The sequence below is a fragment of the Pelecanus crispus genome, chromosome 6, assembly GCF_030463565.1.
Source record: "Pelecanus crispus isolate bPelCri1 chromosome 6, bPelCri1.pri, whole genome shotgun sequence".
Lineage (NCBI taxonomy): Eukaryota > Metazoa > Chordata > Aves > Pelecaniformes > Pelecanidae > Pelecanus > Pelecanus crispus.
In genome coordinates this window covers 35474532-35607973 of record NC_134648.1, presented here as the reverse complement: position 1 = coordinate 35607973, position 133442 = coordinate 35474532, and the positions used below count along the sequence as shown (strand labels likewise).

Below are 133442 nucleotides of genomic sequence, written 5' to 3'. Positions count from 1 at the left end.
TCCTTGCTTCTCAAAATTCTTGCCTGGATTTCTGGGAGATACCTTAATTTTTCACTCCTAACCCCATACCAATTCTTAGCTTTTCACGGAATCCTTAACAAAAGCAAGAGAATGTTCTTGGCCAGAGTTTCGTGAACTTACAGGCAATAGCAGTGGGGAGTCGGGGGGGAAGATTGTTTCTAAACTTGGGATAGTTCCCGGATCCACTTGACCCTTGCCCTTGTGAAGAATTGTACCAGCACCGCGAAGGGGAAGAGACGAGCTCGCAATGGGAGAGGGAGGCACAGCAGCAACAGGAGCTACAGAAGCCGGTGCTGCTGATGAGGGAGATGCCTGTAACCACACCAGATTTTCCTTATTTAGTCTCCTAGAGTTCTCCTCTGTACATGATTGCTGCTGATTTCCTTGTGTGTTATTCAAACCTTGCTGGACCAAGTGTGTTACCAGCAAGGTCTTTCCGATCCAGTGAAGGGAGAATGGGTTTTTTATAGGGCAGTGAGCAGAGCCACCATGGGAACAGTTGGACATACGTCCTATTTCTTCATCCTGCAGCAGATGAAAAGAGGAAGGAGCCCAAGGGCATTGGGGTATTTCTAGTTACTGTTCGCTGCTCTTTCTCTTTGTGGTTAGCATATTAGCTACAGGTCACGAGCTTCCCTGGGGAGATATTTGTTTTCTTGCCAAGAACATCCATAAGCTTCTGTAATGAGGCCCGGCAGGTGAGCTCGGTCACTGTACGACAATGAACAAGGCCGTGTTACAGTGGCCCTTGACTTTTGTTTTGGGAAGTGTGACAGCCAAGTTTCAGCGCTTATATTCTGCAGATACACAAAAACTTTGTAGCTCTGGGATTTAGCACTTAAATTTGAACTGCATGTTGGGCTTTTATGGTAAAGAAAAGTTACGCTCTTTTTTCATCATTTCCGCTTCCCCAGTCCAGGACACATTACCAGTAAAAACTCAGCACCTCTGAAATGCAGGCATTAATTTGGTGTGTTCAGTGGGGTATACCATGCTTCATGGGAGATTAGGGAGGGGGGTGTCTTGTGCCCAGAGATTGGGTAAAACTTGTGCTTTTAAGAAGTGCCATGGAATAAGTGCCATGGTCATCCAGGCTGGAAGCAAGGCATAAAAAGGACAACCAAGGCAGGGATGCTGTGTTTGGAGGAGAGGAAAAAGGGGCCTGAGTAAAGCTCCCAAGTACAAAACATCTTCTGTCTCATTCAGGGCCTTTTCACCCGAGCTGTATTCCTCTTCTACCCTGCCCTCACCATCCTAAGTCCTCTTTCCCTTTACTACCCTTCCCATTTACCTGAACTTCCAAAATTGGCTCCCCAGCCCTGCACCCTGGAACTAAGGTGACTTCTGAAACAGCACAAGTACCTGGAGAAGGTGTTATCTCCTCCTTCTGCTGGCGGGGGGTCAGCTGTGCTTGTTCAGAGCATGAGCTTTAAGGCCAAAGTGACTTACAGCGTTGTCTTTACACAGTAAGCATTTGCTAATGTTGTCTGAAGTGTGTCATTTTGTGAAAGTGATGATGCTTTTTTCCCTCCTGTAAAAACATTGATTTTACTTTTCTAGCAGAAGGTACCCTAGATTTCTCCCTTTGCTTTCACAGTGTCACTTGAACAATAGGATCAAGAATTACACATCCAGTCCTATATCTCTGTTAACACGTACCCACTGTATCTACTTTCATCCTGCAACTTGGCTAACATTGTCCATATACTTCCCTTTGTTTCCTCCCTTACCCCTGAAGAAGAAGGTGCTTGCTGCTTGGAATTGCACAGGAGCATCATGCACGCATGAAGCAGGCTCAACTCAGGCAGCTGCTGAGCTGGTTCTGCAGAGGGACGTAGAAGGTAAAATCATCCAATGGTACCTGACCTACAGAGTCACGTTAGATGCCCGTGAAACACACTATACAGTGAAATGGCCACCTCCGCGGGGCTGGCATCCTTAGTCTGTGGTATGGGCACAGAGACCTTCAGTCACCCGTGGTTAGGGCTTCTTGTTTTCATGTTTTACCTGATGGTTCCCCTGTACTGAGGGGCAGGTCTTTGTGGGCTTGATGCTCAGCCCTTTTGGTTTTCTGTGTCAGTCTTTAAAGGACGTCACATTTCACAGCCCTGGCAGAGTACCGCTGTCTGGCCCAAACAACGAGGCTTGGGGACCAGAGATGCTAAAGACAACTGCATTTTCCATGTTCCTACAAGAGACAGACTGGATTAAAACGAAGAGAGCACGCTTCAAATTGGAGACCATAAGCACACAAATCCCTGAAGACGGGTATATCCATGTACTAACCAAAGGCTTGATCCAGGCCATGCTCAGTGCAGTCTCTTCTGGTGGAGGCAGCTGAAGGGGGAGAGGCTGGCCTGAGGCTCAGGGGAAGCCATGGTGCAGCAGGGGCTGTGGCAGGTACGCACCTCCACGAGCCAAGCCCTGAAAGGCAGATCCAACCTGTGCCTTCCACATGGCCAAGGTAGCGAGAAAGCAGGAGAGCCTGCTTACTTCTGGAGACTGTGGATGAAATCCAGGCTGGCTCATTCCTGGTGCTGCCAAGGGGGAGACTCAGGTCTGAGTCTCTTGTTCTCGCTGTCTGGCTGAGCGGAGCTTGCCAGATGATGTGCCCATGGCGCGCAGATGCAAGAGGCAGAATGTGTTGCTCCTCTGGCTTCCCAGGAACCAAAACCGGCCATGGAGCAAGTGTGACAGGCTTTGGAGGCAAGCGTTGTGAAGTCTTTCTGGAAAGGAAACAGCAGCAAGATGGTAGCAGGAAGGCAAGCACAGGGATTAGTCTCTTTCCAGCTCCACCCTTGCCCTCATGGAAAATCTTTTCTTATGAGAGAGTTACTGAACTCTCAGCCCTGTCATTATTTAGCCCCAGCTTAAAAACTTCACTTAAAATCCCTTCCCTTCACTTTGATGTTCTCCATAATTGCAAGTCTGCGATTTTCTAGCACAACGCTTGAAAAAAAACCAGCCCTCCCCCATCTCCAAGTATCACTGGTACAGTGGTATCCTCAGGCTGTTTTCAAGTAGAATCCCTTTCTGGCCACAGCTTGGAATGACTTTCCCAAGAGGGAGCCAACAAACATTTCATTTCTTCTGAGTGGGGCAGCTTCCTCATCATACTTCAGCAACAGCACACTGTACCAGCTTCCTTCCCACACGGCTCTGTCGCTAACCTGCAAGCCTAACGTTGGCCAGAGCAGCAATAGTCATTGCTATGCCATCTATCACTGCTCTGGGACGCACTGGGTCCATTAACAGTCACAGCTAGTACAGTTAGGGTATGCAACAGTAGGTTGCAGCTGCTGCAATAGTGCGTCAGCAATCCATGCCTGACCAAAACCACCACTACGCTCAGGTATGTTTAGAACAAGGCGCTTTCAGGATGCTTGCTCGAGCTTTCACGTGCTGTCTCAGTGGTCTGTACCCAGCTGGAGACCCTAGGCTCCATCCATGGTGCAGTTTTGCAACAGAGAAGCATCCTTGTGGGGGGATCGGCAGGGTACGTGAAGCAGCCATGGGTCCGCTCCAGCGTGCACTGGGCCTGCCAAGGATAATGCCTCAGAAACGGATTACCAGAGAGCTCAGTGTTCTGGTCACACGGCCCCTCCATCCCAGACAGGCTGCTTATGCAGCGGCTGCAGAGAGCTGGTGTAAGACCTGATCACGCATGAAGTTCATTTGCTGACAATTTTTGCTCCCTGCATGCTGCAGGCCTGGGATAATCCCGCAGGGGGAACCATGGAGGATGATGGATAGTAGAAATCTGATACAATGCAAAATCTGATACAAGCAGGCCAGGTGGCTACTGCAGTCTTTGATTCTAGCCGGAGTGCATGGTGTGAGATGGCGTAACTTTGCATTGCATTGCTTTTGAGGCAATGTTAGTTATATATGCAGAGCCAACACAGAAGAAAAAATATCAACAGATCTGGAGCAAGCTGTACTGTGAGTGGCCAGGGAATGCTGTGCAATTGCAGCAGCATGGCAAGGTGTGTGTGCTATGCAGGCCAATGCAGCTCTCTCAGGCCTTCCCCGGGAAATCCATGCCCAGAAGTTCACATACACAGCAGTCTTATTTGTAGGACATAAGAATGAAACCTGTTCCCCTCGGCATTTGTAAGGCTGTGGATGGAGTGCTCTGCCTGGTTCTGGGTGCCAGTTTTTAAGAAAGATACACATCAGTTGGAGAGAGTCCAAAGGAGAAGTAGCAAGAAGGCTCAGAGGTCTAGAAAAGCTGACCTTTGAGGGGAGACTGAAAGAACCAGGCTTGTTTATGGATGAGAAAACTGAAGTGAGACACAGTAGCAGACCTCAAATATGTAAAAGTTTACTGCAAAGCAGAAGGCAGTAAACCATTTGCTGTAGCTGCTGGAGAATCTGCAAACGGTCAGGAGAGCAAAGCACTTGTGTAGGCCACCAAAAGAAGCTGCTGAATTTCCACTGCTGGAGGCTTTAAAGAACAGGTAGGACAGCTATAACAAAGGCCAAACTTCAAGGACAACTGATCCCACCTCGAGCCTGGAGGATGAATCCTGTTTCATCTTTTAGGATCCCCTCCAGCTCTGTTTCGTAGCCCTGCAACACAGTCAGGTTCAGAGGATAAGACAGTATGAGACCATGAAGCAATATGACATGGTTGTAAAGAGACTAACGATGGAAGAAAAGCATTTACAGCTGCAGGGAAAATGTATGGATGTAAAATGTAAAACACATCAGACATATGGAACCTGACCTAGACAGTCCCATCAGATGCCCAAGTGTAAAGCACATTGCAGCAGGAACATGACTCAGCTGAGAGGTGACTAAGGTGAAAGGGGCTGTGGGAAAAAATACAACCACGCATTTATGTACACTTACATGGACAAAACCTGCTTTAACTCCACTTGCAGCTCTCTCATGAAGGAAGTGGCAGTTCTCTTTTGTGTTATAGCCACCAGCAAAATTCACCATCGCTACTCCAAATGCTGAGAGGAGATGCTTCGCTCCTAGTTTTGACTTTCAAATGCACCTCTCATGGCTTCTCCATCTCCTCATGCTTTTAGCATCAATTGTTTATTTCAGTAGCGAGACGGGTCACATTGGACTGCAAGCTATACTCACAATCAGTGCTTGGGTATGAGGCCAAGACAACAGATAGTTCATAATGGGCTGAGAAAATGTAGATCCATATGACTGAAGGGAGGCCCACCCTCATCGTCAATGCGCAACAGGACATGAGTGCTCTTAAAATTGGAGGAGGTGGGTGGTGGGTGTGGGTTAATTCTTACCTGTTAGCTATGGTCTTCAGGACACTAATCGAGGCTCCTGCAGTATCATCTAGTGATCCAAAGGCTGCCCTGGGAGACCAGGGAGAAGCAGCTGAGCTCCAGGTTTTTGGTGTTTTCTGTACCATGCCAAGCCACCCACCTTCACCAGTAGCAGAGGTGGCAGAGCTTAGCACAGCGCAGTGCGGTGTGGAGGAAGCACTCACTCCTTTCAGAAAAATAGTTGGTACAGCTGGAAAACACACCAACAGCCTTCCAGGCATGCCAGCTTTTTCTCAGCATATCGTGGCTCAGCAGTGAGTGGGGAACACGATGCTGAGTCAGTGAGGCTGGGATCCAAATTCAGGCTTGTCTCAGAAGTGGAGCAAGACACATACACTGAGCCTAAAGCCACCACTCCATTAACTTGCCTTCCCAAAGTACACATGCTGGAGCCTAAAGTTGTCCATTGTACAAGGAGGGACAACTAAGGGTTTTCCTTGAAGAAGATCCTTCATCCCACTTCTCTGGCTGGTGCAGGGAGCACCTGGGTGGTTGGCAGCCTGCCTGCCTCCACAGAGCAGGTTAAGCTTTTGTGCTCCACAAGCAAAAACTGCTGCATAGCAGCAGCTATGGGTTATGCATGCTTTCACACAGAAAATCATTTTGTGTTTATTATGGTTTTCTCCTAACTGGCTCATTTTCCTTGCTCTTTCTTCTCTGTACAGCAGGAACAACTGTGCACAGCTACCTCAAATCAAACCGCACAGTGCAGTTACCCCATACCTCAGAAAGCTTCTTATTTGGGAAGCAGCAGCAAACCTTATACCCTTATATTTGCAGTAGCTCCACTGTCAGGAAGGTGATACTTGTGGAGCAATATGTCCAGTGCTGTAAAATGGAGTTTGGAGAAGACACACAGCAAGCAAGGAAGTGCTGGTGGGCAGCAACAACAGCACACAGCAGGGACAGTCACTCAGCAAGCAAACTAGATAAGCTGCTCTCCCCATCTTCCTTTAATCTCTTATCTAGTAGGATTTCCCCCTCCTTGCCATCTTCTCACATAACATACACCTGTGATTTTGCTCATAAGGGGAGGCTCCAAACCAGCAGTGCAAGCCCTGGGCTCCCCTGTAGTGCTTTGCTTCTGTTGTTTTTTTTTTTTTTTATCTGAGCAATGACTATGTGCTAATGCCTTCCCTCCAGGCCTACCATAAAACTAGCTTTGAAATACGGCAAGTGAAGAGGGATATGAGAAATGCAGACAGTGGCATTTTCAGACCGAGTGAAGGAGGCTCCTGGGGCAGCCCAGCCACCACCGCGTTCAGGCTGGGCTGTTGACTGTATGCCCGCCCCACCTGCGCTCTCTGGGGCTGCAGCCCAGCAGTCAGGGCCAGGGCTCAGACATCATCTTCTCTGTTTAGAGAGAGTTTGTCCCATAAGCAGGTCCTCCCTCATCCCCAAGAGTTCCTCCCAGGGCATCCTGCTTTCCATTTATATATTCTGCTTTTTAATTTTTTTTTTTTTCTGAGAAAGCCTCAGCTATTTCCCTAATAGCAGAGAGAGAGATGAAGGGGTGGAGCAGACCTCACATTAAGCCTGAAGTCCACCCGTCAAGGCATCACACTTTCACATCTTTTGTTAGACCAACCAATTAATCCCTGTGGGTACATGTTCCTTTCCTGACCTTTAGAAGATCAGCAAGAAATCTAGAAAATGCTACTTCTGCTATTTTTTAGCAGGGCAGGCATCAAGCAGAGGCCTTCCCCGTAGTGTTGCTTCTGTCATGGGAAGAACAGATGCGCTTCCTTGAGGGATGCCTGGGAATCAAACTGTAGGCTTTTGCATGACATCATTTGAAGATTTAAACAGGTTTAGTGCAATTGCTGTCCAGCCCAGCAGGTGCACCTGGGTGACCTGACCAGGTCCCTGTGCATAAGCGATGCACACAAGCTGGATTACCGGAGCGCTTGTGGACCAGGCTCACTGTTACCTGCTTGCTCTCTCCCCAACTCCAGTGGCTGGCATCTGGTACAAGGACAAGAGCTGAGCACCCCCAGGCCATCCCGGTGGGCCCTGCTTCCCCCCTGCCCCAGCTTTTCCTCACCCCTGCCCAGGGCTGTGCCTGACCCCAGGGTGCCTGGCCAGCAGCCTGAAGGCTTTTGCAGCCATCTATGGTAAGGCTGGCTCCTGCAGGCCAGCTCTCCCCGCCGCAGCACGGTGGCAGGGAAGGAAAGGTGGAAACCTTCCAGCCTTGTATGGAGCACGGCAGCGGTCAAGCGGCAGTGGGGGTGATGCCATCCCACTGGTGGGGGGTCCCAGGCCGGCACCACCTGCTTGGTGCTGGCTCCCCGGGGCTGCTCCTCTCACCCTCCCTCCTGCAGCACCCGGCTTGTCCGCAGCCCCTGGCAGGCTCTCTCCTGAGCCGAAGCAGGAGGCTGTTAGGACTGAAGCTGAGAAATTGAGGGCCAAACTGAAGCTGGGGCAAGAGGAAGAAATACTGAGTGCAGAGTCTGAGGGTGGTCTGACTGCTCCAGACATCTGTGCTGTTTAAATGACTGTCTGTGTACAGATGCACTGCTTTATATTGCCTTCCAGCACACAGGTGGAAAGCAGTGGTGTTTTCCTCTCTGGAAAGCGAAAGCTGCCCTCACAGCTCCCCTGGGTCTTCCCCTGCTGAAAAAGCAGAGCCACTTGTTAATATAAAGGACGATGTGGTTTTCTCTCGTGTTATGACCAACAGCAAACTCACCATCACTATTCCTGGCCAAAAAAGCCCCAAACATCCCTACCCCATCCTCTTCACAGGGCAGAAGTGGACGGGGTTTCAACACTTGCACTTTCAACTGGCTGGGAGGCAGCCCGAGGGGGCAACAGACTCTGGGAAGCACAGAGCACGTGGGCATTCGAGAGGGAGAACAACCCTGCCAGGGCCATCAGCTAGCTATGAAATGGAGGGGTGTAAGCATGAGAACTGCTGCACCTCGGGTTTCTATTGCCTGTGTGCCAGGGCAGCAGGTCTCTGATCCTATATATTTAGAGAGAGCAGTGCTGTAGGAGAGCTTGGCAGCTTTGGGGTGCAGTGGGAGGCCCATCACAGGCAGAAGGGTTCTGGCCTTGGGGCTGATGCAGTGGGACCCACTCCCCCCTCACCCTGGGCGACGGAGGGCCTTGGGAAGAGGTTGTTGCAACCTTGGCACCTGCCTAGTACAGCTCCTCTGTCGCTGAATCACTAGCCTCATCTCATCTGTCCTCCACAAGCCTTGGCCCAAAACACACTGGATGGCAAACATCTGCTTTTCCTCCATTTGCAGGGATGAATTGGAATCCATCTCCATGAAAAGTGTCTGGGAGAGACTACAGGTATGAAGCCCAGGCTCTCCAAAGCGTATCCCCAGTGTCTTCTCCCCATCCCCAAAGAGCAATGTGCTACCTCATGGGAGTCATATCTTCCAGATGAACAAACCTTAGAAAGACAGAGAGGCAGAGCAAAAGGCCTTGTTTTCCCTCAGTCTCATGGTGGCAGCTGCTGCCTGTCCTTCGGAAGAGAGCCAGCCTCACCTGCAGAGGTGGCCCTGTGGCTGTTGTGTATCCTGATGCCTGACCACAGCATTTTTCCACTCAGTCGAGGTCAGTTCTCCAGCCAAGATGCTTGTTACCGTGGTCTCTTCCTCCATCTCAGCATTTTGGTAATGTGCAGCCTGACCCCAAGCAGGCACCACTGCCTTAAAGTCGTTGGACAAGAAGTGAGGACAACCCCATCCGAGGAAAAGAGATGACGAGAATGAGCCACAAGGTCAGCATGCTGGCCTCTTTCTCCTAATCACTCATCTCTAGCTTAAAAAAAAAAAAAAAATTACCTTATCTCACAAGGTATTTTTACTGCAGTAATTCCTGTGATAACTGAGCTTGTGGGTACTTGGAAACAGAGTTATAGTCGGGGCCAGCAGAAAGTCTCCCATGGTTGACAGCAGTGCACAGACCGTGGGAGCATCAAGGATTTTTCTCTTGCAGTAATCATTGCGCAGGTTAAATACATTGTGCCCGAATGGTTACAGCTGGAGAAGCTGAGCTAATGAAGCACGAGCCTCGGAAAGGTTCCTTGTACTGTTGTGGTAAAGAGCCACAGGCATTCTCCACCCTCCCTCGTAAGGTTGAGCTAAAGAGCATCTTTCAGATACTGCATCAGCCAGGATTTTGAAAAGTAGGGATGAAAATATAAGCCTAGGATGAAAAAGAAAGTGACCTGGTCTTACCGTAAGAGTCAGCAGCTCTGGGGCTGAGTCTGTGGCACTATCCTGTCCTTCTGAACACCCCTCTGACACCCAGTGTCTCTGGGGGACACTGTTCACAGCGCTGCAGTCTGTTAGAGAGGAATTGGAAATGCCAAGATACTGAGATTTTGTGAAATATCCTGATTATTTCTTATGAGGTCCTGTTCCAGGTCCTCCACTGTCATAGGTGAACTTAGATGGTTCTCAAGATATGCCATGGGTGACAGCCCTAGATTATAATCTGTCTTTCTCTATAGCAACACCCACATAAAAGAAAAACCCTTGTGGTATAGTCTGCCTGTCTGTTTATAAAGGCAGTTTGTTCCTTTTTGAACAGTAAGTAGTTTCTGAAGGGGAAAATGTGAAAAAATTAAGAGGGCTGCCAATTGTGTGAAATGAATCGACAGTATTTGTTTGCAAAATGCAGTGAAATATATTCTTTTCTACTACAAATCATTACAACTACTAATATGCACAGTTCTGTGTTTCCTAATGCTCATGGTCATCTCAGGTCCAGCGCCAGAAATAGGCTCTCAGAGAAACAATTCTAGTTCTCCGCTGAAAGACTTCCACCCACAGCTGATGAAGAATATTTTAACCCCTCTCTCTGTTTCTTTCAGATCCAAGTGTACCTAAGTGCGCCTAAAGTACTTCAAATACCTGGTACTCTGAAGAATAATGGAAATTGAAAACAAAAAAAGTGTGAATTTGACTAAGAACCTAAAGGAACTTACATGCAAATTATCCATTTGCAAACAGCTGCCAAGGCAGTGTCAAACTCAGCACTACACAAATAGGAACTTGGTTGATGAAGGGTTTTTACTGGGAAGTTCTGGTTAAGTTCTGTCCTGACAGCACCTCTTTGGGGTACCCTGTGATTCTTAGCAGACAAAATTGAGAAACAATTTCCATCATAGGTCTGTGCATAGAGTCTGTTCCATATACTCATAATTTCTGAAACATACATCTTTGGGATTAATCATTTTTCCAGGCTCTTTATTCAAGGATGGTTTTCTGTTAAGGCAAAAAAGTAACCAAACATCCCCCTCCACCCCCCCAGATTCCTAAGTCACCATTCTTTGAATGACAGGCAATGCAAAAAGTACACAATTGAGATGGTAGAAAATAATTATAAATACTTCTCTATCACTTGCCTCAAGCAAGGCCCTATTTTGGATTTTGAAAGGTACCCAGGTCTCCCTTTAGTTTTAGTTTAGCACCATTGCTTAACCTGAGAGAGAGGATAGTGGAGAATATATCAGCTTAAGGTTATTGGAATGCTATGCTCAAATAGTGTCTGCTAATAGTAGAGCTGAGCGCAGCTCCCAGCATGGTGACATCTACATGCACATCCCCTCCACCCAGGGGCTTAGGCTGCGGTTGTAGAGCTGCTGGAACAGGCTGTGTGGGTCTCGCTGAAACACATAAATAACCTCACTCCTCTGATTCTGTTTTCTTAAACCAGCAAATTAGCCCCAAGTTACATCGCTTTAGCTAAAAATAAAATGTAAATATCACGGGGTTGTCTGCAGACATCTGGTCTCTGCGTATGATACCTGAGATCCCTAGAAGTGAAAAACAAAGCAGAGGGCACAAGGCTGCCCATTTTCTCACTGCTTTTGCAGTTTGTTGTCTATGGACATTTGTCAGCACCGTGCAATTGCTGAGTTTCCTCTCCAGGGCCAGTTTCCTTGTTTGCCCAGACCTTTCAAATAGCTCTGGGGAGAGAAAGCCCAACCCCTCCTGTACGACCACCACAGCGGAGACGTGAGTCCCAGCCCAACTATGCAGGTTCTTCTGGGGCATAACCAAGGCTGACGGTGCTTGCACTTACTTTTGCAGCACAGCAATGGCACAACATCTTCGCTGATGGCCAGCTGGTCTGAAATGAGTCCCCTGACCCTTCTTATTTTGCAGTACGACCCACCTCAGCACAGTTGCACCTCAGCCCTTGGGCACTCTCTGGGAGTGACTCCCGTTTGCATCATAGCTTTTGCACTCAAGTAATGAAAACTTTCACAAGGGAAAAAAAAATACACACAACAATAGTGGTAATTATGGAAAAAGCAATTAAAAAAAGAGAGAGGGAAAAAGAGGGTCTGGGCCTAGTCCAAATTGTGTGTGCCCAATAGCAAAACAACCATTAGCTTGAACAGGACTGAGTGCTGGCACCTTCCTGATTCCCAAATAAAGCTACAGAAGAGGCACACCTTGGATTTACAGTAGCATTTTCTCTTGTACCTGCTTATCTGCTTTGTGCATTTATCTGTGACTTAGCATTTATATTTACAAAATGCAGCCCATCCAACAGGTTTCTGGGAGAATAGTCACAGCATATTGCATACATCTAGAACACCCTGAGAGAAGAAACCAGCTCCAAGAGCTTCTTAAACATCAGTAGACTTCAGCTCTGCCAGAGCGTTGGTGGGAGAAAATTAGAGATGGGTGCGAACAGCTGAAAAATTCCTGCCGCCACTGTTCTCCAGCCTGGTTCAGCAGAAGTACCAACCTCCTTGCAGCAAACTCGTCCCTCCTGACAGTAGGTCTGTTTCCCTTCGTGCTCCGCCCACACAATCAGCCCAGAGATCCCCAGCTCTCTGTGGCCACCGTTGATGTGGATGTTTCAAAGCAAGGACCGCCATATCCCCTGAGCACAGCCCCACGCTGCACGTGCTAGCACCCTCTCACATTTGCACCATTCCCTTTTATTAGGCACAAGATGACATTCAGACCAGCTTGGAACCAGCGTGGGTCTCTATTTTCAGATAAGCCTGGGGTGGATGCCCTGAAGAAGGAACAGGGCCAGTATCTGGCTTCCACCTCCCCTGGAAGAGCAGAAGCAGCATTCACTCAACACTTGGCTCTGCTGAGAAAAATTCAGGTCTCGCATTTTACTCACTAGCTATAGACCTGTCTCTTGCTCCTTCCAGCTCCAGTGGGGAAGCTTGGAAAGAGCTGCCGCTGCAGGGTGTTGCCCTCAGGGAGGACGTGCACACGCATGGGCCGCCGGGAGCGGAGCCGCGGGGCCAGGAGGGTTGGCTGGTGGGGAGCTCTGCAGCAGGGGAGGTCCTGGGTTTGCTTGTTCCACATGGTTTGCTTAAAAACAAAACCAGAAAACCACATCAAGTCCCAGGTTTATAATGTAAAAAGGCATTAGGAGCTTGAACCTCATTCTGGTCTAATGTCTGTGAAAGTTCAGGACAAATTTTTCTGCAGACCAGTAGGAGTCTGTCATTCCTGAGTACCATCGGATAATTCAGGTTGCAAAGGACCCCCGAAAGACACCTGGTTTAACTGCCAGCTCAGAGCAGGGCCAGTCTTGATCAGGTTACTCAGGCCAAAAAAGCATGATTCCACTAACACTTTCTTATTCATCCTAGCTGCTGGCTTGAGAGACTGGATTGTGTTTTTACCACATTTTAGTCACACTAGGAATGCAGAGACCAATGCAGCTCTGCCCAGCTAAGGAGGCAGGTTCTGTTTCATTTTTGCCCCTGGTTTATATAAAAATGGCCATTGGTAAGACCCCAAACTGTTCTCAGCTCCACCAGAACAATGGCCATTGTTCTGGAAAAAGGCAAGTCACACTGAGTCCCATTATGGTACTTCTAGTGGCCACATTGTCTTTAATAAAAATAATCCAAGGCTATTCTTTAAAAAACATGCTCTGAGCTCCTCATGAAGGACAAGGTCTTTTGATAAAAAAACATGTCTGAAAGACACTATCTGCCACAGCATGGCCTCATAGCACCACAACTAAAATACTGCTGGTGACCTCTTCTTGTGGTACCTGGGTTTGGCCTTGGAGATCTCCTGGCCAAACAGAGAGTGTGCTGGATCTGCGCTGCCTGGAGACCAGGTGAGCTTGTGGTCCTCCCCTCGCAGCCCTCTGGTTTCAGCAGGAGTCCTGTGCCTTGTAACCACTCTTGCTGCAGCCTATGGACTGGGCAAGGGAAGATGTCATGTCTGGCTCTCCATCGTGCAGTGCTGGGTAGGCTAAAGAGTGTTTCAGCCAAGCACCAAGTGGAAGGAAACGTGGAGACGGAGAGGCTGTAAAGAACCAGAGAAAGGGAAAGAGGAAGGACATATTGGGGCCATCAGGTCACATGCTCCCAAGGGGAAACTTAGCTGTGTTTGGGTCTGTCTGATATTAGGAATCAAGTCCTGCCTCCTCCATGGAAATTTAGAACTACATGGAAAACCTCTGCTCTCTTTGAAAGGAAGTTTCTTGCCGTTAGTGTCTTAAGTAGGACCTGGGTCTCTCCTCTGAATGCCCAAAAGGTGGACAACATAGAATCATAGAATCTTAGAATGCTTTGGGTTGGAAGGGACCTTTAGAGGTCATCTAGCCCAACCCCCCTGCAGTGAGCAGGGACAGCTTTAACTCGATCAGGTTGCTCAGAGCCCCATCCAACCTGACATGCTTGTGCGAGACTGGTGGCAGATCGGGCAGGGAAAGGGGCTGGTGGCAGATGGGGCTGCCCTCTGCCCTTGCCCCACACCAAAGTAAAGAGGTTAAACATGAAATAATGCAGAAGCGGTGGCATGAGGGATGGAAGCAGGAGGGTTTGGATGGGAAGATTAACCAGGGAGCACACAGAGAGGCACTGTCTAACGTGACGTGTTGAGAGAAGCTGAGGACCATGCAAGGAAACAAGCCACCTTAAACCAAAGGTTTAAATGATTGAAAAAATCTCTTCTGGGCAAACTTTGTGGGTGTCTGGTAAGAGGCAAATTAATTGTTTTGATACCACAGCATCTTCCCCCACTGTATTTTAAGAGGTATAGAGGCTGCTACTTTCAGGAAAAATTGCCTGAAGGAAATGACAAATAACTGATAGATTGAAAGGCTTATGTCAAAATCCTCCCTCGCTTTCTCCCAATTAAATATCAAAGAGAGGTCAAAACTAGGGCTGGCACAATAGGAGGGTCCCTAAAGACTTTGGATTTTGTCGCTTTGTCCTACAGTCAGCAGATTCAAGCTTCCAGTCAAGTGTTTCTAAAATTGATGCCATATTGATGTCAATACAATCCTCCAAAGCACAAAATAGGACACACTCGAGCAAGCATAATTTCCTTCTCATAACTCATCCTGCATGTTGTACCTCTGACTTGCACATCTCCAGCTTCCTTTAGATAAGGGAGAAATTCTTCTTGTGTCATGTGAACTTCTTCAATTTTATCACCAGTCTCTCAGATAAGGGGTTCACGTGAAGCAATCCTTGCCATGCTCGCATTCCAGTCTTCTAACAGAAGAACACGGAGCTTTTCCACCTTATAAGGATGAGTTTCACTGCTCATTCAAAAGGTGCTGCAACCGCTTTAAAAGATTTCTCAGCCTGAGTATTGCAGAAGGAAATGTACCTGGTACCCGCCCTTCTGGATTAGCAACGTGGCATTCCTGGGATGCTGTTCTGTGCACCTGCGCAAAAAGCATTTGGGAGGTTATATTATATAATTTTATTTTTTGTAGATAGATTTTTGTCCTTCTTCTAGCTTGAGCCAGTGCTTAGGCTGCAGTTCATGCAGCGAGTCAGAAAATTTCTGCAGCGAATCAGAAATTTGTTTCATAGATGGGAATTCACTTTCCCCGAAGTCCGCTCTCCTCGCTGATGGTTGAACTCCAGGCTCTCAGTGCATGTCTGCTACTTCTGCCTGAAAAACAACCAAGCTAATGTTCTTGTATCTAGAAGAACCCCAAAGTGTTCCTTTTTTACTACGTGTGAGGAAAATTGGAATGTAAATGTATTAACAAAATAAGCATTGGCATTTAAAATGGAGCAGAGAAACCAGATGCTCTGTCTCCCTCTTTATGCAAAGCAAGAAGCAAGTGTCCCAAGAAACACCGCTTGGTCCCTGTTGTATGGAGACCACGCTGCCTGTTCAGACTTTTATGCAAAAAATGGACACTTTAAAATATACCAAATATGCAGTTCAGCCTTTTAATTTCTTTCTTCTTTGTTTTGTTTCCAGTTTTCAGGTTAGAAGTCCTTGCTCCGCTCATAGAAAAAAAAAAAATATTTTGGAAACCAAGGACTGGGGAGGATGGGAAAGGCTCCCTTTTGGCAGCTTATTTCAACATCCAGGCTGCAACGATGAGTGATGCACTATAGACCGTTTCATCACGGGCCACGCTGTTCTCGCAAGGCTTCCTATTTCTCACAACCCTCCCTGCTCACAGCAAGGAAAGCCCAAGGGGCAGAGCTGCAGAGGGAATCAGGCTCCTCTTCCAGTGCTGGATGGACATCTATGTCCTGTGAGAGCTCAGCTGGTTCCTCCTTTCCTCCTGTGCTTTCCTTCCAGACCCACTTGCGTGAGGTTTCTCTGTAGGACAGGTCGGAAGGGCCAAGGACAGACCTCAGGGGTTACACCGAGCGGCGGAGAGGCAGGAGGGTTGTCTCTGGGTGGGAGCGAGGGCGGATCAGAGAGGTTGGAGGCTAGTGTCCAACTCCAAGTGCTTCAGCCAAGACCGACGCCAGGAGAAGAGTAGGTTATTTTTAATTAAACCAGCAACAGAGAAGGACCCATGATATTGTTCTTGAATGAGAACTATTTGAAGGAATAAATCATCACCATGGAAACGGGGACCTCTGCCAGAGCAAAGCAGGAAATGAAGTTCGATGAGAGATACCCAAGGAATTTTCAGTCATGATAACAGCAGTAACTGCTCATATTGGGGTTGCACCTTCGGGCCAGGGGACCCCAGGTGCCTTCCTGAGCCTACGGAGCACAGGGGAGTTGATGGACCCAGGCACTTGTGGTGGGATGCAGCACCTCTGCAAGGTTACCCACCAGCACCATGTATGCCTGAGGTGGGACACAAGTAAGAACAGAGCCTGTGACAGAGCCTGCAAAAGGGCTTTGGGAAGCAAAATTAACCATACAGGGATTAGACCAAAATGAATCCAGAGGGCTTGAAAGCCTTGGAACGTGTTATCAGCCTGGCTGCTTCTCTAAGTCCTGATTAGATCCAAAGGCCTGTTCTTTATCTTGAAGTCCTAAGAGGCAAAGACAAGAGTTTAGCTGAAAGCAAACAATCCCTTCACCCCATTTAGCAGTTCCTTACACCCCCCACACTCATTCTACAGTTATAGGGAAGTTATAGACTGTCCATTCTTGGCTGTTGCAATTGTTCATCAAAAATAAGTCTCCTAATTGCATAGAGTGGCTTATACAGCCGTCACAAACCTACTGGCACCTAGTTTTCCGCCCTGCACTGTCAGAGAGGCTGACTCCTGAGCAGATATCTTTTCACTCAATATGTTTTTGGCCTTTTGTGGGCCATTTCCGTGCTCAGGAGTCCAACCTGGGTAGGTGTCATCTCCTCCACTGCACTTGAAGCCAAGCAGGGTATATGGGCAGCTGCTCCATGTTGTTTTTTGTTGGGTGCCTCTTCACTGCAATTCCAACCGTGGTTGAGTGTGCAGGCAGAGCCAAAGTTGAAGGCATAGAAAACCCAGAAAAGAAAATCCAGTTGCATAAAACAAGCTGGAAAAGTGAGAGCAGCAGTACTCCAGGCAACGATACGGTGGCAAGAAGGCTTAGGGAAGCCTGAAGGAGCAGCACCAGCAACATGAGAGGAACCAACAGCATCCATCCTCACTTGAGAGCAAGTGCGTTACTTACCTGGCCTCCCTGACTCTTACTCTAATATTTCATTTTGTGACAAGAAACTCCATCACTCCTGCATGAAAGCCAGTCTGCAGTGAGGGAACTGGTGACCTCAGAAGTGATCTCTGATTAAGTAGCAGTCACCTGCCGGCGAGTCAGCCTGGAGGCTTGCTGTCATGAATGTGTCTGTAGGCGCTTTGAAATCCATCCTTGGCAGCAGCTCTTGGGTGTGATGGAAAATGTTCTCTGTGGTCAACACTTTCATGGGATCTCATACCAGTCGCAGATCCCAGGATTAGTCCTCGGTAGATGAGTCCTCCAGGTGGATTGAAGCGGAGCTGGGGAACCTGCTGCATCTGAGAAGCAGATGGTTTGTTCGGTGCCTAAATGCAGGGGCGGGGGGGCGGGGAGGGGTGTCCATGACTTCAGTGAGCTCATTGTGCATCTCCTCTCCTTTTATGGGAGCAGCAGCCCCACAAGCACCGTGGGACACCCCGCACCACAGCACCCGTGCTTGTCCTCGGGGCAGCTGGGCTGCAGTCGCCAGGCCCAAGCCAAGAAGGCAGAAGACCAGACGGAGGCTAATATTACTCTTCCCAGAGGTTCAGTAGGTCACTGCTTCATCCTGTGAGCAGCTCCAAATTTCAGGGCAGTGAGAGAATTGTTTATATTGGCTACTTGTACGAATGCTGAAAAAAAAAGAGTATTGTGGGACTTCTGTTCTTTAATTCCAAAAAGAAATCAAACATGTCTAGACTGTTGCATGCATGTGGCTTTCTTCCAGGCTTCTCCCACCTGGAGCAATAAGCAGGCTGGAAATTCTCCACAGAAGAGTTTTCAACACCCATTTAAAAATGCTCTCGCCCCATGCATACTAGCCACTATCGACCAGCCAAATCCTATTAGGAGGCAACGTCAGATAGGGAAAGAGCTTTCAGGCGCAGGTCACAGAAAGCCTCTGTGGTTTCCTCGCTCCTTTTCCACAGAGGGAGACTGAGAAACTGGCTGGCAGCTCGCCCACGGCCAGGGCACAGGCAGCACAGGGGGATGTGGCTGCCTGCCCTCCTGCGGGGAGGCTGCGGGAGCAGCCACGCACCCACCCCATGGGGGCACACGCTGCCCTCCTCCCGCCGCAGGTCCATCCCCAGGGACTCCCCCCTGCATCAGACCGTATGCAAGAGGGCTGTGGTTCAGGCGTGGTTTTGTTTTTTGTTGTTATCTGGTGAACTTGAAATTGCTGCTGACAAGAGATGTCAGAGCTGGCTGCAGAGAAAGACATTTTCCCTTTAGCTAGGAAGCGGCCCGAGTTCGGACTTCATTCACATCGACTCACCAGGGAGCTGCGATGGCAGAGGTAGGGGGGGACCAGCAGCCGGGGAACGGGTGCCCTGCCATGGCAGCCTACCCAGCCTGTCCTCTTCGATAAGGCTGGAAGCTGGGGAGGTAGGAGGGTTGTGGGAAACAATTAGCGGAAGGGACAAGGGAATCGCCATGCTGACTGAAGCCTGAGGTCTACCTCGTCTGGCAGCAGCCCCAGTGAGGCTGTTCAGAGGGAAGTGGAGAACTGCGTGGTCAGGCAGACATAAGACTGTGACATACCTTAAGTCAGTCTTGGCCTTCTGTGAGGTTTCCTGAATCTCATAAACACTGAAGCTCAAGCTACCATGACCTATGTTGTGTTCAATCTTCTTCCAAGGTTACCAGTCCCAGACTTTTCACTCTTTCCCCCATATAGAAAGGAAGATCCTTCTTAACCCAGCACTGTAGACGTCTGTCCAGCAGAGGCTGAGGTGAGACACCAAAGTACCTGCAAAACCAGTCAGAGATGGGAACAACTGTAGGAGCTGGCTCCTGAAAGCCCCAGAGCCCCATTCCCTCCCTTTTCTTAGCAGATCTACAGAGCTACCTTTAACTGGTTTCCCTGCTGCATGTCCTCACTCACAAACCCTCAACACTTTGCCGTCACCACCATCACCAAGGCTTTCCAGAGCTGCCAGGGACATGGGTAGAGGATTTACCCCCATGTGGAGAAGAGGGCCAGGGAAACAGGCAGTGGCTTTCACAATTCTCTAATCCAAAAAAGTCCAGATCATGTAATTTTCTGGACACGATGCAAAAGACAAGTATTCGAGAGAGGTTTTGAGAGATCGGCTCCCACAACAGTGAAGAGCTGCTAAACTCAGACAGCAAGTTTGGTCCCTGTTTGAAATATTGCTTAGTGCTGGTGGAATTTTACTACACAGCAGTGGGGTGTAAGTAGATCTAGATCATCAGATAGGAATCTTTCTAAAGCTATAAAACTTGAAATAAACAGAGAGCTGGGGTCAGACTAGGTCAGTTCCCCAGGGCTGGGGACTATGAAAGAGGAGCTCGGGAAGGGGGTGCTGAGCCCATCTGCCGGCGGCGTGCCCTACCTGACCCTGCACGGAGCTGGGCTCGGTCTGCACGGCGGAGGGCACTGGCCCCACAGGTAGGTCGGGCAGCCCTAGTCCTGCATGTACACTTTATGGACCTGCTAGCAGCTTTTCATAAGGAATGAAGGTAGAGGAGATCTCTGCCGGTTTTTGGATCTCTATTCTTGACTGTATCCACCACAGACAGGTGAGGAGAGGGGCTTGGATCGTGCCCATTTTTGTGCCTGGGGTCCACCTCCATGAGACGAGGGCCGCCCCTGCCTTGCTTCACCACACACCCGCTTTTAAAATCCCCAGGCTCAACCTTTGGCCAGCGATGTTTTATTTCTCAAGAGAGTCTTTGCGCTCCAACCTGAGTGCAGAGCCCTCCACCCCTCATTTGGCTGCAGCAGATGGTGCCGTGGGATGCAGGCTGCAATGTGCCTGGGGAGAAAGCGGTGCCTACACATGGGTCAGCACCTGCCTGAACGCCGATGCAGCTGTCGGGGGGCAAGAGCCCCCCTCCACTGCCCGCCTGCCCAAGGGAAGGGAAGGACCAACAGCATTCGCCCAGCATTGCACATGGGCTGGCACGGCACACGCTGGCTCGACCCACCCTGCCGCGCTGGCGGTCCGCATCTCTCCCCACTTCAACTACAGGAGCTGTGTAAAAGCGCGAGCAGCCGCCTCTCAGCAGGCCCCAGCCAGACCCCTGCAATGGAGAGAGCCAGGAGCCATCCTCCCCAGCTACCTGTAACCGCAGTGGTCCAAGACCCACCGTGCCACAGCTCCCTGCGGCTCTGGGGGTGCCGCCTGCCCCCGGGGCCAGGATGTTACTAAACACCGGGGGAGGCTGGCCAGGGAAGCAGGGAGGGACAGGAGCAGGAGCCCTTTCTCCCCCGTGGGATGCTCGTACCTGAGCTCTTCCTCCTCCTACAGCAGGGCCAGCTCCTCTGCTGGGACGGAAGCCACACCAGTCTGGCGGTAACTGGGATCTCTGACACAGACCGCAGACGGGCTGTATGGGAGCAGACGTTTCCCATCTGGCAGAGCCGACAGCTCTTAGGCGGGCGGATAATGCTGTGGTTACACAGATATGCTATGTCCAATCAGCTATTCATATATAATTCAAGATGTATGTGGTGACATGCTTTAAGCCCTACAGAAGAATCTAAGTACTTCCTTTGACGGGTTATCCCAGCCCACTGCCTCGGTGGCATCCTCGTGTCCAGCACCAGCCATATCCCCCTGTCCAGCATCGCTCCTCTGCCACTGTGATTTTCCATGGCTAGGAACAACCTGGACAGAACAAGGCAAGGATCAGGTAATTATCATCATAATCTAAAAATGATTTCTTTGGGAAGCTGTGTAATTTGATCAGATACTTCCATCTTCTTCTGCGGACTGTCCAGGGCCCAGCACACTGCTTTCTTCACCAGCAGGACGTTGTCTTGTTAATATTACATGAGTTATAAAAGGATGAATGAGTGATACCTATAATTTGATTCCATTTCCTGCATGGAAAAAAAATAATTAGATTTATTTAAGAAAAGAAAAACAACTGAGTTGTTATTCATCACGGAGCACTCCACTGGGAAATGTTACAGAGCTAAGGAGAAAAAGCCAGGCCCCACAGTCAGCTCTTTGAGTTTTAAGTAATAGAATTTCTCCAGGAACATTCATAGATCTCTCACTAACACTAATTCAGCCTCTTCCTCTGTTTATGCAACGATGAATTCTCTGACCAATTAAATCAGCTCCCCCATCATACTTTTCATGAGAAGGGAACTTAAATCAGTTCAGTTTGTTGAAGGTAGTCAAGTACCACCTTAAACAAAATCCAAGTTTTTGGAGAAAGATCCTCAAGCTGCTACTTTTCAGAGATGAACTGATAACAAAGTGCATAATAAACTTAGCTAACATCACCATGACTGTTTAGTGAATTAGTTTACTACATCTCAAAGAGTTTGAATACTACTGTACAAGTATGACACAGAAGAGATTCTGTAGTCAAAATATCTGTATATCCTGTCTTTCCTCAGTCTGTCACCACATAGAACCGGACGCCCCGTGGGTTATTCTCCAGAGAGCTGTCTGCGTTCACAGATTTTAAAACATCAGTTAGAAATTGGAGTAACAAGAAACGGCATGGCTTCAGTACAGTGCTCGGAGGGGGCCCCTCAGAGACAGATTTCAATGATGTTACGATCAAATTTGCACTACTATCTGTCTCTTTCCCATCTCCTCATCTGGTCATCATTTAGCACCGGTGAAACTCCTGTTGCCATCTGGCAGGGTGCTGCCAGCATGGCTGGCTCCAGCTGCCCACTCAGCAGAGCACGGGCTGAGCAGCGCAAGGGGTGGGGGGACAGTGGAAAGAAACTGCAAAAGAGAAGAATCACAAGCTGCCTTAGTAAGAAAATGGGCTGGAAGGGGCTTTTGTCTTTGTACACAAGGCAAGCGTGGCTTCTACATTCACCTAAAAAGCAGGTGACTGGACCAGCCAGCTGCAGTACCTTAGGAATGGCTCACGTGGGCTTAATGTAGCTTCAGATGGATGCACACAACCTTGTTACCTGAAATGACATTTGAAATGCTTTTTCAGGAGTTCCTCTCTCTGCTCGCCTCTCCAGTACATCAGGCAGGTGAAGGCTCACCTCTGCAGAGCATTATGTGTCGCACCATTAACTTCCAGCAGGAAATGGGGCTGTTTAATACAAGATTTACAGGGACAAACACCTGTATTGCTAGCATCTTCATGGTACAGCCACAGAAGATGCAGAAGAGTCAGCACCACGCAGCCATCCAGCCACAGCGCTGCATGCAAACTTTGCTCTTTGTGAGAAACCCCCAGGTTTGACTTGTGCTGCAGCAGCCAAGGTGACCAACAGCATGGCAATTAAATGCACGGGTCGTTGAAACTGCTTGGAGTCTAGTTTCATTTAATTTTCCTAAAAGATGTTAGGAAAAGGTAACATCGAGTTACCTGGTTTATATCCCTCAACCATACAAATTCCTGCTTTTCTGGCTGCACCCCTCCCATACCCAAGTCCCCCAGGTCTGTTTCCCTTTCCCATGCTTATTCCAGCCTTGACACGAGGTCCATGTTTTATGTCTCCTCTTACTTGCCAGCTTCCCACACCAGCTCATCCCCAGCCCTGCACCACTCCTCTAAGAGGAGGAGATACCTGTGGCCTGTCCGCATGGTGAGGCGGGCGCACCTTTCCCCCCGGGGTTGGAAGATGGGGTGAAGCAAGGCGTAGCATTCCCATAACCAGCTCCCAGCAGCCAGGGCCGTCTCGGGACTTACACCTTTCCTCTTGCAGAAGCCTGTTAAGAAGCCAGCACAAGTAGTAGATGAGCGCAAAGAGAAAAAGCCTTGTGATTTATCTTTTGTCTAACAGCTATTCTTTTTCTCGAGAAACAGGCCCAGGTTTGGCCTAAATGAGCTAAATTTGATCCCTAGTAACAAGCAACGTCCAGGTTCTTCAGCATCAAAGATGCTTTCCTTTGCCAGCATCAGCCCTATTTTCCCTTTGTTGGTCCTGCCCGACCCACCAAGAGGCTGCTCCCCATCGAGCTGCCTCGAGTCTCACCGCTGTGTTGTGCAAATCAGCTATTTAATCTTCGACAGGCCAAACCTTCCAAATACCGGATCCTTTTATCACATCTAGGATGTAAAAAAACAGGGGTTCCTGCCCCCTGCCAGATAGTCTGCAAGCGCAGTAGTAGAGCTTTTCCATCTGCTTCAGTTCAGTGCGTGAGGACGGCTCTGCTCTCGTCACTGTAAGCAGGCAGCGGCTTCGGCGTTTGACTGATGCTGCCACAGCAAGCGTCTTTAAACAGAGTGGCATGTGCGTGTATAAACGTATAGCTATACATTTTCATAGAATATAAACATATACAGGCAAATGAAAACAACCCGAGTCAGCTGAATATGTAAACCATTTTTTCCACTTTTGCCTTCTCTCTGGAGGGCTGAAGGCTGTGCTGCGGTCGGTTCCCTCACATTAGGCACAGCCCCAGGGGGGGCCTCAGCAAGGACACAACCCACGGTGCAATGCCTCAAGCACGGTCAGTCCCTCCACCCTGCTCTCAGCACCCAGCCCCACGTCCCAGCAGTGACCTGAAACCCAGCCTGGCCGGGAGGGTGACAGCCGGAGGAGCCCCCCGGGCGGCCTTGTGAGATATCATGGGATCTACGTGCAGCGGAGGCCACCGCTTGAGGGACGGGACTAACAAGACCAAACCTTTGCAAGGCTGATCCTGGCTGATAATGGCACCTCTGGGTGTTCAGCACCGGTGCACCACCCCAGTGCCGTCTTCTCGGGCGATGCTCTTGCGTTGGTAAACATCTATGCCTAAGTGCTACATAGACATGCCCAAGTCTTTTGCTTAGTTCTCGTATGGACACACGGGTGCCAATATTGTTTGGGGTGCCCCAGGCAACAGAGCCTGAACCAGGGCGGGCTGCTGGACATGACAGGCTGCAGAGCCCGGTCCTTCTCACCGCGTACCTGTCCTGCTTGTAATACAGACTGCAAAGGACATTGTTATGCTTCTCTGTGTTGCCCAATTATTAATAATTATATTAATAAAAGTATCGGTAATAAAGATATCAGAAACCATTTCAGGCCCTGCTGTCAACCAGAAGTATCTCTAATGGTTCCCTGCTTGGGGTTAACATTGGAAACCTATTGCTGAGCCAATGCTGAACGCACTGAATGTACGCTCTTCCGGTTTAATAGACAATGCTTGGACCTTTCAACACTGAAAACACCTCTCCAGGAGCCCAAGCATTATTGCAACTTCTGCATTTATCAGCCGAACCTGAAGGCTCATAAAATACGCTTAGCTCACCACAGTCTGTTTTCTATGTCATTCCCTATCAGTTTGCACTGTTAATTAGCCATGATGATATTTTCTTTTTTAGCTCTTGTCCCGTATCAAGCCTTCCATCGTTCTGCTGGTGCTGAAAGCGAGCCGACGGGAATGGAATTAGGTCATCCTGTTTCCACGGCTGCTTCCCAGTCCCCCAGAGCTCCCCTGAGCTCCGAGGCTTATTAATAAACCCCCCTGCTATATTAGCAGTTCAGAGACCTCTCCGTGTGGTTAGTTGAAAATTCCTGAGTGCAAATTATCTGCCCCTGGTGATTCGAAGGTACGCAGCAGGAGCAGCAGCTGCTTACCTGCTCTCCTGCGGTGGGGGCACCTCACCTAAGTGTCCTGCACGCCCGCTGCGCACTGCTGCCCACCCTGTGTTACTGCTGACAAACTGCACTTTCAGCTAATCTTGGGCAAACAACAGGTTCCTTCTGCTCTGGATTTAATTGAACACTCCTTCTTGCCCTTTATTCCATTTTTTTTTTTTCCTTAGGACCTGTGTTTTCCTCGTTACTTGCCCACATTTCCTCGTTTCTAATCCATATTTATTGCAGTGAATTTCCTCTTTTCACTGTTTGCTAATTATACATACGTATTTTATTACTGCATTCACTGCCCCTGAACCCAAGCTCATTTGCAAGCCACCAGTACCCAGCTCTCTTGGTGTGGCTTTTGGACTTTCTAGGAAAAGTCCTAAAATGGTTTGAAGTCAGGGCTGGAGAGAAAGAAGCCACAGCTACATTACATCCTGCTACCTGCAGCAGTGAAATGGGGTTTTTGCATCCTGAAACTAAAACCAAGAGCGTCGTATCGAGTGGTATCAGTGAGGGAGGGAAATGGAGTCCTAGTGACTGCCCTCCTTTCCCTCCCCAATAAATCACTCCTCAACAGGGCAACACCCCGCTTCCCACTGATGACGGGAGGCAGAGCACGCCCCTTCCAGCCTGGCTCCCACCAAACGCTCCTGCTGCTCCTTCTGGGTTTTTCCTTTCGAGTGAACGAACACGCTAACCCAGGAGAAACCTGTCAGCTTTCCACCAGCTTCGGAAGTTGAACCGGTTCCCACGGGAAGCCCAAAAGTGCAGGACTGGCATGCCTCCGCCCCGGAGAAGAGGATTCCCTTCTGCAGCAGCTTCCTGCTAACAGATCTCAGGGGCTCATGAAACCACCAGTCTCCTCCTCCTCACTCAGAGTTTGCAGTTTAAATGTTTGTTTGTTTGTTTGTTTTCCCAGCTGTACACAGATGAAATCCTTTCTTTTAGGCAGTATAACTGTTGTGTAGTATGATCAGCTGAGAATTTCGTTTGGGTTAACCTTCACACGTGTAATCAGCTAAGCAATACACTCACTTTAAGTTCTGTAATAATTTTCATCTGGCAAGAGTAAGACTAAAGTAGACTTGCCCTTGGGCTGGAAACAAACACTGATTTCGGAAACTACAGGATAAAATTGTAGAAACAGCAAAGGTATTTCAGGCCCAGCAGCAGGAGACCTCAAGTTGTGTCACTCAGGCTGAAACCTTGAGATGTTTGTGCAGATTTTCAACTTAAGAACAGAGCAAAGTGATTAATGAGCCACTACTCCTGCTGTCTGCTGCAATTTGTGCGTCTCTAGCAAGGTGATCTACTGTCCCAACATGTTCATTAACTGCTGGGAAGCTGGGCCACAAACGATCTGTATCTTTTGCATCTGTATCATTAGTGGAGGGAATGAGAAAATACGCCCTTCCTGGATGCCCAAATACACAGGAGATGAAAGGTGAAGAGCCCTCGTGTTGGGTGACAAACTGCAAAAGTTTTGACGTTAAGAGTATGTGTAAGTAAATAAAAATCTCCATCTAAGGCTGTAAATTGCTTCCACTGTTGCTGAGACAGATTATCCTAGTCGGTCAGCCGTTTAGGAATTCAAAACATTGCTACAGACTTTCCCAGCTTAAAAATAAGTCTTCCACATCATCAGAAACATGTACGAGCTAAAAAAAGCTTCTTTTTTTTTATGGAAAGACTAGAGGTCTGCCCCATAGGACATACTGAACCAATTCTCAGTTCTCATGCTGCATGACAAGGAAATACAGGACTGCTGCTGTTGTCCCGGCGTGCAGGTAAGCGCATGGCACGGCAGAGTCGGCATGTGTGAAAGGCAAACCTTGGGAATACTGAGAGCTTAGAGAGGGCTTATGAACAGCCCAAACCACATACTTCCTCTCATTCCAAGCCTGTTAAAGCCTAGATCATCTTTCCTTTCTCTCCCTCCAAAGTTTAGATAGGTGGGAAGCAGACTTTTTGCATGCTTTGGAGAAAACTGTATTCGAGGATATAATCCAAGCCAGGAAATGCCAGATCTGGCTGTAATATACTGGAAATATCACTGAAGCAAAGAGCATTGCGACATCCTGAACTGGGGACAGTTTCAGTTTTACTTTCTGGGCACCCAACGCTGCAAGTCTCTCTAGATCCTAGAGAGAAGAAAAATGTACAGGGCTTCTCGAGGAGACATAGAAACCTCAGGAAGGGGTAGAGCGAGTTAGAGGAGGTTCCTGCCTTGGACTTCTCTGTTCCTCCTGCAAGGATGCATTAATTTTCTTTCCTCATTTTGTGCGGTCATTTCCTCATTGTTATGCAGTCCTCGTGGACTGCATAAAGACCACCCTGAAACGTAGCCCCAAAACCTCCCTCCAAGGTCCAAAGGCAAACATGAACTAAAACCAAAGTGCCTTCCTCTAGGGACCTTTCTTCGGCACATCCCAGGCAATGCAAAGCTAATTCAGACAGCTGTACAAAAGAAGAGACAGAATCAGCTGGTCAGAGTCAGGGGCAACCTTGCTGCTAACAACCATTTGTTTCGTTCCCTGCAGGCTGCAGACCGAAGAAGTGATCCCTACTGGGTCGCACCTCCATGGTCGGCACGCTTGTAGTGTGCCGTGCGGCACGGCTGTGGCTTCTCGGCTTCTACAGATCAGTGATCTTCAGCTGTCCCAGCTCAAGTGTGATAAGTCACCTCTCCTAACATAACTGCTTAGGCTTTTAGGAGCCAGATTTAGAAGCAGGTGGTAAACTTTTATTCAGGACCTAATTGGTATTTAGGGTATGGAGGGTTTTTTTGTTTGCTTATTTTTAAATACATGTCAACCCTTTTCCCCTTCCCTGACAGAATTCAGTTCTGAAGCTCATGCCGTTTCTCTTTCTGCCGTACATCCGCATTTTAAAGAGTTCAAAATGTATCTCGAGTATTTAACCTTAAATGCTGAGCTAAGGCCAAAGCGCTTTAAAAAGATGCATCAGGATTTCCTTGAAGCAAGTTTTGTTTCAGAAAAGCCAAGCTTGACCCTTTTAGTCTTTGTTCTGGAAGCAGGACACTTAGACACAAGACTTTCCCAAAGGCCATATGGTTTGACCATTCTGAAGTGACGAGAACGCAAACCCTGTAAGTACGTAGGAGCTGGTGGGTTCAGCTGTTAATGCTGCTATAGGCAGCCGTGATTTGTGAAGTAAAACGCTGCAGACCACTGGCTCATAGTAATGTGTTCCCAGGGGTAGATTCTACCTAGAAATGAGCAACTCCCATAGCATCCACAAAAAGTGCTAGGCGTATCGCCAGAGGCATTGTCTGACTGTGGAGGAGCTGGTCCCCCATCAAAAGTCCAAATCCAGGCAGTTTTTGCCTATTTGTAGGAACATACAGAATGTTTTTACTCATTCACACCACCTACTTCCAAACAGCCAGTGTGCAAACGGCAGCTTCAGCAAAGGGGCAACTCCGATCGGCTCTAAAAGCAGCAACAATGCCAACCTACATCTGTGCAGCAGCTCCAGCGCTGCGTAGGTGTTGGCTGTACTCGAGACCAGAACTGAACAGAAAAATATTCATGAGACAGAAAAGCTGAGCCTGCCAGCCACATCCCAGAACAAACAGCTCACTGGCTTGGGCACTCATTTAGGACACTGGTATTACGTGTCTACAGGAAAAGAATTTTAAAAAAAAAAAAATCATGCACACTCTGCCCAATTTGGAAAGGACAATTCTCCTATATTCAAGACAAATGGGATGCATACAAGGCTGGGTCAGCTCTCCCTCTTGTTCTCTGGACCAAAGATCACATGAGGTGGCAAAGGGAGAAAGAATCCTCTAGCATTTTCTAGCAAACTATAAACCAGCAGAGCTGGGCTCAAGGCCCTGCTCCAGTATTTGTGGAACTGTTTCTATTTCCTTTCCCCTTTGCATTTCAGATGAAGGAAGAACAAAGCCCACTCCCAAATAATGCAATAAGCTGATGCTTAGGATGCTTAGTGAAAGGCAGGAGACACAAATTCAAGTCCTTGGCTGGATTCAGAGTACAAACATCAAATTCAGATTGCTTATTTCCTATAACAACACAACACACCGACATCTGAGATTTCACTTCTTTTGACCTGCACAACCACTGAAGAAAACTTTGGCAAACCTAGCACCTGCCATAACCAGTGGAGTTGTTTGCTAGGGTATTTGGTGGTGGGTTTGGTTTTCTTATTTCCCCCTCAAGAATTGCCATTTTCTCAGTAGGTGTCTGAAACAGAGTTCTTGTTCATAAGGGTATGGCATTAGCTGGGCTAATTAGTGCACCCCGGCACAGCTGCAGGAGCATGCTGATGTGTTTTATAAAATTATGTGCTAGCATTAGCTTATTAAAGAATTTCTGAAGAACTATGTGCATATGCATATAGTAATTCAGTTGTTGCAGCTATCTGCATTACTCTGCAGACCATGCAGCAGAGCACTGACCTTCCCAGGTCTGGTAAAGACCTTCGGAGAACGCAAGTGAGTGAAAATGAGAGAAAGCATCAGGTGTAAAGGGTACCTCTCTCAACAGTAAAAGAGATGAAAACTCACCAACATGGAGCATTTTAACTCAAGGGAGCAATAACAAAAATCCCATCTTGCTCTCGTCCACAAACAGCAAAATAAATTAGAACTGCAAATGAAAGCATCCTGAGACCTGAGTAATCTCAAGCCACATCAGCTTCTGATGGGCAGTGAGCAAGAGGCCTCCATCTGTTCACTAGGATGTGACAATGCAGGACAGTGCAAGACCTCAGAAGCAGACCTAACCGTATTTATCTTCAAATGTTTGAGGAAAAGTGATTTTCTACCTACCAAGTGACGTGGCTTATAAACAGAGATTAGGACCAGGTTTCAATCACTTGTTCTATTATGAAGCGGGGTGGGGGGGGGGAATCCACTGCAATTTTTGGAGAAGAAAAGGTTCTGAAATAAGTTCTCCTTCCCAATTATTACTCCAGCTGAGACGGGCTGGATTTCAGAACATACTGCAATCAGCTGGCATGTCCATGGTCAAAACCCTGTGCTCTTCCCTTCTCAGCACAGCGGTTTCTTTCTGCGTGTGCTTTGTGAGAGTGAGCTGCTCCTCAACGGCAAAACACGATCTCCACTGAGCCACTCACCTTGGACAAGACTTGCCAGCTTTGGTAAGAAGATCACCTGAGAGCTGGAAAAACCCCAGGAGAACTTTGGCTGATAGATCTCACATCCTCCTGCATCTTTGAAAGCGGTTAATACCCCAGCCCAGAAAAGCCTCGTGCTTGCCTGCTTCAGAGGAAGAGTCAGCTTTGACTCTCTCACAAACAGGTTGGTTTGACATTAATGCTTTAAACAGAGGAAGCTGAAATAAGCAAATACATAACTTGTGAGCTTGTAGGAGTATCATAAAGAATTTCTTTAAAAGATCAATCTTTCTCTGTTCAAAGTGTTGTGAAGAGACATAAGGTAGAGTTTTTTCTTTCCCACCAATAAGGTTTTCTGGAGATGAACTGTACAACCCGGCCTCGCAAACTTCCTGCCATAACAAGTTGCATGATAAGTAAAGAGTGCCTAGCAAACAAGGTAGTTCAATATTTACACACCCTTTTCGTTTCCAAGTACATGGCACAGATTGCTAGAAAAGGTGAAATCTATTCAGATAAACTTGTAAGATTTTCCACTGAACAGCTTACTCGCTTTCCCCAGAAACGGGGAGTGACAATCCCAAGCGCACAGCAAGGCTCCCATGCAGCAGCCCAGGAAGCTGCCGGCGCACAGCACGGTTAGCAGCCCAGTGTAGGGGGGAGAGAGCGGACGCACGGGATCAATGGCAAAGCAGAGCAACCTACAAAGAGCAGCTCTTTTTGTTGTTGGCTACCTGCAGCAGACGTGCTGCTGCTTGCTTGCTTGCCTTTTTTTTTTTGGTATTTTCCCTGCTGCCTATCAGCTGCCTAGCGCTGATAACATTTATTTATGTGAGAAGGTGAACCCACTGATTTGGAAGCTATGGTTCTTGTGTGCGCTGAAATTTCCTGTGAACAAAAGGTTAAGATCGCAGCCTACCTTCCTCCTCCTGCTTGACAGAAACTAGAAATAACAAGCATGCAGACAGCATGGGACGCTGTCTTTGGGGAAACCACAGCGAACCTTTATGCCCAGAGCCTGTAGAGGAGCTTTAACACCAAACCCAGGAGCTTTTATTCTGCTTTTGAAAACACACAAAAGAACCAGAAAGTGAGACCACAAGGCATTTGAGAAAACACTGAGAAAAGATGACCATGTCAAAGGAGAGTGGAGATGCTCATTCACCAGCAATCTGGGCATTCTCCAGAGGAAGGCTGAAGAAGTGACAGCTAAGAAAATTTTCCAATGTAAAGAACTTTTAAAAAATAATAAAAAAGTTTTGACTCAGCAACCTTGAGATTTTGGCTGAAACCCAGCATTTACAATAAGGTGTTCATACAACCAAGGAAAACACTTCTATAGTGATCTTGATTGCAGTGATCTCAAATATAATCAGTACAGAACAATTTTTTCAGTAAGGTAACAATGTATCGGCTTGTTCTTATTGCTACTTTCCCTTGTGTTTGAAAACATCCCCTTCAGCCCTTTCCCTTTCAGCTGTCTTACATGCTTCTTATAAATACTACATCGTATGCTTATTCCAAGTTCTCACTTAGCAAAGCTGACCAAGCATGAGCAAACAGCCTATGGCACACAGTAGTTGTAAGAAAATTTTTCAGCTCGTGTTCTTCACTCCCTCCCATACCTTTCCCTCCCAGCATCCCTTCTGAAGCGCTCCTTTAGTTTCATCATGTTTTAACAGGGCATCTTCCTTCTTTTCCCAGGTACCAGGTAGCTGTGCATATGAAATAATTATTCTGAGACCAGTGCTCTACAGCAGGGTACTGCTAGGGTCGTACCGAAAGCAAAAATCTCCTATTCCTTAAAATAATCTAGCCCTTCCTCAGTACTGAGCTTGAAAGCCTGTGACAATTCCTGGGGTCAAAAGCAGCCTCTTTTTCTGTTGTCAGCACTGCAAGGCACAAACATACAGTTGTTGTGTCCTTAACAGGTGGTTTCTTTCCCCTTCACATACTGACTCCTCTGACCTTGTTGCTAGGGAAGCAAGTGCAATTCCGCCAATTCCAGCATACCAGAACTGGGAGGACTCAGTAGATAATCCATTAAAAACAGAGCCCAGGCAAGAAAGGACTCCGTCCACCTGAACAGCACACCAGTTCATGGCAGCTGGCAGCCAGAGCTGTGCTCTTGCTCAAGTTCCGATTGCCAGACTTGGAGTCCCAGCATCCTCACACACGGGAATGTTTCTCTGAAGCTCTCCCATACACACACAACTCTGCTGAATCCATCTACCCATCTGCAGTTTTAAATATTTGCAGCACAGTGGTAGAAAACCAACCCTGATCTCCAGTGCCAACCAATTTTGAGCTCTGGGCTAAGAAAACTGCTAAAAAAGCACTTTTCAGATTTTACCAAGTGTGGCTGTTAACATGCATCAGTTACACTATCCATCCTTCAGCTATTTTCTCTTTGGCCTACTGCCTCCCAAAAGTAGGCACATGGGGGATGGGGAGGGCACAGTCAAGATACATCCCAACACTCACAGCCATATTCTTAATAAATAATAATAAGAACAAAAAAGAATCTCTATGTGTTAAGCTCACAGAAAGGCATGTTTCAATGCCTGATTTTTAATAGCCCTTGGTTAGAGTGAGACCTACAGCATAATACCTTCCTCTTGCCAAACAATCACATTTTAGTATAGTGATGACACTGTGTTACTCAGTTCTTTTCTTTAAAAAAAACCCCACAAAATTCAATGTCACCATGGGAACAGTCTAAAGTTGATTTTGGAAAGAGACTCATTTCCTATAGCTTTTGTGTTGGCATAAAAATAATGTCACTGAACTGTATCAGAAGCAAGTGCTTTATGAAGTATCATCTCTAAAGATACCATTCAGTTCTGAAAATATCCTCCCTAATGGTTGCATCTTTAGTTTCTGAAGCAGAATAAAGGGCCCAGAAAAGTTTCTTCCCTGTTTTTCTCAACAAAAAACACATCCCAAGCTACCACCGGTGTGATCTAATTCAATCATTCTTCAGCTGGTAATGTGTAATAGGTGTCAGTATGGAGAAACTCCTTCTTAGAGGAACAATTAAAACTTAAAGCAGTCATCCTGGTTGGCTGGCTGAACAAACGACACATGTTCACACAGGAATAATTCAGTCAACCATCTTAATAAGGATTTACTTTAAACAGAACCTTGTATGGGTACACTAGACTCAGTCTCATTAAGGAGTAAGTTGGATTTTTATACAGCATGAACCATTGGCAATCTAAAACAGACCCACTGAAGAATGGAATGGAGAATCAAACGCAATGTTTCAGACCCAAGCTCTATGTGCCTTTAATACTTTCTTTTTCCTTTTCTTTTTTTTTTTTTTTTTTTTGAGAGAGAGTGCACGCTACGACAGACATTTGCATTTATCATGTTTTTAACTTCTTTTCTAAGGATGAACTCTCTGAATCTGCATCTTCCAAATCCGCTCTGTGTCTTTTCAGTCCTCCAAGAGATTGAGTACTCTCACTGCCTGTAGGATGCAAGTCAGCAGATTCCTCTCTTGTGCTCACATTGTAGGAGTCCATTTCAGACAGGCAGCAGTCTTTGTGCAAGGTCACACCCATCTGTACAAGGTTGCCATTATCTGCATTTGAGCGCACCTGTAGTCCTTGTGTCACAGTCTCCTGCTCTCCAAAACTCTGTCCATTGTTGAAGCATGAAGGGCGAAGATGCAAGTGGCCGTTGTTGTGGTTAACACAGGAGGTGTCGAGGCTCCTCTCCTCACTGTCATCAGTCTGGTTTCTGGAGCAGTGACCTGACATGCTACAGATGGCGACAGTGGAGAACGGAGGGACCAGTGAGTGATGGCTTGCTGCTGGTTGACAGTTCTGACTATTTTTCTGTTCCACAAGTCCTGCAGTCTGAATGCATGGTTCTTCAGTACAACTATTTAGCCCTTTGCAGTTAGCTTTTCCATTGAGCTTTTTAGTCTCAAAAGAATGCTCTATACCTCCACTGCTAGTGTCTTCAGATGTGTTTTCTTGACCCTCCGTCCGCCGCTGATTGTCACATTCGTGAGCTTGACCATTACTAGAATTTTCTATCAAGCCACATTCTTTGAAAGTTTCTTTGTTGTGGCTTTCAGTAGAATGAGCTGGGGAACCTTGAGGAACTGCTGAACTCAAGTTCCTAGCATCTTCCTTATTTAGCAAGTGTGTTGTACTGTGCCTTCCACTAGTTCCTGGTTTCCCTTCGTCATTCTCCCCATCTCCTCTGGAGGACTCACCATCTTTATTAGCTGAATATGATATGTAAGAATAATGAAGCCATTTGTAAGCTTTGTAAATCTTTCTCTCCACTGATTCACTGTCTGAACAAGGAGAGGTCCTTTCTTTGAGAACTTCTTTGTTGGCTGAACTCCTTTCTGGTGAAGAAGCTGGAGAAGAAGATAGATCATCTACTTTGATCTGGGGATAATCATAGATATCCTCACCTATGTAGGGTGTCACATTCTCCGTGTTAGTACTAGTCCTTTCCTCCTTTTGCACCTTCTGTCGGCGCCTCAGTGCATTGCGTTGCCTCATAGATGTGCGTCGTTCATTCAGTTCCTCTTCATCTTCTGTACTGCTGCTGCTGCTGGAACTGCTGGATTCATTCTCCTCAGGACTTGGGGACCGTGGCCGTGGGAAAAGGTCTGTATCTAGTTCTGCCTCACAGGTATTGTCATCAGAATCAGACTCATTCGACAGGGCCAGGAGACGTTTATCCTGATACTTTCTCAGCGCAGAGAGTCTCTGCTGACGGGAAGCCACGTCTTCTCTGGCTGAGGGGGATTCAGTTGATCTTAAGGCCCTTAAGTTATAGGCAGTTTCATCAGACTCTTCAGCCACATGTGGTGGGGAGTGATGCAAAGAGGCGGAGGACTCTGACTCACTGTAAGCAGAGCGTTCACTTACTCCTGCATGGAGCTGCAGGATCGTGCTCTCACTGAGGTCGCTGTCTGAGTCAGAACTCCAGCCCTCAATCTCCCGGCGCACCAGGGAGTCAAAAAAGGCCATCATCCGTGGATCTTCCTGGACTGACTGGTTGGCATAATCATGGGACAAACCACTACCACTGTTCAACACAAGACTGATGTACTCTTCGTGAGTGTAGAGGCAACGGGAATCATCCTCAATTCTACCATCCAGATCCCCTGTGCAGTCAGGCTGTTTGTAAGGACTCCAGATCTGTAACAGAAAATAAAAAAAAATGCATTTGTCTTTGAATTCATAAACTGCTACAAGCATTTGAAATAGAACTGTAGCGCAAATACCCAGAACAATCACAAGTGGCAGATTATTTTTATTAATTTTTGCCCCTCAGACCCATACTTACAAGTATTCCAGAGATGTGGGGGTTTTTTTCTCCCCCTTTACAAATGTTTTTTTCCTGCATCTGCTTCACCCAACCAGAACTTAAAAGCTCTCACACTGCAGATTATCCATCATTTCAATATTTCAGTGTGTAGTAATTTCTCCCAAATTGCAGGGCTCTATTTTTATGTAATAGGAGATGCTTACTCACTAATGGCAAGAATAGTTCGTTGCCTACAATACAGTCTTGGCACTAACGAAGGCACTTGTTTCCCAGGAAACTAGAGTTGCTTGTGCCAGTGATGTAGAGTAACATTTCATCCAGCTGCAGTGTCAGTCACACCTGATCAGCAGGCAGGGAGCTGAATACATGGAGGTGAAAAGCAGGCCTGCATTACTCCCTTTAGGGAACAGTCATGAAAGAAAGCAAGCATCCAACATCCTCTCAAGACACAGCAGCAGTTTTAGTTAGTGGGGAAAGGTGAAGGAGAAGCGTTTTACTGAAAGCTACTTTTGAAGCGGAGAGAGGTAGTAACGTTGCAAAGTGTAACGATTTAACCAATAGCAACAGCCTTGACTGTGCTGTCCACCTAGCCTTCCCTCAGTTTTCCTGGTGGGGAACGGAAAAGAAAAAAAATAAAAAATAAAAAAAAATTAAAAAAAAAAAAGAAAAAGCCCCAAAGAAGATCCACAGATATCCCTAAGAAACTGGTAATCCATAGCAAACATAATAGTTGGATCTCCTCACCTTTCTCAGTTTTACTTACAGGTTTGGGGGCAATATGATTAAGGCACTCACTGGACAACCACGATCACTTTATTCTAGATCGATGGTTAACGTACTGCACAACACTTACTGTAAGCAGAGCTAGTATGTAGCCTATCCACAATACTGCCTTAATGTTCTGCTTATAAAATATCTGATTTCAGTCATGCTTTGGTTTTTCCATGCTAACAAGCTCAGGAAAAAAAAAAATCTGTGCCAGCTGTCTATACCAGGTTGGCCTTTTGGGATAGACTTTGGCAAAAACATCTAACTCTGTTCCCAATAGAAATTAGTCAGGTTTTGTTCCAAGTAGACAACACCGCTAACAAAATGTGTTTTGCCTGTGTAAATGGGATAATCAGCACTCATCTCACAGATGCACAGTTAACACATGCAACATAATCTGATACTACCATGACAAGCACTATAAAAAAAACCCCACGAGAATGCCAGTGACTCTGCATTCACAGAGATTTTCAACAGTGTACATACAGTAAGACCTTACACCTTTAATACTGGAAGTAAACCAAACCAAATTATTATTGGAAATAAACCAAAATAAATTAATAACTATTAGTTGTTCAGCACAGCCAAATTTAAGATGTACAGGTAACCTTTATTCTGGAATTCTCCCAAACTTGAATGCCTTTACTTTGCAACCTCTGCAATTTACGGTTAAGAGACCTTCCACATATGATCTGGCTATGTACATAAAAGAGACACTATTCCAAAATTAAGGTGGGCTGCAGATATACCTTTTTCTCTATGGCAATCATCAAGCTGCCTTTCAGAGCAAAGACAGAGGAATCTTACATTGCATTACATTAGCCTGTTCTTAGGAACGTGTCTCAATATCAAGGTGTATTCACTATTTGCACTTAATTGCTATTTTTATTATTTGCAGTACTTAAGCAAATTCTCTTCCAGTACAGTTCATTAATATAATACTTAAAATGAGAAGGAAGACAGTCTCTGTTGTTTGGCTCAAGCACTGCATTTACTAGACATATAGCTCAAGGGAAAAGCATCAGGTTTGGATAAAGATAACAAAGCCCAACCTAAGCCCACTATGTATGGACTTCCATCAACCATTCTTAACCTTTTTGAATTATTCAATAGAACAGAAAGAATCTCTCTTCATCCTCTAATTACTTCCCATGCTCCACTTCCTAAAGACAAGGTAGGAAAGAGTCTTCTGTCAGTTGGATGCGTGAGAGAGATTGTTCATTTGGGGATACACCAAGTGTTTGAATAGAAAAATAGAACTCTACTTCCTCAAAGGACTATTCTGCGTTGCTGCCTTCTTGATGATTTAACTAGCACATGTTCAGTACCTTCTCTCACAATTTATCAGATCTTTTCCCTTCTGTCCCACTACTGGGCATTTCAGCAAGTAGATCAGATCTTTTTGTATTTAAGAAGCATATACCTTCTTGTAAATGCTTCACACTGTATGCCTGGACAAGCAGGCTGGCATGCCCCTTCCTCAAATAGTCTTACTAGTGTTAGATTGATCACAAGGTTTAGAAAACTGGTTTTTTAAGCAAGAGAATTAGAAAACTCTTAGATTCTGTATGAACCAATATAAAGGGAGGAGAGGTAGTCTGCTCTGAAGTCCCTCTGGGAAAGGTCTGTTTTGTAACGAAAAGTCATCTAAAAAGGCACATAAAGCATGCACAGAGAGATTCCACATCCTTGTTAGTGCTACCAGATCTTTCTGCTCACTCTGCAAGCATCAGAGAAAAATACAGCAGTGTTAAATATTGAAAAGATAGCTACAAAGAGTCTATAATGAGGCTTTTCCCTTCCGAGACAGATTTGTTCAGAGAGAAGGAGTAAATAATAAAGAGAAGTCAAGGGAATTCAGGATGAATACCTGTTTGTACAGGATCAGATGTCTCTGGAGATCGATATTCCTACCTTTTAGACATTTTGCCATGAGGAAGTGCAAGGGCCTGCCAGAGTCCCAGAAAGAAGTCAGATTAAGCATGCCCCATTGGCAGAATGGGGAAGTCTTTAAACTGGCATCAACTGGTCCAGTGCTCTCTGTGGCATCTGAAATGGGCTTCTTTGTAAATGGAATGCCTTTGCTTTTTTCTCATCCTCTGACTGATGCCATGTTGAGGAAGAATGTGAGCAAATTGGAGAAAATAAGTTGGCAACTCATCCCACTGAGGCAACAATCTATCAAGAAGTTCTTTCTCTGTTGGAGGATTAAGGAGCTGAATATTACTCACTGATGCCCCGAGTATGGATGTAAAAATAGGAACAATAACAGAAAAGGGCAGTACAAAATTGGTTCTCTACTTCAGCAGAGATGCTTCAGAGAGCATCTTTGGATCGCTTGTATTCCACAGTGGCAAACCCCCAAATTTAAAACAAAAAAGTTGTTATGCCCATAGCGTGAGAATAATTAAAACCAGCTATATTAGATTATCTGATTAGGCAGAGGCAGCTAGCCACAATGACATTAATCTGTCACCATAGCAACATGGGCAAATAGACTTTGCTATCTTTGATATAGTGATCATTTTTAAACAAATGGGCCCTACAACAGTTGTGCTCCAAACCACAGTTACAGAGCATTCCATTTCCAATACAAAACAGTATTTCTTTCTGAAAATCCTTATGCACTTTATCTATTTTATCTTTCCTGGAACTGTCTTCTAGCTGCATAATTCTCCATGGCCCTCCTCTAAGCCCCACACATCACAGGGAAAGTCTCATTTATTTCTCCTGCAATGCAATTAATTTTCCTGCCAGCATATCCCAATGTCTCACACACTTAACTGAGGAGAAAGTGGTATTTTTCTATTTTATATTGCTTTAGCCCTCGTGGCGAATGCTCGCTGCAAATTATAATTTTAGTTCACAGCTGTGCTTTTCCATACCATTTTACTGAGGTTCAGGTTTCTGAAATGGAGGGCAATGAGCAATTCATCTGGGTTGACGTGTCCAGCACACAGTCTGGAGTCAAGGCTTCTAGTATCCTTTATTAATGAGCTTGTTGAGTCTTATTTTAGGTTTCTGAAACCTCCCTACTTGAATATTCACACACACCCCCCTCATCTTACCTGCTGTACTCTCAGTCCTAGCAGAAGTCAAACCCTAAACCACTGAGTTACTGAATTATATTCTTGCAGGTGTTTTACAACAAAATAAAACTAAAGCAAAAAAACCCATAACCACGAAGGTCAAAATCATTCTTGCGAATACTATTCATTTCAGCTGGGCTAGGCCTAAGATGAATTTGTATCTCATTTGCAACCAGCATTAAAATAACAAGTGTGCTGGCAGAAGCATGTGGAATTACTGAATGGCTTGTCTGTATCATGCCTTGATGCTGGTGCTATCAGTTCCTCACTTCTAGAAGTACTAAATTTAAGCCAGCTAGCCTAAAAATTAAGGGCTCAGACAAACAACTACTTGCATCACGGAGTTTCTACAATTGAGGGAATGGAATACCAGCCAACCACAGTGAAGTTATCTTCTGTGATTTAATTCCAGAAAGATTTTAGAAGGCACTTGAAGGATGGTAAAGGAAGAACACTTCTTAAGAAAGTGATTAAAACAAACAAACAAAACAAGAAAACATAAAAAACGTAACTACAATTTTACTTATGGCTCTTCCTCTTGTCATCTCAACTTCTCTGAGCAAGCACATCAAGCATTCATATGGGGGAAAGATAGCCATGCAAGGGAAGGACTTGTGTTCCCAGCTGGTTTTAATGCAGTAAATAGCCCCTCAGAACTGCTGGTGGTGTTTTTCCTGTTTTGCCCTTCTGCTAGTGGCAGTTACTAGCCTCCAGCCTATCTGCAGAAGTAGCTGGAATGAAGAAGAAACCATCATTGTATGGTCACCTGCAAACTGCTGTTCACTAAGACAGTACCTTTAAAGAGTGAAGTCATGCAGATCAGACAAGATATGAGCCTCAAAACAACCTGATCCCCAAACAAGGCACATTACAAGCTGAGACAAAATGACACACAACAAAAGGGTAAGACATTCTGGCTCGCTGATAAACTTAATACATTAAACACCTTTCCCTTAATTTGTTTCTAGCTTGCAATGTTTGCAGAATTCAGTTCCCTCAAAGCAGCTACATGAGTTCCATTGCACATACTGTGACACAACAGGCGTTCTCTTCTAAGGAAGCATTCAAGCAGAGGTGTCTTTGAAAGAGTTACACAACCTGTGGCTGGGGCCTTAATCGAACTAACCTTTTAATCACTAGGCAAAAAAACCCCGCCAAAACCCTAGCAGGAGTACACAAAAGCAACACAGGGGATGTTTATACCAATGCTAATCCAACAGTCTAAGCACACTCATGCAGGAAGGATTCATAGGGTGAAGGGTCAGCAGATCTAAAATCCAAAAGGGAGAATTCAGGCTGCAAGAATCAAGTTCCCAAAGCAAAAAAAAAAATGCCTCTGCAAAAATGGTTGTTAAACAGTGGCAATTTGACTGCTTGAAAATTGAAAAATCAGTGAGCTGCTAAGACTGTTCAATGAACTTTTGTTCAAAGCCTGTACTTGACAGATTTGTCACCAAACCTATCAGAGGGGCACAGATGAAGAAAAAGGTAGAAAGGGAAACTAAAGTACCAGAAGATAAAGAAAGCTGAACCCAAATGCTGATAGTAGCTGTAATGCAAGCGATGCAGCTGGGCATTGGGCCACGGTCCTAAGGGTTTGGGCCAGTTCTGGTCCATAAGTTGCAGACCACTAAAACACTCCTTTGCAGTACAAGTTCATTCAGTCAACTAGTGGCTGACTAAAATATTTACTAATACTCAAACGACCTCATTTATAGCCACATGCAGGTAAGACTGCTATGAAGTCATTCAACAAATAGTTAGAAGCAGCATCAGTTCTCATTTTCCTACTTAAAAATTAAATTGTTCTGGTTTCTTTCATCTTGTTGATAGACCTAAATTATAGCAATATTTCTATGGCAGCAGAATGCCACAGAAGTCCACTAGTGTAGCATAATCCTCCGCCTCCCCACCCTCAACTTCTGCTACTAGAAATGACAAAAGTTTCTGCCTTGCCTCCAGAACTTTGGCTGTCTTTCCTTAAGAAAATAGTTTCAGAACCCAACAAAGTTTGTTATCTCTTTACATTCCACATAAAAAGGCACAAACTTTCTAAAAATACTGTACATTGTTAGAAGATTCAGAAAAGACATATTGTGGAAGGTATTAAGAGTCCTGTTTCCTCTGTAAGCCAAAGAAAGGTATGTTGAATTGATTCAATGCAGAAGTGCGTACAAAAATTATAGAAGGGCTCCTGAGGCACTATCTGGGCCAAATCCAGCTAGGTCAGGCTAGGCCAAGGCTCAACGATACACTTTGGAGAGATTTTTATTAAATTTTAGCTGAAAGTATCAGAAGTCTTAGGAGATCACATTACAGTGACCAAACTCTCCCGAGAAAGACTGTTTGCATGATACTTCAGTTAGGTACGGAATGATACTGGAAAAAAATTCCTTTTTCAAAGTACAAATCCAGGAAATTCTGATCTTATCCCTCACCTCTAAAACCTTTAAAATTGAAACAGAGTTTAGAGTTGAAATACCCAATGAAAAATTTGCATCAGTTTAGCCAGCAAACAAGACATACCACTTTAAAAAAAGAACAAGATTAGAAGACAGGATGGGTGTGGAAAAGAACAAAACAAAGCATTTCTTCCTGAAATATTGGAAGAACACATTTTCTGATGATTAATCTTACCTTTATAATCTTTTCAACACCAGAAGAACAGATCATGTAAGTGTGAGGATTAAACCGGACTTGGTTTACAATTGACCGATGACCTTTCAATACCATAAAAGCACCATTGACGACCCTGCCAATGCCACCTAGGGGAAAAACAAGCACACACTGAAATGAATAATTACATCTTCATATTGCTTTCATTCATAATCATTTAAAGTCGTGTTATATTTGACAATGCTTTTCAGCTTTATTTTGCAATATTTTAAGGCCTGCGTTGGCTGCAGAATTCCAATTTTATGAGCAATGTCCCTATAAAAAGCTACAAGTTTGATGAAAAGCATCCTTCCTGCAAACTAGGACTTGGAAGCTAGCTTTAGTTCAACTATCTAAACAAACAATTAAGGTTTTTGACCTAATATGACAACTATATGAATAAGAACAACATACATACTTAATGAAATCACCAGTGAAACCATAGTGCATAAGGCATGACACTACTCACAGTTTGTAAATTTGAAGTAGAGACAAATAAAGAGGTTGACTTTTTTTAACAGCTATACTCTATTTTTTTAATTTGTTTTTTAAAATCAGCAATTCATTAGTGCCACAGTTAACTCTAGTCTGATGGGTAGGAATCTAAAGGAGGCAATCTTCAAGGCTACTAACCTGAGTTACTACATTACAGCTGGACTTAGTATAGCCTTCCCTAGACTGGGATCTATAACAACTCATATTTCTGTGAATCAAGCTTAGAGGGACCTGAAGTAACACACCTGACCAGTGGGTTATATCATTCTTTGTCACAAGGCAGGGAATTAGCTGAAGTGGAATGCTTTTGTGCTAATGGTAAAACTCAAAACAGAAGCCAGACAACTTTTCTGCTTGGTCATTTGCTCTTACTAGGTCTATACACCAAAGCAAGAAACTGTCACACAGAAATTTTTTTATGTTCATAGATTCACACAATTAAAACCATAAATTTGTTAGAAAGCACACCTGTGTATCTGAATAAACAAGTGTCAATCAACATGCTATGATTAACATCTTCAGTGAAAGAAACCAAAAATTTTAAAAGAGGGGAAGTAAAGACTGAAAACCGCTTCAGAGGAAAACAATCTTGCTATTTACAACTTCAAAGGTCATAAGCACATCTTACAGAAAGTTAAAATCATTTCATTAGCTTCTGTGCTACTTATAGTCATCTTAACACTAAACAAGTAAACTTTATGTTCTTCTTGCTGAAGATGTTTGCTATCCTTTGTCCTCAGCAGAAGCTCTTTCAGCTGAAATAGCTGCTGGTTTAGATCCTAAGCCCAATGTTGAAGAGCTTGTCTTCCAAAATAGAGTCAGAGTTCTCCTGCAACACACATTTCTTAAAGAAAAACTTGCATTAACACTGAAAAGTAGCAAGGCAGAAGGGTCAAAAAAAAAAAAAAAAAGACAAAAAAAAAGAAAAGGCATTCCTGTATCACCTTCCATTTGTTAGGTTACGTAAATGATAAAGAACTGCCGCTAGCAAGCTTGTGTTCAGCCCCTCTCCTCTTCGAAAAAGTGCTCATTGTAACTATGCTCTGAAGACCAGACTGATGTGTACACAGTGTACAAACAGCGGTAAGGATTCAGAGGTGAGGAGTCATCCAACCCTAAAAATCTGCCGACAGACCTTTTTACCACTTCTGGAAAGTGTTCCTTCTGTTTGCACAAATCAATTTTTGCAGACCAAACTGCAGTCTCATGGCACTTTGGGATAGAAAGGTAACATGCCTGAAGAAGGGAAGAGAGATGGCGAGTAACTCCAAGGACCAAAAGGCATGGCCATTTCAAAGACTTTGTATATAAAATGAAGGCTCATTGAAAATTAAAAAAACCTGAAAGAACTATCACTCCAGTTAGCTTCCACATATATTCATTGAAACAGCACTGAGACTGAGCTACCTGGAACTGTTCCTCTATATGGGTACACTGATTTTCTGTAAAGGTTCAGAGATAAATTCTGCCTTCAGCTACTGCAGCAAAATTTCACCAGTGTAAGCAAAGCTGACTGTGAAGTAACTGATCGGAGACCAAGTTCATTAAATGCCAAATTGGGCAAAATCAAAAGAGATTTTCTTTTCCATTTTATGAGATTCCTCACATCCTTTCATTGTGCTCACCCTGCTAGACATTCATGACCACATTTATGGCTGATGGCAAGTTGCCCTACTCCCACAGCATTCCTTCCAGCCAAATCACAGTTGTCAATCCAAGTGCATCTATCAAGCCAACGGTAGATGGTTACATCAAGTCCAGTTCTCAACGCATTTATCTTGACCTAGCAGACGACTGTTCCAGGAAAGGGGGCCTCGGGAATGAAGAGACAATTTGCTTAGGAAATGTTTCCAAGTTTGTAAGTAATGCCTATTACAAGTTTTAACTATCCATGGACTCTAAGCTGCCTGAATTCAGTACAAAACAAGAAATATGCCCTATGAAACACTCACAAAAGAGTCAGAAGTTAGAGAGACAATGAGCAAAGAAAGAATTATTATGGAGATGAAATACAAATTTAGGGCACCAATATCTTGGGCTGCATTTCCAAGCCAGCCATTGACCTCTTGTGGCACTGTCAGCAGTGTGACTATTTTCTTAGTAAAGCAGTGATAACAGTTATTTAATGCCAGAACTGTCTTCTGGCATTAAACTTGGTGTGTATCAATACACCAAGCACTGGATGACAAGTGCACAGCATGCCATGTCTAGAACACAACTCTCCCTAGGCTGTAGTCAAATTCAGACAGCGTCTGAAGCCCAGAAAGCCAACCATATCCTGGGCTGCATAAAAAGCAGCATGGCCAGCAGGTTGAGGGAGGCAATTCTCCCCTTCTACTCCACTCTGGTGAGACCCCACCTGGAATACTGTGTCCAGCTCTGGGGTCCCCAGCACAAGAAAGACATGGACATGCTAGAGCGAGTCCAGAGGAGGGCCACAAAAACGATCAGAGGGCTGGAACACCTCTCCTATGAGGAAAGGCTGAGAGAGTTGGGGTTGTTCAACCTGGGAAAGAGAAGGCTCCAGGGACACCTTAGAGCAGCCTTCTAGTGCCTGAAGGGGGCCTACAAGAAAGCTGGAGAGGGATTTTTTACAAGGGCATGTAGTGATAGGACAAGGGGTAATGGCTTTAAACTGAAAGAGGGTAGATTTAAGTTAGATATAAGGAAGAAATTCTTTACTATGAGGGTGGTGAGGCGCTCGAACAGGTTGCCCAGAGAAGCTGTGGATGCCCCCTCCCTAGAAGTGTTCAAGGCCAGGTTGGATGGGGCTTTGAGAGCAACCTGGTCTAGTGGAAGGTGTCCCTGCCCTTGGCAGGGGGGTTGGACTAGATGATCTTTAAAGGTCCCTTCCAACCCAAACCATTTCTATGATTCTATGAAGTAACTCCAAAGCTTTCTGCTCCAGTACTGAAGTTCCTTAAATTCCTTTTAAGCTGTTAATAGTATAATCAGAAGCAGCATAGTACTAGAACATACTTCAGTCCTCTCAGAGTGAAGGTGAACTTTGCTACAAAGGCCCTTAAAACAACTAACTGCCCAATTACAGGAAAAGTCCCCTGGTAGCAGATTACTGCAATCACAAAGCTTAGCAGTCAGCTTTTTCCAGTAGTACGAGCGGTTTTAATTATTTAAACCAAAAAGTATTGACTCCGGCAATACTCTGATGATCTTTGTGTCAAATATGATAGACTGCCCCAAAATGCCATTTTTGGACAACCCCTTGCCTGATGCAATTTTAGTCTATCACCTCCTATGCACTTAAGTGACGTCTCTAAGAGTTTAATGCAGAGCCTTCTTCTATATCCTTGTCCTGACAGTGGTCCCTTCACTTTATAGTAGCCCAGCAAAGTTGGTATCATATTACATGAGTATCTGCGTGGCAGACATTTGCTTGTGTCCAGACTTGTCTGGAATCCCCCTGGTCTCCCAGCAGAGGCTTAGCTGCAGCCATACAGCTTCTAGCCATCTCACAGTATGATTTAAATTTGCTCATGTCTGCTGGCAAAAAAAAAAAGTACATCTGTACATTAAGTGGAGGTCAGCCATAAACTGCTCAAATTCCTGAGGCCATCTTCCTTTTTTGCGTGTAATAATTTCTATTTCTTTTTGCTGTCTTCACTTGAACTGGTGTTTTTATTTGTATTCTTTCACCAGAATTGACCTCTGCTATCCCAGCAAAACTCAAATTTTGCTTTTGAGGTTTGGGGTTTTTTTTTTAAGGGGATGGGGGTGTTGTTTATTTGCTTTTGAATTTAGTGGCATGCACAGGTCCTGCAACTGGTTTAGCATGGCAGCTTTTATATTCTTAGATAGCTGCCATGTGTATAAGCAGTGTTTACACAGAAGCCATTAGCTTACATGTATGTTATTAATAATACAAAAAAAAAAAGTATTAAAGTCTTCAGAGGCTGATTAAGCTGATTTTAGAAGGTTTCTAACTTTCTAACCTCTAATGACTGGAGAGAGGGGATGGAGATATATTAGCTGGTTTTGTAATACCTTCCAAAAATTGCTATGCTTAAAGACAGTTCTGAGTAGTGGTTTAGTGTTCTAGCTCTGCTGGTCAATATTTTTTTGGTCTGCTTTCATTTGATGCACAAAGTGAAATGTCAAGAAAATCCCTCTTCCTCTATACCCTGCAAGTAAGTGCTCCAAAGAGGAGCAATACAAAGTCTTAAAAAATTCTTTAAATAATGTCCTACTATGATATCTGACCAGCTGGTAGAAATAACTTATAAAAGGCTAAATCTGAAGAGTACATTTTAAAACAGATTTCGTCTACACATTTGACAAGAATACCATGGCAACACAAGGCATATCTACAGGCTCTGATTCAGACAGAAAGAATAATACAGTGCTTTGAAGTAGTAGATGTCTACTAAGTTGCCAAAGTGATTACTTCTTGGTTTGCTTTATTATTTTGTATTTTAAATATTATGTTAATGAAAACCTTATTAATTATGCAGCTTTGCAAATATTTATGCAAATGAGCTGACACTTAACATATTGAGAACATAGTGGATGGTACATACCAACACATTTTAAAAAACTCTAGTAAATAATACTGAAGGAGAGTGAGAACCAAAAAACCCAAACAGAAGAATGAATTATTTGAAGGATAAGGAAAAAAGGGAAGCAATAGATTATTAGGAAAAGTGCCCTAGTGCAGAAATCCTGTAAGAATGTAGAACAGTCTCTAAACTAATGGAAGCTGCATTGTTCCAAACATTTAAAAAACTGTCAAAGCACTGGAGAACTTGGTGGGATAAGGAACAATCTTCCACTGGCTCTGTAACAAAGGAATTAAATGACCTCATTAAGCAGTAGTCCTTTCTAACTAGGACACTGAAAAAGAAGTCCCACTGGTTCTTCATATAAGGTAGAAAGAGGTTCCACAGACCAAAGCATAACTTCATACAAGCCTTGTGAATTACTCAAAGTGCTGAAAACTCCTGAGAAGAACCAGATATTTGCAGCTGCTGCCAGTGTGCCATAGCATACCATTCCACTGTAGTACTTGGCATTACAGTAGAAAGCTCATTTAAAATTAATTTAGTTTTCCTTAATAATAATCCGGGACACATTTAGACCGTAGGCCACTGCCCTACATTTGAATCCTATGAGATCATGATGAGCTAACAGAAAAGAGATACCATAGTTCGGAAAGTAAATGCACACCACAATGCAAGCAAATATGCGTAGCGTATAGGGCCTCTGCCTTCAGTGCAGCAGATGATGTTTCCAGTCCTTAAGAAGTCTCTCTCTGGTCACTCACACACGTGTATTTGTTTCGTACAATGCATGCCAGCAGATGACTGCTCCTCAGAGACCTGTCTGTAGGGAAGCTAGATTTAAACACAAGCACTCTTGCCCTGAGAGCACAGGGCCCTGCAGCATCCCTTCTAGTGGGATCAGGAATCTGATTCCAGCTCTGGCAGCAGCCAGAGCAACTTCAAGGTTTCTCAGCAGCACAGGTGAAACTGACTTTGGTCACATCAAAGATGGGGTGAGAACAGCAAGGGCTGGCCAAGATCCTTTCTCCTCCTGGCACGGTAAGAGGAGACAGTTTGGAGGAGGCACCAGGGGACTCTGGCTTAGTACTTCTGCTACTACAAGAGAAAGCAAAAGGGAGCGTCTCCCCATAAGAAAGCAGCTCCAACTCCATCTGCAGACTGCTTCCTTTGCCACCTTTGAACCCACGCTCGATCTCCCATGCCAGGTGAAAGGATCAGCGTGGCCTTGCAGAGCTTTAGGGTAAGCACAGGGAGCAGTGGGCTGGCATCAGCACTTGCCTCAGGCAACCTGCTCTTCCAGGCAATCACCCACTCTGCCTAGCTACACCCAGAACCAGCCCTGTGGTGGTCTTGTACCTCTGCAGAGGTTCCAAGAGCCAAAGAAAAAAATCCATATTTAAATATCTAACGAACATGCAGAAAGCTGTAGTCGTAGTGGCTATTTTTGGGTGTATATTTTCTCCCTTCTTTTGTTGCTGCTACATATCTGCCGTATCTGTCTAGACCTTATCTATACCAACCCTCCCACCATTGTTATCACCAGTAGAACTGAACAACAATATGAAAGCTAAGACAAAATTACTATAGAAATAAACTTTGGCACACTCTTTCCACTCTGTCCCCTCTCCTGGTCTGAGAGAGATTGCTCTTTCAGTGTGTTAACTGCATAGATTGCAATGTTTTTTACAATGTTATTGGAACCATACAAACTACCAACAACTATGCTTTCTGAACATAAAGGGAATAAAATAAGTTAAATTAACACACAAGTGATAGCTGGGGGGGAGGTTTTTTTGGTTGGTTTGGGTTTTTTTTTTTTAAATGGAGGTGTGAAAACTGCTTGCCTGTGCATTTATTTTGTACTAGTAACTGCAAACATGTGCAATACAATAAAGAGAAAGGAGCTTTGGTACAATCAGATGGCTAGTTGCTGGGGACTAAGGCTTCTCCAGCTTCTCTCAGTGCTCAGTGGTATCTTCAGCTTTCTAGTGCTAAATTAGATATTAAACATGCTAAGGCCAATGAGAGAAACACCGATAGATGCTGAATCTTCCTCCACTTGGCTACAGCACTACAAAGCACCCAACACTGCCTTGTTTTCTGATAGATGCCATCTAGCCAGGACACTTCCACAAGTTTCTGGTATTACAATCCACATGACACAGAAATCAGTCTAAATTCCACTGAATACAAGAACCTCTTCTACATTGCCCCACCACTTACTTGCTGTGATAATCAAACAACTGTTCCACAGCACACTATGGTCAACACCGACCTGAAGGAAGAGACAAACTACAGTCCTAAAAGTAAAACTTAGATCCCAAGACCACGCCTCAGAAAAATCAATTTTTTTAAAAATACAAACCTTCCAGAGCATGCTCCCCATTGGGCCAGATGGCTTCCCCCCGTCCCAACCCAACTGGTATGTATATATGCATGTGTGCACATATATAAAAATGTCAGAAATAGCTAAAGACATTAAGAAACACTTAATCATCTTCTATTATAATCTATTATTCATCTTCACTTATCAGCCTGGAACTTTGAGAACTTAAACCACAAGCTGTCTCCAATGAGATAACCCTGTTCAAATGTTGTGAAAAGATCTGTTGCTGAATTCAAGCCTAAAGAGGTGTCTGCATTTACAATGACCAACGAGGAGAAAAAAAGGGAAGAAAAATTGCATCAGTTCTGCTGAAGATTGGTGCAATTTATTTAGTAACTGGACCACAATGACAGGCCCTTTCTTGCTAGCAGTTACAGTCAAAGAGAAAATTAAAAAGAGGTTTTGAAATGCAGTTTGCTGTTCTGATTTAGTGAAGTTTTTCTGAAGTTTTTCAGAAGTCTGGTGACAGCCTGCTCACGTAAACTGAAGGATCTCCAACTGTCTTCTCAATCGCAACTAACTATCGAATCCCTCACATAGCATCTTTGAGCAATATTTCAAAAGCAAGAGACAAGCTCTGAGTTGCAAAGATGATTCAGAGTAGTGGGTGAGGAATGTAAATTCCATTTTGCAAAACATTTGGTCTACTAAGCCCTCTATTACCCCACAAGACATGTCAGGTTCTGTCTTGAACAGGGATTCTTTACCAGCTAAGAGACCATGTTTATAGGAGTTAGGTTTAAATACTGCAATACTACAAATTCACCAAACAATTGGCAATTACTTCTGAAGCACGGTGGAAAGCTGGGCAGTACTTGGATGGAGAAGAAAGTGGAAAAATTAGCAAACTATTCCATCTTCAAGAAAGGACAAAAGGTGGTAAAAAAGCAACCAACCTTCTGGCATAGGAAATCCTGGCCTATTCAGAATAATCTAAGACTGTGGAGGAGACAGCCAATAAAACTCTTCAACAGAATAGCATCCTAGGCAATTTAGGAAATACCTTTTTTCACAGACCTCCTGCCCCGAAGTAAATCCTGTCTAATAACTAGACTGAACAAAACTGCTGGCAGAGTTTCCAGCTGAGGGGGAACAACTCAATGCAACCTACTGGGAGGACACCTCTAAATTACGATTATTTGAAAAAAAACCAGCAGAATTTGTTCCATTTTCCTGGCAAAATACCAACACAGGTAACTGGATTCCTCCAACTTGAAATATGTTTGCAATTGTTTGACTGGTGTGTTCCTTCCCACTTTTCTTCATCTTTTGTGTAGTAATGTTGCTAACCATTAGATAGTTAGTACTTGGTGTACCTGTACTTAAGCAAAATAATCTATTTCAGAGTTGTTGTTAAGGATGCAGCTCTGTAAAAAGATTCAGGCTTGCAAAAATGTTGCTATTTACAAATAGCTGATACAATTTAAGGGAGGTGTATCATAAATATTTATAGCAACGCAATGTCTGAATTCAACCGGAAGGCCAAAATCAGTTAGAGAGATATTTTTATTTAAAATACTAACCAACAGTACAGGATATTACATCATCCTGTCTAGTCTGTCCAATATTTTAAATGAAAGACCACATTCCACACCCTCAGATCACAGACCCAAAGACACTCCAATTTTAATCTAGAACATGAGAAGAAGGAGTTTTCCATTGAAGCAGCAGCTTTCCAAGGTCTCCACATCTCTACAGCAACTGTTTCTCCAAAGAAGGAAGCACAGCAACCTCTCTAGCTGAACAATTATTCTGAACCACAGGATGACACGTAAGAAAGGATGTTTCATCACATCCAAAACAGGCACAACCCTTCAAGAAAAGCTGAATGAAGAAAATAGCTTCAAATAGGCCTATCACAGGTGATATGGATGGCCAGTGAGTTATTTGCCACAAGAAGCCAAATCTTTAGGTCTAACAAAACAAAGCTCATAAGTTTTGCTGAAGTGTTTCAATAAGAGAACTGCTCAAGTTGCAAGAGACTAAAACATACACCTCCTACTACAGGATCTTCTGATCCTGTTAAGCAACCACTGAGGGCAATTGACATTAAGTAATTAATTTTGTAACTGAAATGTTGCAAGTTTACTGATACCCTTCCTCAAGTTACAAGAACCAGAAACAAGAAAGCTGACCAAAACACATATGACATTGTTTGTGGTAATTCTAGCTATCACTCTTTGTGCAAAGGTCCCAGATAAAAAGTTTGTCATCTGCAGCTGCCTGTTTTCAGAGCATCAAGAAAAAGTTTTCAAGAGCATCACAGCCAGATAAACACAAAACCCCAAATCCAGAATTTACAACTGGCGTCAGGACAAGTATAGTAACACACATAAAATGTAATTCTACAGTCCATACATAAAAACTTACAGATAAATAACTAATTTAAATGTACATAACCTTTGTTTTAACTAAGACGAAATTCTGTAAGTAGTAGTAAAACAGTGTCAAACCTATAAGGAAATCATACAAATTAAAAGGAAAGCAGGGAGAAGTCTCTATAAACCCTACACAAAGATAGAAGGCCAAGGTATTGATCTCTTTAGCAGGACCATCTTCAGGACTTCTGGACTGCAACATCAACTGTTGGTTAAATAAGCAATCCAACATTAGAATGGCATTTTCTTCAAAACCCTGCCATTAACCAAACCTTTTAGAGGCTAGCCATCCTCTCAGCTGTGCATTACACAGCTGCGATTAACAGCCTTTGAAAATGAAATAAAATATTTTCATTTTACCTCTAACGCAGCTTGTAATTTGCTCTCACTATTGCTAAAGCACCTGAGACCACAGGATAGCACTCAGTTGTGCTTAATACCACTAAAATGTAAAGTTTAAACTGTCAGAGCCATTAAAAATAGAAACGGTAGTACATTTCCTAAAGTCTTGAGTCTTTCAATCAAGATTGAACACCCTTCTAAAAGAGCACAGTGATTTGTTTCAACAGAAAAGATATGCTGACGCTGTATGGCTTAAAGTGTCGTATTGCCAAACCCTACACAATACTAGATGATATCAAACTAGGCACTGACCAACTGTGGCATCTACAACACTACTGTTACATCCCACACACATTGCTGCTTTTCTTTGCTCTAACACCCCTCACACAGAGCTGAGCTAGTGCTATTTGCATTAGTATGTCTGTCCCAGCGTTGGAAAGGGTCAGAAATTAGTCAAAAGTGGTCATTTCCACCAGCTGATAGTGCTCCTCCACCCAGAAACTAAAAGAGTATAACTGCTCTGGATTAGAAATCAGTGAGAGGGTTTTGGTGTAAGAGGAAAGAAAGAGGGAAAGAGAGGCCAATGCACTGGAGCTGTAAGGAGCAGCCTGTGAACCCAGCACCATTTTATGCTGCAAGCTTCATTATGAGATGAAATTTCTTAGTAACGGATCCTAAGTTCTTCTGTGAACTCAGATCAGCTTAGAAGCAGCAGAGTTGGTAGAAAGACACACCCTGCTCCAGCCACAGCTCCTTCTCTTCATCAGCTCATCTAGAAGATTTAAATTATTATTTTATGAGAAGAGAAATAAAAAGAAAAACAGTATGATAAAAGATTCAAATGGCACAGTCCATTGTTATCCAGAGGCTGGATTAGGCATTTGTAAACTCTCCCCATCCAGCTTTCATCAGAATCACTCTAGATTCAGAAACTGAGTGAGAACAGCAATTTTTCAAAAAAACCAAACTAGTATTTGTCAGACACCTGCCCCGCCATCCCCAAATTCCAAAACAACACCACTTACCTGCTTCTGGATCTGGAGGAATCCTCCACATATATAAATTGAAGTCATCAGAGCCCGAAAGGATGTACTGTTAGGAATAAAAATAAAAGCAGTTTACCCCAAAGTGTCACCTGAATTACATTATTTTATTATTGATCTAGTTTCTTCAAACCAAAAATAGGGGGGGAGAAGAAGATAATTTGTATCATTCTTTGCACCTCACTGATCAACTTACCCTTAAATAGGGGTGAGGTACCAGCACAAAAAATGTTGCATGCATACTAACATACCAAAATTCAAAAGCATGCTTCATGTGTCTAATCCCTACTGCCCAAAGTTTTCTTTGCTAAATAAGGCTATGGATTTTGGTTGGCTTTAATACAAGTGTGTCTAGATCAAACTCTCATATCTCGCAGCCTGCAACTCTGGTCTTTTTTTAATGTCAGGGTCTTTCATCCTTTTTGCTCTCATCTCCTGAACTACCAAGGAGAACTCCATCAAACACACACCTAAGAGAGCTAGCATGGCCATTACACACGAGCACAACATGTCTGGCTCATCACGGTCTACTGAAGACCATCAAAAGTCAGTCACTGAGGATAATCTTGAACACGGAACATAACCAAAGCTAAACATTCACTGTCAGCAAGTCTCAAGCAGTTTTAAAAAAACCCACATTTATCATACTGTTCATTTTTTTCCTGGTTATAGTTACTCTGAAGACATGAAAGGCTGCCCTTTTTCAACACTGCACGAACAACAAGCAATCTCTTTATTGTACAGAAGTTTAGGCAATATGCAATTTGAAGTAGCTTAATACACTACAAAAACACACTGGAATTACAGGTGACATTTGACATGGTAAAAAGCTTACACCTCTCAGTTATGAGAGGCCACAAACTGTGCCTTGTCTCCAAATATCTCTTCTCCAATAAACTGCACTCCCTGTCATTTACTTCTCTCCCAAATTAGAGATGAGATGACACACAGTGGAACCAAGGGCAGATTCCAGTTCCAGTTAGACTGGTGTAGACAGTGTAAATCTCTAGCTTGCAACTGATATAAGGCTTCTGCTTAATCAATACAGTCAAGAAGTTGGGTTTTTTGTTTTATTACTATTATTAGGGTAGAGGGAAGGGAGAAAAAGAAAGAAATTAAGCAAGTTTGTCCCTTTTCTAACCTGTGATAGGAGACAAATTCTGTTTTGTTTGGCTCAAATAAAACTGGTTTCTGTCTTTTGTTCTCCAGGGATACATAAACTCATCAGGCAAAGTAACATCAAGCAGTGGGGAGACAAGTCCTGGAATAACACAGGACTGAGAAGCAAATAAACAAAATATACACACTGGCACAGAGAAAATTGCTATAAATTTGCATATATCTCTTTGCAATGCTAATTATGTTCGTGCAGTGTTTGGATATTTCCAGCCGCAAAAATGCAATAACCAACCTCTAAAATCCCTTCTCTGGTTTCCTACTATCACAATCCAACCATTCTTTTTTCTCTTATTTTTAAGGATGTAGGATGTGAGTAAGCACTTATGAATGCAATCCTGCTCAGTTTCTGACAGATAAAAAGCGCTGCTCAAACAAAAGTTCCTTCAAAAACTTGTGCGCACTAGTTCTGCATCACTCATAGAGCCATCCTTTCCAAGACAGAAAGTTATTTCTACAAGCCAACGTGTTCAAGCACTTAGGCAGCTTACCTCTGCCAAACTGACCTGACAGTGCCAGGAATATGTGCTTCCCTTTCATTTGACTGCTCATAAATGTTAGCCCACAGCAGGCTGAGCCACTGTGCCAAAACTACACAGATTAGGGCTCATGTAGGCAGCCTCCCAGCAATCAGAAAGAATGCACCTCTAATACGTTTTGTTACACAAGAACTGCTACATGGAAAAAAAAAGAGTCTTGTTTGAAGTTATAAAGATGTTGACAATTGTTAGTATTTATTACCAAATTGTGTGGTTGAAGCAGCAACTTGTTTGCCTAGGACATGTAGGGAAAAATGGAGACTTCTAAAACAGCTAGAAAGCTCAGTATCTTGAATTTATGACCATTACACCCTTTTTTTTTTTAAAAAAAAAAAACCAAACAAGTTCTAACAACTCCTCTGTATGCGAGTCATTTAGCATTTTACGTCATAAATCAAGCAAACCTACCAACAATGACAGGCCCCAAAATGACAGATTTCAGGTATCCTGCACCAGGCACACAACACAGAAAAATCACGTTACGTATGTGTAAAGAACGAAGTGGCTGTGAGACTCTTCAAATCAGCTTCCAAACTGATTTGCAGAGGAACATACTGTGTATCCTGTAAGACTCAATGGCCAATTGTCTAGGAAAACTGGTGTATCGTTGCCCACCAAACAAGAACATACTACCTGCAAAGACCACTGATCTGAGTATACTCTGTCTTGCTCTGGAGATAGCAAAATTTCGAGTGCCCTTGCAGTGATGTGGGCTAATGGCAATTTGACTGCACTATCAAGAGTGCAACCGGGAGGTCAAGACAAGTGATTATTCCCCTTACCTGGCACTTCTGAGGCCACACCTGGAGTACTGTGTCTGGTTTGGGTCCCCTGATACAAGAGTGGCACTAATGAATCTGACAGAGAGTGGAGGGGGGCAGCTGGGGCTGAAGGCATGTGACCTGCGAAGAAAAGCTAAGGGAACTGGCCTTATTTAGCCAGAAGAAGAGAACATGAAGGGACAGAGTGGACCTCAACAGTCTCCCACTGTCTGAAGGAATACAGAGCAGCCGGGGACAGCCTCTTCTCAGAGGCATGCAGTGGATGCAACAGTCACAAGTCACAGCAAGGGAAATTCCAGCTGAGCACAAAGGAACAGCATGTTCAGGAGGAACATAAACACTGCAACTTGGCCCCAGAAAGGCAATGGAATGTCCACCCTTGGAAATCTGAAATTTACCTGGACAATTCCCTGAGCAACCTGATCTGACTTTGAAGATGCTCTGCTCTGAGAAGCAGCTTAAGTCAAATGACCTCCAGAGCTCTCTTCTGATTCAATTTTTTCAAAGATTACCAAAGCAAAAAGGGAAATAATTGTCTTGGTGGATTGGGGTTGATTTTGGGTTGAGGGGCGGGAAGGGGCGGGGCAGGGGGAGGGGAGGTGGGCAGTTCAGGAAAATGCCCACCTGAAACCTTTACACTCCACCAGACATCACAGCTTCATGAAAACTCCAATGGGAAGATAAACTTAAGACACATCGACAGAGGCATAAGCTGCAGTTCAGCACATGGACTCACACATAAATTCAGATGGTCACAATTTGGGGAATTTAAAGAAAGAAACTGGCAAAGTATCTTAAAGTAGTTCACAGAATCATAGAATGGCTGAGGCTGGAAGGGACCTCCAGAGGTCATCTGGTCCAACCACCCTACTCAAGCAGGGTCACCTAGAGCCAACTGCCCAGGACCATGTCCAGATGGCTTTTGAGTATCTCTTATGGCAGAGAGATTCAATCCAACTATCTCCAATTGAGATAGTTCCTACCTGCTTAAAAGCACCATGAAGTCCTTCACTTCATTACCATTTTCTAGCCTGATGACATTTGCACCAATCAAATACACTTGGCCAAAGTATTCTGGAGTGAATTAAGACAAAGTATGTAGGAACGAATAAAGCATCTGCATTGCAATTTATGTCTAGTCACAGAACAAAGCTCAGCTCAGGATCTGAGCTGTTCTGAAGAGGTGCTTACAGGTTTATTCTTGCAACTGAGACAGCCATCAGTAAGCACCAAAAGCATTAATTGATAAAGTCATCTACACAAGTTTGATGTTGTAAGCAATGGGCTGTGAGTTGTGAACTTAAATTTAAATTTAGTTTTGATAGTTAGCTCTGCCAATAATTATCAGAAATAGATCATATTCCACAAAATAGCCAACTATTTGGTGTCTCTGCTACTCCACTGCCACCATGGTAGCAGCCAGCATTGTCTTCCACTCTCTTTCCGTGTTAGGGTACCTCTGGGGTACAAGTTTTCCTGTTGTTCTCACAATATAGAATTGAATCCCCAAATGCACTCCTTTTATCCTTTTCCGTAAGACCAGGTGATAGGGGTCTGAGAATTAGAACATGGCTTTTCAGACAGAGACCAAGAGACTGCCAGAAGCACAACTTCATAACTGCAGCTATTGCAAGAAAGATGTGCCAGCTGAAGCTTGAAGAGCAGACACCCAAGCTGCTGAAGCCAAAAACATGCCTCTTCCATGACATTTGAAAAAGCTACTCAATTTCCAATTAGTAGTCTGCACAAGACAATGGGAACCCAAGGCCTCTGGAGAGCACAGCTGGACTGACGTTACAGGACATTTACATGATCATCTGTGAAAATTTTTCATTGATGTATTCATTATTAGTGTAACAATAAGCCAACAGTTTTCCACACTAGTCGAAATTCGGAGAACAAGGATTGAGAAAATGCAGAAGTCAGTCCATACTACTAGACAATCAAATAAATAATTGCTACGAAGTGTACCAAGCCCTAGTTAATAAGGCTGAAATCCTGAGGGAATGGAGTAGACTTTTTAAAAAGGAAGGAACAGAAAGGAAAGAAAATGAAGGGGTTGGGGTGGGGTAGATGAAAGAATGTCATGCTGCATATGCTTAGACTCCACTTTAATTGTGGCCAAGGATTTTTGGTCCTGAGGGGATGTGCAAAACGTAATTCCTAGCAGAGTACCTTCTACTCACTCACTTTAAGAACAAAAGCCCAGATAATCAAATCACAAAGGCTAGCCAGTGAGAGGCAAAAACATGCACATTCACAGAGACAAGTAAATGGCTAAGACAGTGTGCACTCTCCTCCCCGCAAAAGACAAACTCCAAGCAGAACATAATCCCAAGAACGAGCGCAGTGCTGAATCCTGAATCAGACCAGACACTGCATGAGGACCTCAGATGCTCAGATGTCTGGGGGGAGCGACCAATATTAAAACCACCTGTTTCATTGTCTGCATTTTTGCTGCTGTATCTGACCAGGACTTCGGAAATCAACATTCACAATATTCACATGAACATGAGATTAGACAGAAAACCAGTTGCTAATAATACTGGAGTTTTTTCAGAAGGGAAGAATCAGCTTCTATGTCTAGCTGTTAGCAACAATGACAGGAAAAGGCTTCCAGATGACTACAAGCTGCTGATTCAGAAGTTTGCCTTAGAAGGAAGAAAACTCTCAGGCGTGGTTAGAGTCTGCTGCTGGAGAAAACACAAATTCAGTCTGAGCTTCAAGTACGTATAAAATGCTTAAAATGAACTATCATCAGGAATCTGGCAGAATGACTTTGGACTAGGGCTCCCCACTCATTCCACTCTAACTCTTCTCACTTTCTCTCTCCCCAAGGAAATTACAGCAGTTGATATAAATAAATGGAGATCTAATCTGCTGCTGCTATAGTCTCATAACAGTAGCATTAGCATTGCATTTTGCAGAGTACTACCACTCTGGGGAATTTATTTTTGTTCTTACCACTGCCAGTTTGAAAGCTTTCAAAATCCCACAAGCTACATTTCCTCAGGTGCTACTGGAGTATTTCAAATAAAATTGTATCTAAATCAAACCTTATTTTACAGTTTCCAACATCCACATTTCCTGTTTCCATAAAATTTCCTCTTACTTATGACCTATATCAGAGACATTTTTAAGCTTTTGGCCCTAGACAAGGGACCAGCAGACATGGATCGTTTTTCCAAAAGTAACCATCAGCAAGTCTTTTGAATGGCCCTACTAAAGTAGGGGAGAAAAAGAAGACTGTAGGAGAATTTGTCTTAAAAGCACCAACCAAAAAGCACCATCACCATGTAATATAAATGGATGAATGAGACCATGGGTAACGGTACAGAGATGACCCTTTGGAAAGTGATTGCTGCTAAGTTACTAACAGGAAAATGCTTGTTCAAGACACTCAAATTCCATGCTGCTGCTTACAGCTTTACTAACAAGTCAGCTCTGAAAGAGACTAAACTTAAATCTCAATTCCCACTCACATGAGTGTGTCTGTCCTTTTCTCAGAGGGGCCAATGAAACTTGTGGCAGAAAAGATCAGAGTAGATAGAATGTGTCTCAGGCTCTTAGTGAGCTGTCCCTTAGCTTCTTGAAGTAATGCAAAATCCACATGCTGGGGAAGAAGCACAGAGGCATCCAAATTTGAAACAGTTCTGCTGGTGCTTTGCACAGATCCTTTAAGAGGCAGGATGTACAGTCCCTCCATATATAAGGAATTGGTTGGATGGTTGCATCCAGAGGGTCATGGTCAATGGCTCGATGTCCACATGGAGACCGGTGACAAGTGGAGTCCCGCAGGGGTCCGTACTGGGACCGGTGCTATTTAACATCTTCATCAATGACATAGACAGTGGGATCGAGTGCACCCTCAGCAAGTTTGCAGATGACACCAAGCTGAGTGGTGCAGTTGACACACCAGGAGGACGAGATGTCATCCAAAGGGACCTGCACAAGCTGGAGAGGTGGGCCTGTGTGAACCTCATGAGGTTCAACAAGGACAAGTGCAAGGTCCTGCACCTGGGACAGGGCAACCCCCAATATCAGTACAGGTTGGGGGATGAGGAGATTGAGAGCAGCCCTGCGGAGAAGGACTTGGGGGTACTGGTAGATGAAAAGCTGGACATGAGCCGGCAATGTGCGCTTGCAGCCCAGAAAGCCAATCGTATCCTGGGCTGCATCAAAAGAAGCGTGGCCAGCAGGTTGAGGGAGGGGATTCTGCCCCTCTACTCTGCTCTGGTGAGACCTCGCCTGGAGCACTGCGTCCAGCTCTGGGGCCCTCAGCACAAGAAGGACATGGACCTGTTGGAGCGGGTCCAGAGGAGGGCCACAAAAATGATCCGAGGGCTGGAGCACCTCTCCTACGAGGGCAGGATGAGAGAGTTGGGGTTGTTCAGCCTGGAGGAGAGAAGGCTGCAGGGAGACCCTATTGCGGCCTTCCAGTACTTAAAGGGGGCCTATAGGAAGGATGGGGAGAATCTTTTTAGCAAGGCCTAGTTGTGACAGGACAAGGAATAATGGTTTTAAACTAAAGAAGAATAGATTTAGACTGGATATAAGGAAGAAATTTTTTACAATGAGGGTGGTGAAGCACTGGAACAGGTTGCCCAGAGAGGTAGTGGAGGCCCCATCCCTGGCAACATTCAAGGTCAGGTTGGGTGGGGCTCTGAGCAACCTGATCTGGTTAAAGCCGTCCCTGCTCACTGCAGGGGGGTTGGGCTAGATGACCTCTAAAGGTCCCTTCCAACCCAAAGCATTCTATGATTCTATGATTCATTCTATATTACCTGTAACATAATATAACTCATGGGTGGGGTGTAGGCTTTTGCTTTTTTTCCTATGACAACAGATAAAGAATCTGGATTGGTGGCAGTCTGCTAGGCTGAAGCCTTAACTCCTCTTGAGCATAGGAGAAGAGCTGCCTTGCACTTCTCAGTGGTGGGATATGCACTGAGGAAACCACAGTTTGACATGAAGCACCACTGAAGTCTGAAAAACATTGATTATTTGTCCAAAAGAGATTGAAATTCATAGCAATCAGCACTTTGGAGAAGGAATCCATTTACATGAAGAACATAAAAACTGTGTATTTTTCCAAGGAGGAAAGGCTTCCTAAGGAAACAGGGCTTATGCTATTTTGTTCTTTGTGGCATCTCTCCATCTCCAAGAACTTTTAAGCCTAATGGCCAAATTCAAATTTGATAGAGGACCTCAGGGCTCCAGAATTATGGACTGCCTAGAAATATTCTTTTGCAAACAGGCAGCTGCACAGAGGAGAGACAGAGACCCTGTAAGTAACCACTGAGAGCAAAGCAGTACCGTAATTACCCCCACCCACTAAACATCAGGAAACCCAAATAGGAACTCATCCTTGAGCCCAACAAAATCCCAATGACATCACCATGATCTGCTTCTCATGGAATTGTTTCAAAGGGGATAAGAAAGCAAGCTATAAAAAACTAGAAGCAAAAAGTAAGAAAGGTCACCTCATATACACATATATATTTGTGTGTGTGCTTGTACATATATATATAAAATATCACAACCACGAATACAGGTCTTGCTATACATTACATATTTTGCATGAAAAATGTTTGACAGAACACAACCAAAAATTTTTTTATAGCTGCTTCTGGGCCTTTTGTGATGCCAAGAGTGCTCGCGACATCCTCCTTATAAATGAGACTTCCCCTGCTATTTTCTCCACTTTTAAAAAAATGACTGATACTTAATCTACCATTTGATCAGAATTTAGTGTTACGTCTGCCTTTCCTGCAGGTAGAAAAGCCAGATTTGTTTCCAAATCATCCTTCTATTGTTAGAGTACCCACTGACCGGAGGGGAAACAAGGTAAGGACAGATCTATGGAGGAGGTAAAGACTTTTTCCTATTCAAAAAACAACAAGAAGCAAACAAGGAATCAGCAAGATAATACAGCTTGTTTGAGATGGGCAATACTGGATGAATAAAAGAAAAAAACAGGATCTCCCACAGAGCAGAGCACTCCTTTCCTTTCCTTAACAATTAGAAATAAACAACAGTCAATTGGTCAAGTATTTCCATCTCTTTGCTATTCCTGACCTTTCTGTCAGGCTGTTACCTTTATGCTGATGAATCTAGGCTTTTAGTATAGAGTTTCCACTGAGTGCAGCTTGGAAAACTGCTCTAATGATCATATGCTGACCTCCTCGGTAGGTATGTTCCCACCTACATCCCTTGTGCCAACATCAACACTCTGACACAGCAGCGGTCTGATTCAGAAGCTAGAACAGTAAAATCCAATACAAATCACAATCAGTCATTCAATATATTTCTTCTCATTTATGTATTTCAACCAGCTTCTATAGGGGTCAGGCGGGTGCCAGTACAGCCCAAGTAAGGTACAGGACCTCCGCTCTCCATGGCATACTGGCCTTGTTTGCACCCTCAGACTGCAACCCCAGTCAGAGTGGCTGCCTCTTCTCCTTTTAGAAGCTCTCACTGTTACCAACTACAAAGTTCCTTATCCCAAGGCAGTTAACCAGGGTGCAGGGTCAGGAAGACAGTAAAGAGCCGTCACCTGTGCAGGCTATTAACTTCTTGCTGCTTTCACTCAATGACAAAACCTAAAGTAAGAAGAGATGTAACCAGGAAAGCTATTTCTGAAATGTGTTTTGGAAAACTTATGGTTAAGAAAATAATTTACCTACAAGAAAGGATACCTATACATTCTTTTATCTTCTGCTTTGTAATAAATTCTGGGGCACAAATCATATCTTTTGTGCAATATTTAACATATCTACAACTAGGGCTGACAGCATTGTGGTATGAAGAAACATGTTTGCTTTGAAAACAGATGTCTTTTTTCATACCAGCCAGGACAGCAGCATGCAACCTGTACTGTTTGAGACTGTTTTTCAGGAAGGTTGAAACTGCCACAGAAAAGAGCTTAAAGGTTTTCCACCTCAGCCTGAGAATCAAGCAGGTACATCCAAAGGCTTTTTACAACAGAAACTTTGTTCCTCAGTAAGAAGCATGCCTGTCTCATGAACTGGAAAAAGAAAAGCTGTGACACAGCAGACTGGAGAAACGCAAATTGCTTCTAGTACATAAAATTGAAAGCCAAAAGTTTGTATTCCTACTCCCTAAATCCGTAATCTTATAAGCAGTCAACTCTGTGTGGGGCAGTTTTAAATGCTTACAGAAGCATCATCGGAAACAATCCATCAACATTTTTACAGCTGCCTTTTTGCCATGCAGAAAGGCCATAAGAATAGTTTTATTCATGAACAAAAGCAACTTAGAAACCCTTACTGTGGATTTCTATGGCAGGGAAAATATTCCTATTATGTTCCAAAGAAAGCAACAACAAGTTTATCTGAGCATATGAAGGGGACTCTTCTGTACATGGCTGAAACTGCATGCACCCCAATTGCTCTCTTTTGTCTTCTTCAGCCATCTGTTACTTTACTTTTTCAAACACACATTAATTCAGATGTACTATAACTCAAAATCCTCCAGAATTCATAGTCGCTTCTTCAGTATCCAGACAAGGCCTAGTTTTAACAGCTCAACAAGAAACACTGTCAGTGCAGCACCCAATGTGTGTCATTTTCAGCAGTGCATTCCTCCTCACTCTCCCTTCTCTTCCCTCTCCCCAGTCATGCAAGGGATGCTACTAAACTGCAGATCTGCTGTGATGCGCTATGAGGAACACAAAGCCTGCAAACCTCAAAGTCTCCTGAGTCAGGGTTCCACTCCACCAGAATTTAGCTTCAGTATGGGTCCCTTTGGGCTAATGCATTACTGTCCAGAGGTCTAAAAACCTCCCCCAAGGGCTAAGAGGAATGCAGAAGAGAAGGGAGACAGGAAATGGGGCTGGCAGGATACCTCAGGGAACAGGGGAAGAGGTGATCAGAATAACAAGGGTTAAAGAAAACTCCCAGACCCTTCTGTCAAGACCCTGACTCTGAAGAGACATTTTCAGTATGACCCTCCCATGACAATTACCAAAAGCGATGGGGAAGAAATAAATAAATAAATTCACAGCCAGATGAATTATTCATATATGCATTTTATATGTCCATAATGTTATGCCTATAGCTGGGATTTAAACTGCCATTTAGATAAAGTAAAAAACAAAATACAACCCATCAGTAATTCTTGGAAGAAGCCTGTTTAAGACAGTGAGACATTGATTTTCTTTTTATCCAAGCACAGCAACATAGTTGCACACTGAGTGCTTTTCATATATTAAGAAATGCTGACTGCAATAAGGTACTAGGCATTAACAAGTCTTCTGTGCACAGGAAACTCACACTATATTCTTTAGAAGAGTAATTCCCTTTCTTCTTTTTAGTTTTTAAAGCTAGACATTGATAAGTACTACTTCCTGAGATAAATGGCCTTTAAGTTAGATGACACAAAGAAGAACACAGAAGAAAAGTTCTATTTCTTTACAAAGGCAATGCACAACCATGTAAGACCCCTGGCACCCCTAACAGCTAATTCTGTTCTTGGAAGGGTTAAATTCATATAATAATTCTGTCCTGCTAAAAACTGGGTTGTCCCAAACCAGGGCTATTTAGCACACAGAATTCAACATAACGAAGGCTGTAACTTTATAGGGAGTTGGAGCAGTCTGCAGGACCGTGAGTGGTGCATTCCTGAAACTCTCCTATACCAGTGTAATGTCAACAGAAAAGGCTGAGTGGTGATGTAATGTCTGAGGGCATGCCAGAGTCAAGACACTTTTTGTTTGATTCACAGGGTACAAGTTATTTCTCCCCACCCTTGCCTTTTTTAAAGTGGGCAATAGGCAGTTGATTTTACAGCTAGCAGCGTTATAGAGCCTCACATTATCTGCACAATAAAAAAAAGGAATGAGCTGATAGCATTCATCATTGTGACACAGGCAACAATTCTTGAGCAAGAAAAGCTTTTGGTCTATTTTAGGTTGGAGGGGCTTGTGTTTTGTGGGGTTTTTGGTGGGTCATTTTTGCTGCTGCCCATCACCATAGCCTCTGAGGCACCAAAACTTACAAATGCATTTGGGTACCTGAAGCCCTTCAATACTTCCTGTATCCTCAGATCCAAGCAGACACTTTCCATACCAGTCTAGCAACTAAAAATCATAGAATGCTTTGGGTTGGAAGGGACCTTTAGAGGTCATCTAGCCCAAGCCCCCTGCAGTGAGCAGGGACAGCTTTAACCAGATCAGGTTGCTCAGAGCCCCATCCAACCTGACCTTCAATGTTGCCAGGGATGGGGCCTCCACTACCTCTCTGGGCAACCTGTTCCAGTGCTTCACCACCCTCATTGTAAAAAATTTCTTCCTTATATCCAGTCTAAATCTATTCTTCTTTAGTTTAAAACCATTATTCCTTGTCCTGTCACAACTAGGCCTTGCTAAAAAGATTCTCCCCATCCTTCCTATAGGCCCCCTTTAAGTACTGGAAGGCCGCAATAGGGTCTCCCTGCAGCCTTCTCTCCTCCAGGCTGAACAACCCCAACTCTCTCATCCTGCCCTCGTAGGAGAGGTGCTCCAGCCCTCGGATCATTTTTGTGGCCCTCCTCTGGACCCGCTCCAACAGGTCCATGTCCTTCTTGTGCTGAGGGCCCCAGAGCTGGACGCAGTGCTCCAGGCGAGGTCTCACCAGAGCAGAGTAGAGGGGCAGAATCCCCTCCCTCAACCTGCTGGCCACACTTCGTTGGATGCAGCCCAGGATACGATTGGCTTTCTGGGCTGCAAGCGCACATTGCCGGCTCATGTCCAGCTTTTCATCTACCAGTACCAAGTACTTCTCCGCAGGGCTGCTCTCAATCCCTTCATCCCCCATCCTTAGTATTTAAACAACATTTCCCAAAGTCTAATGCTAACAAGAAAAATGGAAACTCCCCCAGTACCCTGACACAACTTGAGATTCTCACACATTTTATGATTTGTATGTAAACAAATACTTGTGCACACTAGGGTAAAGTCAGTGGGAGTTAGGTGCATAAATAAACTGCCTTTATAATTCTGGGCCTGGATGCCTGTACCAGAAGAATGGATAAATTATGCTCTCACATAAAACTCTATAGCCAACAGAGGGAGTGGGCAGCTGAGTCATGCTTGATCCATCTAGCCTATCCTATCCTTCCTCCCTTCCACAGCTGTATGACCTCAAGTGAGCTCCTGGATAATGCAAATGGCATACAATTTTGAACGCTTTTATCTACCAACATCAGAACTCCCCTACCAAAAAAAAATTCAGCATCATGTGAATGAGGTCATTACACTCATGACATTGACAAAAGACAGAGTTTTGAGAGAGGAGCAAATGAAGGCAATTATAAATGGGTGCAAATAAAACACCAGCTAAACATTGCCTCTCAAGCTTTGGTAGTTGTAAGAAACAAGAGAAGTCTGACTGTGGCATTTCTAGGAAAAATGCTTGCATATACGCTTTGCGGGTTTTCAAATCAGGTTCACAAGGACTAGGGCAATAATGCTTTTGGAGGAAAACAACTGTTTGCAAGGACACAAAAAGAAGCAAAGCTGTTCATCCTCCAAGATCTCTGTCACTTAGCTTGTGGTACAACCCACACATCCAAAATACCTGCAACAACTCAAAACCATCTAAGCACTTCAGAATGTGTTGTTTTAAACTTAAAAAAAAAAAAAAAGTCATTGGGGTTAACGGGTGAATCTTTTTGAGTTTTGTTCCTTAAATCATTAATAGTATTTCATTCTTTGTTAAGAGGTTTCAATCTACTTGCATCACAGATGCTCCAATAAAACAAGCTGGTATGCAGATCACTGCACACATGCTGGCAACAGGCTCCCCTCTAGAATTACAAGTCAGGAATTCTGGATCCAAGTCCTTTTGAGTACCTGTCAACCTGTGGGCACTAAAAAGACAGTACTGAGAAAAGATTAGTATACAGAGCCTACCTGCCATCAACAGACAAACCAATCTAACTGTTCCCCAACTAGTAGTCTGTGTTTTATTTGTGCAAAGAAGTTGGATTAATTTAACACACAAACCTTGTCAAAGCAAGAATAACACATCTGATCATTATGGGAACTTAAGCATTTAATTTCTTAAAATATAAGGGTGATCTCTAAGAGAACTCCTAAGTTGTGTGGTTGCAGCTCGAAATCTGTTCATTTTTGCTATACTAGAATCCAACAGCTCCATATGAAACATGGTGTTATTTACCTTCTCTCTAGATTTTCACCACTGTGTTACAGCAAACTTCCAAAGGCAAGTACTAAGATACTAACAGTTGTGGGTTTTTAAACCCTGATGGACATGTTTTACAAGAAAATTTCCTGTGACTAAACCATTTTCCATGTACAAATTTCACAGAAAGATTAGCAAAGGTTGTAGTTCTGCAAGGAGCTGAGTCTCACAGCACTGAAAGGCCATCTCTCCATCTGTCACCCCCCCTCGATCCCTTCTTCATACCACATTCAAACACTTGCCAGAGCCCTCTGAGTGTCAATATAAGTCATTAACCCAGAAAAAGAAGTAAATGCTTCTGCCAAGCTAGGAAGTTGAATCAGTGAAAGGTCTTGCATCACCTCTGCTTGGTAAGAAAGGCCTCCCCCTTTCAGCAGTTCACTTTTTTCCCAATGCAACTGCATTCTAAGCACTGATGAGTTAAGGATATCCCTTCCTTGTTAGGGTTAAAAAATAGAATCGAAATGCAACTTTATCAGATGAACTAACTGTGCAGACAACACGTAATAGTTTTTGAACACAGGAGAGGCACGTTTTAAAATTACTAGGCTCTGTACGAAGTACTAAAACCTGACTATTTAAGACAGCTTAAAAGAGAAATAAAGATTGAGTCATCAGTTTAATAAAGATGAAAAGAAAAATCGAAGACAGAGAAAATCAGAGGTGCAATGAGAGAAAATTTCTGAAGAAGCCTTCCTACCACAAGTGCCACTCATAATTTGAACACAGCTTTCTTATCCTTAGATCCCTTCAAATGAGCCTTAGTCCACATAAAGTTTTGATCCTACAAGGAAATACAAGCAAGGAATTCTATGATGCTCACTGTGCATGGATGTCGAATGAAAGACATTCTCTACTAAGGCAAAGGACAGCAATATTAAATGGGAGAGGGGGCTGGAACCAGATTTAATTGGAAACAGATTTATTTCTTGTTTTGGTGAATTCTCATTTGCGGGGGGAGTCTTGTATACATTATTGGACACTCACAAAACTTGCCAAAAAGCAAAGGCATACTAGTCATATAGAAGGGCAAAACTCAAAAAACATTGTAAATTTTTTATTCATCTTGTGTATCTTACAGTAGGTTCCAACTCTAACCTTCTTTTCTAGATACACTTGGAACTGGAACTGGGTTCTCTGTAAAAGTCAGTCCCTAAGGACTATGCATAGTGTTGATAATCTCAGTCAGCTCAGAATTTGAGCATTACTGGACAGTTTCAGACATATACAGTTGGACCACATGTTGGCAGTTTCTGTGACTTCATTATCTTTTTTCCTTCCAGTTAGAGGATGGGTACGAGCAGGGAACTAAATGTCAAATTCCACATCTCTCTAATATTCCATATTAAACTTCATCTTCCCTATTAGCTTCTTATAGCATTTATAAGGGAATATAAATGTCTTTTGCTCTAATTTCCAACTGGTTAGTAGCATTATGTGCTGCTACTTATTGAGCAGAAAGTCTGTCGAGCCAAAAGAATATCAAATTTTTAAAAACTGCAGGTTTCTGAAATACCACATCAACCTGATACAGAACAGCCATATTCTTCCCATTAAAATAACACTACACACATAAGAAAATTGCTTAGAAAGCTCAACAGACACTAAGGCTTTTATCTAGATCTTCAGTAACAGATGAGAAGCTAAACTGTATGTCAGTGTACACACAGGTCTACTCTGACTTCCACATGAGAAAAGAGTGTCATCTTTAGGCTGACTAAATAATGGACCACAAACCATCAGCAGTTTTCTTCTTAAACAATATATGTGTTTGCCCATTCTTTACAGTAAACCACTCCATTTTTTTAAGATGGTTTCATTATTGCATTTTCACACTCCTTCTGCCAAAAACTATGTAAAACTCGGAAACACTGCTCAAGTTCAGTGACGTAAATGTTATTTCCTACTTGCAATCTGAAAGAAGCTCAACTCTGCCTCCTGCAGCAGCAGCAATAGAATTAATGACCAAATTCTGACTGCAGGAATTTTACTGATGACAGCAAAGAAATTTTCAAATCTTAGTTCTATACTATCATGGCTTGAAAATACATTTTTTATCCTTAAACAGTGTTAGTGGTTATTAAATACAGGTGTCCAAAGACAATATCCAGCCCTAGAATCATACAAACTGCTGTCAGACACTTTATGTGTGACCTATTTCTTTCTGATTAGTTGTAGGGACAGAGTCCTGCCTCAGTGAGGTAACAAACTATTTCTTCCTAACCACCTGCCATCACCGCTTCCAGGACACTGAACTATAGACCTATAATCTGATCCAGTATATAGTATTAAAGCAGAAACATTATAATTTGAACTAAGAATCAATAACGCTACAAATCCACAATATTTGCGTTTTGTGAGATTGCCTCTACTGCACTCAGTAGCAATATTGAAATGAAAGGAAGATGCTTCGTTATTATATATAGATAATGGTCTACTCATCGTTCTAAAATCATATTAATTGGACCTAAAAAGCCTCTGCAAATATTTTTCTTGTGAATATCACCTTCCAATTAAGTATTAGATTACATCAAATGTGGTAAAATTTATCAGCATATATCAGTATATATATCATATAACATGCTTTGGTATATGTTTTTCTTCTTTCAGAGTCTACATTGCAAAACAGTTCTGAAGTAAGCCCACACGTGTCCTGCCTCCTGTTTTATCTCCTGAATCAGGGGAAAAAAAAAAAAAAAACCAGAACACCTTACAGAGGTGTTTCCAAACACTCATGGAAACTCTGGAGACTCAGGACAGCACTGCTTGCTTATTACCTGATCACGATCACCTGCAAAACAGCAGCTCTTCATAGTACATGAGTTGAAGTACCCTTGTGAATATCACCTTTCAAGTAAGTATTAGATCACATCAAACAAGAGGTAAAATTTATCAGGTGCTTTGGTATATGTTTTTCTTCTTTCAGAGCCTAGTTGCAAAACAGTTCTGAGGTAAGCCTACATGTGTCCTGCCTCCTGTTTTATCTCCTGAATCAGAAAAAAACAAAGAAACCTTACAGAGGTGTTTCCCAACACTCATGGAAACTCTGGAGACCACGGACAGCATTGCTCGCTTATTACCTGATCACGATCTCCTGCAAAACAGCAGCTCTTCATAGTACATGAGTTGAAGTACCCTTGGTTGTCAAACTGGAAGACAGGCAGCCGGCTGTGGATGTCATAGAGGACTGGGGGAAGGCGCCGACGCAGTGCCAGCAGCTGGGTTCCATTGCTGTTGAACCGGACACTCATTGCACTCTGAAGGGAGAGGTTTCCACCATAGCGGAGCAGTGAACTGGGAAAAGACAAAGGAAACAAGTGAGATGGACTGTGCATATGAATTGAGCTACTTGAAAACAGAATTCTCTCTTACTGAGTCATTTCAAACAAACAAGCCCAGTAAACTATAATCTTACTTAGTTTCTGCTTCAAAGCATCAATTCCTGAACAAACGTGATTCAAAACCTAAATGACAAACTATCAAAACGCTAAGACTATAAAGTCTTTTGAAGAGTAAAGTTAAAGACTACCTGTAGTTTTGTTAATAACAAATACATTTTCTGCATAGGAGCAAAGTCTCACAGAGTAGCCTTAGCCTTAAACAGGCTTGTTCTTGTACTTCTAGGATGTCTGCATTTGAGACTAAACCTACCAGCACGCAGCTCTTTTTGTTCAGCTGGTATCTGAATCCAGTCAGCCCGAACTTTTTTTCCCCCCTCTGTTCTGGCACTGAATGGTATTTTCTCTGATTGTAGATACTCTGACCATTATCTCACTTCTGCCTCTATTTAAGTTTCTACAGGGCATCAGAGAATGTTTGAACTCTACAATCAGTTCCAGCTGCCTTAAATAAAAGGCCATCTTACTAACAAGTTATTGCAAGAAATGCTAAAATAAGTCACTTCAGCTAATCTCAAACTTGCTTCATCTAAAAATATTGCAAGTAGGCAAGACAATTATGCTACCACATGACACTATTACCTAAAACTCTCACATGGTTGAATTAACTAGTTTCCTTGTCCCATATAAGGCTGTATGATCAGAGCTGGAATATTTGTATCAGTTCTTACTGACATACACAAGACAAAAACAAAGCGTCACAAGTTTCCAGGCTCTCTCTTTAAAACAGTAACAGAATATGGAATTTGCCCCATCCAGGAACCTAAAGATAATCAAAGCATACCTGAAATTCAACTTGTGTTGTACAGGCTTTCTGGGGTTTTTTTTAAGACTTAATTCAATCCCTGTACTTGAAATGATTGTGTGTATGGAAAGGGAGACAAAGAAGGAAGACGTTTTATCCCTTTTTTGTTCAGTGATCACTGAAACCTCCTTAAGCAGTACCAGAGCTTGACCTTTTGTTAACAGGTTTTGAGCAATCCCTATCAAATCTTGTTAAGAGCTGTAACTTTTATGTACCTTCTGGACCAGACAAGGCATGCCAGCACAGAATTTGCAGATTCTACAGAGAAGTTTATTCATAGATTTTAATGCATTATACTTTCTGATGTAGTGCTCTGCCCCAACATTTGTGAAAAATGAGTCACTCCACATGGATGAGAAGCCACATTCCATGCAGGTTGAAGCACGCATCATTACATGAGATACTGTAGAGTTAAAAAACTATTGTTCCTAAACCAGAGTTAAACAAAAGCGAAAACAAAGTAGAAAAGTCCACATAATGAATGCACTAGAAATACACTGCGCTCACACATACACACACACACTTTGTGAACTGAACAGTCAAAGCCAGGATGCCACAAAGCAACCAGAAGTCACATTTTCAAAGCCAACTAGTAAGAGCTTCAAGCTGGGCACCAAAACTTCTGAATGCCTGTATCAGCATGAAAAGTCCTGCTCTCTCACATGTATGTGCATTCTCCTCCTCTTAGGCAAAGCTGTTGAGCTTCTCTTAATAGTGTTTATGGTTTTTAATAAAGACATGAGAAAATTTAATACTAGAAACTGTAACCTTAGAGACAAGGATTTAAGATCCCCCTCATCAGCCCTAGTTTCTGTTCATCAAGATCAATAAAGTACTCAGCCTGCTCAAAATACTCAGTCAGGCATTAAAAAAACCAACAAACAATAAAACAAACCACAAAACACACATGACTGTTTTTCCTCCCCCTCCCCTGATAGATTTGTGTAAGCCAAAAATGTTTTTCTGTGGAAGTTTCTGCTTCCTTCAAAACAAAACACCCAAAAAACCCCACAAAAATTAACAACCCCTTCGCCCCAAAACCAAAAAACAACCAAAACCTCAACCCAAAAAACACACAGAAGAAATAAACGCAGAGGGTTTTTTTGCTAAGAAATGTCAATTTTTCTATACAAATATATGAGTTCTCCACCATGGATAAGAACACCATAACATATATGCACCAACCAAACTTAACGTTAAGGTGCAGCCACTGCTGCACCAAGACTAAGCCCCTGTCCTCATTACCAGTTCTCCTCCTCAATCTGAACCACAACCTGGAATTCTCTGCTGCCTACAAGTGAGCAAGCCTACCAGATGCCCCATCCTTTCAAATCTTCAAGCAAAGTTTCCATGGTTACTATTATTATGCCCTGCCTGAAATATTTTGAGATTATATTTTATAGTAATAGTAGTGTAATATTAAACTAGCTTCCATTCTGCTTACAGATGTTTTCATTAAGCTCCTATAGCAGTCAAAGCTATCAAAGAAAACACCTCTTGGAGTTGAATTCTGTATTGTGTTTCAGTAACTTTAGTGTAACAAAGCTGTAAAAGAGTATTTTACTTCAGAAATTAAATGAAGTAAGAAAGGCTAGAACTTCGGAAATTATGATCATATACACACATAAGAAGTCTAGAATTAAGGAGCTGCATACCTAAGACACCTCAGAAGATCCACAGCTCTGCCCACCTCATACCCTCAGTCCACACAATTCAGCCACATGTGTAATGAAAATACAGTTGGTGCTGCAGTTCCTTGAACATTTGGCTCAAAGGAAAAAGAAAAAAACACCAAAAAACCACCACCAGCCCCCCACCCTCAACCCCAAACCCCACACTAATAAAAAAGGCAGCAGGCTAAGTTTGGCTGATAGAGAAAGAAATGCTAAAATAGTGATTTGCCATTCACATATAAGAGTGACATGCTGATGACTTTCCCCACTTGCCTCAATTCTGTCCCCAAAAATCAGACTCTATAGCTCCGAGTGCAGCATTTTGCTGTATTAATCACAAGACAGGGGTTCTCTCTTTTCCCCACTGTGCTGTGTCCTGCTTGCTTCCTCTCTGCCTCTTTGAAAGGGTTTGTTAAATTAACTGCACAGTGTTTTCCTTTAACAAGCCATGAAAAGAGGCAGCAGGTAGTTAGGTGGGGATGAAGAGAGACAAACTGACAGGAAAACCCCCCAAACACCCATTTCCTGTCCCAAACAGAGGAGAAGTATTTGCTCTCTTTCTCCTCCCACGAGAGAACGCCTGAGAGATATGGTCAGAAATATAATGGCGGGGTATGGAGGGAGTACAGCTCATGGCTCCATCTTGGTGGAAAAGCTAGGAACCTAGCTCACAAATAGAGGACACAAAGGATTTGAGAAATCTCTCTTTCTCTGCCTCCTACTGCAGGCATTGCACATGGTAGCAGTATTTAGAACTGAGGAACCCCAAGACTTCAGTATCTTCCATTAGTTGATTATAGAACAACCATGCTGGCTTTAGGAAAAAAAAAAAATAATTGCCCATTCTAGAGTATTCCATCTCCACCAAAATTGCAGGAAAAAAGCAGTCAGCCATCTCCAAGAAAGAAGCTGGGGGAAGTTACGTTATATTTTACAGTATTAAACCAGTACTAATATTCATTAGTACTAAAGAGGATGTCTGAATCAAGAGGCTCTAAAGATCCTCAAACTAATCAGAACCTGAGCTTTTGCTCTTTGTCTTTTTTTGGGGCGGGGAGGAAAGAGGAAGAGGAAAGCTGTGTTTAAGTATGTTCAGTGTTCAAATCACTATCTCCACTTTCCCAGTTGCATCATGGTGCTGCTCTGTACCTTTAGTCAGTGCTACTTTTGGATTTTTTCCCACAGGATTACATGGGGTAGTGTAGACGTGCTTGGTTATGTTGCTCATGTTCAACTGCCACTTCTGCCTGCTCCTTATTGCATGCTCCAGGAATTTCAGAGGCAACACCTTCTTGCAGTTACTAAAAGTTTACTGATGCATCAGACTAAAAGCAATACTCTCCTCTTGAAGACACAGACCATGACAGCTTGTGAGAAATCTGAAGACAATCCTAAAGGGGCACCTCTGAACAAGATGGGTGCCCTTTCTGCCAGAGGCATTAGCTTTATGAATCCAGACCCAGACTACTCTGGGATTTAGTCTGCTTCCAAATTTGGCTCACCCAGCCAGCTGTGGAATGCTGATGTTGCCTACCAGCTCTGGAAGCAATATAGAGAGAGAGACATGCACTTCTGAGTTTTTAAAAAAGTAATCTTGTATGATTAAGAGAAATATTTAGTCCACAGATGGAACATCACAATCTAGACACACATGCTGGAGCTGGAAGGAGGCTGAGGGAGGTAGAGAATGGATAGTTATGTGTAATATGGTCATTTCCGTAGCTGGATATGCTGCACACAGGCAGCACTCAAGTGTTAACTAAATACCAGCTCAGCCAAACAATGGAAGGCTTTCAATCCAAGAGTAGCACCACTAATGTAAATAAATCCGTTTCTACTGGCAGCTAGTGGGGTGAGGGAAGAAGCAAGTCTCACTGCACGCAGAATTTACAGGAAAAGTCTATACCTGAAACAAGCATTTCCTTCTCCTCCTCCTCCTCCCCTTTTTCTAAACAAAGAAGTTGTTTCATCCTTTTCAAAAAAGTCGACTGCCTGAATGGTAACATAAGCTTAACCCAGGCTATTCAAAAGTTAGCTTGGCAACAGGCAGTGGCCATTAAAACTGAGAGAAGATCAGTGTCTTGGTAGAAATAAAGTAAAAGCAGCATGCATGACAGCATTAAATAGAACCATTAAATAAAACCATTCAATAGCTTCTCTTGATAAGGTACAAATCTGACAATGAACTGCAGTACAGACACTGTCCTTGGAAAATGAGCGTCATTTATGAGGGAGAAGGAAGGAAGGAAGGGAGAAAGTGTTGATATCATAAACAGCAGTGTGTGAAACTAACTTAATGAAAGAATGACCTTAAAAGGAAAAAATGAATTGAATGCTCGTAACTAATACACACGATTGCGTACAACTGTGTTTGTCAGCATTTCTGTAACCACAAAATTGAGGAACTTCTAACTGTGCAAAAAGAACTGGAATGAAACTTGGCAAACAATCTTGGCATGGAGAACTGCAGAAAGGTTTGGGTTTTTATTTGGAAAAAAGTTATTCTGTGTGTGTAAAGACACACACAATTCTTATTTAGTCTGGAGCTAACACTTAGAGACAAATTAACTAATAGTAGAAAAGGAAGCATGAGATCAATTCACATGCATACTTTTTTTTTTTTAAAGTAGATTACAAGTCTCTCAGAAATCTCAAGATAGTTTCTTTGAAAAAACAGATAAGTTACGACAAAGTGTATGGAGTTTCTCTACATGTATTCAGAAGTGTTCAAATGTCAAGGAAGCCCATCAGTGTCTTAAGACTAAAAAGCCATACTGAGGATTTTATTATTTCTCAGTAACATGCTCATTTTTCTAAATTTTGTCATCACTAATTCTGATTATTTCACTACCTTTACAAGAACTCTCTTCAAGAACTACATCCCCCAGAATCCTTAACAGGAAGTAAGGGGTATTTGCTTAGACTTTAAAGAATAACCTAATAAAATAAAGGATGTGTGTTGTTAGCAAAACTAAACACCTTTGCTTTCCTTCAAAAAGCACATACAAGTAAAAATCAACTGCATCCACCAAAACTGGAAAAGTAGGGAATTTAGGGTGAAGATTCCGTGTGTTCAAGAATGTGTCATTCCTGCTCTTTACTGTTAGGGTCAGGAACATGTAAATTAGTATAAAAAGGAATCCCCCATCATTAATAAACTTTCATGCGTGGCAAGCTCTAAGGTGAAGAGAAGCTTCACCTTTCCCTCCAAACCAGAAGGGCAATAATTTATTAATTTTTTTAATAAGAGACATTCTTATCTGTTAACTGACTTCAAAATCTGAAGCCTTAAGAACAAACATCACCAGATTTACGTACCCAGACCAGCCAGGCCTCGTAACAGCAAAGGCTTGTGTGGTTTGGCCCTTATGATCTAACTGAATCACTGAATGTTAATGTTACTTCACCAGTGATCTAAGGCAGTTCTCCAGAAAGCATTATGTTTTCCTTTATTCTGCCTTCATTCACATGAAAAAAAAATACAGAAATTCAGTATTTTGAGGATGACAAGGGCAAAGGCATAAAGTATACTAAACTCTCCCCCTCATCTGCATTATTTTCATCCTTTTAGGACTTAAGGCTTACCTCTGCCATTACAGCAATTAAACAGTAGCAAATGACAACAAAAAACAACAAGAAAAAACCCACCTATTTGTTTGAATGTTTCACATCCTCCTCCAGCTCTATCCACGGTTTGTTTTGGTCTTATTACAGACCTGTTCCCAAACACTCTCACTGTCCTAGGCTTGCCCTCACTATAGATCTGAGAGTCAGCAGGCACAAGAGTGTCCTAATTCTCGTTCTCTGCTTGAATCATCTAGGTGTTACTGTAATAAATGAGATCTAGTAGACAGTAAAATAGTTTTGCAGGAAAAGAAAAAACCAAACAGCCAGATTAAAAAAGAAATGAAAGTAGAGAATACAAAGTAAAGAGCAACTGTCCAACAACCACAAGCAAGCTAGCAAGTCACCTGATCATTTTCCTCCTTTTCTACTAAATTCTACAGTCCAGAGTGCATTATTCAGCCTGTTCAGAAATAGTACCTTGTAGGATGGAATACAGACTGTGAGAGAACACTGCTCAGATGAATCCAGCTAAACACAATGGAGTAGGTTCCATCCGATAAGCAGACAGAGAAGATGCAAATACAGCCAGACATGGCATGGGAAGATGACCTTTAGGCCAAATGAAGGAACAGGAGCTGTTTCCAAAAAGAAGCACACACTGAAGTCAGTATAACACAAAGAACACAGATACCAGAGATTGTTACCTCAGAAAAATAATCTGAGTGTAAAAGTTGGTAATTCCTCCTGAAGAGCAAATCCTTTTTCACACCTTAGCGTCTATGCAAAAGCAGTCATGTATCAATACTGCAGCCTACAAAGCATTTTTTCCTACACGTTTCTGTGCTGCGATTCTTTTATTGCGTTAGGATGCAATGAACAACTGAGTAACGTCAGCCACAGATTTGTTCTCTCATCCAATAATATATATACACTCACCCTCCCTCTTTTCCCTAGCAAAGCTGCATGAATTTTTAATTTACCAAAGCTACAAAAGCTGAAATTAAAGAAAAGAACAGCAACAAGAAAGTAGGCTTTTCTTCTGACAGGAAGAGTGGCAAGATCCAAGATGCTCCTGCAGAAGCACAGTCCAGTCTTGAATCAGTAAAGCTTTTGCCTCTAATAGGTACAAGGTGAATAGAAATTATCATGTAAAGCAAACTGAATGCAACTGCACACACAATTTTGGTCTCATCAAGCTGTTCCACCAGTTTCCCATGGACTGACAATAGGGTTGGAACTAACATTTCAGATGTTCTCCCAGTAAATGCACTAAGAGGATCTTTCCCTTGTATTCAGTCACCGACGATTTTTTAAAAAAATTACTTCATTTTTTAAACAAAAAATGGTATCTCTTAATTCCTTTCCTCATTTTAATTCAATCCTCATTGAAATGAGGCATAAAGGTGATTAGGGCAAGGCTTATATGATCACAGACCTATTTCCTTAAGAAAGCAGGCTACAAAAACCCATTAAATCAGACCTTCTTTTGAACAACAGATTACTATTTTATACTTTTTAAGTTTGCATTGCATGGACAATACTTTGCACTTTTAAGTTCTTGCTTTAGAAAGACCTGTGTGTGAGAGAATTTCAAAGGTAACAGAAAGATTAAGCATCAGGAGGCTTTTGAAGTAGGCAGTATTCCCATTCCTTGATACAGGAAAAACTGAGGGCAAGAGAGGTCAGTAAAAAGACCTACCCAACACTGTGAAACAAAACCAGGTTTCCTGACTTCTTGTTTACCACATGAAGCTACTTATATTCTTGAAAATTATAAACCTGAATGCCACTGCTGCTTCTGGGAGCAAGCTGGATCCCACAGGGCAAAGGGACAGTATGTAGCTTAAAGTGTCTTGCCAGAACCAAACCAGGGCTAGTGTGGGGATGCTGGTAGGTGTGAACAAGTTTAATCTTCAAATCAGAAAAAACCCATGTGTATGATGGAGGGCTAACTATCTGCAATGGATAGGGTGATTTTAACTAATGAAAGTTTGAGAAAACTACTAAATCAAGGCAGAAAAAGACAAACCAAAGAGTCACCATAGCCCTATGCAAGAACAACAAAGAATTAAAAGCTGAACCACTAACAATATACATTTTTATTATATAATTTGAACCTCAGTACTCCAAAACTCAATTGTGTGTCTGATCAACAAATCTGGAGATGCTAGAAGAAAGTAAAAAATCTTTCATTCTGTCATTGAAAAAAACTGCAAAGATCTTCAGTTTGCACATCAGGTGGACTAACCTGAATACACTCCACTACAGGAAGGATACTAGCCTAAACATAGAAAAAGCTAAGCTAAACCTTCTATCCCAAGAGGGACTGACAAGGTCAGGCATAAAGGATGACTGCAAATGAGATAAGGAATGTGTACATCTAAAACAGAAGCTACATGAGATGGTACCCTTCCTATGGTACCATCCTAGTTAATTCCGCAGTAAGGACAAGACGTAAAGGTGGGAAAAAGAGACTGCAGCACCTGCTTCACACACTTGGATACCAGGCAGTATTCAGCAGACTTGCACATTTACTTAAGTATTTCTAGACCACGTAGTAGTTGGTGCTCACACCAGCAACAAAAAAGATCGCTTGCTTCAGAGTAAAAAATACCTAGCAATAAACTCACCGATTTACATCTTTTGCAACTTTAGTGCAGCACTTCTGTCTTTAAAAGGGAAAAAGAAAAGAAAGAGGGAGGGGGGGAAGCATCAACTGGCTGAAAATGGCAACCACAAAAAAAGGAGTCCACATGCAGGAAAGTGGTCTTCCCAGCAGAAATACCGCTTAAGCCATCAGCATGACTAAAGCCTTAATGATTGTCACCATCTCTCTTTGCTTGAAGTCAAAAGGCTTATTTGCAAGTACTCCCTTTTTTCTTCAGTGGCCCCCTACTAGAAAGGCAGAGGAGACTACCTTAGATGTTTCTCACACTAAAGAAGTCATTTGATTTTGGCTAAACCTGCAGCAAACAGATTGGAGATTTATTTATGGTTACAATGAGGAAAACAAAGCCAAAAGACATCCCAAAAATACTGCTCCTCCAGATGCCATTACCATTCAGAAGTTCCTTCAGCACATCCCAAAGATTTCCAGAAAAGAACAATTCAATCCCCATGAACTTAAGCATCAATCAGCTCACTTCCTATGACATTAAAAGGAACTTTTAAGAAATAATGGAAAACAAATAGGGGAAAAATTATCTAAGTTTAGGTTCTGTGTTATTTGGGGCAAATATGCCAAGTTGGACCTGGTCAGGAGAGCTTCAAATTCTAGGTTGAGACACAGATCAGTTTAGCTGCCTCAGCAGCAAAGCACCAAAACAGATGAGGATGGTACATGTGTGGGATGAGTTGTATTTCCTGAACTGTGAGAGAAAACAAATAGTAATTTGAACTATTTGAGGTGGTGTGGTTGACCCATACTGGTGAGTGCCTAAATAGCACTTAAAATTTGTTACACTGTAAGCTAGCAAAATGAATTACTTTAAGCAGCATAAAGTTAGTCAAAATTCACAACAAATGGTTGAGCTGGGAAGGGAAAGAAATGAACTGATAAGCTTGACAATGAAAAAGTGGTTGCCAAGATACTTTTTCCCTGCGCTCATCAATATAGTGCTCTCCTCAGAGCAGGACTGACAAAGGTCTCTAAACAGAAATATGCAGCACACTTCTACTGCACTGAAATAATATAAACAGGTAGTTGCCAATTCAATGATGTAGAGGACTCCTCCATCTGCAGGGGCTTTGGCAATCCCAAAGCACATGCATTAGAAGTGATTAGAATCACAAGCTTCTTTCCTTTACATGCAGGGTCAAAATGCAAAACAGTTGAAGAAAAACCTTAAATCTCCACATACTATTCCTGCCATGCCACTCCTGTAGCCATCATGTAACATCTTATTAAAAACCTGTAAGGAAAAAACAATTACAACCAAAGATGCTACTTTGAGAAAATTCCCAATCCACCTGTTCTGGCCTCTAAAGAGCCCTGAACCTCACTAAACTCATTGTCAGAAGCAAACCCTGTGGTTACCCCCCCAATTAATATCCCCTGCAACACAATCATCAACAATACTGGGTCCCACACTTGCACTTCCAGAAGCTCAGTATTTCAGCCAACATACCAGACATCTTGATAACACACAGATAAAACTATGCAACAGCTACATTTTAGAGTGAGCTCAGGAAGGTAAGCTAGAAAGGATAAAACTCAGCATATGCACGAGCATTTCTCAGAAAATAACTGCTGTCTCTGTTCTTCTGGTATGATCTTTAAGGATCAAACACCTTCAAGGTATGAGCCTGGAAACTAAAACTGGCAACCGTTGGAGACCTAAATCTACAGACTTGGACTCAGTTACAATGCTGGTTTTATGACTTTAGAATACCTTCCACAACACCCCACAGGTTTTCTAAAGTCCTCTCTATGCAACAGGCTATAAATATCACCTGGGGTACAGGCAGAGCTGCAAATACTCATCAACTCCTTTTCCTCCCTTTCCCTTGCACTCCCACCCATCAACAAAAAAAACCCCAACAAAATAAACCATGCCTCTATTCAGAGGCAATACTTAGCCCTCTCTTGCAAAGATGGTCTATTTGACATGCATCTAACTAAACACTGAAGAACTGTTCTCAAATTGCTTGTAGTTCTGGCAGCTACCACTTCTATTTCAAAACTGACGAAGGACTTGTGAACCTGAAACCTAGCTGTTCCAACTACATGTCAGCATGTCAATCTAACATAAACCAGCTGCAAGACTTCTACGTCCTTAGATTATCGTACAAAGATATTCTATAACCCCCCGCAAGAAAGAAGTCATATAGTACACACAGTGTTTTCCTCTTGCCATCAGAGACCATTACACTGATCCAGAAACAAGAAGGTAATACTCATCAGGTGTTTAAAAGTGCCCTGGTTTCAGCTGGGATAGAGTTAATTTTCTTCCTAGTAGCTGGCATAGTGCTGTGTTTTAGATTTAGTATGAGAATAATGCTGATAACACACTGATGTTCTAGTTGTTGCTAAGTACTGCTTATGCTAGTCAAGGACTTTGCAGCTTCCCATGCTCTGCCAGGTGCACAAGAATCTGGGAGGGGGCACAGCCAGGACAGCTGACCCAAACTGACCAAAGGGCTATTCCATACCATATGACATCATGCTCAGTATATAAACTGGGGGGAGTTGGCCGGGGCGCAGTGATCGCTGCTCGGGGACTGGCTGGGCATTGGTCAGCAGGTGGTGAGCAATTGCATTGTGCATCACTTGCTTTGTATATTATAATTATTATTATCATTATTATATTGTTATTATTATCATTACTATTTTACTTTATTTCAATTATTAAACTGTTCTTATCTCAACCCAGGAGTGCTTCTCACTCTTACTCCTCCAATTCTCTCCCCCATCCCATCGGGGTAGGGGGAGTGAGTGAACAGCTGCGTGGTCCTTAGTTGCTGGCTGGGGCTAAACCACGACAAAAAGGCTGAGAACTGACTGAAACAAGTGGAACTATAAGGCAAAGCAACCAGAAGCCAAGAACTGGATTTTCGGAAGTACTGAGTACCTGTGATTTCCCATAGATTTTGACCAGAAGCTATGCATTCAGTACATTGTTTTAAGAGTTGGACTGTGTTTTCTTGCAGCACAAGTACTAAGCTGAACACCTAGTAATTAGCACTTGGCAGAAAACACTCTGTTCAAGACAAAGACTTTAGAGAACATACTGTCAGTTGGAGACCAGCAGCACAGTACAGCCACATCCTTAGAAGTCCTCCTCACATTGGCAAGATCAACATAACCTGACTTTCATAAACATGCTAAGAGTCCTCCCTCAAGATCCCCCCCAAATCTAATTAGGCTATTACAGGGCAGACACTTCCATCGCTATATTTTGTTCACTATTTAATGAGTGAATCACTAGGTGATTTGCTCATATCTAACAACAGGTATTCCTCATCCACAGCTTGGGAGTTCGCTTCCTCCGAATTCTCAGTGCAGGAGGCAAATTTGATGTTAGTTTGAAGTCCATTAAGAGAACCTTCTTGATTGGTGTTTTTTGAGACACAAATATTAATGTGAGCTAAAAAAAAAGTTTGCTTAAAAAGACTCTGAACCGCAGTTACTCCTCAGCCAATAGAAAGAAAGAAATCAAAGTTGAATTAATGTTCCTGTTTAGCTTTGTCTGTAAAGTGTTGATGGAAAACACTGAAATTGACACTCCTTTAACTTGGGCTTATTATGACTTGTATGATCAAGTTAGCTTTTAAAATATGCCATAAGGTTTACAGTCACCAAGGGATACCAGGTTTGTCCTGGCGGTCAAGGATTTTAACTCATCACTGGACTTTTTGAGCACATTGACTTGTAACTACACAGACAGCACAGGCCTCCTGAACTTTCAGAAGAATCTTAAAAAGGTCTATCACATGTAAGCTTTTCCACCTGACTCAGAGCTTGAATCCAGTACTTGGGTTCTGGGACAAAAGTGTTCCCAGAACTCAACACTCAAGACCAGTGTCCTGGAACACTATGTTGTACTTCAGGAACATAAGGAGTCAAGTGTCAAGCATAAACACTCTCTGCTTATAGTTTATTCTCATGAAACAGGCAGCCTTGGAAGGTAAATCACCCCCAACTTTGATTATGTTTCACCTCTTCTATTTTGTAATGAACGTGCTGATGAGACAAGAAAGAGGAAGGTTAGTGTAGCAAAAGAAAGTGAAGCAAGTAAAACAGTAATGCCACAAAAAGCTGAACATATCTAATAGTTCACTGCTCAAATGAGGAAGGTCTTTGCTGCTTTCTTATCTCCTGTTCTCAACCTTACAGGCCTCCCTGACTCTTCTCCATCATCTATGCTATTCAGCGGGCCCTCCCTGAACCTAGTTCAAACTTGGTAGGCCGTAAGAAAGCTACAAAGCTTTTCCAGGTTAGTTTTCTAACTTCTGAGCATGATGAGTTGGCTCAAAAAACAGGTCAACCACAGAATTAGTGCAATGGACACAGCAGGAATGAGGGCCTGGGAGCTTTTAGATAAGCCCTCCCAGGCTCACAAAAATGCCCTGAGATCTGTATTTCTGATAGTGACCCAAGACTTAGCATTTTAACCCTTGAACTGGACACACAAATGGATCCCACTGTGTAAAAACACAAGCTCAACACTCCCATCACAAGCAGAAAACACTTCTGTGAATAGCCTTTTTGTAGTATGAAAACCAGTTTAAAAGTATGTGATGGTCATTAATAGGACAGGCCAATAATCATTTTGATCTCAAAAAATTCCAGATTAGTGGATGTAAGGGGACAGGGGTAGTGGGAACATAGGAAAAGAAAGCATTAAGGGGATAATTACCATATTTTCTTAGGGGAAAAAAGCAGCTGTTTGAATCCTGCAGAAAGGAGATGGGCATGGGGCTGCGTGGAAAAGGGGAAGAAGGGAGAACATGAGTACCTAAAAATAGCTAGTTACATAGTTGCTGCTTGAAATATATATGTAAACTGACTTGTTGAGTTGCCCCCAGCAATTCTGTAACAATACATATTTGCAATACATATTTTATTGTAAACAGTTTAAGATGCACAGACTTGCCTTTTTTAATTTTCATAAAAAAGGCACAGCTTCCAGACCCCATCTAGTGGTATGAGTGCCTTACAACAGCCTCATTTATCAAGACCACATTTTAAGCTTTTCAATGCACTGTTTTTAAAAAAGAAACAATACAGTTGGTTTCAGTTTAACGTCCACCTGAAAGAATAGCACTACTCACACGTTCCAGAAGTAGAAAAAATTAGATTTCCAGAATCACTAGTCAACTTGTAATCATGCTGGATTTATATTAGTTCTATTTTAACAGTACTTCATATGCTATTTTTGAGGAGCCAGCCCACCACATTCAGATCTTATTAGTACACTGGGGGAGAAGGGGGGAATCTCAATTGCTGCACTAAATCTGAGAGAGAAGAGATATCAAGCTGTGAATGAACTTTGGGAAAAAAGAAAAATGAATCCGCCTCTGTATCCTGACTCAGACAGCAAGACTAATCAAATTATTACTATTTGAAGTGAGCTAAACTTTTCACAATTCAGAGCTGTGCAACTGTCTCTAAATTTCCCCATGCATGCCAAGAAATGCTGGCTTTTCAATTACCTTCTTCACTGTAGTAGCCAAACATACAGCACTCCCAGCTTCCCATCAGAAACTTAACCAATTTCACAGTATTTGAATAAAACCTACTCATAATCAGGACTCTTTTTTCTAACACTAAAAATATTTTAATTTGTAGAGGTGTTTAGTGTTGCCTGACTAAAGAACCAGATAAAACCAACTCTCCTGGCTGGAGGCATGTAACAGCAAGCTAGAAAACAAATTCACCTATCACCCAATTGGAGAAGAGCTATGTATTTTGGAGAAAAATACTCTGGTGTAAAAATCCTCAGATTTTCCAGATAAATAAGTAGATGCAGCTCATTTGTTTCTGACAAGCAGTGGAATCTATATCTAAATTCTCTAACCTACTAGGATATCCCTACTCCATTCAAGATTTTGAAAATTCAGAGCTATTAGTTTAAAACTGCACAATTAGCCATATTCCACTGACTGCCATACAAGTTTAGAAGTTAACAGCAAATCACCCCTTTTCTGACAGTGCATCATCAAGCTGAACGAAGTTAAAGAAAAACTATACCTCACCTGAGGAGCCTCTGCTGATTAAAAGCACGAATTCAGCATTAAGCCTGATCCCCTCCAAATGAGTAAAGGCCAACTGAATCCTGTGGGTTTATCAAACCTCACCTGTATCTGTAAAAGAGTATTGCCACACCAGTGCTGTTGGCCATAATACATGTTAGGTGAAGGTATTGCTAGCTACAGTACTGCTATTGGCCACAAATCCCTTGTCTTCGGAATTCCAAGCTTTTCATTTGCTTTCTGGATTTTGCAGGGGAGCAGCAGCAGGATTCCCCAGAACAGTCTCCAGTTACGAAGCAAACCAAGTAGTGGCTGCATCAGTTTAACTCTGCTTCCATCTGAGATCTGACAGAGAACAGGACAGTAGTTGGGGTAAGTGAATTTTACATAAAGTTGTATACTAGCAGCAAATTATTAACTACATATAACCATTTCACCTTTCCCGTATTGGAGGAGTGCTGCAGCCCTGCTTAACCCACTGGAAGTTACTATTTTGGCAATCCACGGCAAACACCTGAAAGTACCTACATTTCTTACCCTTCTTTCTACCCATTCAACCCCTAATCAAAACCCCGCTACCATACAGCGTGACAAAACAGATAAAGTTTACCTGATATAGCCATTTCTGCTAGCACCACAGGTGGACCAATAGGACTGAAAAACTCCCACGATGGCCACAGTATTATGAAGGATTACATCAGTACCAGTATTATGAGGGATTACATCAGTACTGAAGGAAAGGAGGAATTTCCCTTGACAGCTTACGGCATAAAACCAAGTCCCTCACAAGTTAAGTTCATGCGCAGCAATGGAAATAAAAAGGCAGGCTAGGGAAGGAATAGACAGATCTAGCAATTTTATACTCTAGTTATATATTGTGCTATTCAACAATCCCAGCAAGTTAATACTTCCACGTTGTGTCCCCCAAAAGCCTCTATTCCCTCACCCTTCTTACACTTCAGGCAGTGTTACATTTTCTTGTATACTGATGACAGCATAAAAGAGAGCTACAAATCTGTAGAGAAGCAAGGATTTCCACCATTAGCAGACTTTTTGACAGTGAGAAAAGCAGCAGATGCAGTAGCCCTTCTTTTCTGTGCTAGTGTTCTGGCATGCAAGTTACACAGGCAGCTTCCTGTTTATCCCTAGATTATGGAGAACTTCAGGGCTGTTTAACCCATTCTGCCTATAAAATTCATTAGCCAAAATGCTTTTGGCACATACCTTACCTGAAACTACACTTTGTGTTCTTTTATGATGAATAAGAATTAATTATTATTAATAAGAATACGGAAAATATACACAAACTCCCTCACATACCAACTTCAGTTCTATGTAAAGTCTATCACAAGTACTTACAGCATTATGTGGATTACTTCATCCTCAACAAAAAACCCCTTTTTTCTCCTGATAATGAAGTTCACAGTGTATTTTTCCCAGAAGAGACTGTAGCAAACTAAAACACACAGATGAAAATCTAAATTCTGGCTTTGACCTCCTCACTGGAGTGAGGATCATATCTCAGCTGATCTACAACTTAATAAAATTGTTTCCTCATAAGAGAAAGTGAATTGGCCCCAAATATGTTAAAAATTAAGTTCCATCATTCTAGATTAGCAAACCAGATCTGCAGAGACCAGTGGAAGTTTTGCCAAATGCTCTGTTACTTCAGTAACGACTAAAAGTCCAGTCTAATTTAAATATGAGGGACTCTGGCTTTGGCAGCCCACTAGCAGGACACAAGAGCTCACTCTGAAGAGTCTTCTTCCCTGAGAGTTTCGTAGGAACAAACTGCAGTGGCAGAGTGCTTTAGGACATTTTCTTTCCTTCAGCCAAGCATACCCCTCTCTCCATATTTTTGGCACATCTCCGATCAAGCAGAGGAGGAAAGCTGATGGCTGTCCCAGGAAAATGGCAGTTGAAAGCAGACTTATCACCTGCATTAATTTAAGTTACAGCTTGCTCAGCCCAAGTCTGAGGCTCTGAATACCAGCCAACAGCATTTACTCTGCGAGGAGCAGCCTGTCTCTTAACTATATTCACTTTCCTGTTTTTGAGTCCTGTGGGAGCAGGCTGCAAGCAGGAAGCATGTGCCTATTTTACACAATGCACCACACCTAGTAGGGGCAAATGCTTTAAATTCAGTGATTAAGGAAACAGCTGCATGGTATACATGGTGTATGTCCAGCTGTACAGTAAGGGTGTTGCACACATTCCCCTATGCATGGAAAAAGTGGTGTCACCTATGGACCTCAGAATTTCAGCACTGTAGTTGCAAGGTATGATGTTTAACCCCACCATTTAGCTTTTTAATTGGAAAGATTTACTTTGATCAGACTAGGACCAGAAAGGGGTAGCTCTTGTCCATCAGATGTAAGCATACAAAATTCCACCGATTTAATTTATGTGAGGCCTTCAAGACAACCCAGAGGTTGTAACATAAGGCACCCTTTCCACTCCCCTTTCATAATTCAAAAAAAGACTGTAGAATTCAGATTTGTCAAAGGTTATTAAGTCTTTTACACTGGTGCTAAACCTGGAGAAATACAAATTACTTGCCAAGAAGCATTACCAATTAAATTCTGTTATAGCTATTTTATATTTGGCATTAGAAAGAACAATGCCACAATACAGCTAAAAATGTGTGTCCTTAAATGCGTGAGCACAGACTATTATCCCATACACACACAATAGCTGCCAACAAGCTCACAGCAAACTCTTTGCCTTGTGTTTGAGACTTGAGGAAGAAGGCAGGATAACATCTAGACTGGAGATCTTCTGAGTTTCCATGACCTGATAGCTGCTACCACCCCAAGCAATACCTCATGAATACTTTTATATATAAGCTGAGAAACTTTTGGAGATTGAAGTCTCAATGAGAATAGCTAAAAATAAGAAAAAGGCACTATTTCTGCTATTAGAAAGCAGATGTTAAAATTTGTAAGGGAGAATTCCTTACTCAAGTAATCTGTTCCTGCATTTATCAGGGTCAATGGTTGTATCCTTAGTGATACTTCCTCTCTCTACTCCTGTTAGCCTTGTACAACCTTTCCAGGGGTGATTCCATTTCACTTTGCTACCCAAGTGAAAGACTTCACCTAAATTTTGCATCCATATAGAATTTCTATTGATATAAGCTATACCACTCTACTAACATCATTCCTTTTATATTCATACTCTGAGAATAAATGTCTGAAGAGAGAAATGTTTTGGTGTAACTCCCTTTCGAAAGCAAGACCAACTCAACCTGCGGAAGTTCTTAAATCACAAAATTAAGGTAGAAGCTCAAAAACAAAGAATCCTGCAAAACCAGTATGAGGCCAGCTGGCTTGGCAAGAGGACTTTGTCCATATTAGTTCACAAGGAAAAAACAGGCATGAACTGAAGTTAAAATGACAGAAATTTTATGGCAAAAAACCCAAGAAATATGTTTCGTAAGAGCAAAATAACCCTAATGTCTTGTATTTCTCTCCCTCTATCCAGTAAATGCTGAAGTTAGTTTGATGTTAGAAAGTTACGTACTAAGACCTAGACATAAAGAGTTTGACAAGGATAAGAGAAGGTAGCTTAGGCAACTTCCTAACTCCCTTCCAGTTAAATTTTATTAAACCTAAATTTAATAGCAGACTACAACAGCTGCCAACAAGGGCTCTGGCAAACTTTACAAATGTGAGCGAGCTCTAGGGCTACCAGCATCAGCACACAAATTCTGATTCAAGCTTAAAAATAAAAATCAATTTAAGAATAACAAACCCTCCTGAAATCATAATTTGGTTGCTATTGTAATGGATGTCTAAACATTTTAGAATTTTTTTTTAAGCCAGTTATAGTTAACTTGATATGAGATTGCTTTTTCTCTCTACAGTACAAACTCAAGAAGAATTTTTAGTTATATGGACTTCTAGATATTCCAAGAAATTCACCAGTAAGGAGGGAATCAAGTGTACACTACAGAAGATTTTAAACAACTGAGGCTACTGCACTGTAAAACAAGTACCACCTGTTTTCAACTCTTTTCACTTTTTTGAAATTATCCTTTCTATGCTTACACTTGTAACTGGAAACACGTAAACATAAAAGTTGGGCGGGGGGGGGGGGCGAATATTTACTTGAGGTGCTCAAATTTTTTTTCCTGATTATTATGATAAAAAAAAAAAGGAAATTACTCTCAAAATCTGAAAGACTGAAAAAGACTTCAGCAGAAGCTTAATCTCTCATGCATGCAAAACTCCAGTATCAGACATCACATACGCCCACTTTAGAACCCAGTCTAACCACACTTCATACTGCAAACTTATTCTCTTTCTTTCATTTGTTTAAAATCCTATGCGAATCTGGAAGCACATTTTGCAGCCAAACTGATTATCCAGGTGTCTAGGAAGTCATATAAAAGTCTTAATCATTCAGTAGAAAGCTGCCTTGACCACAATCTCTAGTCAGCCACTGAAAACTTAGCTGGGTAGAAAAAATAAACTGTAACCCAGACAGTGCCCACCATGGCTTCTTCCAGTATTAGCAAGCCAGTGCCAAATATAATGATGCGAACTTGACACAACAATCCAGGTTAATCTGCAGCGGTGAGGCTTGGCAGGCTTCCAAAAAATCACTTACCCTAACACTGAAGATCTAGCCCCATTTTAAATCAAATTAGATCATATGTATGAAGAATGCTAATTATGCAAAGTAATTTAATTCAGCATTACTAACATTGCTGTTAACTTTGTTCTGCATCTTACCATCATACAGTCTGACTTAAAAAAAAAAAAAAGAAAGAAAAGAGAGAGAGTGCCATGCCATCACCTCTCAAGGGAAAGAAATAGCACGACGCAAGACAAGGACAGCCAGATCTTACCTCTGAGGTTTACGAATATCCCAGAGACCCACACCTTCCTTAGAGTTGGCAGTAGCCAGTAATCTGGGTTCTACTGGATTAAACATCACACTGTGAAAGGCTGATGGGTAGTGTGCCAAGCAGAAGGGCTCTGTTGAAAAAATTGACATTTCAGACATAAGAACAAACAATGCATACAACTGTTCGATGCAATGAGTTTGGCAGCTTAATATGGAAACAGCATAACAAGATCTGGAGATATGGAGACATGTTCAAACCATTTCTCAAGCTGACACATCCAAAGCAGTATAAAAACCGAGGTTTCAAAATCCACCCACGTATACATTAACTTTGTCTAAATATGGAAAAGGACACATACTGGATTTCAAGACAATGTTTTGCTTATGGAAGGTTATCAGAGTTTAAAACTAGCCACTTAAAGATAAAGTATTTGAATCTTCTTAAGGTTCATGACCAAACAGTCATCTAACAAGGACTACACAGAAGGGGCTTCTGGAAGTTGCCTAGCAATATATATACCTGGAAGCTTCCAGAGCCATTGATGATCACCCAAACTGTAAATGTAGCAGCAATTGCTTATATGGGAGAATAATATTACAAAAAATGAAATAAAGTTTGTGTGGAACTCGGCTCAAAGCAAGCTGCCAACCCCGGGGAAAAGAGGCCTGCCACCTCTTAAGTGCTGTACAAACAGCTGTACAAGTAGACAAGAAGGGTGTTCCTCTTGCATAAAAATGGTAGCAGTCGGCTTTTGCTGTTCAGACAGAGTTAAAAACATGCTCATTCAGACTCCCTCCCTCTCAGCTTGATTAGTAACAAGACTGTGTTTGGCCTGCTACTCTGTCCTATTCATTCTGTCAAAATGCTGCCTCCATGAAGAGTGGGAAAAAGCCTTGACTCTGTAATCCTTCTCTGTATCTTTCTGCTAGCTTTATGGCTTTAGGCACAGGCTAATTCTCTTTGTTGTGTGTATCTTTCGTGGCATGCTGCCACTCTTTCACTCAACTAAGAAACAAGAATCAATGCCTGTTTTGAGCCAGGGATTATGCCAGACTTCTCCGTTCACTGTTTGCTTTGATGCAACCACTGTGTTGCTCACGTGCTTGGGAGACTCTCTTACTGCCCTTATTTGAGCCACTGCGTGCAGGCACATTTAGCCCCACAAGCACCTCCGCAGGTACTTCATTTTCTTTCCTCATATCCCTCATTAAGACATAGAAAACATGGTTAAACAGATAACCCTCCCAAATTCCCACTACCTTCTGAAACTACTGCCCATCAAGCAACTGAGACAGAATTAATGTTTACTTGTCCTGCCCCTCTTACGCTCTATTACAAGCTTTTTGTCACAGAGACTTTCTTTTTTAGTGTCCATTTAGCAGTGATCAAAACAAAGGTCTCTGACCACGGCTGAAGCTCACTGGTGCTATTAATTGTCACAGGAGGCAGAGGTAAAGGGAAGAACAGGAGCAAACTTTTGTTCTGCCAGCCTACCCCAAGACTTTAGAGATTGCTGTTGGTCTGCCAGCAGCTCCAAATAAGGTTTAACACCAAAACTGACCTTCTACATTCCCATCATCAAATCAGATCCCTGCTGGGACATAAAAGACTGTGTTATTAAAATGGCAGCCCCCACTGAGAAGCAATGGCCTGCATTAGCTGAGTGGAGAGACAACATCAGATTGCCAAATAAAGGAGTTGTTTTTTAAAATAAACTTTTAATTTGTGTACGTTTCTTTAGTCAAATCATTGTCACTAATTACTGGTGTTTTCCTTCACCCCTTTATTATAAATAGCCTGGCCTGGTACCACGGTTTTCTTCCAAGATATCAAAAGTTGCCTTTCAGCCTGTCAAATTAAAGAGAGATTACAGGAGCTAAACTAATGAGGCACTAAGTCACTTTAATGAAAAGTAGGGGGATTACTTTTTTTACTGTTCTTTATGCTCATTCACAATTTTAGCTCTTATACACTGGAGTATGAAAATGTTTCTCAAGGGAGAAGCTCAACACCATATCCAACAAAAATTAAAAGTGGGTTTATAAAAATTACTGCATAAATCACTCAGCAGTGAAAGACAGGGAGAAAAAGAAGGGGAATGAAACTCCCTTTCCAGCTTCTTTTAATGCACTACTTTAAACTAGGAGGTTATTTGCAAGATTTTAATGAGCTGGCCACTCTGGGTAACTAACTGTACTTACACACTGGCAGGCATAGCACCTATTCCCATGACAATACCACTGCAGGATTAGGGGATTACCCCAGTGACAAGCATTATGTTGTACTAAACATTGGCAGGGCTCACATAAATGCTGACTCAGGACTCCTATATAAACAGGCAAAAGCCCTTTACTTAAAGTTCAGAGAACCTAAGACACTGCTCCAAAAAATCCCCAAATGTACCACAGCCAACACTTCTTCACTCTATTTTCACTGGTGCAGCCTTGTCATGGTTTAACCCCAGTCGGCAACTCAGCACCACACTGCCGCTTGCTCGCCTTCCCCACCAGTGGGATGGGGGAGAGAATGGGAAAAAAAGTAAAAACCGTGGGTTGAGATAAAGGCAGTTTAATAAGTCAGCAGAGGATGAGAAAGTAACAATAATAATGATAAAAGAATAAACAAAGCAAGTGATGCACAGTGCAATTGCTTACCACCCGCTGACTGATGCCCAGCTAGTCCCCGAGCAGCAATCACTGCTCCCCGGCCAACCCCCCCCAGTTTATATACTGAGCATGAAGTCATATGGTATGGAATAGCCCTTTGGTCAGTTTGGGTCAGCTGTCCTGGCTGTGCCCCTCCCAGATTCTTGTGCACCTGGCAGAGCATGGGAAGCTGAAAAGTCCTTGACTAGTATAAACACTACTTAGCAACAACTAGAACATCAGTGTGTTATCAGCATTATTCTCATACTAAATCCAAAACACAGCACTATGCCAGCTACTAGGAAGAAAATTAACTCTATCCCAGCTGAAACAAGCCTTCTCATTCAAAGTCTCAGCAACAGTAAAAGGAGTAGCAAGGTTTAACTACAACAAAGAAGGACAAACCTCACTTCATACAGTTTCAGAAACTCAGATCAGATTGGACATTAGATTACAATACTGAGCAGCTTCATACAGATGCATTTAAGCATCCAGTCACACCAACTGTTGACATCCACTGTCAGCAACAGGTAGCTCTCCTAACAGAGGCAGACCTTTACGGTGTAGAGTTCAGGAGAAGGCAATAAAGGAGCATTTCACCATTTCTAATTTGGAAGCCATATTCAGCATCTGTCTCATCACTTGGATATTACGAAAACAGAAAAATAGGGATGAAGTGACACTTGGATTTACCAAAGGTAAATCAGTCACATCAGACTAATTTGATCTCTTTCTTTGATAGAGTAACTGACTTCTTATACAGGAGAAAAGTGGTAGATCTAATGAGGACTAAATTCATATGTGGTATAGTATCAAATTTAGGTACAGGCAGTTGGGATTAGCAAAGGGAGTTGTATGGGGTAAGAAACTGGCTGAAGGGAAGGCAACAGTTCACTGTGCTAGTGAGGGACTTCTGAGCAAGGCAGAGGTTATTAGTAAGTTCTTCAAAGACAGAGAAGAGACATTATAGATATTTTTATTACAGTCTGTGATGTACATATACTGTGTGCATTGTTTTTCAGAACGTTTTAATAAAACTACCAGATGTGAAAAATATAAGGGGTATCACAATTGCAGAAGAGAATCAGATTCACATATTCACATTCACACATTCACAATAAGATTCAGACTACTGCAAATTGAATGCAGTGCTAGTATGTTTACATTTTATTTATACAAAAGCAATAGGCCTGGGGTAGGGAGGGCATCAATAAGCAATCTACTCCAAGTATTCTGGTGGGGCTTATCAAGAAAGACCTAATTCTGGTCACTCACATTCAATAAAGCCCTCATAATACTAGTGGCTCTAAAAGACTCCTGTGAGACTATAAAGTATGTCTTGTTTCAGCTTTCATTTCCTAGTCAAAAAGGGACAAAATGGCAGTCTAGAAAGTTATCAAATTCACTAGGTATGGAAAAAGCTAATTCAGTTAAACAGCAACGTTGACCCAACAACTGGATTTCAGTGCCATAGACAACTTTCCTGTAAGACCAGTAGAAACTATGAGTTGAGACAATTGCGTTTAACCAGCTTACAAAAAAAGATGGAAGTTTATTTTAGCTATGAAGGGAGGCAACCAGATTCTGTACTCCTGCAGATTGCTCAGTTTTAAATTCTCAGCTTTGTGTTCTTTAGGGTGGGGTAAACTCACAACTTCATTTACTTAAGTATTACTTAAGTGTTCATATTCTGAAATTCAATTACTGAAGTATTCTTCTCCAAATTTATATAACTACAGTTCTAAACTGAGATTCTTCAGCCTTAAAACTGCAGCTGTAAAAACACAGATTGCAGTGTTTTGAGAAGCTGCAGGTTTGTTACATAAATCAACAGTATTCAGTTCTGTTTTAGAAAACAGAGATTGAAGTAATAATTCAACTTCCCTGTTATCACATAAGGGCTCTAAGTTTCCACACAACCAGAAAACATTACGCATAAGAACAATTATCAGTGTGACAGGGAAGTATATAAATAGCTTTGGAAAATTATTTAAATCAAAATAACAGCTTTCTAAACACGCAAAAGTTTTTTATCCCAGGCTATAGACAAAAACAACAAAAAAAATCCACATTCCTAATTGATTTGAAGTTTAGCAAGACGTTTTTATTAAAGAAACATATCCTCCACTGCTTCAAGTTAAAACCTGTCCATACCAAGTTCTATGCTAGCCTGCACTATATGCTGATACTTTATGAAGTCATTTAAGACAGTAACGCTGAACTGTAAAGACCAGGGCTTGCCTATCACCAGCCACAATAATTATGCCTCACTTTCACCCTTCTCCAACACTCCGTGTCTTGATTGTCCCAGGTAAACATAACTTTTCCCTTCCCTGCCTTGCCCAAATTCTTGCTAAATCAATGATCTTTTCCATCTACAGATCTCACCTCCATGGGAAGACTCTCGGATGTCCCAAATAAGAACCCGGCCATCATCTGATGAACTGGCAAAGATGTTGTCATTTACTGGGCTCACTGAAAGGCCGTACACTGCATCTTCATGGGCAAACACATCCAAGGTCTCAGTGCTGGAAAAAAGACACACAGTATTATCATTCTTCCTTCTTCTGCTGTTTTAAAAAGCAAAGTATTTACAGCTTTATGTCCCTAGTAATACTTCGTCAGGTTTATGTAACTTCATAAGAAGACCCTTGTGTTTCATTAGAGTAAAAAACAAACAAAAAGCCCATGTAGAATGACCAAGATGTCACACTGTGAGGGGAAAAAACCCTCAGACCAAACCCCACACATTAAAAACTTCAGAAACTGCAAGATGCTATGGAAATCATGTTGTATTAAATTAAGCTTGGGAGGTGGTAATGGGAAAGGGAAGGAGGTCTTGGGACCTGTGGGCTAAATTTTTACTACTTAATGTAAAAAGGAAAACAAGACAGAAGTTCCTTCTTTAATACAGGCTTCTGTATCGTTCAAAAGTTCAGCTGAAGCTTACAAAAGTGCAACTTTCCAGCTGACTTTTTTCATAAGTTTTCTTGGTTCCTCAGGATAGACCAGACCTATTTTTTTCCATGTAGAAAAAGCAGCAAAAAAGAACAAAATAAAAATAACTCCCCCAAAAGTACCTAGATTTCAGGTATTCCACAGCTATAAAAAGGCAAAAGCCCATTCTCCGCTCTTTTCCCAACTTTCTAGATCATTTAACAAGGAGGAAACAGTGGCATGGAGAGGCCAAAAGCTAAAATACTAAGACAGAAGATTCTGGGGTTGTTTTATTTCTTTGGCAAAATCCCTTTATTTCTTTAGAGAATACATGCTGTATACAATCCCCATACCTCATGGAAATGCCACCAAAGCGATCACACGTAAAATCAGTGTTTTGCTCACATGCCAGTTCACATAGTGACAGATCTACTAATTCTGTCTCATGGACCATTAACAGAAAGGCCAAAAAAAGCAGTATCGGAAAAAGCCATTTAAAAGTATGAAAAAGCAGTTGATAGACCAAGTGTTATCATTCAAGAAGACAGAGTAATTTTCTATAGAAATCAATCAGAATTCAGTGTGTCAGACTAGTAAGGTTTCTTTCAGAAGATCATGCAAATAGCCTTAGAGGAATGAATTCTGTAGGTATTACAACTGGACTTAGCATACCTTAAAAAAAAAACCCTGATAACAAAAGCAAGTTAAAAATACATACATATCAAAAAGACTTGTTAAAACATCTAAGCAAGACATAGCTGGAAAAAAAGTGTTATATAGAAAATTGTCAAGGACAAAGATCTTGTAGAAGCTTGAAAAGTCAAAACACAATGAACGCCAGCATCTAAAATTTTGACATTTCCACATTTAATTAAAGAAACAACAAAACCAAAAGACCAAACAAAAAACCCTCCCCAAACCAAACAAAAAACAGACAAAAACCACCCCCCCAAAAAAACCCCAAACCCCCAAAAGTCAAACCAAATCAAACTTGGCAAACAACATAATATTCCTGAGAAAGCATTAGAAGAGTAAGACAAAGTTACTTTTGCCCAGCTCTCATGTAAGATTTATACAAGAAGTAGATATAATGTGTGATGAAAGGCAGATGTACACTGATCAGTTCAATGAAAAAGGCTTTGGACAAACCTAGCAAGAAATATGTCCAAATTAGGTTAACCAGGAGTCAGGCAACTCAAAAACATTTAAGGTTTTATATTTCTCTGTTCTTACATATATCTCTTCCTGCTTTTTCTTTATATTTCATTTTCTTGAGTTCATGTTATTTAAACGGTCATTACTTAAAACTGTAGAAGTTATTAGTACAGACCAAAATTTTAACTTCTACGTCAAAAGCAGTAAGCTCAAAAGACATGATATCTAGAGAACTCCTGTCTGATACATTACCACTACTGTATTAATTATATTTTGACTAACAGCCTAATTTTGATGTAGCACAACAAAGCCTAAATCCCAACTGCTTTGCAATTTTGGTAAAAAATAAGTATCAAAATAAATATGCTTCACATTAGTGAAGCAGGAGAATCAGGCAGCTGCAGCCAAAGTTTTGAAAGGTAGCTAGGTAAGCCAAGCACTAGCTATCTTAAATACAAGTCAGGTGAGTGTTTTGAAAAACAAAACAAAAAGCCCGCATGTGCCACAATACTTGTATATGTGCCAGAATAACCTGGCTCTAAAGTTAGTCAGAACCTACTATGCTGCTTGCAGGAGAACATATGTATTTAATAACCATTCTCTTTCCCACAGTCAAAGCGATGCAGAACCCAAGTGCTGAAAAAAAATGGGGTGATGAGGAATACTTCATTCCAGATATGAATTTAGATAAACACAAAGCATGTTTCAGGATTATAACACTGTGCTCTTCTCCCATACCATTAATTTAAAACAAAAAGTGCCTCCAGTAAGTTGACATTAAGTGAGCTCTTGAAGCAGTGGAAACACAAACTGTGTTATTTACCTTTCAACATCATGGAGTATAACTTGCTCATCATTGCCTATAAAGAGAAATATAAACACTTAACATCATGTTCCAGTGGTTAAAAAGCATTGTAATGAAAAAAATAAAAACCAATTTTTTTTTAAATCATTTTCTCTTTTGAAAACAGAACTGAGGCAAAGACAAGACCAGTTGAGTTGCCAAGTGGTCAGCCCTCTACTCAGTTATGTGAAAGGCTCCATGTGACATTTCCAGTCATGATCAAATGCACCAATCCATTCCATCTGCTACTGCTCAACAAATAACTCTGCTTAACTGTGTTACTGATCACTGCTCATTTTGAACTTGAGTTTTGGGACATTTGCAGTAAAAAAAAAAAAAAAAAAAAAATTACATGAAGCACCAAAACACCTTTAACTCTCATGCAAATAAGCCCTTCTTCCTGCTCAGAGGATGCTCCATAAAAAGATAATGTAAGGTGAAAAAGATGCCATAAGCAAAATGCAGTGGGCTCCCAGCTCAAATGCCGCCAGTTCACACTGTCAGTGTTCAGGCTTTTGCAACCACTGAGAAGGCACAAATGTGACAGCCAGTGTAATTTCTTTTGTATTAACAAAAACCAAACCAAGTAACCAGACAATCATATCACTTTTCTTTGATCACATCCATTGAATACAATGGAAACTAACCACATGCATGCAGACTAAGAGGGTCACAATTACAAAGTAATTCCACTGGCTCATGCAGTGTTTTTCAAGCTATAGCAACAGAGTGTTTTTTTAGTCTCTGCACTGAATATTAATTTATCTAATTTGGCACCTCCTCTTTAGAAATATTTAAGGAGACACTCATTTACATTTAATTCAGAACAAAAAACCAGAAAGCCCACAAAGTCATATTTTTATGCTCAGTATGTCTTTGTAGTTGCGATATCAAGTTCTGAAGCTTTCCTAATGTACACCAAAGCCAGAGGTTCAGAAGGAGCAAGATTTCATGTTATGCTTAAGTGTTCAGTTGACTCAGTCTTCATTTATCCCATAGACATTTCAATTTGTATTCTGTCCCAACAGAAGAAATGAGAAAGTTTCTCTTTGACTAATGAGGCATGAGATTTTTCTACATCCATTTGCTCTTTGCACAGGCTCCTAGTTAAATCGTGCCAGCCTTAGATTACTGCAGTAGCTCATCTTTTCCATGGTACAATAAACAAGTCACTTATGTGTAAGTGTCCTTTGATCATTAATTGCAATGGAAACTGCCCATTATACATTACAGGGAAGGTTTATACCTAGTAAAACCACTCTAGTGCCTATTTATTTCACCAGTGAAAAATGTAGCCCAGTTTCTCCAGTGACAAAATTTCCACCAGCAGACATTCCTGCTTCTCACTCTCCATACAGTATGAACACAAGAATCATTCTAGATGCCTGGCTTCAGGCCTCTAGTCATCATGGGATCAACCTTGGCTTCCATCACAAGCTCCAAAATGGGAAAGAAAGAACGAAAGGAAGGTGGGGTGTGGAATAACCACTGTTTCTCTCTGTTCTGCGTGTGGGAGGAGAAGGTGGTGACAAAAATCTAACCACAAACTGCTTGGTTGCTTCTGGTAAGGATTCATCCCTGCAGAAAAGGTGACTGCTGTTCAGCCCAGCAGGGTTCCCACTTACAGCGTTTTACTTTAACGTAGGAGAGTTCATTCTTCATTGAGAATAACTGGGTTGTAATTGTATATGCAACCCTCCCATTTATAATCTCTCCTGTTTTGATAACTGCAGTTACGATGATCAGAAAGACAAGAAGTATCTGCCATTCCCTTCAATTATACCTGTGAGGATGAAATACTGCAGAGCACATACAGAGGAGCACAGTTAGGGTGGCCTAAACACCATTATCTGTCACATCAGGCCTCTACAGAAACAAATTCAGTTCCCTGTAGGTTTATTTCAGCTTTTCATATACCTAACATTAAATGCAAAAAAAAAAAAAAAAAAGGTCCATGCAGTTTACTAAGAGGGGATCTTTCATTTCAAATGCTGCTCTATTCTCAGTGTCCATGGACAGAGAAGGGCAACAGTATTCTTCAGGCATGGGAAATTCTTTGGTATCTTGAGACAGGTTTTTTTCCTCCAGAAATTACATGCAAAACACTGTCCACTCAGTTCCTGCCTTCCATTTTTGTAATGGCGACATGTGGTACATGCTACACATGCACTCCTTCAAAGCAGAGAGCTTTGAAATTCCTTGGATGCAATTCAATTTGTACTGAAGTGGAAAATCCTTTCTCCTCTGCTATCAAGAGCTACTTTATGAAAAGGTCATCAGATCCTAAGTCATTAGTCATTGGCAGCTTTATTTACAGAATGAATTGTGCACCTTGTGCTAGTTTCCATACTCTAATTTTTAAGGTTTTTTTAAAGTATTCCGACTGCCATGATCTGAATACAACTCCAAGTTCAGTATTGAGGGGGATGATGACCAATAGCTCTTAGGACCTGCAATTCTTTCAGACCTTTTAAGAATCTCCCAGAACATTGTTGAGTGAATAAATATGGTTAGCCCCATTTTACCAGAGAGAAAACAGATGGTACATCTAGGCCATGCAGCACAGTGACTCTTTACAAGGGATCCAAGAGTCAGACTCACAGCCTTTGCAGATGAGCTCTGTGAATCTTGGTGGAGCAGCTGAAAGAGTTCCTGACTCCTCCAATGGAAATAATTTCTGGCAGAGGCACAGTGTGTTTATGCAAACTGGAGGAGGAAAAAGAGATGAGAACGGCCAGTTTGTCTGTGCATCAGCTGTCACAGCTCATCTAACCTGGCATCTTAGCAAAAATCCACCATAATCTATGATGTAAATCTTTAACTGCAGGCGTTAACTGCAGTGGCAAGTTACAGTCAAACCACTCTGCTGCCTTTCCTGTGAAAACAGTAGCCTCTGACAGCAGGGCCCAATGGACAGAAGGTTGAGTTGGAAATGAGAAAATACCATTACAGCTGCTCCAGCAAGATTTGGCACAGTTCATTCCTTGAATATTCATGTAAGGTTCCATTTGTCTGAATTCAAACTAAAGTAAAACAGACTCCAGACCAAAATTTCATTGGAATCACTCATGCAGATACATTCATTTGAAAACAGTGAGGACCACTGTCTTTCTCATAAAACAAACAGCAGTCCCCAGAATCAGAAGACCCACATCACTATTTGACATTTTTGGGGTTTTCTCCACCTGAGAAGTATATTGAATCATTTCATCCTTACAATTTGACACCATCACAAGCTTTGTCATGCCTTTTTTTTCTAAGGGTTGTTATAGTTCTAAGACAGCGTTGAAGGATGGGAAGCTTCCACCATTCACATGCGCTTAGAATCAATTTATAGCATTGATTTGCAGTTCACAAGTCTTGGTTCAAAAAGGTAATGAAGGGCTCTGACCAAGTAGTCTCATAATATCCTAAAATAAGTCTAGCTGTATGTTAATTATAGAATCATAGAATAGCTTGGGTTGGAAGGGACCTTTAGAGATCATCTAGTCCAACCCCCCTGCAGGGAGCAGGGACATCTTCAACTAGATCAGGTTGCTCAGAGCCCCATCCAATCTGACCTTGAATTTTGTTTCCATGGATGAGGCATCTGCCACCTCTCTGGGCAACCTGTTCCACTGTTTCACCACCCTCACTGTAAAAAATTTCTTCCTTACATCTAGTCTGAATCTACCCTCTTTTAGTTTAAAACCATTACCCCTTGTCCTATTGCAACAGGCCCTGCTAAAAAGTTTGTCCCCATCTTTCTTATAAGCCCCCTTTAAGTACTGAAAGGCCACAATAAGGTCTCCCCAGGGCCTTCTCTTCTCCAGGCTGAACAACCCCAACTCTCTCAGGCTGTCCTCACAAGAGAGGTGTTCCATCCCTCTGATCATTTTTGTGGCCCTCCTCTGGACCCGCTCCAACAGGTCTATGTCTTTCCTGTGCTGAGGGCTCCAGAGCTGGATGCAGTACTCCAGGTGGACATACTTATGAAAGAGACAAATTCCTGGCCATTCTATTATCATGTCAGATAGATGAAATGAAGTACAGCAGAAAATGACACTGCACTTTGACAGTCTTGTGCCTTTTTCTTCTCAATGCAATTTTCCTTCCTACTTCAACACTTCAAAAATCCAGCGGTGAAATGATCCTAAATTCTAGGGATTATTACTCCAGAACAAGTACACGTCCACTTTCCTTATATTAACTTTAAGACAATTAAACTTTCTGTTAAAAAATGGATTTATATTAAAAAAGATGAAGAATATCAAGGCCAATTAGAGTCCAATGTGCCAACAGTTCTCAAAGGCAGACACTTATATAGTGAGGACTGAAATGAGGTCTGAGAAAAAGTGATCCACCAATAGATGGCAATAGCCGTTCATTAGCCATCTATGGGAGCATTAAAATCAGCTAGTAGCAGCAGAGGTTTTGCAAGCATCAGGCTCGAGTGCCAGAGCGGATGCAGGGTCTGCCCTCAGTACATCTAAGAGGGAATAACAAAGACCATGTTCCACAGTCAATAGCACAAGTAGGGGCAAACCGGACCCAGGATTCTCATGGTAGCTCAAGACACGATGCGCTTACACCAGGGTTTGGGAAAAGGAGCAGCATGACAAAATTGCAAATGTTGTACTAGCTAAAGCACTCCCTGCTCCCAAAGAACCTTCAGCTGCTGATTAAGGACACCTTCCAGATCCTTAGGGGACTACGGAAAAGACCTTTCATGTGGGGCAGGATCTCGCTTATGACTTCTACTCTAAGGCATTCACAATGCAAACTCCTGTGAAATCAGGGTGCTCTTCCTTCCTTACCTCCAGAGAACACTTTCGTATTGCCACTGTTGAAAGCCAGACAGAAGATATTAGAGTGATGCTCCCCTTTCAGCTGAACTGGTTTGACTCTTGAGTGGATGGCTTCTTCCATATGCCAAAGTAAGACCCGGCGGTCATCCCCTCCTAGAAGGAAGAAAGGAAATGTTCATTACTGCCCAAGCCATGTGTTAATTGATGACAAACAAGTTATTTTAACTCTGCAGTTATGCATAAAAGGCTTCGATGAAACCCTAATTAGCATAAAAAATGTTATACTTCACAAGGGTTTGGAAACACAGACACGCATTTACATTAAGATGCCATGCAGTCAGGTATTCAATTAATATTAACAAAAACAGAGGAATCAGCAGGAAAAGTTTGGATTAAACAGCTGCCATTCTGCCAGCACACAGTGACAACCTATAGCAACCTGGAGACTCAGAATTTTACTGGTATGTGAAATTCTGTAACAAGCTGTAGATGAATTACATGCCAAATTAACATACGCATGTTGGCAAAATGCTTCTACACCAACTCTTTGTTGCCCGCATCACTTATGTTATTCATGAAACGGGAACTTTTTTCCTTTTTCTCTGACAACTGTATCTCCTCTAGCAGTCTTTGCAAAGCCTTCATAGCATAGGTTGGCTACAGAACTGACATGTGGCCATAAAAAGATTTTACTGAAGCATTCAGAAGTCTTCAGCAAGCACAGTTATGTCACGCTTCTAGATCTGTAAAGGTTAAGACAGACATTTCTGAGGTGAACTCCTGACAGAGAGTAACTGGGGAAAAGAAGTTCAATTCTCCCTTGCTTTACAGCTTGCTGTACTACTTCTAATTGCTTGCCTAGGTGCAGTTCTCAGTTCAGAGCTCTATGCACAAATATATTTAATGCCTCCTTCTCTGTCTGGTAAACAGTCAGGTGTAAAATAAATATTAGACACTGTTCATGCTTTAATTCCATTAAACTATTGTTTATTAGGAAGAGAAAAAAATCAAGATACTATTGTATTGGACAGCACTCTCAACATCAATTTTGGATGCCTGTAAAAATCTGAACAAAGCTTCTTCAAGTGAGACTCAAAATATTTTTTTGTATCCATCTTTAATTAGAAACAAAAGAGAATGAATGGCATCACAAGTCAAAAGTGCCACTAGAAACATGCTGACTTCAGTTAAAACATTTTACTGCTTTTTTGCACAATCAAAAGCATAAACTCAGCACCTTCTGAGCTGCTATCCAGAAAGAAAAAGGCATGAAACAGAGACAAAAGGAAACTGAAATTAACTGTTCTGAAGTTTACTTCAAGAAGAGGTAAATGCATAAATAGAATTCATGACTACCGTTAATCAGATTTCTTAAAAGTTTTAATATCATATGATGCTATTAAGAAGTTTTCCCATGGAACTGAGTTATGTCAAACATCCTTTAAGTTAACAACCTCTCAGCCTTTAAGTCTGCTAACAGATTTTATGACAATCACTTTGATAGACAGTACAGCTGCATGTTATGCTTACCCATGCTCCATGAAATTCGTTGTGTATTCCTCCTCCTGATTTTGTATTTTACAGAGCAAACAAGTTAATACACGATAAAAAGATTTGTGATGCATTTGATAACTACTGGGAATAAGAGTCAAATGTGATGGGTCCAGAAAAACTCACAGTAATTTATGATCATCTAAAGTGATGGGAGCTTATATTCCTTTCTGTTTAGAAGTAGGAGGAAAAGTCGTATTTGCACCCTAGTGATTGCAGATGAGCTAGTAATAAAGAGACTTAGAAATACATGACTGCTGAAACATATGACCGCACTAGTCACACTAAAATCAAGAAGTGATTGTCACACTTGAAGTGGTTACTTTCCAAAGCTGCCAACAGCCAGGTCTTAATGTTAACACTACCTGGCAAACAACTTAAGAAACATTAAAGGCTGGTGAACACTGCTTCTATCAGACTACATTTATTGTCTTTCAAGACTACTGTAAAAGACATTTCAGGGCAAAACATAATAACATACTGTTGTTAATTGTTACCATAACAAACCAATTTGAAAACCCACTGCAGTAAGTCTACACATCCTCCTACCTGATAGCACAGCCACCTAGGTGTCTCACTTTAACAGCAAACTCCTATTCATTTCCACTACCCACCTAGTCCAGATATGAACAAAAATAATGAAGATAACCAAAGACCACAAACATTACTATGGTTTCCAGCGCACATACAGTATGGTGAGGGATAAATTGCAACCTTTGCAGAAAAATCTTTTGAGAGTGTTAAAAGCTGCCACTACCTTCTTTTTTTATACGTCCTTAGTGCCTGTTTCCTCTGCCTCCAGCTTAGAAACAATTCTTCCTACTGAATCCAAATGTCTCTCTCTTCCCAGACACCTAGATCTCCATGAGATTTTGGTGCACTATTGAGTATCCAACACTACAGCAGTCTGAGAACTATGTTTGCCTTGGTGGTGGCACATGTTCCACAGTTTAGGAGCTTCTAAATGCTCCTCACATTCATGCAATTCTGTCCTTTCCCCATCTACGTATTGTCTTGCACATACTTGTCTTTGAGAACTTCATGCCTCAGTTTTATTCCTCTCATACCCCACTGAGACAGAAAAATTTAATAAAATGATAATGTTAACTGGGTTGGAAGTGTGTTGCCTTCCAATTCCAATTCAGCTATTGCAGAAATATTTCTGATGTAAGGCCAGTTCCACCAGAAAGAAAAAGCCTTATCAATGTGTCCAGTCACAGAGAAGGATTTGTGGTAGAAAGACATTTTACCAGTCTCCACATCCTCATAAAACAGAACAAGAAGTGTTAAGTTACAGACAAATATATCCAAGAAAAGGCAACTCCTATGTGACTGAAACCAGGAGAGGCGCAAACCAGTGAATGCATTCTCCACTACCAAAACGTGACTCTTGGAACAAGAGGGAAGAAAGGAGGGAGGCACATATGTATGGACAGGTATACAGGGAGACAGCAAAGAAAATGTGAATATATAGAGCTTTTACACTCTGTAGAAAGGAACCATGATTCATCAGACATGAAGTGTATGCACATTATGCAACATAAGTTACAAGTCTGAGAATTATAGGAAACTCCAGGCCTATAGCATTCATTCTGTACAGCTGATCAGTGAATGCAGATTAACTAACACACTTTCAGTTTACAGTGGATTTATTGTGCACGTACACCAATTCTACAACACGTGAAGCAGAAGCCACTCAACACTTTTCAAAAAGCACTGGACCCACTGCACAAACTTGTGATAACTCCCCAATGCTCCCCAAAAGAGAATAACTGTATGGCACGGGTATGTTCTTGACATGATACAAAGCATAAACCCAGTACAACAGGTATGTTCTTGACATGATACAGAGCATATACCAACAGCAACAGGTTTATTACACATCTGGGAAACCTTGATATATGGCCTTATATGAAAATACCTTAGCTACCAGGGCTCCACATGTGGATTTTCTAGTAATTGAAGCCCCACGTAAAGTCTTGAATTTATAATTTTTCAGCTCATGGTGTCAGAAGTAATACGTTTGACATCTACAAAGCGTAAATAGCTTCATCTTATTTAGCTGATTCTGTTTAGTACTACATGACTGACAATTTGAAAAGTAAAAGTTTGTGTGACCCAGCTAAGAATCATACAATGCCATTCTACAGTTACTTTTCAGAAAGGAACCACACTTTAAAAGATGTAATTAGTCAAGTACTTCAGTGTTCATTACAGGTCAAACCTGCTTCCACATTCAAAACCAAAGACAGACAGGAAGAGATGTCAGACCAAAGAAGTATCTCTGGTCAGAGAGGCTGGAAATTTTATCACCTTCCCATATTACTCATGATGTAGAGAAGAGCAGTATTTCAGGTTTTTTTTACAAGCACACATGAATGAAAAATATATAAACACACACGTTTCTTCTCCTGCCCCACGTCACTGGAATACTTTATTAATGCTTTGGGCCTTCTGACTAATGTTGGTGAGAGACACGGGCAGGATTAAGGAATTCTACCCAGAAGATACATAACAGAACACACCTAAAAAAGAAAGCTTGCATTTCAAATCTTGGGATAGTTATCCTGAAATAGATTCCTAAGTAGGCAAACACTTTGTGTTTGCCCTTGACAATCTTCTAGTTCCTGTTGACCCAAAGCGGACCTCCCAAAAGAATTAGAAGCACATTGTCTTCTTCATGTTTTGCCTGCTTCAGAATAGTTTGTGCATGCTGCACACCCCAAGATTTGGGGGGGGGGGGGGGGAGAAGAGACAACACGACAAAACCCAAACCAAAAAAAAAACCCAAACCAAAAAACCCAGGAAGGGCTCCCCTCTGCAAAGTTTTCTTTTGCTTTGTTTTGGCTTGGGGTTTTTTTGTGGGTTTTTTTTTTTTAAAGAAGCACAGACAAACACTATAGGTAGAATATGCCTATTCTAGATAACTGAACAGGTCCCAAATGACTCAGCATGGCATGTATTTCAGCACAAACACTGCCTCCACAGTTCCTAAACCAAAGCATTCTAGTTTTGCCCTGCTTTTGGATTACTTCCTCCCCAAAAAGTTTGCTGATCTGGTTACCTTCTAGACAGGTAATCACTAAATTTTTACACAAATTTTGAAGAGTCTACCTCACAGCAACAGTGGTCTACCTGTAGTCCAGGACTGTTCTTACTAGTCCTAAAATGGTTCAAAGGGGGCCAAAACATACCCTTGCTAAAAGCGTATCTAGTCTAAACAGTATCTGCACAGCTCATGAAACACACTTGAGCTCTTGTATGCTAACAGAAGCACCTCAAAAATCACACCACTCAGGACTTAAAAACTGCAGTTTTAAAGTGCATTAACCTTGCTGATTGTGAACAAAGCTCAAGACCACTACTCCTCCTTGTCTCCCATATACCAAGTCCAGTCACTGAAGAACCTACATGGCAAGTGGGCAACACTTCTGAATCATAACATAAAAGATTAAAAGATGCTTCCATCTACTCAAGAAGTTGCACAAATAACAGAAAGTGGGATCGGATGGTATTTCAAGAAGTTGATCACTTAGTTGACCCTGGCCATGGGCAAAAGGCCAGACTGTGTCAGAATTATTCCCAGCAGATGTGTGCCTAGTTTGTTCTTAAAAAAACCACCACTGAGGTAGGTTTCACACCCTCCTTAGGCAGCCTATTTCAGTGGTTCGTTATCCTTGCCATTAGGCAGATTATCCTAATATCTAGCCCAAGGGTGCAGTTTGACGTTACATATAATCCCACTCCCCCTTGCCATGTGCTCCTGCTATTTTCCCTCCCATTGAATTCAGTGGTGATGCAGCCAGAGGGCGAGTAGGTTAAAGAAGTTGACCTGGCAGAAAATCAACTGTCAGACTCTCCCTCCCTATTCCTTCCCCGTGTTCAGATGCTTCCATCATACCAGCTTATGACTTTTAAGATATAAAAGTGCCACATGACAAACAACAGAGAGGAGAAATAAATGAATGAACTGCAGGATGAAGGGTAAGCGTAAGATCAAACAGCATCCTAAAATCTTTCTTCCTATAATTTAGGACCATTTCTTTGTCCTATGGCCAGTGGACAAAGAAGAGTTTAGAACTTTATGTAATAATAATTAAAAACACTTTTATGCAGCTTAAGACTTGCATGTCTACTCAGCTTTTCTTTCTGTTGACTAAATGTACCCCTTTCAGGCTTTCATTTTTCTAGACCTCTGATCATTCTTCATACCTCGTCTGAACTTTCTCTAGTTCGGCCACATCTTTCTCAAAATACAGTGCCCAAAACTGAGCACAGCACTCCACTGGAGGCCCCAACAGCACCACATAAAGCAGGATTACTTCACATGCTTTATCATGTCTGATGATATTTATGTTGTGATCTACTGTCACATTTGGAAACTCTTCTACATGACTATGGTCTAGTCTCCATAGTGTATCTGTAGAGTTGACCAGTTTTATTCATGTGCTGTAGTCTACACTTGTCCCTATCAAACCACATACCATTTTTTCCCTGGCAATGTCTCTTAATTAACTTTAAATTCAACTCCTATCCTCTGAAATTATTGCTGCCTTTCCTGGTATTCCCTTTAAATGTTATAATTTCTCAGACATTAATGAAAACATCGCATAGGAACTGGACCTAAGATCCTTCCTCACACAGAATTCTGCCTGATACAAAGAGGCTAAGATCAAGACTACCCCTCTTTAAAACGTACTTGATACACAATCCCCTTAATTCAGAAGTACTTCCACTACCTTTGCTAAAGTCACCTCATTCCCCTGTTTTAGGCTCATGCTCCTTCAGATTTACAGGGCAACCAAATGACAGATGAATTTCCAGTACTTTCTTGCATCCCTACAAATTTACAATCATAGAAGAGCTATTAATTTGTGCATTGTCTGGTGAGGGAAGAAGCAGCCGAGAGAAAAAGAACACATGCATGGATTAAGTAAGACTCAGATTACAGTACTTCCCAGAAGTTATCTTGACAGTGCAGTTTAAAGTAGGGGAAAAAAAGTGGGAGGTTCTAAAAAAGATACTCATGTTTGTTAGAGATAGCAGACATGAAAAATGATGTCGTCAGATAAACAAATAGGAAAACATATCCACCAAACTTGAAGATGGGAGAAAGCAAGCCAATTACACAGACTAAGTAAAGATGATTTTTAAGAAGTTAAATTGCAGAAGGCGATGCTTCGCATATCTGAGGGAAGAAGTCAGTTGCATATCATTGCATGGTGAATTTAATTTCCATGCATGGACAGTCATGTGTTTCTCAAACTGTTAACAGAAAAATACCACCACCTAGTATATAAAGTGTTGCAAAGACACATTTTGTCCGATGAAATCTTTCAACTCCATCCAGCAGCTAGTTTTAACTAATTTCAGCACACTTACACATTTCTTATATATTAAGCTTTCCTCTTCCCTTGTGTCATTCTACAGATAGGTCTTTTCTACTTGTCACATTCCAACTTCTCCTGAGTATCCACCTCCTCCTTTCATTTCTCTCAATTTTCTTTAATCCTTGTCCTTATGCCTGTCCCTTCTTCTAGCACTCCTGCCTCAAAACTTTAGTGTCTGTCTCTCTTTCTCCCCCTCTCTAAAGCGACACTGTTGAGTTTCACACAGGCATAGCAAAAGCCTACAGGCTGGCCCCCAACCCAACTTGTTGACCTCAACATTTCCACTTGAAAACATGGTTAGGAACAAAATTAATTACTATTAAATGTGTAATCGCTGATACAAGATTTAAAGATGTTAAGATACCAAAAAGTTTCAAACATGCTTTCAGAAGGCCTGCTGAGGCTTGTCTACACTGAAGTTCTCTCCAAAATCCTAACAGGAAAACTATCTGGAACTGTAATGTAAACCCTGTTTAAGCAGTTTGAAATGTTTACTGAAACAGTAATCGTTAGCCTTCCAGACTTGCTTCTGGGAGATATATCCCAAAAAAAGAAAAGAAAAAGTGGGACACATACCCAAAAAAAGCATAAAAGCATTCCAGCCAATACTGATGAGAACAGCACTAATTTGGATGCAGGCTAGCATTTAAATGGCATCAGTATAGCCACCATGAATGTACTGTATCAGCTGTACTTAAAACAGCTCTAACAAGGTCTAAGTTGTTAACAAGTCAATTAGCTGAAGCAGACTTCTCTATGTTAAGACTATACATATTACTTAAAACTGAATGACTGAAAAGACTGCTTGCACTCTCCCTTTTCACACACTCCAATATCCCTGTTAACTATCTTAGCTGCTATAAGCGCAGATGGAAGCATCTAACATCTCATCCTTACCTCAGCACACTGACTATTTTGAGGGAGGAGAGACCCACATGCCATCTATTCTAAGGCTTTATCTGCATTTGGAATCCTTCTAAAGTAACTCCTCTAGAAAACTTCAGATTAGAGGCAGCTTATACCCTTCCTTTATCTTTCATCTGAGCTCTCCTTCTTACTGTTTTTTCCTGCTTTTGCTATTTCTCAGAGTTTCAAGATTAAGTATGACCTTAAAAAAGGAGTGTTTTGAGTGCAATTTTAATGAAGCCTGGGCTTACAATGGCAAGAAATTTAACAGAGTATCCATAAATCTTTTGCCTTTTAATTTCTTATTCTTGAAGGAAGAACAAAGCACCTGCCTGCTATTGCTATGTCACATAAAGCATTCTAGATCTTGTGGTCACAGATAACATAAAACTTTGTTAAAAACAGTTACCATAATTAGGGCTCTTAATTTTCTCAGGGCATCAATACAAGGTCAGACTTAAGGTAGTCTGTTCTTAATTATCCCAAATTTGTGCACTGCTAACACATGTAACTTAAGTATCCTCTTCCCAAGCCTGCTTGGGGTTCTCTTTTCTCTTTTTTTTGGGGGGTTGTTTTTTTTTTTTTTTTTGTGAAATTTAGGACAGTAGAAATCTAGTACCATTTATCTCTTATTATCTCTTACATACTGAGGAAAAGCTTAACCCCTGTAAGCATTCTGTAGCTTCAAGAGAAGTTAGGAAACTGAAAACTGGACATAGTTTGAAAGCCTTCCTTTTACCTACACTTCTTTAGATGCCCACGTTATGGGAAATCTGCCTCCATTCTCTCACTGCACCTACCTTGACTCAGGCAGTTTGGACAAAATTAATTCTTAAAGTCCCTTCCAGCTCTCAACTTTTTATGCTGTACCTAAAGAATGGATGCCAACCTAGGTAAGTGCATCGATGACATGACAAGACCTGAAGTGCCTCCCGAGGCTTTCTTGAGCAAGAAGCACAGAAAATACTGATGGCGTTTCCATTACTTATTATGGAAAATAAAAAAGCAACAACAGATGCATTTGAGCTCCCTGTAGCACTTTATAAGTAGAAATACGTAGGTCTACTTACTACTGGAGAAGGACCAGTACAAACCAGCACATCAACTCTAGCACATCTGGGAACTTTGGAGTAGATGAATCAGCATTCCCTTCCAACACACACACACGTGTATGTACGTATATATGTGTGTGTACAAATATATGTATGTATATTCACAAGATAAATGGATGCATATCTCAAAAGTTACATGTGATTCTGATAACAGAATCCCTGACAGTAACACTAAGATCCTTCACGGACACTTATTCCAGAAATCACTGGACTTGCAAGTTTCTTCAGGTAAGAAAGTTAAATTTAGGAAGGTCTCGGTGTACCAGCTTCCACTCTACGTTTATAAGGTGTTTTTATTCTGCCCTTTTTAAAGGTAACCAAACAGCCGTAATAACTTTTTATCGAATCCCCGCGTTATTTCTGGAGTTACCACCGACACCTTTGTGTGACAGAGCCGGCCTCTGCCCAGGCACCAGGGCAAGGCAATAAGCAGCCCGCTCAGCCATGCCCCCACCACCTTCCTCCGCAGCCCCTGCCGCTATTTACAGCCCACCAGAGCGTGGCCGGGCAGAACCGAGACCCTCTGGCCTCTCCTCCACGCCGTGGCCGGTAACCGGGCCACTGCCCTCTTGCAAGCCGAGAGACCACTCTCAACAAAGCTGCCTCGGCCTTATGCCAGGCAGCTCTGCAATTCCGCCGCGGGCCGTGGCCCCACACGACAGGGAACGGGCCCTCCCCGCTGCAGCCCGGCCCCGGGGGAAGGAGCTGCCGGCAGCCCCAGCCCGCGGGAGGGCAGGGGAAGGGGAAGGGGGGCTGCTCCCTCCGCCCCGCTCCCCCCGAGGGCGCCGGGCCGCCGGGACACGACGCCCCCCGCCCGCGGCCTGCAATGGACACCGCGCTCAGCGGCCAGGCCCTCCCCGGGGCGGCGCGGCAGGGGCAGCCCCTCCCGGGCTGGCACCCCCTCCCCGCCGCCCCGAAGGGCTCTGCCCCCTCGCAGCGGGGCGCGGGGTCCCCCGGCTCGGCGGGAGAGGAGCGCGGCGGCCCCTCAAGGGCCGAGCCCTCGGGGCGCCGCGCCGTGCCCCGCCGGGGGCGGGATAGGCCCTCGATTCCCCGGCCTGTCTCTAAGAGCCGCCCGAGGAGAGCGCGGCCTGCAGCGCCCGGCCAGGCCCCGGCCTGAAGTTGCCTCCTTCCCCCGCCGCCCCTCCGAGCCCGGAGGCGGGGAAGGAGGAAGAGGCACCTGCGCCAAGCGCTGCTGGTGGGGGGGCAGCCGGCCGCCGAGCCCCGCCGCCCCTCCCCGGCGGGGGAAGGGGGTGCAGAGCCTTTCCCCGTCCTCGCTGTCGCAGCTGATGTCAAGCCCTCGCCTCCCTCCTACCTGACAGCATCCCCCCACCCCCACGGCTCCCTCAGCCCCGGGCAGGCAACGGGGGGGGGCTCGAACCCAAAAAACATCACCACGAAAATAATACCCCCCCCTCCCCAAAGGCGCCCTGCAAGGGGAGGAAGGAGGAACAAAACAAAACCCTACTCCCCTCCCCCAAAAGAAGATGGGGGGATGGGGATGGCCCCAAAGTGACCAGTCCCTAAATTCAACCGATCCGGTTCCCCGCCCGACACCGAGCGGCACCGCAGTCGTCCGTCCCCCCCCCGGCCAAACTCCGGCCCGGCCCCCGGCAGCGACCGCTGACCCCCGCCCGTCCCCTGGCGAGGCGGCCCGGGGCACGGCGCTGACAAATGTCACCGGCGCCCACAATGCACGCCGCGGGTTTGCTTCCCCTCCCTCGTCGTCCTCCCCCAAAATAATAAAATCCCCCTTTTTAGGGGCAAAACACGCGAGCCGGCAAATAAAGGGGCACCCCCAGCTTCCACTCCCCGCGCCCTGGAAACACTCTCGTAAAAACTTTGTCCAGGGCTTCCCCCCGCACCCCCGCCCCAATAATAGTAGAATTTAAAACCTGTCAACCATTTTAGATCTCTACTTGGGAAACATTATTCCCGGGCACCGGTGGGTTTGAGAAACGACTCGGAGCGCCGCCGCGGCTCCCCTCCCCCCGGGCCGCGGGGGAGGCGGCCGAGGAGGAGGAGGAGGAGGAGGAAGATGCTTTCTGGGGAGGGGGCGAGGGACGGGGAGCGCTCGCTTTACCTGAGACCAGCCACTGGCCTCCATTGTTGGAGAATTCAATGGCATTGACACAGCCGAAGTGGCCCAGGAGGTCCTTCTTGTAGAGGTTCCTGCAGCCCCGCAGGCGTCTCCGCTGGAAGTCCTGGGTGAGCAGGGGGTCCCCCTCCAAGCCCCGCTGGGACAGGAACCCCACCACCGACCGCATGCTGCCCCCCCGGCCGCCTCTCCTCTTCATGCTGCCGCCTGCGCCGCTCCCCGCCGCTCCTTCCCCCGCCGCCCCTTCCCCCGCCGCCGCCTCCCCTCCCCCGCTTCCCCCCTTGTTATGGTTATGATGATTTTTCTTTAGCCAGCCATGGCAGAGAGGTGTTAGACACTCCGCCGCTTCCTGATCCCGCTGGCTCCTCCCCGCTCCCCTCAGCAGCTGATCCTCAGCTGCAGCCCGCGCCTCCCCGCCGCCGCCGCCGCCGGCCCGGCTCTAACGCCGCGCCGCCGCTTTTTAACTCGCTCCTGTGGCGGCGCGGGGGGCACGGATAAATTCGCAACTCCGAGGACCTGCGGGAGGATGCCTCCCGCTGCTGCCGCCGCCGCCGCCGCTCACGGCCGCGCCCCGCTGCCGGAGGGGCGGCCCGGCCCGACCGGGGGGGCTTCCCGCCGCTCACGGCCCCGCCGCCGGCCCGGGGGGCGGGCGGGCAGGCAGGTGCCGCCCTGAGCGGGCGTCGGCCCCGAGCGAGGTGAGCGGGAAGGGACCTCCTCGGAGCCACGGCCGGGGGGTGCGGGGGGGCCCGCGGACAACTCACCGGAGGGAGGAGGAGGAGGAGGAGGAGGAAAAAAACCACCCCAGGCATGTACTGTGTGCAGTGGGGTTTGCCCTCCGTAAGTGGTGAGTGATTTCTGTGGGATTTCCAAATGCCATGTCTTTAGAATCTTGTTGATTTTTTTTTTTTTTTTTAAAAGACGATTTTTACCAGGCTCTCTGAGGTTTTATGCCTTGCTCTCTCCTGCTCCTACCTGAGCAACACTGAAAATAGGATTGCCCCTTCTCAAGTAGACCTCTCGGCAGCCCCAGAAGACTGTCGGAAATACAGATTAATTTTCTTCTCTTACCCTTCGGTATCAACAAAACCCCAAAAGGCAGCCAGCTAAACAGGTGGAACTGATCTGCGTTGTCCTTCACCGTTCTATGACACCCTAACCTGCGTGTTTACAGCAAAAAATCTCTCTTGTCTTTCGCAGGACCCTGTCCCTCACATGTAACGCCCGATGCTGTGTAAGACACAGGAGCGTCATTCGAAGAGCAATGGCCGGGAGGTGCAGCATGCAGCCCCCAGTCCCACCTCGCAGTGCCTGGCCACGTATTCCCCGCACACAAGGTGAGCGATTCCAGACCTGCGGCTTGAAGCTTTCGGGTGTGTGTTTCCCCACGGGCACAGGTGAATTTGCACCAGTACCTAGGGAAGATACAGTTTTCAGAAGGTAAGGAATTAGCCTGACAGTCCTGGTCTTCTCCGTGTGGAACTGCATCTGCTAGGAATTAGGAGTCTCCAAACTTTAAAACAAGCAAACAAACAAAAATCCTTCCTGACATAAACTGTGGTGTGGTAACATTGCTGGGTACTGTTTGCTGCTGTGTTCCAGTTACAGCTTTTCAGTAGAAATCGAAATTATTTCATTACAGAAAGTCAGTTAAGCACTTTGGGATTCTTCTTGGCTAAGATTATAGAAAGAGCATGAAATCCTGTAAACCATGCTGCTTAGTTGACAACACTATAGCCTTACTTTTAACATATAACAAAAGAAAATAACAAACTTTTCACTTCTAATCAGAATAAAAAGAATGTAAGAAAATGTAAAAAAAAAAAGTAAGAACATTTCTTATATTTCAGCTTTGTGTAGAACTCTTTTCCATATGTGTTATCAAAAGGTAAAAATATCATAATTTAATTAAAGGTATAATAGTAATTTGGGAGGACCATCCAGACACAGTCTGATAACTGTTTGCTGTTAAAAAGGTAAGTAACAATGTTAATATTGAAGTGGAGCACATGAAAACACCAAGATCTCTTCTGCAGCTGAGCTATATGAAGATTTTTTTCTAGTTACTATTGCTATGTAACATCTCTAGCAAGCCTCAGTATAGAGAGGCAAAGATCCTGTCCATCATGATTTATGTTTATTACCTTAGCTTCAGACGCAGGTAAATTGCACTGGTATAAATCATATTTTATAGCTCTCTTGCTTGCATGCCATGAAATTCTGCGCCATTACAATTATATCAGAAACTGTTGCTCACTTCTGAATTCCCAGCATAGGTAAGTGGCATTACATTTTTCTACCTATAGACTCTAAACTGACTCCATCAGCTTGTATTCCATTCTCTCCTCTGTAATTTTCATACAGCTCACATCACCATATGATCTGAGAGCCTTCCAGAAATACATTATGGAATCGTAGAATGGTTTGGCTTGGAAGGGACCTTAAAGATCATCTAGTTCCAACCCCCCCTGCCATGGGCAGGGATACCTCAGGTTGCTCAAAGCCTCATCCAACCTGGCCTTGAATACTGCAGCTGTCACTTTCATCACATGTGGTTCATTTTCTCCTCTTCCCTAAAGTATTGTTCAGGTTGGATATCTTTGGTGTCTGTATTGAAATAAATAGGTGTAGGAGCCTTCCCTTTGAAATGCAACACAATAAAATCTTCGGTGCTTTTTCTCCATATTCTGGATGCAGTCTCTAGGAAAGCTGTGTACTTACATGGACAAATAGAAATAAAATTATTTCCTGAACACCCAGTGCCAGGATTTTCAGGAAATATTTAACTGAGGGGTGTTTTTAATCACGTTTGTAAGCCGTCGGAAAGAAGATACCATGTTGTCGGAATTTGAAAGAAAAATAATAAGACTGCCAACCTTTTCTGCTAAATGCAATATTCTCTCACATGACCATATAGGTTAAAACCCAAAGTGTTGGTAAGCATTCTTTTTGCTCTCCGATTCCTTTGTTTGAATTAATTTTGAAAATATATAACACCTAAGGAAATTATCATGACCTATACTGGCAACATTTTCCTTTGAAAATAATGTGTTGCTGTGTTAATAATGCCAGAGTGCTATAATCTCTTCAAAACACATACACTATTGGCCTGAGTCATGCTGAAGTAGCATCAATGAAGCATCTTCTTCTACTTTAATAGGAACCTTCAGCAGCTTGGAATGGAATTGAGGTATGGACAGTACTTAGTCAAACAGATTGAACTTCTTCAAGTCACTGTTCTGTTGGACACGTTAGCATAGCATGCAGGGTGCTGTACTGAGACTATTGGAATGTCGCAGACCAAAGGGGATTGAGCCTGCCCAGACTCAGTGGGCAGAGTAAGTCAGGGTCTGTTTGTATGCACTGCTTGGGCAGCTTAATTTTGTAGGATGTTTGTAGGTCTCCTCCATGCCTCAAAAGCAGCATGAAATAAAGCACAAACAAATGTTTTGAATGGAATTTCAACAAGTGGGAAATAGAGAGGAGGAGTCAACTGGCAAGGAAGTGGGAGATCATTAACAGGGCAATGACTTTCTGTAGATGCTCTTGGAAATGAAGATGAGTAAGTAATGTTTGATGCAATACAGAAGAGGGAACTAGCAGAATGCTTCAAACGGAGAAGTGATGTGGTTAGAGTAATGATCTATGTAAACAATCTTGGGTTGTGGTTTGAGTTGCTAATTCCAGGGCTGTGCACAGCCCAGGCTCCCAACAGTACTAAATTGATCAGGTATGGCCGTGGTGTCACATTGCTCTCACATTAGCTTCTGCCCATGCTACAGAGTTTTTGTTCTGCCACTGGAAGGGCTGACAATACCTGATTTGGTCTTAATATCTGCTGGTACAAAATTATCCCTTCAACATCTTTTCTGAACAAATTTGAATTGGCAGAATGAGTTAAATTGCATTAGTGGTTTCCATTTGATGGCTGTGGCGTATTTGATCATTAATAGGAGGCCTACAGTCAGCTTTACTGTATTGTCATGTCATGGCTTTTACAGCAGTTAATGGCTGTTGTGTTATGAGCTGCGTTGGTTAATGCTGGAGGGAGAGGTACTGGGGCAATCTAGGGATGGAAGCAAGAGACCTAAACAAGGGTCTTAGTTGCATGGATGGATCAAAGGACTTTGTCTAAGAGATGCCATATAGAAGTCTAAAAATTAGATGTACCCTGAGTGCTAGGATCTACAAAGACGTCTCAGTCAGAGCTGATAGTTGACATACAAGCAACAGTGGCAGGTAGACTGGTGATGTTATCCACAGATATGCACAAAGAAAATAATGAGGCCTTTCAGGGAAGAGAAAGAACCATGTTCTACCTCTGCTGAGCTTTAACTTCCTGCTAGTCAACCATAGAAGAGAGAAAAAGGCTATGATTTGAGTTTGGATAGAGGGAGATAGCTCTGGGGAAAAGGAGCAGATCTGTAAATCATCTTCAGAGAGACCTTAGTTGTATTTGTATTTCAGATGAGGAACTCAGCGATAACGTGGGGGAATAAAAGGAGAAGACCAAGGGTACAGTTCTGTGGGAGTCTGTCAAAGAACACTTGGAAGGAAGGCTTAAATAGGTGAAAGGAAAAGATTTAAAGTGAAGCATGGTTGCTTGTGTCAGGTCAGAGACTATGAGGTTTAAATACTTTTTTTTTTGAGCTCTTTTGAACCTTTGAATGGCTTTGGTTAATCCAGAGTGGAAATGTAGACATTTGGACACTGATAGATGTCTACAGAGTGAGTCTAGAAGTAAAAGAGAGAGAGAGAGCAGTTATTAGAGAAGAAAGTGGGGCTGAGTCAAGGCTTTTATTAATTTATTTATACCATTTTTTTATTTTTCAGGGGAAATGGAAACAAAAAGTGGGTAAGCCAAGAAGACTGTCATATTTTAGCCATATCTTATTTTTAAAAATAATTTTGTTTGTGGAGTTTATTCCCTCTAGTGGAAAGTAGATGCCTTCTGGGCTTTTTTCCTTTTGCTTACTAATTTCACAGACCAGAAGGGTGGGAAGAATAAGCGTTGTTCTCTCAGACATCTCCCCTTGGGGCTGTTCAGCTAAAGATGTAGCTTTAACGTGCAGCAGAACCAACCTAATAACTTGTGGCCTCTGAAAGGTGGCTTTCTTTTTTGTACCTATGTGTTCTGCCCCTTTCTCTGTGCTGATGCTGCTACTCATTGGACTTGCTTGTCTGTGGTTTTACTGAGTTAATTTGGCTCATGGAAGTGTCCCAGTGAGTGCCAAAATCAACACAGGCTAGTCAGGAGTGCCCAGCTGGGAGTAGAGTTTTGCGAGATGGGGGATGTCACCTTCTCAGCAGCCATGAACTGTGAGGCCAACTTAGTGTGCCTTCTGGAATTGAACCACTGGGGTAAGTTAAGCAGCTCTTCAGGAAATGGAATTGTGAAATTCCTCTCTATGCCTACATAAGCTGTGAAAGAGTTGGCAATTAATGAAGAAATATGTTGATGATGATGAATGTTAATACAACTCATCCTCATGGGATCAATCTGGCAGCTCACACTTCTGAGCAGTTTTTTTCAGATTCTTTGCAAAACCTGCAAACTCTGGCAGATCGTTGCAGTGAGTTACTGCTGATTCATCTTTTGGCTTAGGATGTAGTTTCACTGAGATCTGGCTCTATGGTGAGCTAGTTCAAGGAGTTAAACCAGAAGAAAACTATTTTTGCTGTGCTAGCTTTCTGCTTGCTTAATTTCTCAAATCAAACTGGCACCAGTGTTTGCAGAAGTGAGGCAGTAGAATCAGGGTAAGTCTGGGCAGTCTACCTAAGCTTCAGTAAAGCCTTTGACACCATTTTCCAGAGCATTCGCCTGGAGAAACTGGCTGCTCATAGCTTGGATGGGCGTACTCTTTGCTGGGCAAAAAACTGGCTGGATGGCTGGCCCCAAAGAGTGGTGGTGAATGGAATTAACTCCTGTGGTGGCCGGTCACAGGTGGTGTTCCCCAGGGCTCAGTATTGGGGCCAGTTCTGTTTAATATCTTTATCAATGATCTGGATGAGGGGATCGAGTGCACCCTCAGTAAGTTTGCAGATGACACCAAGTTGGGCAGGAGTGTTGATCTGCAGGGTAGGAAGGCTCTGCAGAGGGATCTGGACAGGCTGGATCCATGGGCTGAGGCAAACTGTGTGAGATCCAACAAGGCCAAGTGCCAGGTCCTGCACTTTGGTCACAACAACCCCATGCAACGCTACTGGCTTGGGGAAGAGTCCTGCACTTTGGTCACAACAACCCCATGCAATGCTACAGGCTTGGGGAAGAGTGGCTGGAAAGCTGCTTGGTGGAAAAGGACCTGGGGGTGCTGGTCGATAGCCAGCTGAACATGAGCCAGCAGTGTGCCCAGGTGGCCAAGAAGGCCAACAGCATCCTGGCTTGTATCAGGAATAGTGTGGCCAGCAGGAGCAGGGAAATGATTGTCCCCCTGTACTTGGCACTGGTGAGGCTGCATCTTAAATACTGTGTTCAATATTGGGCCCCTCACTACAAGAAAGACATTGAGATGCTGGAGCATGAGAAGAGCAACAAAGCTGGTGAAGGGTCTGGAGAACAAGTCTTACGAGGAGTGGCTGAGGGAACTGGGGTTGTTTAGCCTGGAGAAGAAGAGGCTGAGGGGGAGACCTTATTGCTCTCTACAACTACCTGAAAGGAGGTTGCAGCTAGGTGGGTGTTCATCTCTTTTCCCAAGTAGCAAGTGATAGGACAAGAGGAAATGGCCTTAAGTTGTGCCAGGGGAGATTTAGATTGGATATGAGGAAAAATTTCTTCACCAAAAGGGTTATCAAGCATTGGAACAGGCTGCCCAGGGGGTTGGTTGAATCACCATCCCTGCAGGTATTTAAAAGACATGTAGATGTGGCACTTAGGGACATGGTTTAGTGGTGGACGAGGCAGTGTTGGGTCTACAGCTGGACTGATGATCTTAAACGTCTTTTCTAACCTAAATGATTCTAAGAATGCCTACAGGTAGAAAGGGTAAGCAGAATTGCCTTTTCAACAGGAGCCAAACCTTCTATCCACCTTGTTGCAATGTGAAACTCTACCTTTAGGATGTGGCTTCACAGTTGATTGATGCCATTCTGCCTTTTTGATGAAAAAAAGCAGTCCTACTGCCTTCCTGGTATCAGTCCTGTTAAACCTTGCTCAAAATTACTTGTTTGAATATGTAGTCATGGGGTTACTAGCATCGACACAAGGAAGATAAATGATATCAGGAGTTGAAATGTGAGTTTGTCTTTCTTCTGTAGCTTGGGTTGGGACCCCAAAGAGAGTGTTGTTAATGAGCTAGTGGGGACTACATGCAGCGCTCTGCTCATTGTCTGCTAACAGCAATTTAAGTCTTGACTGGAGCCTCTTTCCTTTGATATTCCACGATCATTGATTTTTCCTTTGAACACTGAGTCATTTACCCTAGTCTTCTACCTGTTAAAGGATGAGCCGATGTGATTATAAAAATATTTTTTTTCTGTGATCAGCAGAACAAGTGAAGCCTGGTTTCCTATGGACTTGTCCTGATGTGGCACTGCTGTGTGGATTCTCTTACGTATATTAAGCAGCGTCTGCACACGCTTGCCATTTTATCAGTGACAGCTTTCTTAGGGCCTGTTTCATCGATTTGGCTTTGCATTTCACAGAAGTTACGTTTGTACAAATTTAGATGGCATTGGGCAATGGCTTAAACATGCTTTTTTGGCAAGGGAAAGGGGGGGGGGGGGGGGGGGGGGGAAGAGAGGGGAACCTGCAGGCCCAAACACCAATAGACAGTGTAATTGCATAAGCCTTCTTTCCTTAGGAAATCAGGCTAAGAATGAGTCTTTTGACAGAGACCTCTGCAGAGATCTCCGATCAGGCTACAGAGAAAGAAAGGAAAGTAAATCTTGCTGTTTACCATGTAAAGGCTTCCAGGTACCTGCTGCAACAGATTTCTCATAAGTAAGGCTAAGCCAGCAGTTGGTGTTTACTCACTCGGTTACCTTCTCATCTTCAGCAATGTCCCCACCAGGCTTTGGGAACTTGGGTTTTTGCCAGAGTGCACTCATGCATCAGTTGCTTTCATTTATTTTTAATTTAACCTTTATACTTGAATAAATGGCTATGTAGGTAGTAAGACAAGCTGTTAAAGAGACTTGTGGTTTACAGGATTCTGTTTATGTCAGTGATGCCATGAAAAATAAAGGCTTTAAATGCAGCCAAGGATGCAATCCTATTATTGTAGAAAAGCCAGACTTGGGGGTTCCATTATATAGCATCTTCTCTGTGAGACTTTCACTGTGTAATAAATGCTGAGGTATTTTATTGTTTTTCTCTCTTTTGTAACTTTACACTAAACTCCTATTACTGTAGAAACTAAAATAAACAATTTGTAAAAAGAAAAACTGGCCTATTTCTGGGTGGATGCCAGTTTATTACAAATGCGTCCGGCTACAAACAAACTTTGCAGATTTTTTCAGATTTGGTTGCTATTCTGAGCTCATCTTGAGCTCTGATAGAGTTCTCTTACAAATGCCTTGCCTACCCCGTAACAGGGCAGCTGGATTCTGGAGCCCAGCTGCATTGGCTTCTTGGGTCTCCTTCCAGTCACTCGGGCCTTGAAATAAGTCTGTCGTGTCCCCAGATGTTAACTTTTTTCCTTGAACTAGTTTACAGCTGGATCAGTTCCCTGATTCTCTGACCCTGTCATTACAGAAATGCTGGTGCTGGAGCAAGGGAGCAGGGAGCAAGCGAGCAGTCAATCAGGTTGAACAGGAAATGTGGGACTAGCCTTCCAAGTGGCGATCCAGGTTTATGCTAGATTACGATGTTCATGTAAAACAAAGCATTATACATTGGGGGCTGTGAAGGGAGGAGGGAGGGAGAGAAGGAGGGAGAACATGCCCATCTGACTGTGGGAACTCAGTTATAGCCAGACCCCTCCAGCTTTTTCTCCCGAGCATGCATGTGATGCCCTTTTCTCCTGAGCATGAGTCACGTGATGAGCTTCAGAGTCGCGCTGGCTCCTGCTCGGTGACCTCCATTTCGGCTGGTCAGCTGTGTCTGGTGCATCGGATCATAGGGGATGGACGGAGAAGCTGTGGCCGGGTTGTGGCTGTAAGGGAGATGCAGACCCTCCCTGTAGAGGAGAATGAACCCGAGACAAGATGTGTGAGTTAGTGCAGCGAGTGAGATTGCAATGCTCTGTAACCCCCAGTGGATAAATATAAAAATGTCATCACTGTAGGGCAAGATTGAGGGTCTTTGCAGAAAGACTTACTATACAGAAGCTGTAAGTCTCGGGTATAAAGCATTTGTGTGTTCCCAATACAGACACAAGTCAATGGAAAACAACTTTCCTGGTGTGACCCCACCACCAGTGAGACCTGACATGATCGCACGATCCTGGGCTTAGACCAGGTCCTTGGAACAAACAGCTGCTTAAGCTTTAATGGCCTGGTCATCTTATTTCTGATAGGGAAAGGGCCTTATTTGCTCAGAGAAGGGATCTTCTGGAGACCAGCTGTGTTCCTTGTTTGCTATCAATTGGTCCCTACCTCATTCCTGAGTTTAAAAAAGGGGGGGCAAAAAAAAAAAAAAGGTGAGCATTCACCTACAGACAGAAAAAGGTACTGCTTCTACAGAGACTTTTTCCCTGATGACAGCCATTAGCTGCTTTCTTGCACCCCTCGGACCCCTGGGTCTGCTAAATGCCAAGTCTCTGCTAGGGAGATCCTCCTACCCTGACGATTACGTTACAAGTGGCAAAGTTAAAACAAAATGAAATTTGATGCTGAAATTGTCAGAGCAATTTAAAGCAATATTTCCTGCGGTTTCAGTGTCTCCTTCAAACAGATGCAACTAGATGAGATTCTAACAGCACAAAAATTGGAAAATATTGGAAATTGTAAAGGAATTGGAAGAAATGGGGGGCTCAGATCCCTTCCAGTTGTAATGGAATTTGAGCTGGAAACTTGTCTGCTTTTGGACAATCTTGGCCTCAGGACCCGATGATGATAACCCTGAACACAGCAGCTGGCTGCACAGTCATTGTGCGGGTGTTGCGGTGTCACAGTTCTCATGTCCGTGCTTGTTCCCCACACGGGAGCTTTGCCACCGTTATTCCTCCGTTGAACTCTTGATCCTTTCCACTTGATTTGTCCCTTTTTGTTTTCTTCCAGCGTGCCACTTCGGAGACGGCTACGAGTCGCTTTTCTTTCCCGCTCTGCCTTTTGTTCTTCGCCTTGCGTTCCCTCTGCCGCCGCGGTTCCCCGGCCGCCGCTCCGCTTCCCCAGCGCCGGGTGCCCCGGCAGCCGCGCAGGGCTCCGGTTCCCGCTCCCGCTTCGTTCTGCCCGGCCGCCTCACGGCGCCCCCCGGGTGCGGGCGGCTTCCAGAGCCCAGCTCAGCTCGCTCATCGAGCCCTCCTCATGGCGAGCAGCAAGCCTCTCTTGTATTTTATTATTGGGTTTTTGAGGCGGTATCCCGCGGCTGAAGGCATGCCAGCGCCCGTTCGGGGGCTCAGCCGCGGTCACCGTAACCCCGCCGCCACCCCCACGGAGGCGGGAGCCCCGGCCCGCCTTCGGGCCGCCGCCCCCAGCACAGTGCCCGAGCCCCCGGCCGGCTCCTGCCGCCCCGGCAGCGGCCCGACAACCACACAGGCGCCCGCGGCTACGACCGGTGGCCGAGGCGGCAGCACGCGCCTTCCGCGGGGCATCCGGGCGCGGCAGCCCGCTCCTGCGGGCCGGGCCGGTACCGAGAGCCGCCGCCCGCCTCGCCTCAGCTGCCCGGCCGGCGGCTGCCGTACAACATGGCGGCGCCCACCGCCCGCTCGCACTGCCGGGAAAGAGGAAGCGTCCGCCACCCTAAGCCTCCCGGTGTGCGCGGCGACCACCCCGCGGGGGGTTCCTCCTGCCGCAGACAACCGTTCGGCGGAGACGCAGGTAGCGGGCGGGCAGGCCGGTGCCCCGGCGGGGCGCCCGTGGGGCGGGCGGCGGCGCGGCCAGGGGCCGGGCGGGGAGGGGAGAGGTTGCTGCGCGCATCCCGGGGGCGGGCCGCGCCGGCAGGTCCCCCGGCTGCGCAGGCCGGTGGGCCCGCGGCCTCCCGGGCCGGGCCCTCGGCGCCTCCCGCCGAGAGGGCGGCACCCGGGCCTCTTCCCGGTAAAGCCCCGAGCAAGCCTGAAACGGGCAGCGCCCCCCGCTTCGCCCTGGTGCTGAGGGGAGCTGCGGCCCGCCCCCATCCCGCCGGGCCCGCGGGGCGGCCCAGAGGGATCCGCACGGGCGGGCTGCGGGGGAAGGCAGGGCCGCCGTCTGCACCTGCGTCCCCCGCTTCCCCGAGAGGCAGCAGCTGCTGGAGCGGGGGGGAGAGGCCCTAGGTGCGGGTGGCCCTCATCGCCCTCGCCCTTCCCGCGCGGCGTAAGCAGGGAGGGTAAATGCGGTGTCGCTTGGCCGGCGGGCAGGCCGGTGCCCGCGCCCCGCGCGCTGTCGGCCGTTGCGCGGGGCTGTAGCTGCGCCCAGGCCGCGGCCTCCGCCCGCGTGCAGGAGCGCGTGGGGGCAGCCCTTTGCAAAGCAGGGGGTGGGTTGGGGGGGGGGGCGTGCAGGGGCAGGGCTGCTGTCAGTTTACTGCAGGGGAGCGAAGCTTTTGTCTGGTCGAGGGAAAGCTGTCTTATAAATGGATGCTGCTGCTTTAGGGCTTTTCAGTGCCGGAAGAGCCGTTTGACCCTAGTGTGGATGCGAACGTCATGGACGATGCCTGTTATTTACTAATGCGTGAACATGCTTATTCTGCGGTAATTTCATCTCGTCCTTGTTTAGGGTGATCTGTTTCCAGACTGAGCTAAAAGGTATTGATAATATCCTGGACTCGTTTAGTTTTGGAATACAAGAGTTTGTGGAAGCATCCAGGTGCACCAGTATAAATAAATCAAAAACCCTTTAAGGTTTTTGGTGGTGTGATGAACGGCAGCATTCAGTCTGCTGTTACTGCCCAATTCACCACTGCAGCGGTCTGTCCCTTGACCCCCGGTCTGTCACCAGGCCTTTTTCTGTCAGGATCACGAGTTGTGGCTAGAACCTTGTTGTGATACCAGTAGGTGTATTTAATACCCCTTAACACATTTCATTAAGTTGTCTTTAATTCCCACCTCTCTCATTTTTCTTTGCAGGCCATGATAAAATCCTACAATGCCGTTTTGAGTGGGTGAAGTGAAGGGGGGAAGAGGGGGATAAAAAAGATGCCCAAGCAAACAGCAGTGACGATTACTTTGGCGACCCTGCTGGGTGTTGCAGTGGGGGGCCTGGTTTTGTGGAAAGCATCACAGCGTCGGAAAGGAAAAGCATGCTGTAGTAGTCAGCGAGAGGAAGCAGTTATAAACTCGGGAGATGAGAAAGTGATTAAGGCAGAGGATAAGGAGGTGCTTTCCTTCTTCAGATCTCCCACCTTTTCCTGGGTAGAGAGGACCCTTGGTGCAGATATAGTGATAGTTTCAGAGCAGGAGGAGTGGGATCACGTTGAACCTTTGCTGAAGAAGGAGCTGGAGAAGCGGCCGGTGCTTGGAATTGATTGTGAGTGGGTGAGTGATCAAGAAGCGCCGCTCCTTTAGATTGCAAATTGCAACGGCAAATCACTGAGGGTGGAGCGATTCCTTTGCTTAAAGGGATACAACAGGACTATCGAAACTGCCTCTGCGATTCTCTGTCATGACAGCAGTGAAGTAGCTGCTAATTTTGATTGTTCTCACGTTTAAGTGTGCTGACTGTAAGTTTTTAATTCACTAGTTGTGTTTGCTTACTGAACTGTGATAAATCAGCTATACTAAACATAGCGATAATTGTATGGCTAAATATAGTAGTATGTGTTTTGTGTTAGATCTCTTTAAAGGTGATTTACTAGAGGTAGCTTGGGTTTACACTATTTTAAATCCAGCTACATACTTAAGAAACAATTTCTTAAGGATAATAAATCCAAAAAGGAGGATAATACTGATACGTAGACTCACAGCTCACTGGGACTACCAGCAGGCAAAGTTCCTCTTCTGCTTGCACATGTGCCTGTGTAAACTCTCAAAACAGGCTTTGAGTAATTTATAAAGCCTGGCTTTGCCATTATTTTGGTTGGAAATTTATTCACCCCACAGTCATTAGTATAAGCCACAGTTAAACGATGTGTTTGCCATAAACATTTATGTAGCAGGTGGGTTTGTGGTGATGTGGATTAAGAAATGTGTCTGATTTCTTCCACCAGCTCAGCTATGAGGGGGAAGGGTGAAAGGGGGAAAGTTTCTCTTGTAGCAGTGTGGCAAGAAGTAGCTTGGGGACAGTAATACAGTGAAACAGATCACGTAATTTGCAGTAAAATTTTAGAGACATGTAATAATACTTGACTGTATAAACCAATAGGTATTTCCTGTCTTCAGTGGCCTCTTTTGCAACTTGTTCCAGCTCCAGTATTGCTAATAATACTGTCACTCAGACTCTGATTTTTATCTTTATTTCAGGTATCTGTGGAGGGAAAAGCAAATCCTGTGTCCCTCCTACAGATGGCTTCTTCCAGTGGCCTCTGCATTCTTGTTCGGTTGCCCAGGCTTGTTGCCAATGGACAGACTATCCCAAAGACCCTGTTGGACATCATGGCAGATAGTGCTGTGTTAAAAGTTGGGGTAGGATGCTGGGAAGATGCTTGCAAGCTACTTCATGATTATGGCCTTCCCGTCAAAGGGAGCGTGGATCTCCGGTATTTAGCCATGAGGCAGCGGTGAGTGTCTGAAGACAGAGGCAGCTCTGTTTGAGGCATCATTTGAGTTGGAAATATTTTAAAAGTAACTTGCATATGCTGAATGATACCAGGCAGGTAGGTCTAGAGTTCTCAGGGTAGTTTTAGAGCACGGGCATCGACAGCTGCAGCCCAAGAACATGTCATGTTTCTGTTCTATGGTCTTAATGGAAATGAAATCTTCATGAAGATTTCATATGCTAATTGTGTCTGTTAGTCTTCTCATACAATACCCGTATGGACTTTTCTGTGTATCACGCTTCAGCTTGCAAGAAGTCCAGGCATGGTGATGTAATGCAGTGAGAATGATCACCATGTCAACAGATGTTTGAATACACTATCTAGAAGTATGGGGCAAATGTGCCAGGGGCCCATAAGTGGAACTGTTGAATTACAGGATTTCTTGAAAAATGACTAAAATACACCATCTCAGATTTTCTCTTCTGATAACAATGCTTCCATTAAAAGGTTACAATTATGATGCCACTTTCTCATCCTTCGTTCTTCCTAAAATAAAGTGTTTTACTTGGGAATATTCTTCACGTACAGTATATGTACGCCTGGGTGTGGTGTTAGTGATCTGGGGCATGGATTTGCTGACCTGACAGTGCCTTTTATCAGTGAGGATGGCTGAGGGGAGACCTTATCGCTCTCTACCACTACCTGAAAGGAGGTTGTAGTGAGGTGGGTGTTGGTCTCTTCTCCCAAGTAGTTAGTGATAGGACGAGAGGAAATGGGCTTAAGCTGCGCCAGGGGAGGTTTAGGTTGGAAATTAGGAAAAATTTCTTTACGGAAAGGGTGGTCAAGAATTGCAACAGGCTGCCCAGAGAGGTGGTGGAGTCACCATCCCTGGAAGTGTTCAAAAAACGGGTAGACGTGGCACTTCGGGACATGGTTTAGTCTAGTCTACCCTTGATTGGCTTAGACTAGACTTGGTAGTGTAGGTTAATGCTTGGACTGGATGATCTTAAAGGTCTTTTCCAACCGAAACGATTCTATGATTCTGTGATCATCTCTATCTAATTGTCTCTAGTGGCCAGGATTCCTCTGAGTCGTTCCTGGCTGTCATGCTCCTTGTGAATCCTTGCGGCAGGCGGTCCATCACTCTATGATAGACCTCTTTAGTTCAGAAGTGGGTAGTTCAGAGCCAAACACTTCAGCCTTAAATGTTAGCAACTCCCAGCCTTGCCTGTTTTGCATATTGCAGGCACTAGATAATTACTAGATCTAGAAAGGACATTTCAGCGGAGGGGAGGGAGAGGGCCTGTAAAGCTGACAGGCCAGCTGTGTGCTGTTTGAGTGGGAGTCATGCATCATGTGCATTGTGTTCTGGCAGGTTCAGTGTGTGTGAGGCCGTCCAAATTTGCATGGGTGTATAGTTTTGTTTTTAATATGTTTGTTTCACTTTCTTTGTTAAACCGAAGGAAGGATCTACTTCACAACTGCCTTAGCCTTAAGTCTTTAGCTGAAAAAGTCCTGAACTGCCCGCTTGACAAGTCTCCTCATGTGCGTTGCAGCAACTGGGAGGCAGAAGAACTGACGCAAGATCAGGTCTGTCTTCCACTTCAACTTAGTCTTTTTGGAGGAAAAGCAACCTTCTTAGTAGAGAAGAGATATTACAATAGGGAGATCTGAGCTCTCTCCTGAAGTTTTGCCCCAAAAGCTTGTGTGTGACTGTGATCTGAAGTTAATTTCAGATTCTGTGCCCGCGTTTTGCTCCTTTTCCATTAAGATAGTTTTCTATTACTCTCCCTGGATTCTTGACCCTTGTTTTCCTTTAATCCTGAAAGGTCTATACAGCAAGATCCCTTGAAGAAGTGTCTGTGCACGCAAACCCTCACCTGTTTATTATTTTCTTTCCTCCAATCTATAGCAGTCAGTGCAAAATAAGAGAGACACCCTGGAAACCTTGTTCACCGTCTTTAGAGCATCATGATTTCCCCAATTGCTCGTTTTCTTTACAGTCATGTTGCAGATGTGTACACAATCAGTGACCAGTAGAGGGAGCGACGGGATAAATAACCACACTGTTTGTAGACAGTGTGTCAAGAGAGAGCTTTCTTTTCGTTAGGGAGGACTTGGTGGGGCAGGAGGGTGTTTGAGGCCTGTCTGACCTGAATTTTTTTCAGTCCTTTGCGGTTCCTGGGGCCACCCATGAGTATTTAAAGTCTGACTGATCCTAAAAATGTGGGGTGTGGTGGTGTTATGAAAGTGTCACTCAAATGCCAGAACTTTGCATGAACTTCAAAAGGAAATAAATCCAGCTTCTGGCTTTACAGTACCAAGTGTTAAAGACTGATAATGTTTGGGAGTGTTTGCTCTTTGTCAGTATCTCGATGTCTATGCTTTTCTGCAGGTTCTCTATGCTGCTAGGGATGCCCAGGTCTCAGTGGCTCTGTTCCTTCATTTGCTGGGATTTGGCAGCCTCCCTGCTACATCTGAAGGTGAAAACTCTGACGCTGCTTGGGAAAAAGCACTGGGTAAATGCCGGGGCTTGGTGGATATCCCATTTAGAGGAAGAAGGAGTGGCAGCACAGGAGAAGAGAAGAGTGGAGAGGGACGCTCCCCTCAGAAAACAAAGAATCGGAAGTCTTCCATGAATGGGCAGCCCTCTGGCAGTCAGCAAGTGAGAGATCCTCGGAGGCAGAAGCGAAAGCCTCTGGGCGTGGGATATTCTGCAAGGTAAGTCTATGAGCATGTTTTACTCCTTGCACTGTAGAGGGAAAACATTGAATGATGCCTCATGCTCTACTTGTTAAACAAAGTGGATAGTATGAGCTAGGAAAAGAAACACAGGACCTAACAGTCATGGGAGCTAGATCCTGTTTCTGATTTCCCCATTTCCCTCTAGTGGTATTGAAAGTGAGGGCAGCAGTTGGATCTGTACTAGGTCATGAGCAGGTTGAGAGGTGGTCTTCAGCTTTTGCCCTTCCTTCTCCTAGGGACACGTGAGCTGGAGAGCAGAGTCCCAATAGAAGACAGCTGGGTGGCATTTACTGCCCAAACAGCTGTGCCCTGTCTCTGCCAGGGAAAAGGTGGCAACTGCATAGAGCTTGTCCTGTGAGCAGGATCTGCCTCGTGGACTGCTGTTTGTACTGTGCTGCCCCAGGTCACTGTGGCCACAGAGATGTCAGGGTACTGAGCAGAGCTGAAAGCTAAGGTGAGGAGGGTGTGAGAGAGGTGATGTGAGGTGCCAGAGGGCACAGGAAGGAACAGTCTGTGGCAGCATCAAAGCACTGCACTTCTGTGCTGGCCAGGGAGAGAGAGGAGGGAACGGTACTACTTTGGCCTTGCAGGGGCAGCTGTTGCTACATTCAGGATCCCCGCCCTGCAGGTGATTTTTGTGGAGCAAATCCTAAATTCTTATGGCCTTTTGCTAATGAAAGTTCAGTTGTTTTTAAATTAAAACAAGTTGGAGAAGTCTCTTTAAACTCAGCACAGTGGAAGATGTGGAGAGCTAGTATGTTTGGTTTTGTTCGCATACAATCTAATAAAATTAATCACATGGGTGTAGGAACTAAAATTGTCTGTAATTACCATTTGGAAAGAAACCCAGTTATTTTAGTATTTGTTTTCTCCTTTTCAAGTTTATTGGATTGGCAATGAAGACATTTTAGTGCAGTCAATAATATTGATTTCATTAGCAGTCATTAATGGTATTGCATTGTACACAGCAAGTCCCTTCAGATTTTTTTTATCTTCCTCAGTTGGAGCCTGTGTCATACAAAACAGAAGGACTGCACCTCATGGGAGGATTAAAATTTAAACAAAATTGCATTCCAAGCTAAATTGAGATCTCCCCATGTTTGTTTGTTTATTGATTTATTGTTTTTAACCGTGCTTGACTTAATGAGAGATCTGTAGACTCACTGTTTTTTACAGTATCTCCAGTAGTCTGGCTCTGGTCTGTAATAAGACTGGATGTGATTTCAAAAGTCCTTTTCCACTCTTCCTTTCTTTAAGCCTATTTAGTTTTAATGTTTATTCATTTAGAGTTGGGAAGTACTCAAATTAGCATGGTGATTGAGCTGAACTGCTGATGCTCAGTAGAAGGAGACCTCCTGTATCATTATTGTTTTGTTGGGGTTTTTTTTTTCCCCATGGACCTCAGAGGAAATCCTTTTGTCAGATTACATAGCCTGTGAATCAACCTTTTTAGTTGATAGAGCTCTGATGAGTACTTATTTATATGATCTTGCTGGAAAGAAAGGAAACTTTTCCACAGTGTATTGTGACATGTCTGTATCCCTGGCCAGTTCCTCCCAGACGCTCCCTGAGCCCAGCCTGCTCTGCTCTTCACTTTTGTTTGAAGGAGGTTGGCAGAGCAAGGAAATGTTTTCTGCAAAACAGAGCCCTTCCACACACTGCCACAAAACCACCGCAGACCGCTCAAGCCGGACTTTTTGCCACTGACTAAGGTTCGGTGCTTGTGTTTCAGAGGGCGTCAGCTCAGCTTCGCTGTTCCCATGGACTCCTGTGTTTGGGTTCCCAGTGCTCCAAGAGCTTTCTTGTAGTATTTCTCTTGGATGAATGAAGTAATTGCTGTTCACACTAAGTTTTAGAAAAGTCATCTTAATAAAACATTAAAATACAGGCTTACGCAGCTGATCCTTGAAATTGCCTTGCCTGTGAGTTGACACTCTTTTAGCTTACTCTTAGCTCATTGTCCTTCTTGACTTCAGTTCTTTTTTTGTTTTCTAATGTAATTTTTTTTTTTTTTTTTTCCAAAAAATGCTGTCATCATTGATGGCATCTCTGGAAAACTGGGATTCAGAGTTACAATTCTGTTGGCAGTAAGAGAGCAAAGATACTTTACAGTCAGTTGCTGAATCCCAGGTAAGTTTTTAGCTGTTCTGCTTCTCGTAGCAGCAGCCTGTGCAGTGCTCAGCAGCCTTAAATGTGTGTTTAGGGGCACTCCTGTGATTTGGAGGAGGCTGCATGAATTGCAGTGTGGAACGCATGGCTACAGAGAGCTCTGTTTTTTTTGGTATGCTATTATAATTGCTGTAATGCTGCCCTTGTTTCACAGAAAATCTCCACTGTATGACAACTGCTTCCTGCATGCACCAGATGGACAGCCCCTGTGCACTTGTGATCGCAAGAAGGCTCAGTGGTATCTGGACAAGGGGATTGGAGGTAAGCATACCAATTTTCCTGTTGGTATTTCAAATACAGTGCTTTTTGGATTTTTTGCCTTGTTTCTTAGATAACTGGGCATGAATTTTTTTATACTCTTTCTTATTGGAAATACTGTTGGATATTCACTAGGATGACTCCTATGTTTTAGCATTGTTATTTTAGCTTTCAAATGCAAATTTGTCTTGAATATTCTCTGTCTGCCTTTACCCTTTCAGAGCTAGTTAGCACAGACCCATTTGTTGTGAAGCTGCGGTTTGAGCCTTCAGGACGTCCAGAGTCTCAAGTTGATTACTATCTGACAGTCAAAGAGAACCTGTGTGTTGTATGTGGCAAGCGAGAGTCCTATATCCGGTGAGTTTAGTGGGAGAGGAGAAAAATGCATCTTTTAAAACAGGACTGAGGTCTGCATCTCATTTGGCATCCAGAAGCTTGGTTAGTGGCCTGAAACATCGTGCTTGTTCATATCATGGATGGGCTATCACTATTTGAATGCTCTGTAGTCGTATATGTCTGGGTAAGTTTGACACTGAACCGGCCAACCTACCCTCTTCTGCCAGAGGTAGGAGGTATCGGTCCTTGGAGAGAACAAAGTGAATAGAATATATATGTGCTGCCGTTTGAATGACAGGGGGCAGCAGTATGCCAGCACACACTGTTCTGATGGCATCCCCTTCTGAAAATAGTTGTACTATTCTTTCCACTACTTAATCCCGTTTTTTAAAGGTTTAGGGGAGCCTGAAGCCCACAAGGTCACAAAGAGTGAGATTTTTGTCTTTGCAGCTGCTGCTGTTTAGCTGAGAGCTATGCTTCTCATCGTGCATGGCTTTTTTTTTTTTACAGTATGTGTCACTTTTTTCTTTTTTAATTGAAAGCAATGAATTTTTGGAAGGGGGGAAAAAAAAAGAGAAATGCAGAAATCCTGTGGAGAGAAGTACATATAAAAAGAAGTTGCAGAACCTGTTGCTGCACTGAGGGTCCTGACCCTGGTGATCTTCTGTTTTCCTGGACTTTTAGTATCAGTTGACCCTTTGTGGGCCAGGAAGAGGAGGAACTGGGAAGTAGTAGCTCCAGACAAATGTAATGAGCTGGCTGGTTTGTCTTCCCTAGGAAGAACATTGTTCCTCACGAATACCGAAGACACTTCCCCATCCAGATGAAGGACCACAACTCCCATGACGTGCTCCTACTCTGCACGTCCTGCCATGCCATCTCCAATTACTATGACAACCATCTCAAGCAGCAGCTGGCTGAGGAGTTTGGTGCCCCCATTGGCTCCGAGGAAGGCGTGCGTCTGCTGGAGGACCCTCTGCGCAGACAAGTGCGCTCGGGGGCCCGAGCCCTGCTGAATGCAGACAGCCTGCCTGACCCCCGAAGGGCAGAACTTCTGCAAAGCATCAAGGACTTCTTTAACACAGAGGAGGTCACCCCAGAGATGCTCCGGGAAGCAGCTGGTCTGGAAACCAGGTATAACGAGCCCATCAGTAGATGTAACATTTTAGTCATTTATGTTGACACATAAGTTCCATGAAAAGTTGTCTGTGCGCAGAGCCTTGGGTAAATATTACTGCAGCAAAGTAAAAGAAAATCCAGCAGGATTTGCAGAGCTGTGGATCGC

General features: G+C 43.4%; 2 protein-coding genes across 4 annotated transcripts in view; one reads left to right on the top strand and one right to left on the bottom strand.

Moving 5' to 3' along the window:
- Positions 1-32329: 32329 nt before the first annotated feature.
- On the bottom strand, positions 32330-113146 carry DCAF5 (DDB1 and CUL4 associated factor 5). 3 transcript variants are annotated; one of them, XM_075712607.1, is made up of 10 exons: positions 112933-113146; positions 101903-102046; positions 97086-97122; positions 94559-94698; positions 89526-89655; positions 69617-69830; positions 52818-52884; positions 41657-41784; positions 33733-35032; positions 32330-33678 (listed from the first exon to the last, which is right to left on the bottom strand). In XM_075712607.1, the coding sequence occupies exons 1-10, from the start codon at positions 113144-113146 to the stop codon at positions 33230-33232; spliced, it is 2823 nt and encodes a 940-aa protein (XP_075568722.1). In that variant the 3' UTR covers positions 32330-33229. The 3 variants fall into 3 exon arrangements, with proteins under 3 accessions (XP_075568722.1, XP_075568723.1, XP_075568721.1); XM_075712608.1 differs by having other exon boundaries at positions 32330-33675; XM_075712606.1 differs by having other exon boundaries at positions 32330-35032.
- An 11996-nt stretch (positions 113147-125142) lies between these two features.
- Positions 125143-133442, top strand: part of EXD2 (exonuclease 3'-5' domain containing 2) — a 10805-nt gene continuing 2505 nt past the window's right edge. Inside the window, exons 1-7 of the mRNA XM_009488660.2 lie at positions 125143-125489; positions 126414-126670; positions 128113-128239; positions 129045-129370; positions 131718-131824; positions 132043-132178; positions 132935-133291. Of these exons, the coding sequence (XP_009486935.1) occupies positions 125151-125489; positions 126414-126670; positions 128113-128239; positions 129045-129370; positions 131718-131824; positions 132043-132178; positions 132935-133291 (1649 nt within the window). The 5' untranslated portion in view covers positions 125143-125150. The remainder of the gene's footprint in view (positions 125490-126413; positions 126671-128112; positions 128240-129044; positions 129371-131717; positions 131825-132042; positions 132179-132934; positions 133292-133442) is intronic.

Coding starts and splice junctions, on each gene's coding strand:
- DCAF5 (XM_075712606.1), bottom strand. CDS start 113,146: ATGAAGAGGAGAGGCGGCCGGGGGGGCAGCATGCGGTCGGTGGTGGGG. Junction 102,047..112,932: donor AGGCCAGTGGCTGGTCTCAG/GTAAAGCGAGCG, acceptor TCTTCCTTCTAG/GAGGGGATGACCGCCGGGTC. Junction 69,831..89,525: donor GATATTCGTAAACCTCAGAG/GTAAGATCTGGC, acceptor GTCTTTTCCCAG/TTCACTGCTCCGCTATGGTG.